The sequence below is a fragment of the Erinaceus europaeus genome, chromosome 8 (genome assembly GCF_950295315.1).
Source record: "Erinaceus europaeus chromosome 8, mEriEur2.1, whole genome shotgun sequence".
NCBI lineage: Eukaryota > Metazoa > Chordata > Mammalia > Eulipotyphla > Erinaceidae > Erinaceus > Erinaceus europaeus.
The window spans coordinates 53,260,508-53,382,403 of record NC_080169.1 but is presented as its reverse complement, the minus strand read 5'-3'; the positions used below and the strand labels follow the sequence as shown (position 1 = coordinate 53,382,403).

The 121,896-nt window shown below is 35.6% G+C and overlaps 1 protein-coding gene across 1 annotated transcript; it reads right to left on the bottom strand.

Annotated features, from left to right (window-relative positions):
- Positions 1–9,324: 9,324 nt before the first annotated feature.
- Positions 9,325–104,770, bottom strand: CALCR (calcitonin receptor). Its single transcript, XM_007522495.3, has 14 exons — positions 104,708–104,770; positions 104,334–104,518; positions 44,336–44,416; positions 39,241–39,397; positions 36,952–37,062; positions 33,135–33,247; positions 31,783–31,874; positions 28,645–28,771; positions 21,263–21,416; positions 16,454–16,514; positions 16,265–16,331; positions 14,499–14,717; positions 12,261–12,302; positions 9,325–10,622 (listed from the first exon to the last, which is right to left on the bottom strand). The coding sequence occupies exons 3-14, from the start codon at positions 44,384–44,386 to the stop codon at positions 10,347–10,349; spliced, it is 1,470 nt and encodes a 489-aa protein (XP_007522557.2). The 5' UTR covers positions 44,387–44,416; positions 104,334–104,518; positions 104,708–104,770; the 3' UTR covers positions 9,325–10,346.
- Between the last annotated feature and the right edge of the window lie 17,126 nt (positions 104,771–121,896).

Sequence of the window (121,896 nt, the reverse complement as noted above, 5' to 3'; positions counted from 1 at the left end):
AAAGAGAAAAGGAAGAGAGGATAGCAAGAATAGACAGTTATGCAAATCTACTATCCAGTGTATATTCTAAGGGTAACAAGAGTGTAAAGGGAACTAGAGCAGAGATACACACATAGAGAGTCCACTCTGGGTCAGATTTCTTCCCCAAAGTAATTCACAAATTCAGAAAGGCAAAGAAGAAAGAAGTGTATGACAAGATTAAAAAAAAAAAAAAGAGAGAGAATGAGAGAGATAAGAGAGAGAAAAGGGAGAAGATAGGAAGAAGAGTTGTAATTAAAGAGCAGTGCGAGGAACTTCCCAAATGTGTATCAGTGAATTAACAAAAAAAAAAAAAAAAAAAAGGAAAAAGGAAAAAAAAAAAAAAAAAAAAAAAAAACCCTGTTTGGTGGTATGGGGTATCCTGCTAGTAGCTGGTCCCAGGCACTGCTTATGGGGGGAGGGGGGGCGGCGGGAAGGATGTATGCTTGAAAATTAAAAGGAAGAAAAAAGAATTTTTTCCCCTACTCTAATTCTTAACCCAAATTAAGTTATAGAAACATCCTTGGTATGACCGTTATGGCCCCTTATTGGATGGCCTGCTAAAGGCAGAAAATCCTATTGTTTACACGAGATGTGTCCGGAGCTCAAAGGATAGCCGCTTCTGCTTCTCCGGGCGCCATTTTCCAGGAGACCCCGCCCTCCAGACTTTTTTAAAGGATTTCTCAAAAATGAAAACTAGCTCCAAGTCCTTTGATCCAATGAGAGCTATACTCAAGAAGTCTTTGGATCCACCCTCAGGGTCGCGGTGGACCCTGGCAACTCCCAAGAGGCAGCCCCCGAGCTAAAGTGCTCTCTCCGGGTCCTCTGCCCGCCGCGCTCTGCAACCGGCGGAGGAGCCGCCTTCCCGGGCGGGCGGAGGACAATGCCCGGTGCACTCGCCTTGCCTGGCGCCGCCTGGGAATTCTGGAGCCCCGCTAGTCTGTGTCACCTTTGCTCTAATTGTTAACCCAAATTAAACTGTAATAACTTCTTTGGTGCCCCCCCCCCTTATTGACTGGCCTGCTAAAGGCAGAAAATCCTACCTTTGCCGACGATGCTATCAGAGCACTCGCTGTTAGCGACTTCTCAGGCCGTCGCCATATTACCTCTCGTCCTTGCACTTCTTATGACCTAGTGCGCCACCACCCAACCTCCTCTTTTTTTTTTTTATTAAGCTATTTTTTATTACCACCAGGGTTATTGCTGGGGCTCAGTGCTGATACTCTGAATCCACCACCTAGGTGGCTATTCCCACCCACCCACTTTTTTTCTATCTATTTGTATTAGGACAGAGAGAAATTGAGAGGAGTGGGAGATAGAGAGGGAGAGAGAATACAGATAGACACCTGCAGACCTGCTTTACTGCTTGTGAAGTGTTCCCTCCCTGGAAGGTAGAGAGTGGGGGTTTGAATCAGGCCCTTGAGCATGGTCATATGTGAGCTTAACCAGGTGTGCCATCACCCAGCCCCCACTGATCCGCATATAGTTGATGGGAAAAATAAACCAGTTACTGAATGATGGAAATATAATTTGAACCAAATTATGTCCAATACTAGATTTTTTTTTTCTTAAACCAATATTCCTCCAAGAAACAGCTTTGGGAGATTCATATACATTTATGTTTGTTGGTGTTATAATTGAAAATTATAATAAATCCCTCAATTTGAGACTAAACCATTCAAGAACAAGATTATAGATGTCCAATATTTCAAGAGGGTACCTTAAAGCAAGATATTAACACACATGGGAGGTTCCCAAGAGTCTTTAAATTAGTTTTCCAACATGTGTTATGAACTCTGAGAAGATAAGAGTTGAAGAAAAGAGATGTTGGGAGAAACGATTTCTTACGAGAGTCATATTAATGACTCACAACTTCTCTCTGGCTCATCAATGTCAGAAGGAAAGAGACTGGCTCATTTCCACCACAAATTCAGGTATATACTAAGAGCACTTATCTCAGGATTATTTTTCCCTTCACTGTGTTTCAATCTTGTATTCAATTTTATGTTTTTTTTTTAAACTTATTGATTTTTTTTCCTCCAGGGTTATCATTGGGGTTCAGTGCCAGCACTATGAATCCACTGCTACGGGAGGCTTTTTTTTCCATTTTGTTGCCCTTGTTGTGGTTATTTTTATTGTTGTTATAGCTGTTGTTGTTGGATAGGACAGAGAGAAATCGAGAAAGGAGGGAAAGACAGAGAGGAGGAGAGAATGATAGACACCTGCAGACCTGCTTCACCACTTGTGAAGTGAACCCCCTGCAAGTGGGGAGCTGGGGACTCGAACCAGGAACCTTAAGCCCGTCCTTGCGCTTTGTGCAATGTGCTCTTAACCCACTGTGCTACTGCCCAGCCCCCTAGTTGTTTGTTTTAATCTGGTGATTTTTAATATTTTAAGGGCTTTTATTTGTAGTCTAAGAGAAAATTAACTAGACTTACTTAATGTCGGACATTAAGCCAGCCCCCCCTGCTCCACTGCTGATACTATAGCCTATTTACATAATTATTGTTTTGCCTGAAAGATTCCCCACCCATTCCTTTGATCTACCTTCTTTCTACTTCGAGACCTGCCCTGCCTGCAGGGTACATTAATCCTGCCAGTTAAAACCCTAGCAACCGTTGCTATTAAAGCTTTCTACCTTCCCACTCTTTCTTTTCTCCACCCCCTTTCCCAGCCATCTCTGTTCCGACTTGCCACTTCCACTTTAACCCTATAAAGCCCTCTTCTGTTCCTGATTTCACTCTCTTTTCTCTCCTGCATCCCGACCTGGAGAATGGCAGGCCTGCAGAGCAGGAGGTGGCCATTTTGGTTTGGCGCCATGTGGCTCAACCCGCTGTGCTCACACCTGACTCTGGAGCATCTGCATGGATAAAGATTTGTATTGCTACTACCATGAGCTTGGCTCCTGGATCATCTCTTTTCTCTCCCGCCTGTGACACTAGTCTGGCAGTGTACTCAGTCACTGATAGAAACATGAATTTCAGCCAACCAGCCAGCCAGTGTGCTGCAGCTTGCACTGAGAGTTTCATGGACATAAAGCTAATTTTTTTTCCTTTTTTTTTTTCTTTGTGCTGTTACTGGAAAAATCACTGCTCTGAACTGACTTTTGAAAGAAAAATATTTAATTATTTTTAATTTATTTTAATGAAATACAGACAGACCAGAACACTACTCAGCTCTGGCTTATTTATGGTAGTGCTGGAGATTAAACCTGGGACCTGTGAGCCTCATGGAAAAAAAGTCTTTTGAGTAACCATTATGCTGACTCCACAGCAACTCCTCCCTGTCCTCTTTTTTATAGATAGAGTGAGAAAGAGGCAAAAAAAAATGTGAGGGCCAGGTGGTGGCACATCTGGTCAGAGCACACATTACTGTGTACAAGGACCCAGGTTCAATCCCCTGGTCCCCATTTTCAGGGGGAAATATTCACAAGTGATAAAGCAGTGCTGCAGGTACCTCTCTGTCTCTCTCCCTTTCTATCAATTTCCTCCTCTCTCAATTTCCAGTAATAAATAAATAAATTAATTAATTAAAAATAAATGTGTGGGAAATCTATACAAATATAAAATATTCTTCCAGTGCAGTGGGGGATGGGCTCAAACCTAGGTCATGCATGACAAAGCAGGCACACCATCCAGATCAACTGTCTTTCCAATCAGCCACCACTTTTATTTGGGGCGGAGAGAGGGTTGCTGGTTTCTTTAGATATTCTTTCTCCATCCTCAGCAGGTCTACTATTGGCTTTTTTTTTTTAAGAGCGCTCATTATATATATATATATATTTCCCCCTCTTTGTTGTCCTTGTTGTTTTCTATTGTTGTAGTTATTATTGTAGTTGATGTCATCATTGTTAGATGGGACAGAGAGAAATGGAGAGAGGAGAAGACAGGGGGGGAGAGAAAGACACCTGCAGACCTGCTTCACCGCCTGTGAAGCGACTCCCCTGCAGGTGGAGAGCTGGGGGCTCGAACCGGGATCCTTATGCCAGTCCTTGCTCTTTGCGTCACATGCGCTTAACCCACTGCACTCCTGCCAACTCCCTACTATTGGCTTTGTAGGTAAATCAGTAATGGTTTTTTACCCACTATTAATATTTTATTCTACTCTTCTTCAATAGTTAAGTTGATACATACATAAAACATAAAATCAAAGTTAATATATGCATATATGTAACATTATATCTGTCTCTACCTGCTTTCTCATCATCTTTAATATAAGTACAACAGTACTTCTCTATTTGTGTTAGGTTTTTTTTTTTTGGTTCTTTTGTTACCGTCACATTTTATATGTTTATATAATTGTTATACTTGTTATAGAAGATGAGAATTTCTGGTTTTCTTCCCAAGAGATTTCCAACTAACCATATTCTAATTTTTAAAAATATTTATTTTCCCTTTTGTTGCCCTTGTTGTTTTATTGTTGTAGTTATTATTGATGTCGTCATTGTTAGATAGGATAGAGAGAAATGGAGAAAGCAGGGGAAGACAGAGAGGGAGAAAGAAAGATAAACACCTGCAGACCTGCTTCCCCACCTGTGAAGCGACGCCCCTTCAGGTGGGGAACTGGGGACTCAAACCAGGATCCTGATGTTGGTCCTTGAGCTTCGCGCCACATGTGCTTAACCCACTGTGCTACTGCCCAACTCCCCATACTCTAATTTTTTGCCAATGGTCCCAGTTTATTTGTCAAGTTGGATTTTGTAGCTTCTACAAATATTGGGCAATGTTTTTTTTATTTACCTCATTTTAAAAAATTTTTAATTTTTTTATTATCTTTATTTATTGGATAGAAACAGCCATAAATCAAGAGGGAAGGGGGAAATAGAGAGGGAGAGAGACAGAGAGACTTCTACAGCCTGCTTCACCACTTGCAAAGCTTTCCCCCTGCAGGTGGAGACTGGGGGGCTCGAACCCAGGTCCTTGTGCATTATAACATGTGTGCTTAACCAGGTGCGCCACCACCCAACCCCCCTATTTACCTCATTTTTAATTCAAGGATTCATTAGTTTTACCAGCAGGCTTTATACCCTAGAAATTCTTCTCAGATTTTTGGATGGATAGGCTGGTCCTCAACAGGATCTCACTGTACTGGTGTAATAAGATTCAAAAAACCAAATTTTATTTTTCACTCAAATTGAACTTTTCTTATTTTGACTTTTTTTCCTTCTGATAAAGCCACTACCTTCATTTGGAAGAAGAGATCAAAACCACCTGTACTTCTATAACCGTTGTAACAAAGAAAAATTTTATGATATTATGTATTCCCAGTGGGATCTGCCTTTAGTGTACTTTAATCTCATTTTAAATGAACTTCAAGAGTGTATTTAATGAGTCTTGGTTTTCTCTCAGAGCTTAGACATATGCTCTAAGAAACAGCTTATTTTCAGGCACATTGTAACTTTACGGCAGAAATCTACTGAAAACTTTTAAAGGAAAAGATAAATAGATAGACAGACAGACAGAAGTTGAGAGGGAAAGGGGAGATACACAGGGAGAAAGGAAGAGAGGCACCTGCAGTACTGGTTCACCACTCATGAAGCTTCCCCCTAAAGGTGGGGACCCACTTGAACACAGGTCCTTGTGTGTGACAATACGTGTGCTCAACCATGTGCATCCACCATTCCCCTTTCCTTTAAATTATTTCAATTCACATACAATGTACAGTAATAGATAGATTGTTTTACTGTTAATTGACTTTTTAAACTAATGTCACTTTCTGGTTACTGCTATTATTACTGACCAAATGCTTCTGTTCCACCTTCGATGATCACACAACTGTGTTTATTTCGTTAGGTTTTGCTGTCTTTCTGATCTATTTTCTTCTTTTCTTTCTTGCCTTCCAATGTACTAGAAGAGGGTTATTTCCCCCCCAACAGGGACACTTGCCTGTTACTCAAAACATATTATTTCTGAGACTTATTTATCTTGTAGTACCGAGGCCTCATTCATGCATGGTTCCATTGTGAACAACAGGCTGACTTTTTTCATTCTTTTAAAAACTATTTTGTTTATTTACTTATTTCAGAGAGTAATTGAGAGGGAAGGAGATATGCTAGTAAAAATTCCTCCTGACTTAGGAATTAGTTTATAATTTCAATGATTATATTCTCTCCTTTGATATTCCATACTATTCAGTAGGCAGATGTTAATTCTATGTACAAAATAGAAAAAATAGTCAGAATTATAGCTCTTCATTTTCATTTGTGTTTTCTTTACCCTTTTTTGCCCACACAAACACTATCCTTTTTAGCTATGTTTCCTGTTTTGTTTTGTTTTTTAATCCCTGCCTCTTAATGCAAGTTCTCTGGATTCAGTAAAGGCAATTTTATATAATTTTAAGCTAGGAGCAGGGAATCTATTTCCTCCTTCTAAATCACAAATGCAATTTTCTTTTTTTTTTTTTTTTTCCTCCAGGGTTATTGCTAGGCTCAGTGCCTGCACCATGAATCCACCACTCCTGGAAGCCATTTTTCCCCCTTTTTGTTGCCCTAGTTGTTGCAGCCTCGTTGCGGTTATTATTGCCATTGTTGACGTTGCTTTGTTGTTGGATAGGACAGAGAGAAATGGAGAGAGGAGGGGAAGACAGAGAGAGAGGGGAGAGAAAGATAGACACCTGCAGACCTGCTTCACCACCCGTGAAGCAATTCCCCTGCAGGTGGGGAGCCGGGGCTCGAACCGGGATCCTTACGCCGGTCCCTGCGCTTTGCGCCATGTGCGCTTAACCCACTGCGCCACCGCCAGACTCCCACAAATGCAATTTTCATGTGAGTTTACATGGTTGCTTTTCTAAATGTGAATTCTAGCATCCTATTTTCATGAATAATTTTATTTTAAATACTGGTGTTAACTTCTATGTTTTCATTGAACAATAATTTAGTCAATGGGAGAACTACTGTTTTAGAAATTCTTTTTTAAAAAAATGAATCCTTCCCTAGGCCTTTATACACAAATATTATTCTGAGACTATTTTAATTTGAGAGGTCTTACCCAACACTAGTGAAGAAGAAGAATCACATTCAAGTGACCTACAGCTTTATGTGTCACTTGGTTTGTCCACTTCAAAGAGATCTGTGGTTCTGATTTTAGGGTAATGGCTTTCTTAATAACTTTGGTTTTTTACCACTGACAAGAAGCAGTCACCACTTGAAATAAATTTTACCATCATTACTACTTAATAAACATTTGTTGTATAGTTGAGTGAAAGGTATATGGAACACTTATTGAATCATGAATATGAGTAAAGGAATGAGTGAGAAGATTTGGAGCACTCTGATGCTAGCATTTCTCTCATTTCTTTGTAACAAACTTTTATTATTATTATTGTTATTGGATAGAGACAGAGAAATTGAGAAGGAAGGGGAGGTAGAGATGGAAAGAAACAGAGAGTTAAGAGAGACAAACAGAAAGGCAAAACAACAACAACAACAAAAGAAATAAAGAGAGAAAGAAAGAAAAAAAAAAGATACAGAGAAACACCTGAAGCCCTGTTTCACTACTCATGAAGCTTTCTCCCTGCAGATGGGGGGCCAAGGGCTTGAACCTGGGTTCTTGTGCACCTCTCATCTCTTTTTTAGATATCTTTCCTTCATTTGGAAGGAATAGACTTTTCTCATGTATACCAGAAGGCCTATTTTAGATTTCTTGTGCTAGGGTTCATATGGTATGATAGGAAATTACTTTTGTTCTTCAATAGTAGTACTATTTGTTTGTATTACACACTGGACTACAAAGGGAAAGATGTAAGACTTTATATATCCTTTCTGAAAAAGCTTACTGGGTCTCATGTGGCCAACAATTTTAGATGTTATTTCATAGTGTGGAGAATCTGCAGATTGCTTTTCCCATTATTAGTCTATCATAATTCCCATTTAATCCTCATTTTTTCCATTTCATGCTTTCCAGATCTGAAAATCTTTCCAACAGTGTCTCTTATGCATTCTAATGATATTTAATTAGTTGACTTTCATTCAGTTTTAGTTGCTCTACTAACCTATATTAAAAGCCAATGAATGTAACAATTTTAATGATTTAATTTGATGTTGGGCAGTCTGGTCCCAGAATGATGTGTGGTCCTAGAATAATGAAAAGTGAGAACAAAAAACTGTCTAAGAATGACCAAAGAATTATTTCTTGTCCTTGATTTCATAGCAAAGTATCAACTTTCCATGTTTTTATTTGTAGACTGACACTTGTGTGCAGTTTTTTGCATTATGAAAGATATGAGAACAATGCCATGGAGCTTATATTCAAATTGAAAACTGAAGATGTTTACAGTGACAAAAATAATAACCTTGATATTTTGCACTTGTTTTTCTAATTCATAGTTTTGGATTTTCTCCCTCCTGTAGACGAAACAAGATGGTATGTTAGCAGTCCATGTGGCTGAAATGAATATGAGACCATGGAATTAGCAGGAGGTAAGATAAATGAATGAAATGACAATCCTTTAGAAATCATTTAGAAAAACATGCAAAATACATCTTTTTGCTTTTAACCCACTCTTTATTAATTTAAACATATACATAGCGTAAGCATTTCACACTATTTTAGTACTATGTGCAATTCTATAATAAGCTGTATTGTTTTATTCAGCCACTACTATGTTAGCATAGTATCTAGTATTATCACATTTTACTAGAGCTGCCCAAATACCCTGTTTCCCATGTTTGTAAACAAAAATAGATACAGCACTACATAACACTGTGATTGGAAAAATACCTTCTTTTCAACACCTCTGTTACATTCAGTAAAAGAGACTCAAACTACTTAAGTATCCAAAATGCATTTTCACTGAAGAAATATAAATTTCTTTAAGTGCATTAACTATGTAACCAGAACATTTTTTTTTTTTGCCTTTCCACAACTAAATTACTTTTGAAAGACTGTGGCATAAGATGGCATAGATGAGACTTGACATTTGGAAGATTTCAGTGTTTCTCCTCATACATCATGCAATTTAAACACTAGTAACTAATTACTGTTGTAAGTTCACCAATGAATTTCAGGTGCCAGTAATGATGCAGTTCTATTCCAGGATTTAAGGAGATTTTATATTGAGAAAGTAGAGAGATACGGGAGTTATCAATAGAGTTTTAGTGAGAAATTCTACTGTTATTTCAAGTGGATTTGTACGTGGTCAAATTTGTAGCAGTTACATTTCCCTCCTCCTGTTCTGCTAATAGCTGCAAACTAGAGGCCAGCTGCAAACTGATCTCTAATTAGCCCTCCTGAATCTTCCTGGAAAAGACAGAGATCTTGTTAAGCTATGAAGCTGGGTGAAAGGCAGTTAATGGACTTCTATGGAGTCTTTTAATTACCAGTCTTAAACAAATTTATCTTTGACTGCTAAATAGCACCCAAGGACAAGAGGTAATCTGCTTTATAAACCTTAAAGTAATTTGTTTTATAAATTCTGGATCTTAGGAAAGTGGAAACTCTCTTTAAAAAGAGCTTTCTCTTCCATCAGGAATTCTATTTTTGGCAGTTTTGTGAAAATTTTAGTGATGGATTTTTTTTGCGACCTCCCAATTTGTACATGTCAACAACCAAAGCACATTCAACACTAAGGCCAGTTCTTTATAGCAGTTAGTTCCTGCAAATGAACAGTATTATCCCAAATCAAGCTGAACACAGGAGCCTGAAAAACCAATTAATAAATTGGCCCATATAATCTTTCAAGCAGACTGTCTTTAAGAAGCACTATATTTTTTCCTGTCAAATGTATTTCTTTTCCCCTGTATACTTAGTCATTCCTATATTAGAAAGATATTTTCTTTTACAGAGGTCATGAAATTCATGGGACTCATATTGTGTGGGTGTAAAATATCTGAATAACATCAGAATTGATTGAAATAAAAAAATTGAAAATCATATGCTTAGCCAAATACAGAAGTATTCTAATTCCAAGTCTAGAGTTAAAAAGAAAAATATTAACACCAATTTTGATTTTTTTTTTCCAAAGGTATAAATGGCTTAACATTAACAAGGAGCACCTTGTATCTGAACTACCTCAATTTAGTTGTGTTTTTCATGGGCACTGTTTACATTACTATGACATCTGCATCTCAGCACTGGATGAAAGGTGAAGTTCACAAGTGTGGCAGTGGGGGAGACTCCATTCCTAGACCGTCTCCCACAGCAATAGTACCAATTATCAATAGTACCAAGTATAACGTTCCTCAGATTCACGATGACAAATTTGCTTAACGATACATTACAAATGTTATGTCCAGTTCCTGGGAGGATGTGAATCACTTTATACACATAGGGCCTGTCTTTTTCCCAGGGAATGAAAGCTTTCTGATCGTGATGCTGTTATCTCCTTCATATTTAAGCAGATGACTCTTGCTCAATGACTTCCAGAGCGATGACCTCAGCGACCTCAACACCATCTGTACCCAGAATGACCAGCTCACTCAGGGGCTCCGGGTGGCAAATGCAAATGGGGAGCTCTCCAGCCTCAATAGCAGCGGCGGCTGCTTCCGCTGCAGCCCGAGCAGCAGCTCGGGCAGCAGCTCGGGAGGCAGCTCTGGCGGCAGTGGGGCTCCCCCAATAGCCCCACTGGATTTTGAGCTGCTCCCACTGGCGCTTCAGGACATCCTGGACCTGGAAGAGAAAACAGTGTATTTTTTCCAAGGTGATTTGGATGCACATTTGGGTCTGAAAATCTGGTCTGAAACAAAGTAATAATCCTAGCTTAGCTTTGAGTGTCAGGACTGAATTTCCCAAGTCTTCAGAAAGTCAGTAGTTTTGAAAACCAGATTTTATTGAATAAAAGAACTTTTCAATGAAAGTGCTTTTCCTTTGCTACTATGGAAATACACTTTTACTGAAAGTTAGAGTATGTAGGGAATGACATAGAAGGATTTCCATAGCAGGAGTGGGGAATCTTTTTTTTTCCCTGCCAAAGGTCATTTAGATAGTTATAAGATCATTTGCAGGTCATACAGAACTATCAGTTTAAAAATTAACACTTAACATTGCTATGAATCATGCTCAGGCTGAATATTCTATGCCCCCTGCCTTATGAATTAGAAGGAAAAACAGAGTGTAGAGTCCTTACAGCCCCAAGAGAGGGAAGAGGAAGAAGAGAGGGAGGGGAAAAGGAGGAGGGGGAGGAGGTGGTGATCAAATGTCCATATAATTCCCCTTTATAATGTGAATAGCTGGGAAAATAGGGGAAGAAAGAAGCAAAGAGTCAAAGAAATACCCTTAATGTAGCAAGCTTTTTTGTTCTGTGATTTTAAGAGCATAGTCCTGAAAATCAATAGCTCTGTAAAAAAAGACCCACATTTAACTCTACATCATTTCCAACATGTTTCTAAATAGCAGGGAGGCAACATACTAAAGACAGATTCACAGTCCTTCACAGTGTGAATAAAGGAACCTGACTTCCAAGGTGCCTTGAGAAAGAGAAAAGGGATTGAAATTGGTTGAAAAGGCTATGAAGTGAAAGAACACTGTAGGGTTTTCAGAAATAAGGGAATCCACAATCAATATCAGTAGAGCAGGGTGTGTGTCTATGTGTGCTTAATACTTGGTGACCAAATGCACTTTCCAAGTGACTCAGTATTTTCCAGAGACTGTTGCAAACCATTAGAAGCTGGTGAGATGGACTCTTCAAAGAGAGATGAATTACAGCAAATAAGTAGCTTTAATTTTCTCACACTCCATTGCTGTGACTGTTGAACTGATTCTTCTGATCACCCTACTTTGAGCTCCCAAATATTTTATCCAGAATGCACAACAATAATAAGAAATATGAAAAGGGGAGAAAAAAACCCCACTGTGTTAATACTATCTCACAGTTTCCGAGCTATTCTTCAGGAAAATTGGACATTTTTATAACTGCAATAATCAGTTTTGAGTTCTTAGTTAAAAATTTGCTGAAATGTTTGGAATAGTCAATGTTCACATAGTTGGAAGAGCCGAGGAAGTCAACTTTCATGATCCTCTCCTGATTTCCCCTATTGTAATCCTGCATACTTCTTTCCTACTTCTAGTCTATTCGTCGATTACCTGATTCATTTCCATATAGGAATCACTGATGGCATATAGGTAATAAAAATTAAAATTCCATTCTTATTGTATTACTAACATATTAGTCCCTCCCCTGACTTCTGCTAAAATGATGTTCAGCCAGGCAAAGCAGCAAAAAACAAACTGTAGATGGGAACACTCTGAAAATCTATAAAGAATTATATTAATGAGGGATGGTATCAAATGAACTAACCGCAAGCTTACCTGATGATTCATGAAGCAGTAAATTGTGGCAACAAAGAATCCCTAGAAAAAGACAGAAAAGTAGAGTGGAAGTTATTTTTGTGTATATTCTGTTGTTTAGTAAGCAATATAAATAGACAACCCAGAGAGGAACATTTACCTTGCAGCTACAAGTCAAGGTTCAATAAAAAAAAATTACTACCACTCATATTCAGTGAATTGCCGTAAGAAAATTCCATTAGATACATTTTTTCATGTAAGAATTCTATTGTTTTTCTAAAAAAATAACTCTAGTGAATCTGGTTAATATATTGGTACTGCTGCATATGCTTATGTTTATAAAGGAATTATAAATATATATATACTAAATTAAGAACTTTAAGAGTTCAATAGAGAAATCTTTTGCAAGCACAAATGTCATAGGATAGCTGTCAGCTTGATCACACACTCATTATGAATTACTTCTATACCTACAGTCAATTTATCTCTCAGGCAAGGACATAGATTATGTAGTCTTGAGGTCTTGATCACTACTCAAAACTTTAACTATCTATATAATATTAAAATAATAGTTCACATTATTAAAGCAATCCATAATCTTTAGTTTTAACTTAATTAATCTTGACCTCATGCAAAGAGATCAGCCTCAGCAATAGAAAGTAAAATTACTTTGAAATTTTTAATTGAAACCACAAGACTCTGGATCAAGAGATGGTAGCAGACTCACCCCTAGTTTAGGACCCTCAGCTTTCCACCTTGGTTTCAAAATATCTGGTACTATGCATTCAGTGGGGCTATGAATCTGGGGCAGAGCTGATAAACCTGAAGTGACCATTTTTCTCCTATGTAGTGATATGGGGCTGCCTGGGACAACCCCCAGCCCTACCCCCACCCCCAAACTGATGCTAATCTCTTCTACTTATGAAACTGCATACAATTCCTTTTAATATCACTGAGTTGTTAAGGCAAATTAGTGGCATCTATCTGCAGATGGGGCAGGAGGCATAAACAGCTCTGAAAATTCACTACATCTTATGAATAACCACTGTTCATGTTTATTATGAAAGAGGGTTTGAAAATTACAGTACTGGTGACCAGGGAGAATACCCCTGGTTGGGATAAGGCCCCTGGATGAAATTGGAAACAAAAGAAAGCGTCTCATAAAAACTTGTTCCCTTCACAGTTTCGGCCAGATCTGTTGAGTTGTTGTCTGTTTTAGATAATGTACTTTAGAGCTAGATCACATTACTTTGCCACTAACCAGAAAATCCTCTCACTACATGATACATACATACATACACACATACATATATATGTATCATATATATATCACATCAAGCACTTAATAAGTGTAAACTCTAATTATCATATTAGACAATGTGAAAAAGTCAACCATACCTATTCTCTGGAGTCTTCTCAACATTGTAGGAATGGCTAACTGATATTCTAAGATCCTGACTTTTCTAACCATGACCAATGGGATGAAAGGTAATAATTTGAAATGGAATTTCAGTTTTAAAGGGATACAGCTTCAGTTTGGTATTGGGGGGTGGGGTGGGGTGGAACTAAGACCCTGCATACCAACAAAAACATTTGCTTCTTTCCCCAGTATTTTCAGGGCATTAGTTGCTGTATTAATAATAATAATACAGGTTTGAAAACTGATTGACATTCACTATGTCAGTCTTTAAAGCTGACCTCAATAAAGCAAAGATAATGTGGAAATCAAAGTGGGGGAGGGGAGAAAGGAGTAGGAGGCTTGCCTTCAGCATTGTGCCATGGGTCAGTTCCTCAACAAATGTCTGTATAAAAATGTGTCCTTTGGGGCCTACTGGTGGCACACCTGGTTAAGTGCACACAGTACAGTGAGCAAGGATCCACGTTCAAGTCTCTAGTCCTCACCTACAGGGGAAAAGCTTCACAAATGTTGAAGCAGGGCTGCAGGTGTCTCTCTGTCTCTTTTCCTCTATCTTTCCCTCCCTTCTCAATTTATCTTTGTCTCTATCCAATAACAATAATAACATGTGTCTTTGTGGTTGATGCTCCCCTCATTTCCTTCCTCAATTTAAAGGGTAAAAGAAAAAAAAAGGGGGACTGGGGGAAGCAAGCAATGTGAAAGAAAAGAAAGGATCCATATCTCCCCATGTTATATGTATTCTAAAAGTTTCTTCTAACCACAGAAGAAGACCAGGAAACTAACTGTTCACCCTGCACCAAGTAGCTAAGTTGGTTGGATAAATACACCATTCACTTCTTTACCTGGAAGTGAATCAGAGTGTGCATCAGGTAGTCATAGACCTTCCCAAGTGTCTTGTCAGAGGGCCTCCAGGGTAAGACAACGAACTGGGCTCCCAGCAGGGGCACCAGAAACAGAGTGGCCCTCACGGCCTTCAGGTACAGGTGCCATTCCTCTTCCTTGTTTTCCTTCATTTTTCTCACAAGCACCCGGACAATGTTCAGCAAAAAGAAGAAGTTGACCTACGAACATATGATGTTATCAGCAAATTATCTAAGTTAGTATCCCTTAGAAACACACCCACTGTCCTCAGTTTTTGTTCATTTAGTATGGGGAACAGATGTCACCTATATGGGAGATGAGAGACTACATGTGAGGTAGTACAATTCACTTGAGACAATGAACATATGTATAATTTTAAAAATTTTCTTTTTTTTTTTTCCTAAATGAGAAAATACTTTTCCTGTACATGTTATTCTTCACCATTGTCAACACTTGACATGGTCATTCTTTTTAATATTTTGGTGATTCACAATTTAATTTAGCCTATGAAGATCATTCTGAAATGAATGTTATTTAAAAAATTTAATTGGTAATTTTTGTGAAAGGATTAGAATGATTTTTTTTCTACCTGGGATAGAAATAAATGTCAATATCCTCAAAACTCAAAAAATGAAAAAATCCCCAAGTATTAGCAAAACTTTTGTGGCGGAATTTCAATGATCAAGACACATGCTTGTGGGTTCTTCTGATGATAGTTGGCTTTCTAATTATATATTACACAACTGTGTCTAATTATGTCCCTCTGAAGAAGGACAGGATCAATTATATTTGCATTGGAAAGATGAGGAAAATTAGAAGACAGCCTAGATGATGACCAAATTTGGTCAGTTACTAATGGATGTCTCTTCATTGTAAGAGTAGAATTTGGTCCGCACTCAGACAACTTTTAGTATTTTTCAGTCTTATTCAGAGAAACTGTCATCGTTAAGTTAAATGGTATACATATTATCTAAATATTGAATTCAGTGGATCTGATGTGGTCAGCATATGCTTAGCCATAGTCATATTTCCCCCCTCCCTGATTTCTTATTGGTCATGTAATTTTTTGTATACACACTTGAGTCTTTGGGTATAGTTTTCTTAAATGTTTCGATGTTTCTGGTTAGAAGACTTGTTAGGAACATATGACAAAGTATGTGAAGTGTCTGAAATCCTCTAATTGCATGTTCAATGCTGAATATTGGGATGGTTTATGTGGCCAAATAAAATAAATGGTAATCTTGTTTTTCAAAGTCCAGGAAAAAGAATACAAGGCCACTTTATAGGCAGCGCCTTTGTATTATTCCTCAGTTCCTTGATATTTACCTCTAAATAGATTTTAATTATAAGATTGTCTAAATGAGCTGTACCTTGCCCAATTAAATGAAATAAAAAACTTTTTTTTTTTAAATTTGAAGATTGGCTGGGGAGCCACCACAGTGGTTATACAAAAGACTACCATGCTTGAGACTCTAAGGTGCCAGGTTCAATCTCCAGCACAACTATAAATCAGGGCTGAGCAGTTCTTTGGTCTTTCTCTCTGTATCTCTCTCTTATTAAAAATAAAATTAATAAAGTAATTACAAGATTTTGAAGACAAATCCAACTGCTTTTACTATCGGTTATAACTATATTTAAATTATTTTGAAGTGAGAAAACATATACTATATGAGTCATCTTCACAGAAATTCACACAAAGAAATAACACTGTAAGTAATGAATAAAAAAAAAAAAAGGTAGTATTCACCGCAAGAGCTGCCATAACAGGTCCATGGATGATGTAAAGCAGATGGGTGTCCACACTCAGCCAGCAGCTGAAGGAAAAGAAAAAAGCGGGGGAGGGTCATATCAATAAAATGGATTTACATTATGTTAACATATTATGTTATAAAGACACTTAAAATATGGCTAACTTAAAAGCTACAATCATACTTACTTGTCATTGAAGTACATCGCCCTACTAATAGCATGGACAGCAGTTGGCAGCAGAGGGAAACCTAAAAACATGAAAAAAAATACAAATCACACCTGCTTTCTTGGTGATAAACTATAACTATAGCTGCATGGGAAGTAGTATTTTAGCTTCAAGAATAGTGGCAAGTTTAATGTGTCTGCCAAGATAGTTTTGCACAAATTATTGCTGGTAAAACTAGGTAAATATGCTCTCATAGCCTCATGTGCTTTCAGAAAATTTGGTTAAGAGCTCCCAGATAATTAAAAGCCTTTCAGAAATTATCCAGTATGGTTGGTGCATTATTACTCTCCCTATGACTATTATATCATTGTTATGTCTATGATGATAATGACGACTACAGAAAGCTTTTCATAGTGGGTGAACTAAACCTTTTATGGAGAGAAGCAACTGGAGACAGCACAATGGAAGCAATAGCCTGATTACTCTGAAAGCTAAGGTGTCCACAATATTTCTTCTCTGGCTTTTTTTTTCTGCATTCACATGACTGCATCTATATTGTTTCATTTTAATAAGAATACTTTAGGGGCATCTAGTACATCTCCTAGCCTCTGTAAGTTCTGACAACAGAGCCTTTATTAGGGAAGCTATATATCTATTCCTCAGACTAAACACAAAATGCTAGTAAAATCCAGCTTTGAATTTATAAACAGAATGATAGAGCATGTCACTGGTAATGCATCCTGTTAAACTACACCTTTTCTTTATTGATAAAAACTTGACATAAATTTTAGGTGTATAACACAGTATCAATATTTATAATATTGTGATTATCTTTACTTCAATAAGTCTAGTTAACATCCACTACTACATATATATATATATGTATATATATACACGAGAACTTTTAAGATTGACTCTCTTTGTAACTTTAAAACAATAAGCAATGTAATGCCATTAACTATAGTCACTATAATACACAGGTTGTATCTTTTAAAACTCAGTTTTCATTAGACTCACAAATTTTGACTTCTGCACATTTTCTTTTAGATGTAGCCCTGTACAATAGAAATTTTTAGTTGAGATATTTATAGAAAGAATTATAATACCATATTATGAGATATACCTTGGAACTTTATTTTCTGTGAATTAAGTACAAAAATATAAATTTTCATCTAAGAAGAACCTTAGCTTCTAAATACACGAAGCATATAATTCAATAAAAATGCAAACTGGATGTTTGACTTGAATGATTTTGAGTGTGCCTCTTTGTGGAGAAACAAATAAGTCTTTTTTATTTTTAAAATATCTTTTTTATTTATTTACTATTGGATAGAGATAGGGAAAGAGACAGAGACAAACCTGAAGCCCTGCTTCAACACTCATGAAACTTCTTCCTGCAGATGGGGGCTAGGAGCTTGAACCTGGGTCCTTGCACACTATAATGTATCTTCTATAATGTATCTTCCTAACCAGGTGCACCACTGCCTGGCCCCACTTAATGATCTTTTATTCACAGCAGTTCTAACATGTTAGTTCCCTATTTAGCTAAGAAACAAGGGTGGTTGGGTGGTGGTGCAACTGGTTGAGTGCACATGTTACAATGCCTAAAGACCTGGGTTCAAGCCCCCGGTCCCCATGTGCAGGGGGAAAGCTTTACGACTGGTGAAGCAGTGCTGCAGGTGTCTGTCTCGCTTTCTCTTTCCTTCTATCTCTCCTTACCTTTTCAGTTTCTGCCTGTTTATATTCAATAAATAAAATATAATAATAATAATAATGAAATTATAAAAAACAAACAATAATTCATTTTTGGATTTATTTTGAAATAAAGACTTTAGAGTCGGAGCTCAAGAGATGTATATGGAAGTATCACTTTCACATCATGATTTTTTAGAATGAAAAATGTGATTCTCAGTACAGAGAGAATTATAGATTCTGTACCTGCTCATTACTAGGTGCTCCACTTTCCTTCAGCCATCTTACCTCTTAATGCAATTTTCTTTTTCTTTTTTCTTTCTTCTTCCTCTTCTCCCTTGCAGGCCTCAAGAACTACAATAATCCTTCCCTCCCATTAATGATAATGAAGGTAAGAACAACCATTTCCCCCTAGATTTTTTTTTAAGAGGGAACTAAATGAATTCCATTTGTCCACAGTAAATGTCCATGGTGTCCATGGTGTGTGTGTACAGGGGTGGGGGTAGGGGACCTAGAAAGAACAAAGAAAGAACTAGCAAGATGATAAATCAACCTGAAGATGACTCAAAATAATCTGTTTTTTCCTGTGAGCTTCAATTTCAGTATTTGAAGTTATGTTATTTTGACTAGTAAATGAAGGGAGTAGCTATGAAAAAAAGCAAGTTTTCAGTTTCTTGAGGAAATGTTATCAACAGACAATTTTCACCCAGAGGGTGATGCTCATATGGTATAATTCATTGAGACCCTTTCCAGATGCTTGAATGAGTAATAATATTCAAAGCAGAAGTGAATTTATGGATAACATATCATATGCAAAGGCCTTAGGGTGGAGTTTTCTTGCACCAAATCTCTGGTGTTCCACTTTTAGATTCTTTTTAAAGTGTAAACTACACATTACTTCTAGATACTATACAATTAAGAACCCACCATATTGTTATGATTTGAAGTTAATTTCAAAAGGTACAAAATGTTATTATTATTATGAATCTTATCTCTGTTCCATTAAATATCTTAACATTTCTGTGAAACCATTTTTCTTAAGAATTATTTTGGCTATATTTTTTTACCAGTTTTCTTTACATCAAAAGATAAAGATTGCCTAAGGTTCTAGTCAAGGGATAGTACTCTAACGTATATAATCACAGCTGTTTATTATATTTTCTCAGAGAGTTTAGAGTTGTTACTGTGAATTTAATTTTTATTTTCTTGTTATTTTCACATTTTCATAGCAATGTGTTTACTAGACTAGCTTACATATAAAATAAAGATTATATAGTCACAGATATTCTTAATACAACTATGGCAATTTGTGTTGCTAATTAGTTTACAATGGCATTGATATGAAGTTTGGTCAAAATTCCTTTGTGCTTCAATATATTTGCATGGAATAAGAAAGTTAGTAAGTGATTTTCATAGGATGGTGGGGAGAAAGAGACATTAAGACCAGAGCACTGCTCAACTCTGACATATGAAGGTGATGGGGATTGAGCCTGGGACTTCTAGATCCTCAGACTTGCAAGTATGCAGTTCTATATCTCTCAGTCAAGACGGAGAATTTTATTCAGCTATGCTTACATTATGTGACAGCATCCACCTCAATGTCCTTGCTATAGTCTATTGAGCCATGACTGGCTCTCTGATTTCAGTTAGGCTAATCAGTTTTTTTTTTTTTCTGTAATAGAGACTAAAGGCACAAAAATAAATGTTTATTTTCTCTGTCTAGAATGGAAAAATGTAAACTTAGGTAACATTAGGGTAGCCTGTAATGACCATTAGATTGGATGATGAGAAACCCTGTGGCCTATGATCTATAGAGATAGAAAGGTTTAAAACAAATGATTGGAGAAAAACAGAGAAGAAAAGACAGAGAATGCTCCTGGTTGTCTGGTTTAAGTGAAGAGTTCTTTTAGTAGCCCATCTGGTTTTTTGATTTTTGACTTCTGTGAAACAACTTAAATTCTGATCATTTATCTTTTTTTTTTTTGTTTATGACATTTTTTTGTTACCTGCAATCAGTCATACACTCATCAGTTCAACTGGTAGACCCAGATTACCTCTCCTGTTGACCTACCACTATCAAATTACCTCACTAGTTATGGGAAATATGTGTATTTACAATCCATATATTCTCATTAGGGAGGGGTGTCATGGGAGAAAATACTGTATGTGGCCAGCTCTCATGTAGATACTTTTGGTGATCATACTTTTATGTGACTTCCCAATACATTCCTTACTGTTCTTAACAATGCCTACTGGGCAGGGGTTTAAATATAATGACTAATACTTTAATAAAATCTTTGGGTTATTATTGTCTTTCTTCATTAAGTCTTTTCTCTTCTTAGCAGTATTTTTAGTTTCTCTCCAAAATACTGCAATAAAGGGGCAGGGTTAATTAAACACAATCCACAGACTTTCAAAAGTCATAATCACCTAGCCAAATGAGTAGTAAGGACAATCCTTGATTTTATATTTAGGAGAAGAAGCCCACAGGTTCTAGGAAGACAGACTTTAGTACCCTAACCCAGTCAATCTGCATAGAAATAGCTCAAATAATTTAGCCATGGGGTTTTCAAAGCCACTGCCAAGTGCTGGGATGTCAGGTAGGCTGTATCTGGGAAGACCACGTATTTATATTTACTGCTCAGCTGTACTTCAGTTCCTGAACTTTCACTGGTAGAATTCGGCTGATGAACCCCCCGCCCCCCCGCCCGGGGGTGTATATCATCTTAAAGAATGGAAGTGATTTTAGGATGGAGGAAGTATGGAATTCAAAAACTGAAATTCTCTATATAAAAGTCATAGATAAAGCCAAAGAAGACCTAACCCCATCCTTCAACTAGAAAGAAGATGGCTAATTGGGTTTGTTTTCTGAAGGTGCTCCCATAATAATATCTCTCCTTATCTTCACTAAGTCTTCTATTTTCACCATTTTTCTATGAGCTTATAAAGAAAGGGTTTCTACCAAGCTCTCTTGGAGAACATACTCCTGTCAACAGCTGTATTCCATTATTCATATGGACATGGGCTCTTTACTGTTCTGTGAGATCAAGATTGGGAACAGGTTTTAAAAATGCAAACAGAAAAAAAAATGCAACCAGAGGTAAACATGGATCAAATCCAAATGGAGATGATACATACCCCAGCCCAGGAGATAATACCAGCCTAGTTGTTGTTTGGCACTAAACACAGTCACCACAAGGAGAGTGTGAAGGTAGATCCCTTCGCAAAGCATCCAGAAATAATTGGAGGACATAAGGTACTGGTGAACAAAGTTCAAAAGCTTGCAGGCCACCTGTTGGCAAGAAATGAAGATAGTGCAAGAAAGACATCAGTAAGAGTCTGTCAGTTAAAGTGAATACATGTGAAAATAATACAAAGTATCTATTTTGAGCTTTAAGGCTGTTTTCCTAAGTACCTAATAACATGTCATCCTCTATATCTACAACTCAAGAATGTTAGTGCATAGATCAGTAGTATTACATGCAAATAACTAGCTAGGGAAATGGGAGACTACTTCCTAAGATCTTTTCCATTTACATTCTGGTGTCTTAAATAAATAGATGGGACAGTATGATTTGTCTGCAACTGGAGAAATTGAAGTTTCTCTTTATGGGTCTGAAATATGCATCTAAACCCCATAATTTTAATAGTGTGCAAAGATTTGTCATATTATCTTATGGTGACTTTTCTATGAACAGTGAGGCAAATAATCCAGAAACTACTGCAGGACTTCAGGTCACTGACCAGTTTGTCATATTTCCTTAGTAATAAAGACAAAAAAAAATCTAAGTGATAAATTTTTCAAATGAGTGATGAGTGAGTTTAGAGCTATGTTGACTACAATTGATGAAAGTAATTTTTACCTGCCATATGGGAGCTTGACTTCAATATCTGATCTGTGTGTTTAGTGTACAGGGACTAGGGTGGCATCCCTGCTTAGTGTTCAGTGCACATTTATCAACCACAGGAGATCTCACTATTTTGTATCCAGAAATAATCATTGTTTAAACTGCATAATGGAATATCTTGTTCTTTATTTTAAAAGATGTTTTCATTTATTCATTTTTAATGACTGAGAAATATATAAAAAGAGATCAGAGCTCTGGTCATCTCTTACGTTGGTCCTGGGGATTGAACTTGGGACTTCAGAGCCTCAGGCATAAAAAGCTTTGCATAACCATTATGCTATCTCCCCAGTCCTCTTTTAAAATTTTTTTTTTTTGTTTAAGTTCACTTATATTATTTCTTAGTTACCTCTAGAGCAGTGCTACTAATCTTAACTCTGGTAACATTATAGATGGGATAACCTTCTTTAGTTGGGACATTCTGGTGCATTGATGAATGCTTAGTTGTGTTTCTGGCCTCTATTCTCTAGATTTCAGTAGCATGTCCCTCCTCCAGTCATGATAATAAAAATTGTCTCTAGATATCACCAAATGTCCTTTGGGAAGCAAAAAGGTTTTAGAGGAGGCTGTAAGTATCCTAGAGTACTTAGCTGAACTTTATTCTGTCTACAAACAACAATAATGTTGACAATAAAAGCAACATTTAGAATTCAAGATCTTGAGTATTAGGAAAGTAGTTACTTGGACTTTTATTTTATCAAGAACTATGACTTATACTATGTTGTAATTTATTGGGTTTTGTTTATGACTTATTATCATACCTTATTTTTATTCTTCTTTTCTAGTAATGCATGGTAGCCAAGAAGTAATTTTCACTAATGTAGCAACATAAATATGACAGTAGTAATTCATTTACTGGGAATTAAATGTGCTAAGTTCTTTTAGAACTCACTGAGAATAAGGTCAGGAACTGACCTTCACTGGAGGAATCCTGTTGCTGGACTGACAGGAAGGAATGCTTCTCAAAATGGTGGTTTCTTAAAATGGTGGCTAAGTTTCAAGTAGAAACTATACTTAATGGTTTTGTGCTTAGTCCTATTGGTATACAGCTATAGTTCAGTGACTGAAGTTAAGAAAGTTACTTTCTGATATGGAGATAAATACAGGAAATAACAATTGCTTTTAGTAGAGATTATTTATATAATTCACTTTAAGACTGTTAAAGATCCCTTTCTCATGTATATAGAACAAAACCCGCTACACATATCAGAGGATGTTAATGAACCAAAATAGATTTCTGCCATAACACTAAAAATCCAGTTTGATTTGTGTAACATTTTTAGAAGGAATAGATTAGTAGATACTGTTAAAGTTAAACAGATTCATGAGCACAGTCAAGCATTTTACTGTTCCTCTAATTTCTGTTGCTGTTGTTTGTTTGCGATATCTAGGAGCTACCACACAGACTGTTTTCTAGCAGAAGATGTGGCTGAATATAAAGTCACATAGGCACTGATGAAGAAAATGAAGAGTGCAGAAAGATTATCACTTCTTTTTAGTTATTTGGGGTTATCATACACATGTCAAGAAACTTATGGTAATAGAAATCCACTCCTCCGCTATACAGATATATCAATAAGTAGCTCAAAAATGTTGAAAATTATTCTGAAATTGCTTAGACAGTATTAGTTCAGTTATTTTCTGTACTAAACTAAACCTGCTAACTTTATTTCTGCCAACTATTGTCTTAAGGCAGAAAGAAACTTTCCTGTAGCTTCAGAGTGATCTCTGGTGATTATACACATTCAATTTATATCACCCTCAAGCTTCTAAATATGCTTTCACATTAGTTATGTCAGCATGGGAGGAAGAATACAGTTACATTTACATGAGCAAGGGAAAAATCAATATCCTAGATATTTTACTTGAAGTTAATGACATTTTAAAAGATGATGAACAATAAAGATTCATGCTCTGTGCTGGTTAAATTTACCACATTAAGCTTTTGTTAAATTTCACTTAATGAGAATTTAGATTATATATTGAAAGAACATGTAATTGCTATAAATACTTATCTATATAATTCATCTTTCTGTCTCTCTTTTTCCCCCTACATTAACCCTGAGAACATAAACCCAATAACATGTCTGCAGGGCTCTGGACAGGGTCTAGAATATTGCTCATTGAAGGTATTTTAAATTCTAACTTGGAAATTATTTCCTCAAATGCAAAAGGAAGAACTTAACCAATATTTGCTCAACAGTTGATAAATAATTTCTTTTTTTTCTGACAATCTAATTATTTTATCAAATTCCTGAAAAAAATTGTATATATCTGAAAGGAGCAGAATACTGACATCAGTATATAATTTATAATAGCTGAACTGGATCCCTTGGGGGCCCTGCTGAGTATCTGTCATATTTTTGTGATTTTTATGCAAGTGTATCATTTTGTATTTTTTAAAAGAATTATCAGGGGCAGGTGGTGATATAATCAGTTGAGTGTCATCATGTGCAAGGACTGGGGTTCAAGCCCCTATGTCCCATCTGCAGAGGGGTAGCTTCACAAGTAGTGAAGCAGAGCTGCAGGTGCCTCTCTTTCTTTCTCCCTCTCTGTTCCCCTTTCTACTCTCAGTCGTCTCTATTCTACCAAATAAAAAAAAAATAATAATAATGGGAGAGAAGAGAGAACAACCAGAGATTACTCTGTTACAGTGCCAGAGATGAAGCCTGAGACATCATGCATGTATGCTCTACCCACTAAATTACCTCACTGGCCTCCATGCAATGTTATCTTAAAAGTAGACTCACGGCACAGTGAGAAAAGTCAGACCTCATGAGAGAGAATTACAGAGCTACTTGTCAAGATGCCAGTGTAGTTGATAATCCATAGGACAAAGAGACTCTTTTCAACTTGAAAAATGTCAGCTTGTATAGTCTTTAAAGTTTGCTGAGTCAAGAAAAATCTTTCAGTTAGAAAGTAAGCATTTAAACAACGCAGTAGGAAAGTACTGTAGTCTTTCTCCAGAGGAACATAAAGATGTTATGTTTTCAATTAAATAGAGCCTGTTGTGCATTTCTAAGGTGATTTCTGATTTAACAAAACCTTATTGAATCAAAGATTGTGCTCAAATAAAGTACTAAGAACAAGCAACCTTTTCTTTTTTTGGGGGGGGGAAAGTAAGTGTATATATTACAATTTACAAACATGAATTAATTTTGATCACTGTAATTGTTTATTTTCATTAATTCACAAGATTAAACTAGCTTACTTACTTATTTGACTGAGTTTTAAGAAGAGTAAACTTAAAACAATATTGAATAAAATACTTATAGAAGATTCAATCAGTTCTAGAGTAAGTACTCAGTTCTCTTTCTTAGTGATTGAAGATGAAGAGCTGCCAATATTTCTTATTGAATTAGCAGTAGGTTTGCTGGGTGTTGCCAATACTCAGAAAGAGTATCCTTTTATTCAGTCCAACCAGTAGTCAATGTGACATGAATTTAGTTTAAATTGACAAATAAAATTTCTGGTTTGAATGTTCAGCAAATACTTTATGATAGAAATTCTACCATTTCAGTGGTTTATACTTTTTCCCTAGAAAGTTTGCTCCTACTATAACATAACTAGTACAGTAGGTTAAAAATATATTGATTGGGAGAACCTGGTGCAAGTCATGACATAAAGATAAGCTTCCTTCCTATTTTTCAAATTCAGGTTACTTTGGGAAAGCTTAATATGTGTGATACAGTCATTCTCACTCCTTTGTACCCAGAAGAAAGCTTCCTATTAATGTCTCTGACTCCCCTATGCTCACAATCCTCCCAGGAAATCAGCTGCACAGACCCTAGACACCTGCTGACAAGCTTTATTAAAGGCTTCTAGGGCAGCAAGGCAGACTCAGACTTGCTGGCAAGGAGAAAGTTTCTGTGTTGTGATTGACAGGGTATGTGAATATGTTCACTCAGTCATAAGGGAAAGCCTTATGACAGTGAAAGCATCCAGTGACAATAAGACTATCAAGAGCGATGAGTAGAGTAACAGACTGGTTGGAAAACTAAATGCAAAGACCCAGGGAATTAACCAGGGTAGGAGTCAGTAGTGACTCTATGAACAGTTACTTGCTATATTATACCCTGAAGAATTTTGAGAAATTTTAAGTTTCTTGGGACTCATTGTAAGTAAGCAGGTAGCTTTGAATTGATAAGCTAAAATAACTTCTATGATCAGTGAAGTGAGAAAAAAATGGTATTAGGAATATTTACAGAACATAACAGGCTTAGAATGATCTCACTCTGAGAGAGAAGTCTCTTTACCCTAGCAGTCCAAGAGTGGGCTGAAGGCATGACATATGAGTGTGAAACCCTTACAAAAGAAGTGAGAAAGTCTATTTAAGAATTCACAACACTTGATAATTTGTGCACTGCTCCCTAGTCAGTGGAATGATTCTTTAGTTAAGTAAGTATCTCTCAGCAGAGAAGACTCAAATTTCTGACTTGTTAATTCTCATTTAGTGTCTCTAGCTTTCACACTTAGTGGGAATTAATGAGTCAGCAATTTGTGTCTTTTCTGTTGAGATGCTTAGTTAATTGCTTATTTTTATCATAAAATGGTGTCTCCCTAATTAAATGTATTAAATGTATATCAGTTAAATCCCTAATTAAATGTATTATGTATATCAAAATATGAATAGTTACTCTTTTGGATTGGATGAACCTATTTCTTTCAGACTGCATCTTCCTAAGAGAACAAATCAAAATAATCAAGAGCACTAAGTGGAAAATATGGGAGAGAATGAACTTGTAGGACAGGGCTGGGTTTGAGTCACTTCTCTAAGCATTTATAGTATGGAGGACCAATATCTTCACCAAGGCTTGGTATATTCAGATAATGATGGGGTGGGGGGGGAGAGAGATGTATTCAAACTGCAAGTTATTAGCACTGTGGATCCATTAGAAGTCAAATTAAGCTGCTTCCCCATGCTATTCCACTGTTATGCAGGATTCATGCTGGGGGCAGATTTTACTCATTTTTATCCTTGGGCTGGCAAATGCCAGTTTTGAAGGGTGAGTCTCTACAGACTCTTGCATAGTATAGTTAAGCAGACTTAGTGGAGGTTGTATTGTTATGTGGAAAACTGGGAAATGTTATGCATGTATAAACTGTTGTATTTACTGTTAACTGTAAAATGTTAATCCTCTAATAAAGAAAAAAATAAATAATAAAATAAATAAAAAACCATTGATGATACATTGGGGTTATAGGGAGCACTGCCTTAGTACATCTAGGAAACTCTATGGTCATAATATGTGTCGGGAAATTGTGAGGATGTGGTAGAGCCTGCCAGGGTTTGACCTGAGGAGTGTGTCTATCCTGTCAGTCTCTCTCTCTACTGAGAGGTTGAGCAAGGAAGGACAGAGTAACCCCAAAGGTTTGTCTCATCTTGTCAGACTCCCTGCCTCACAAAGCACCCCACATTCCTGATACTATGGCCATTAGATAAAAAGAAAGGGGGAGATGTTGGGAAATTGTGAGGAACCTCACAAAGCACCCTGCATTCCTGATACTATGGCCTATCTACATAATCATTGTTTTGCCTAAAAGATCCCCACCCATTCCATTCCTTTGATCTATCTTCTTTTTACCCTCAAGACCCTCCTTGTCTCCAGGGTAGTATTTATTAATCCCACCAGTTAAAACCCTTGCAACAGTTGCTAAGGAAGTTTCTACCTTTCCAGCCTTTCTTCACCCCTTTCCTAGCCATTTCCGTTTCTGACTTGCCACTTCCAGGTCTGTCCTTTTAAAAGCCTTGACTCTTTGATCAATAAAGAGATTGCATTGCGTCAATCCACGTGTTTGGTTCCTGAGTCGTCTCCCTAGTGTCACTGAGTGAGTAGCAGCTCAGGCTGGCTCTGGTCAAGTTCTCTCCAACCCAGAAAGTACGTGCCCGGGAAGAGGCACCCCCATGCTAGCCTGGCAAATATGTACTCTGAGCTATTTGTGGATATTAATAAATTACTGAGTAGTCATACATATTCATGATTGGTCATATGATTCTTTTTTGGTTATTTAGCTATCTTCTCTCCTTTACAATATACATAAGAATTATTTCCAGGGAGTCAGGTGGTAGCGCAGCGGGTTAAGTGCAGGTGGCGCAAAGTGCAAGGACCGACACGAGGATCCTGGTTCGAGCCCCCAGCTCTCCAACTGCAGGGGAGTCGTTTCACAGGCAGTGAAGCAGGTCTTCAGGTGTCTATCTTTCTCTCCCCCTCTCTGTCTTCCTCTCCTCTTTCCATTGCTCTCTGTCCTATCCAACAACGACATCTATAACAACAACAATAACTACAACAATAAAACAACAAGGGCAACAAAAGGGAATAAATATAAAAAAAAAGAATCACTTCCAATAACTACGTAGAAATAGTATTCCTTGATTAAATGCAAAATTTAGTGTTATAAACTTATGTCAAACCATACTGGGCTCACTATGTGAAGATATTATATTCTTAAAATTATAAGCAAGGGCAGCGGGTAGATAGCATAATGGTTATGCAAACAGATTCTCCTGCCTGAGGCTCCAAAGTCCCAGGTTCAATCCCCCACACCACCATAAGTCAGAGCTGAACAGAGCTCTGGTAAAAAAAAAAAATTATAAGCAAGTCACATAGTGCTTACCGGATCCCTTCTTATAAGTTCGCTATTGGGAACAACCTCAACCAGGTGGACAATGATAATTATGGAATTCAGAATGTAAGTTGCAAACATGTTCTTGTGCAGAGTGATCCGCTGGCAGCTAAGGGATCTGGATGAAAAAGAAATAGAAAGATAAAATTATTCTAAAGTGTTGAAATACCTGGAGAAAATATTTTGGTAATATTTATGATATTTGTCCTAGTAATAGGTGAGATGGATTCCATCCTTGAGTGTCATTATTACTTTACTGACTAATTGTAAAAAGCTTTCCAGTCACAGTAGCTCAGTTTTCAGTCCTCTAGGTGACTTGGTATAATAAGGGAAAAAGTGAGTGGTAAAATCACTTTTAATTACAACAAATGCCATGAAATTAATTAAGAGAAGGGCTCTAATAAGAGAAACCATTTGGGCTTGTAGTATGCTTCAGGTGGAAATGCAATTATTCGTTTATTCATGCAGGCAAATTGTGGGACAAGAGCACAAGATAGAAGTATGGCTGCCTATGAAAAAGGCAAACGACTGAATCTGTGTCCTTGACTCACACTGTACGTAGGCTTTAGTAAGTCTCCTGTCGTCCTTTTTGACAACCATTTGTTCAAACATCTCTGTATTTCTCCTTTTTTCACAGAAAACCCCCCAAAACTTATTTCTTTAAATCATTTCTGTGTTCCTTCCCTTCCATGTCTTCCTGATGTTGGTGCTCAGATGCAGGCAAAGAATTTTAAGGAGGTTTAAAATTGGTTTCATTCTGAGCCATACTGTGATTTGGATCTGCCAAGACCTGTCCCCACCTGCAGGAGGACAGTTTCACAAGTGGTGAAGCAGACTTGCAGGAGTCTCCCTGTCTCTTTCCTTCTTTATCTCCCCTCCCTTCTCATTTTTTCTGTCTCTATCCAGTAATAAATAAAAATATATATTTTTAAAAATAAACAATAAATGTCATAAAGTGTACTTAAAACTAAATGATAAATTATGCCAGTCTCAGTCATTCATATCACGCCACTGAAATCTCACACTCTAAATTTACAAAGTATGTTTTGTAGGGTCTGTATAAAGGGAGGGAGTAGCCCTGCAAGTAGATTTAAACCAGCAGATTAAAAAAAAATCTACAAAGGAATTTAAAGCTGCTAAGCATTTGGGAATCTGTGCACCTAACAATACTTTACTAGAGATCTGACATATTACTCTAAGTTCACTAAGACATGCCTCTAATTTTTACTTTATTTTAATCTATATATATTTTTGCATTTGCTATAATGTAGAGGGTAAAAGACAGGGCTGTGTAAGTGTGCAAGAAACTGTGACCTCAATAGTATAAAAAAATGGATATAGAAATATAAAGTATTTGTTATTTTAAAATAACACTGAGCTTCTGTTTATTCTTCAAAAATTAAAAAAATATATATTTCAGTACTTTATTATAGAAAAGGCAGTACTAGAGACATGAACTACATAAAAATGCCAGAGTTAGAGTAGTGTTCAGGTTCATTTACAGTTTTCTGGTTCACATGTTTTTTTGGATAGAATTTGGTTTAGGAACCTTTCAGAAAAATTAATCCAGTAATGAGGCCTTATTGTGAGAAGAATTACAAAAAATTCTTATGACTTTATGAAAAACTGTAGGCCATAAGTTTAACAGTACTAAATCCAATAATTAGAATAAATGATATGGGAAATGATTAAATACAAACAGCAAATTAGTTCAACAAGACTACTAGATGTCTATAGTAATTGTCAGCGGGAACTAAGATGAAGAAACCCCTAGGGGACATTGACTTAAGAAAGTCACATAAGTGAATATTTGTGCTTATTTCTTGACTATTTTAAGTTACTTTGCCACAAATCGAGTTACCCCACCAGTTCTGTTTACAGATGAACATTTTTGCATATCTGTGGAATAATCCTATACACCAAAACATCTCAATTTTTTTTTCTCTCAAGAAGCAATAGTAAAATGTTCATACATTTTTTTTTTTACTGCTTCCTACACATACCTTATCATTGTTAAAGGCTTTAAATACCCGCTTTTTTCCCCCTGGGGAGCAGGGAGTGTCTTCATTGCTATATATTATATACAATATAATACATTGGCCACACTGAGAAAAAGGAAGGGTTTACACTGGGATTGCCTCAGTATTTCCTATTATCCTCTATCATATGTACATAGGAGATGGATAGTTAACCTTTACCACTCTTCTACATTTTTAGACACCATCCTTTTTCTATCAATGTGAACCAATACATATGGCAGCTTGTAGTTACTTTTGCCATATATAATACAATTAAATACATAGATACTGCCTCAAAACAGAAATCCTCATTAGAATTTTATTTCTCAGTGTTTTAGAAGATAATTGTATTTAGCAATGCAAGCTTTATAAGAGCAAAAGAATTGACAATGGACAATAAGCCATCTTTTTTTCAGAGATGCTCTGTCCCTGGTTAAATGAGTCAAAGATGAAAGAGAGAACTACCTTTATTTACTTGTTAAATATTTTCATGGTCTCACCAGAAACACTTCTAGCCACATCCATTTATGATACAGCTTGTGATAAGACTGGGTGTATTTGAAATGCTGTGGTCATAGACTGTAAATTTTATAATAAAGGTAAATAAAGATGTCAATCAATAGTTATGGTAAGTGGAGCATTTGCATGCTAATGCATATTTATGGATTCACAGAACTATTTTTTATTGTGAAGAAGTTACATTGCTGGGTGGTGGCATACCTGGTTGAGCGCATGTGTTACAATGCCCAAGGACCCAGGTTCAAAGTCCCCACTTGCAGGGGAAAAGCTTCACAAGTGGTGAAGCAGTACTGCAGGTGTCTCTCTCTGTCTCTCTACTTTCCCAGCCCCTCAATTTCTGGCTGTCTGTATTCAATAAATAGATAAATAAAGATAATAAAAAAGTAACAATGAAGTTTTAAAAGTCTACTTTGTTTTTTTTAACATCAGGGTTAAATATATATTTGAATTAATTTTATTTTTCTTGCTATTTCATGAGTCCCACTGTAAAATATCTCTTTTATTTGCAGAAAATTCTCCATCCCTTAATTCTTGCAAAATCTAACATTTATGTCAATATCTTGAAGAATGAAATAAAAGCAGATGTACTTACTTAAAAGCCGTGAAAATCACCATAGAAGCCACCAAGGCAGTAAGCGAGAAAGAATGGCCCACAATAGCCAAGTAGTAAAGAGAAAATGCATCCTGGAAGAACAAACCAGTTTAAAAAAAAAATAGGCAAATGATCACAATAGAAGAGGGTGATAATTTCTACTTTATCAATTAAAACATAAACATCAGTATAAATCAACAACTTTATTAAAGCTCTATTAAAATGATAATAAATATCTCACAGAACTCAGTAATACTCAGTTGGATCACAGATTAAAGGCTGTGTGTCCATCATACTAAAATATGCATGAGGTGGTGGAAAAGCACAACAATGGGTTTATCAGAACTAGTCTTTAGTCTGAGTATTATCATTAAATTTTTGTGTAATCCTCATGCCTGTGATGAATTGTCTCAGGTCTGTAAGCTATCTACTCATTCGGCTTTTCTTTACAGGAAGCAAGAGTACTGATGTGTTTTTAATATCTAATTTAATAACTATGTAACACATAGGACTATCTTTGAAGGAAATAATGCATTTTTGTTGTAGCAACCAGGATTGCTCAGAGATTCCTAGTGCTCAGAACTGATTTACTGTTTTATGTAGTTCTGTGGGATGAGATTATAGACTTTGTAACTTATCTCAGATCTCCCATGCCTCTGAATGAGGTAACTATTACCCACCTCACCAGACACACACCCATTTTGACTTAAAAGCTTCTAAGCAGAGATAATACTGAAAACATTTAATCGTCAATAAGACTTAAGTGCCAACAAGTAGGATGAACTTCCACTGAAAATAATCTAACTAACCATACATGTATCAACAGGTTGATGGGAAGTCCTTTTCCAATAATTAAAAAATATATATAGTAATTTAATTGATGAGATTATAAAATAACAGGGGTATAATTACATATAGTTCAAGATCTGATGACTGTAATGGGAATCTTGTGGTAGGCAGAGGGGCAACTATTAGTTGTAGGACAATCTAGTAGTAGTTTGGGACTTCTTCTGGGAGAAGAAAGATAAGTGAGCTTCTGGAAATGATACTTAATATCTGGCTTCATAGGAGAGCCCATCATCTATTTGATAGACACTATTTCCTTGGCTGTAAGTAAGCTGTTGCCACACACTCATAGAATTTCATAAGCACTAGTCACTAAGCAGAAGTAAATCATCATTTTCTCTAATGTCATCACTATGTATAGTCCTAGAACTTAAAAGTGACCATCAGATTTCCTTTTATAAAAGTGGTTGGTTTCTTGGTAGTAGACACTTTTAGAGTTATACATGCTTTTCTGTATTTAATTAAGGACATTTTCATTTATCACTACACTTTGAAATATAACCTACCTTCATTTTTTCTGGAGTGAAAGCATTGCACATACTGTAGTTGGACCAGGATCGATTAGTCTCAGGATGTACGAACCAATGCCCAGTCACATCACAGTATTTTGTAACCCTTTCTGTTAATGAAACATAACAGTTATTGTTAAAATTTCAAAATTCCAAGAAGGGAAAAATGGCAAATGAAAGCTTAAAAGCTTTGTTAATTGCTTTATAGAACTTGAGTGTGAATAAAAATAAGCAGGACTTCCATGAATCATATAGTATTCAAGATATACTGATATTTGTTTCTTTATAACGTGAGCAGAGCTATGTGGGATGGACATTGCTGTTTTAATTTTAAAAACAGAAAGCAATGAGAGAGGTTATGGAGTTTGAAAAGTTACTAAATATTGAGTGAGCTAGGATTTAATCTTAGGTCCCATAACGTTTTGCCTATATTCCACTTTTTAAAAAAGATATTACACTTCTAAGTTTAGGTGGGAAGTATGTGAGAAGTGGAAAACCATACTTTTCTTCATTTATATGCATTATTTATGTATTACGTGGACCTATAAAACAATAGTTTTTGCAAGTCAAATTGTCAAACTTTGTCAAGTCAATAACAAAATCCTAAAGAATCTGTTTGTTCAAAACAGGTATTGAAAGATGTGCTTTTCTTTGGGAGTGGCTTTGTCCAATGACCCCTAGCCCCCACACCCAAATGATTAAAAATCAGCTTGAAAAGAGAACTCCGTACCTGGAAATTCCTGTTTTGCTGATCCAAAAGATCTCTTTTAGCTGACAACTATAGTCACTTTGGCAAGAGATCAATGCGACTCTGAAATTGAACTGTGACCTTAATAGCATAGTAGCTTTTTGTGCCAGTCAAATTATCTCTAATTAAGTTGTCAAATTAAAATGAATGAAATGTCATTTATTGGGGAGAGTCAATAAAGATCTGAAGGTAATCTTTTCCACTCCATTGATGATCCTAGTCTTGTACTCTGCACAGGCATCCCGACCTGATTTCTAACTATATCAGTTTGACTACGCTAAGGACTGAGAGGAAAAAGTCCTTCTTTGAAAATTTTAGAAGTACTTCAATCTGCACAAGCTTGTGTGGAAAATTAGATACATTATTTCTCAAAAGTTTTTCCAAGACAGTCATATTTATTTGTAGAGAGAGGGCCAAATAAGAATTCAAGAGATTTGAGTTCACTTGAGGTTTTGTGTCTGTCTGTTGTGTAAGTACAGATGAGATAACACAAATGAAAATGTTTTGAAGAATGATAATCATTGAAATTACTTCTGTGTTACTTTATAACTAAAGTGAATCTGGTGTCATTTATTGAGCATATTTTAATAACCTATTGGAAGAAAAGATGGTAAATCTGAACTTATCACCTTTGAGTTTGCTTTCCTTTACACATAACAAGTTTATCTATATTTCATGATTATGTAAAATTTCTATTCTGCATACTGAGCCAATTCAACAGATGCAAACTTTAAATTCATGATATCAAGTGTGAGGCAGTTGAAAACTAACAAAATATACATTTAAGTAAAACTGCTCACAGAGTTTTACAAAAATTAATTTTAATTAAAATGTAGAATATTTAAAATACATACAATTAATTTTTACTTAGAACTTATTTGCATTGGTCTTAGCCATTATGCATAATAATTGGTAATGTGATTGAAAAAATAAGAAGAGCTTGCATTATTTGTACAGGTGCCTAATATTTTAGTTAATATAATACTTTAACCTTCTCTTTCTTTCTTTCTCTCTTTCTTTCTTTCTTTTTATTTTGTTTTATTTACTACAGCACTGCTCAGCTCTGGCTTATGGTGGTGTGGTGTGTGTGGGGGAATTGAACTTGGGACTTTGGAGCCTCAGGCATGAGGGTCTCTTTGCATAACCATTATGTTATCTACTCCCCCAAGATAATACTTTAGAATGTGATAAATTATATATAGGTCCTGGAAAAGGATGACAGAGGACCTAGTGAGGGTTGTATTATTATGTGGGAAACTGTGAAATGTTATGCATTTACTGTTGACTGTAAAACATTAATCCCCAATAAAGAAATTAAAAAAAATTTGTATACAGTCTGAGGTGAAGCATGTTGAGATGGCAATCGTTGCTTTGGTTAGGTTGTGATCGGCGGATGCAATATTATTTGGTTTGGATTGGGAGATGCATACGGGAAACTGGGCCCTATCCAAGGGTGCCAGGACTGGGGGGAGTAGGGGCTCTATAGTGAAGATGTGAGGTTCCTGCTGTCTTAGGGTTCAAAAAGACAATCAATAGTTAATATTATCATCACATTATTTGTTAATTGGGTTAACTTTGAAAAGTCCCTTTGTTATGGTTTGCTATACAGTACCCAGTATCTTGTATATAGCTGTGCATTATTATTATTATTATCTAGCTCATTTTTTAATTTCTTTATTGGGGAATTAATGTTTTACATTCAACAGTAAGCACAATAGTTTGTACATGCATAACATTCCCCAGTTTCCCATTTAACAATACAACCCCCACTAGGTCCTCTATCATCCTTCATGAACCTGTATTCTCCCCACCCACCCCAGAGTCTTTTACTTTGGTGCGATGTACTAATTTGTTTGGCTTTCTATGTTAACTCTCTTTTCAGCCACCAGGTTCCAGATGCCAACATGATGCAGACCAGACTTCCCTGGACAGACAACCCCTCCAATGTGTCCTGGAGCATATTGCATCCGCCGATCACAACCTAACCAAAGCAACGATTGCCATCTCAACATGCTTCACCTCAGACTGTATCCAGAGACTTCACGTGTGGAATGACAACCCTTCAGCTTCATTACTCGGGTGAGACCTTTCCTTTAATAGTACACTCTAATTTCATCTCAGGTAGTTCACTTTCTAACAAAGTCCCATAACCTAGATATACACCAGTTTCTGTGAGAGAGAGCTTATGTGCACACGTATCCATAAACTACTGCAAAATATATACCTGAAAGCAGGATTACACTAGAGTTTGCAGTGAGTACCTCCCTAACACTTCCTCTCCACTATTCCAAGCTTGGGATCCATGATTGCTCAACAAATTGTTTGGCTTCATATGTTAACTCTCTTTTCAATCACCAGGTTCCAGATGCCACCAGGATGCTGGCCAGGCTTCCCTGGATTGAAGACCCCACCAATGTGTCCTGGAGCTCAGCTTCCCCAGAGACACACCTTACTAGGGAAAGAGAGAGGCAGACTGGGGGTATGGACCGACCAGTCAACGCCCATGTTCAGCGGGGAAGCAATTACAGAAGCCAGACCTTCTACCTTCTGCAACCCTCAACGACCCTGGGTCCATGCTCCCAGAGGGATAGAGAATGGGAAAGCTACCATGGGAGGGGGTGGGTTATGGGGATTGGGTGGTGGGAATTGTGTGGAGTTGTACCCCTCCTACCTTATGCTTTTGTTCACTAATCCTTTCTTAAATAAAAAATTTAAAAATAAAAAAAAACAAAAAAAACAAAAACAAAAAAAAATTTGTATACAACATGATTAGGTGCGTTTTATCTCTTTTAAAAGTATTATGAGAACTCTAAAAGTACCATATCATAATTTATAATGAAAATAAATATTCTTTTTAATATTTTATTTTTATTTACTTATTGGATACAGGCAGAGAGAAATGACAGAGATAGAGATGGAAAGAGAAAGAGAGACACCTGCAGCATTGCTTCACGGCTTATGAGGTTTTCTCCCAGCAGGTAGGGACCAGGGGTTTGAAACAGGGTCCTTGCCCATGGTATTATGTACATTTAATCACAGCCAAGTCCCCTCAAATAAATATTCTACCTGTTGGATCGAAGTCAGGAAAATAGTCAGGGCAGTTCTGATAGGATATCACTCCAGCTGGTGTGTCATCCCAGCATGACCATCCATCCCAGGTCCGGTTGCAGTATGGACCTGGTAGTTAGAAGGTTATTAATATTGCAATTGGCCAAAACTGCAGAATCCTCAGCCTTATTTACCAGTATATAGACAACCTTTTTGGTACTCACCAACTGGGTATGGAAATACTATAATCAGCAGTATCTGCGGCAACAACAGAATATAGATTGTAACTACCAACTACTAAGGGAATTTGATGTTTTAATAGGTATTTCTACATTTGTTCTTCAAAATACATACACATGGTCTGTATGTAATCTTCTGTTCTCAAGTCTTTCCTTTAAAATGTCTCCAGAAATGCAACAAAAGGACACTTATGAAAGAATATAGGGTATCATCCCTGAAAAAAACAAAATCACATGGCTTTGGAACATGTTTCTTACTAACTTTGGCATTCAAAGGAATTGTTTGGGTGGTTCTACTCTTCATCTAAAGGTGATGCAATTGCTTAAAATTCCTACTGTAGCTGCATCTGTGGCCAGTTAGTGAATTACATATAATAAATTCCCATTACCTTAGGATTGTGCTTTGTTACTGGCTGAAATAATGCTCAATGTGATTGCTTTCTTTGTCCATGTTAGTTCCAGTGTCTTCTTATTGATTAAAAAAAAAACTAAATCTGTTCTAAAAAATGATGATTGACTAGTATAAAGATACTTACAAAATGGATTTCAAGCTTGAAGGCAGTTCTCAAAGCAAAGAAAAGTTTTAAGTACGTAGTACAAGTTTTACATCCCAAGAACACTAAGATTAAAATGAAGGTAATGTCACTTGTTTGGTATTGAAATTATCTGCTTTTGTGTTTCTATTGTCTCATTTGCTTCAAATAAGTGTTTTTGTGGTTTTTTTTTCACCAAAGCATTGCTCAGCTCTGACTTACGGTGTTGCTGGTTACTGAATCTGAGACCTTTAGCACCTCAGGCATGAAAGTCTTTTTGTATAGCCATTATGTTTTTTTTTTTTTAATTTTTAAAATATTTATTCATTCCCTTTTGTTGTCCTTGTTTTCTATTGTTGTTGTAGTTATTATTGTTCTTGTTATTGATGTCGTCATTGTTAGATAGGACAGAAAGAAATGGGAAGAGGAGGGAAAGACAGAGAGGGGGAGAGAAAGATAGACACCTGAAGACCTGCTTCACTGAAGTGACCCCCTGCAGGTGGGGAGCTGGGGGCTCGAAACGGGATTCCTATGCTGTTCCTTGTGTTTTACACCACCTGCCCTTAACCCACTGCACTACCGCCCGACTCCCTGTATAGCCATTATGTTATCTTCCCAACCATCCAATGCCTTTTCAATGTCTTAAAAAAAATGCAAAGCTACTGTATATAGCAAAATTATATACATAATATATATTATAATATATAATATATATTATATTATATTACATTATAATATTATATTATATTATATTATATTATATTATAATACATAATATATAATATATATTATATTATATTACATTATAATATAATATTATATTATATTATAATACATAATATATATTATAATAATATAATATATTTTTTAACTTACTTTTTAAAGAAAGTGCTAAAAATAGAAACTATAAGTTAAAACTTCAACTACTTGAAGGCAAACTATTTGTTGTAATCTATGATATTTAGTAAATTTCACCCTTCTAAGTGGTGTTGTCTTAGAATATATAAGGATATACAAGATTTTGTTGTTTCTTTATTAAGTGTTTTAAGGGACATGGAAGAGAATTCACATGAACGCAGCAATGCTTGGCCATCATATCTTTTTGTTTTCCTCTAGGTTATATACAGAATATGCTTGGCCCTGAGAAAATTTGGATCGTAATAGAGCATTCTAGAGAAGGTAATCAATAAATAATATTTTCAGAAGTGATGTCTTTTTCTATTTCTTCTGGAAATGGTGGGTAGAAAAGAAGGAATAGTAAGAGTTGCCAACCATTTGACAACTAAGGGAAAATACAACCTACTTAAACCAAATTAGACAGGGTTTTGATAGGTTTCAAATCAGGCAAGTTCTCTGGCCAGCATTTTCTAATCCCTTCTCCTTCTTCCTTACTTTTAACCCTGTATGATTCCTGCCTGCCAAGTGTGAATATTGAGCTCTTATAGTAATTTCCAAATAAGAGCAGATGTTAACCAAAAAGCAGTGTGGTGAACATGAACAAAGTGAAGACACTGCACATATACAATTCTTTATACCTTCTCCTTGGTATGGGGGTAACTGACGCATTCGGTTAAAGCAGCTGTACTGTGCATCCATCATCCTCTTCTTGCCAAGCAAGAACAGAAACGGCTCGAGATCATCCAGTGGGTCATAAGTGGTATTTGCATACTGAGGAGAAGTCATGGTATGTTGCTGTATTAAAAAGGAAAATTGGTTATTCATAGAGATTAATTGTTATGTATACATAATTTATTAAACATCATTGCTTACTATAGATTTATAATTATTCTACATTTTATGCATTTACATTTACTCACAACACATAGCTAAATGAGACAAAGAATTAAGGACATTTGTTTTTGCTTCTATAGGAACAATTATCTTGCTCTCCATATAGAATATTTCTATACTGTAAGTTGAGTGTATTTCTATTTCATCTAAAAATTCTATATATTTCATATTTTTATTCATTCTATTCACTATTGAGAATGTATAGTACCCACATACATTCATGGATTTCTTTCTTCTTTTTTTTGGTATCTTTATTTATTGGATATAGACAGCCAGAAACCGAGAGAGAGGGGGGAGATGGAGGTAGATAGAGAGAAAAAGAGAGAGAGAAAGAGACACACCTACAGCACTGCTTCACCACTCGCAAAGCTCTTCCCAACCCCGCAGGTGGGAGGAAGGCTCAAACCCGGGTCGTTGTGCATTGTAAGAGGTGTGCTCAACCAGGTGTGCCACCACCCAGCCCCATTCATGGATTTCTTTACCATATGATTCTTTAAACTTTATTATCACTGTAGAGTTTAGAAACAAACTGTAGAAAAAGAAACAAGCAAAAACCCAATTTCTAAAAAAAAAAATTAAATTAAATTTGTCTTCTATAAAACTCCTAAGAGCCACAAATCACATTATTAAAAAATTGATAATTATATAAGTACAATAATTAGCTGTTTTACTAATTTCTTTCAGTTAATTTTTTGTTGTGCTTAAACTGAGAATACTGACAAAAATTTACCTCATTTACTTAATGGAACAAATGAAATAATGTTCTTCTGAGATATTCTACCTTGAATAATTGTCCATAATTATTTCAAGATGATTTCATTGGCAGATAACTTATACAACATTATTTTTCACTGTTGAAAATCATGTTACTCTTACTGTTTCTTTCAGCACATTTATAATTCTGGTACAGACTAACATTCATTTTGTCAGCGTTAGTTAATTTTCATCACCTTTACAAGCCCTATCTATAAAAGTTGATGTGTTTTTGTACATGTGTGCTTATATCTGAAAATATCACTGTCTGACATATTATTCTAAGTTGTGCTTATGTAGATTTCAATCTTTCATGGTTCATTATGAAGTTTTTAGTGATGCTTGAATCTGCGACTTTTTTACTCTGACATTACATCAGGATCATTTTGCACTGACTTTTTTTTTTCTCCTGAAGTCAGGAATATTCCTTACTCTGTGACACATATTGAAAAACACGTTTATCTATCTTTATCCTAAATTATCCTAAGAATGAAAACCATACACCTGAGAGGATAACAGGCCTATAAAGCAACATTTTCACTTTAAAATATTAGGAAAAAAAAATTCCCAACTGTGTTTATGAAAGTGTTATGTACATTTTTGTGTGTATGTTACCCATAGTCACTAACCAGACTATTCTTATTAAGTTGACCTACATATGTCTGGATATTAATGATGTAGTCTTACAATTTTACAGAGTATGTCATGATACATCCTATGAAACAGTTTATCACTAAATGCTAGACTGCAGTACAGTGTATAGTACAGTTAAAATTCAGAGTAGTAAGTGAATTGAAACAATAATATGGGCCAACTACAACAATAGAGGAGAATATGAATTGGACCTCATGTGTATGTTATGTTTGCATAGGGAGAGAAGTGGAGGAGAGATTTTTGGGAAAGGAATACATAAAGCTCCTGAGATAAGAAATGACATATATAAAATTCTTCTGGAAACCTTTGGCTAGAGGAAGCATTATCTGAAGGTTAGCAGGAAATGAAGCGAGAAAAAAAAAAATCAGACAATACAGTGCTTCAGAGATTCCTGAAATTTCTATATGGAAATAGTATGTACAAGTATACTAAATGGAAATCTTATGGTTGTGTTTTAGAAATGGCATTACTGGGTAAAATTGTAGTTATCACATCAATAGCAGAGAAATGACCATCTAAAAAAGTAGGTGTAATTCATGCAGATGATAGTAGCATCATATTATCATTCTTGCAATATTGAAACAAACTCCAGTGAACTTGGTTTGGAGTCTGGTTCAGCTGAGAATGTTTCAACACTGAAGGAATGAGAAATCAGAATCTTGGTCGTTTGATAAACCATAATAATCTGAATCCACTTATGGTCTGCTTCATGTTTTAACACTGATGATGTAATTTTTCCAGTGGTAGCTGATTGTTTCAATAAATTTCTTCTGACAATAATACATATCAAGACATTCTGTTATATAAATGTATATAACAGGTAAGTAAATGAAGATTTAAGACACACATATGTACATATATATATATATATACACATATGTATTATATATAATTCCAATCATGGAATTACAACTATATAAAAATAAGAAGTATACAAATTTAACAATATTCATTAAGCTTTTTGCTGATGATTTCATGCAAATGAAGGTTGCTAGTGAAGTGTTGTGCTTTTTAGCAATTAACAGGCAAAGTAGAATTTATTGTAATTAGATAAAGCTGCCAAGCTATGTCAAAGATTATTCTGTATAAAGACAGTAAGTACTATGTTGATACTAGATATCTCTTGATGTAAATAAATATATGATTTTGAAATAAGCTATTGGGCAAGGGAGATGGCATAATGGTTATGCAAACAGACTCTCATGCCTGAGAAGTCACCAGTTCAATTCCCCCTCACCACCATAAGTCAGACTAAGCAGTTCTTTGATAAACAAAACAATGTGAAAAGGAAAAAAAGTTTAGAAAGAAAGAAAGAAATAAGATATTAAGAATATATTATGTTTTTGAATAAAAATCAGTGTTTAAAGTTCTGTATACAGGCCACCTCACACAGTATTTAAACACAAAATTAAAAAGAAGATCGCACGTTGTTCCGTGTAGCACATTAGCAGTTGTATATGTGATGTCACTCATAAAAATTCCAGTAAGTGATGCCACACATACAACCACCAAACTGCCACCAGTAATTATAATCCACCATAGAAACACCACTGGATCATTTAGTTAATAAATACTCTGAGTGGCTCTCAAATAAAAGGTACTATGCTAGGTTCTGAACCCTGCCCACAAGGAGCTTACATTCTAGGAAGTTTTATGCATATTAATCATGGAACACAGAGGAAAGAAATATCATTTGAATGGCCATGCACTCAAATAATACCCCTTTTATGTAATGTTAGCGTAGGTAATAGAGTCTGGACAAGAAAGTAGAGGCAGAATCTGAAATGGATGAAGTCATGCTGCTTTGGAATACTGCCTAGAATGGGGGCCTGGTGGTAGTGCACCTGGTGAAGTGCACATAGCACCATGCTCTATGCTTGAGGATCTATGTTTGAGTCCTTGCTCCCCACGTGCAGTGAGGTTGCCTCACAAGTGTTGAAGCAGGTCTGCAGGTGTCCATCTTTCTTTTTATCTCCTCCCCCTTTTGCCCTATCAAATAAAATTTAATGAAATGAAAAAGAAAGAAAGAAAAGAAAAGAAAAGAAAAGAAAAGAAAAGAAAAGAAAAGAAAAAGTGGTCACCAGGAGCAGTGGATTCATAGTTCTGGCACCAAGTGATAACCCTAGAGGAAAAAAAAAAATCCTGCCTAAAGGGACTTGAGATGGTGTAAAGTTGGGTCAGAATGTAAAGTAACTGGAATCACCTCCCCCCTCCCCAATTAAGATGAATGCTTGAAATTGTTTGTGGTAGTGAAATTTTTTATTTTTAGTAGTGAAATTCTGAGGACCAGGACCACCTTTTTGGGTAAAATCTATCTGGACCTCTTGTTATCCACTATGGCCTCATAATGTGGTGAGACAATTCCAAATTCCAAATATTCCCTATAATCACCTGAACAGACAATAACCTGTGGCAGCTGATGGGAAAAGAGAGGGGCTAGGAAAACCCCTAGGAACTTAGAACTAGGAAACGGCACATGTAATTATAAAGCTTCACGAGTGGTGAAACAGGGCTGCAGTTATCTCTCTCCCCCTCTACCTCCTCCTTTCCTCTTGATTTCTGGCTGTCTCTATCCAATAAATAAATACATATAATAAAAATTTTAAAAACTCAGATTTTTCACTCATTTGAGTCATAAATAGAAAAAATAAAAAGAGAGAGAAGGCATGGGACATACACTTAGTGGAGTACTTCTCAGCAATTAAAAAAGACTGTATTTGTCCTTTGGGACAAAATGCATAGCACTGGAGGTGTTTGTGTTTAGTGGATTAAGTATGAAAATGATGAATAACTACTGGATGATTTCATTCAGATGTAGAATGTAAAGAACTGAAACATATGAACTTGAAAATATATATAGTCACCCATATCTAAAACATCGGGAAAACTATGTTTGGGGGTTGGGGGGGGGGAGAGAAAGCACAGAACTTTGTTATGGGAAGTTGTGTAGAACTATACTTCTATCTGTTATCCTGCAAAACACCACTAAATAAATAAATAAATAAAAATTCTTAGATTCTGATATGAAGAGCATTTGAAGTTAATTACTAAACTAGAAGAATTTATCTACTTTAAAAGAGAGCAGAATCAGAAAATGCCATTCAAATCTTCATACCTAACAAAAAAACTTGATCTAAGAACACTAGCTTTCCCCATTAATTTCAAAGATACTTTTTCAGAGAAGTCTCAGAGTATTGTTATTTTTGTATATTTAGCATAAGTCACATATCTGAATAAAGCACACTACTAATTTAGATCAGATCAAAAGGATATTTCACATGTAATATGAAAAATGACAACTTGAACAATCTTAGTTTTGACTTCTGGAAAATAATGTCTACTTTTGCAGATTCCCACTTAATCATACTCAAAACAGTCTTTCTTATTTCAGTATTCCTTATTAACATAGTTTAGGATAATTGCTTTACTTACATTTAGAAAGATGAACAAAGCCAAAAAGCTGCGTATAAATGTGATCTTCATTTTTAGTTTTTGAAGATGACCTTCAAAATTCTAGAAAAATATAAAAGTAACACAATAGTCACTATATTAACATTAATATGAAAAGCAGCAAGTTATTTATGGTACACTAATATTTTGATTAATGTAGTTTTTCTGTAGTAATTCTTTTTCTTTTTCTTTGACTTGGGGAGGACCTAAGACACTCTAAATAAAATACATGTAAGTAAGAACATTTATTATGTAAATGCAGCTGCAGGCTCTCTGTTGTCTTTTCTTTCTGTGTTGTTACCTAAAATCTTCCTGTTAAGAAAAAGACAGTCACACGTTAAAGTGCATGTTGATTATTTTTTATTTTTTTGAATCCTTTGGTCTTGATATATAAAAGTGACTCCTTTCCAGTATGCCCACTCTTCTTCACTATATTGGTATGGTTTTTCATTATTCTCATCAGTACCAATACAAACTTTTTGCTTTAAGTCTTGATTCTTTTAACTCATGTCTCTGTAATTTTTAAGTAAATGCAAAGAATCCTACAGGGTTTTCCTACTTTAAGAAGCGCCAAGATAACCATGGGGAGACATAGGAAGGAGGAAATTAAATTTGTTTTTCAAGTTGCTAGCTTGAGCAAAAACACATAATGAAGGAATTCAGTAAAGGGGAGTAGTTCAAAGAGGAGGAGCTTTAGTTTGTCTTCTTTCTATTTTGGGAATATTACTACCTATGACTTTAGATGATACAGATTTCCTAGTATGAAAGGTAGGATTTTTAATATACATATATGTACACACACACACACACACACACACACACACACACTCACTCACTCACACACACACACACACACACACACACACATATATATATATATATACTCGTAAAATTGATATTTCTTTCCTTAATTCTGTTTGGGGTGGAGGAATAAATCCTGTACAAATAGACATTATATTTCTAAAAATCTGCTGATAACTTAGAAGATTCCTATGATTTAGTCAGACAGAAACAGGATGTGTGGAACATTATACTTGTCAGAATTAAAAGCCTGGTCCTTTTTTGATAGGAAAGAGTTGCTCATTAATTCCAAATGTGAGTGTTAAGCACAGTAAGAAGCCAGTTTCTCTGTGAAGGTAGATATGGGGTTATTAGGCAGTTAATTGGCTTTTTCTATCTGTGTCATATATTTGATGTCATTTCATATTTCATAAAGTATATGTCTCTTAGTTTTGACTCTACAATATCATTAAAATGAGTAACTTGACACCTTTAATGTGAATGTAGCTACACAATCATCTTGCTCTAGGAAAAGGGAGTCCCATAGTTTCAAAACCCCTCACACTACTTTTACAATTGCACCATGAACAACTAAAGTGACTGGAGTGAAAATAGACAAGAGAGTGAATATTTGTAAAATACAGAGGAGTTTAGTCAAGAGACAAGGACTGTTGTTTTTCTCTTATTAATTGAAAACATTTATAATACCAAAGACTACTGAATTATTTCGAATTATAACAAATTTATCATGCACAGATTTATAGTAAACATAAGGTGTACTGAACCTATCTCTAGTAAAAACAAACACCTTCAACTATAATTTTCTAGAGTTAAATAGTAACTTACAGATATGAATATCTTTGAGAAGCATCTTTTGTAGTGATTTTTTTATTTTTTATTATCTTTATTTATTTATTGGCTAGATACAGCCAGAAATTGAGTGGAGGAGGGGATATAGAGAGGGAGAGAGACAGAGAAACTTCTGCAGTCTGCTTCACCACTTGCAAAGCTTTCCCCCTGCAGATGGGGACCATAGGCTCCAACCCAGGTCCTTGTGCACTGTAATATGTGCACTCAACCAGGTGCACCACCACCCGGCCCCTGTGGTGATTTTTGTTGAGAGAATAAATTATTTATGAGTAGAGTTTTGAAGAAAAACGAGGCTTTATAATTTCAGGAAGAAATACTATGCATTGTACAGTAGACTCAGAATGGAGCATGAAATAATTCACATTTTACAAGGTTGACTACAAGAAAGAGAGAAAGAATGAAGAAGCCCCAGGACTTTATAGTAGAATCTGATTTTTTTTTTTTCTTCAGGGTTATTGCTCAGGCTTGGTGCCTGCACTACAAATCCACTGTTCCTGGATGCCCTTTTTCCATTTTGTTGCCTTTGTTGTTGCCCCTGCTTTTGTTATTGTTGCCATTGCTGTTGTTGTTGGATAAGACAGAGAGAAATAGAGAGAGGAGGGGAAGACAGAGAGAGGGAGAGAAATCTATACACCTGCAGACATGCTCCACTGACTGTGAAGTTACCCCCTACCCAACGCAGGTGGGGAGCCAGGAGCTGGAACCGGGATCCTTATGCTGGTCCTTGTGCTTTGCGCCACGTATGTTAAACCCGCTGTAGTACCACCCCACCCCCTAGAACCTGATTTTAATATGCAAATACAATAGTTATGGGAAGTTTTGGTGACTGGGTGGGATATCAGAATCTACACTGATCTGACACTTTAAATGAGTTATCAACACTAAGCTGAAAACTGTATCTCTGTTTTGCAGGGATGAGCTGGATGGACAGTGGGAACCATTTTCCCTGAAAAAAAAAAAAAGAGCTTAAAGTACTAATTTGTACAGCAAACCATAACAAAGGGACTTTTCAAAGTTAACCCAATTAACAAATAATGTGATGATAATATTAACTATCGATTGTCTTTTTGAACCCTAAGACAGCAGGAACCTCACATCTTCACTATAGAGCCCCTACTTCCCCCAGTCCTGGAACCCTTGGATAGGGCCCACTTTCCTGTATGCATCTCCCAATCCAAACCAAATAATATTGCATCCGCCGATCACAACCTAACCAAAGCAACGATTGCCACCTCAACATGCTTCACCTCAGACTGTATCCAGAGACTTCACGTGTGGAATGACAACCCTTCAGCTTCATTACTCGGGTGAGACCTTTCCTTTAATAGTACACTCTAATTTCATCTCAGGTAGTTCACTTTCCAACAAAGTCCCATAACCTAGATATACACCAGTTTCTGTGAGAGAGAGCTTATGTGCACACGTATCCATAAACTACTGCAAAATATATACCTGAAAGCAGAAGTACACTAGAGTTTGCAGTGAGTACCTCCCTAACACTTCCTCTCCACTATTCCAAGCTTGGGATCCATGATTGCTCAACAAATTGTTTGGCTTCATATGTTAACTCTCTTTTCAATCACCAGGTTCCAGATGCCACCAGGATGCTGGCCAGGCTTCCCTGGATTGAGGACCCCACCAATGTGTCCTGGAGCTCAGCTTCCCCAGAGACACACCTTACTAGGGAAAGAGAGAGGCAGACTGGGGGTATGGACCGACCAGTCAATGACCATGTTCAGCGGGGAAGCAATTACAGAAGCTAGACCTTCTACCTTCTGCAACCCTCAACGACCCTGGGTCCATGCTCCCAGAGGGCTAGAGAATGGGAAAGTTACCATGGGAGGGGGTGGGTTATGGGGATTGGGTGGTGGGAATTGTGTGGAGTTGTACCCCTCCTACCTTATGTTTTTGTTCACTAATCCTTTCTTAAATAAAAAATTAAAAGTACTAATTCAGTGTTGATGGTTAGATTAATATTCATTTTTTAAAAAGCAAATTTCCTTGAAAAGTAAGTTAAATTATTTTTATTTACTTTTGTAGCAAAATATGAAATTTTAGTGATCTATTTAAGCCTCCAATAGAAAAATAAATGTATAAAAAGCATTTTCTACATTTTCTACATGTGTCTTCCAAAATGTTCCCATTGTAAACACTCATTTAATGATGAAAAAGAGAAGTTGATTAGAATAAAGTTTCAGAGATGTAGAGTACTGTGCATTTTTTTAAACAGAAATTTGTACTTTTTAGAAAAATTTATCTATTTATTTTTATGAGATAATGAGGGATGGAGAGAACTAGAAAACGGTTCTGGCACATGGAGTGACAGGGGTCAAACTTGGGACCTCGTGCTTGACAATCCCATTTTTTATTCACTGTGTCACTTTCTGGGTTCTTAGACTTTATTAAGGGTAGTGAAGAGTTTGAGTAGTCCCTACAGATAGATCCTTTAAAGAAACTTATTAAAATAATTTCTTTTACTAATCATACTTACCTATAATAATGTGTATTCAATGTGTACTCAAGAATGAAGAAGCAAGCTTGGTTAGAAGTTATCTAATGTTTTAGTTAATCAAAGTTCTACTACTCTGTTAATTAGCAGAAAAAGTTGTAATAAGGAAATGTTACAGACTTATTTGCATTTCTTTATTTTTTGTAATGTACATTGTAAGACTTTGCCACAGCTTGTCTGGATTATTGCAATTCTGGTGAATAGATGATTAACTTAAATATGTTGATGTTTTGTTTTGAAAATTCACTTTCATAGATACTAATGAGTGAAAAAAATTCCTCTCTTACACAGAGTTTGTCAGAGGCACTGTATTGACATAAGTTATAACTCTCAATATTACTATGTAGAATTCAATGTCATGCACACATCAAACTATTCTGTAAACACATTCAGAAAGAGATATAATTGATTTCATTAGGTGGAATGTATCCAAGAGTTCTAATATCCTAATTTTTCACTGTCCATGAGCTAGGGAGAATCTGTTGAAGCAATTTCCCTGAAGTAGGATAGAATTCGTGGAAGAGCTCTAGTTAAACTTTATCATATGCTCCCAATCTAGTGCACATTGTGAATTATGACCCTGTCTCATCTCTAGGTTTTTTCGAAGTTGACTTCTGTTTTATGCCACAGAAGTCTGTATGGCTTGGTCTGCTTAAGATAGAAGTGATACATGACCAAGAAGTAATCCATTAAACCATCTTCTTTGCTCACTATACAGTCACAGCTATATGATAGAACCTATTGAGACCATAACTGTATATGCATTTTATTAAGTCAGTTTTGTTAAATGACGTATCCCTGCAATTTCTTTTAATTATCTTCAGGAATTATATATTGAGGATATTCTAGAGTAGAAATTTTTTTATCTGAATAAAGTGGGTTCATTCTGAACAAAGTGGTGCTAATCGTTGCTACTTAAGCATTCACCAATCAGAGTAATTGTTGACTACCGACCACAAGCACTATTACATGAAGGCCCACTAGCTATGAATGAGCACTGAAGCTCTCTCTTTCTTTCTCTCCCACACACAATGAACAGACATAAATTGTTCATTGTGCCTGAATTTCTGCTTGTATTTCCTGAAAGAAAAGTGGGGTTGAATGAAGCAGTCAGAAAGGCAGAGAGTACTTGTTGTATCTACACATTTGCTCATCACACAGTTAACTGTCAGAGGCATTCCCTGGTCTGAGGTTTTATGCACTATAAAGAAAGCCTGAGTAAAAACTGTCACTATATGTCTCTTTACTTATATATATTTCCCAATACTCTTAACATATCTGGGATTTTATGCAAAGATACTACATCCCTATATTTCTAATTCTAGCAGCATATATTTACGAATAACGAAAAGCACCATCAGATATTATTTAATTATTGCACTGATTTCCTCTTCTTGCTATTAAATTATTTAAGATCCTCTCCCTAAAATTTGAGTGTCTTGGGAATTACCTTTTTTTTTTTTTTTTTTTGCACAGCTGTCTAAGCAGTTTGGTTTCATAAAATTAACTAGATTATCTTGCAAAACAGAGCAATTAGACAGTATTAAAGACATTAGAGATGCACAGCCTAGTGTCAGCCATGATGATTACAAGTATTTGAAGGGACTTCTATTTAAAACAGTGGTTTCAAAGTCAATTTCATTCTGTCAATTTAATATTTCAGGTGAGGTGAAATATACAAAAATATATACAAAAAATCTTGTAGTCTGTTTTTATCAAAGAAAATCCATAATTTACAAATGACTTGTTTTATCATTTTACTTTATAGACTTTATTAAGTCTATAAAGAAACTAACTATAACACATAACATACAATTAAAAACATTAAAGCAACAATTTTAAAGAGCACGGTTTGGTGTGAGGACAATGAAGTTTATTTAATTCAGGGTGTTTGAAGAGATCTAGCTAATCCTAATCCATAGATAATTCCCATTTGGATTTTTCCAACATTAAACAGTTCTGTGTATCTCCCTTGTCTCCCTTTAGTGGTATTCATTTAATGATAGTAGCCTAGAGATAAGGATAACCTAGAGAGGTAAGAGCTAGAATTAATGCAAAGTGAACAAACTAGATTGGAAAAAATCTTTGATCAAGAGCTTCTCCAATATAAATCGGTGGCACACCTAGTTAGTGCACACATCACATGTTGATTTAAATCTTGCTGGGATCTGAACCATCCCTATTGGCAGAGAGATGATAAGTAATAAAACTCCCCCATGACCTCTATTCTCACTTGTTGTAAAGAATATGTAAACCTTTGAACTGTAAACTTTAGGCCCAGGCAAGTTCTCATTTTAGGGGGAGGATATTTGTAGTTAGAATCTAATATTCATTGAGAAAACTGGTATGTTAATCTTAACTGATTAATACATGGAGAATATATATATATATATATATATATATTCAGGAAAATTGGAAAATTCATTAAAATGAACTTTTAAATATTTTTTAGGGAGAGCTGGTATGAAAGAAAGGAAGGAAACCAAAAGGAACTGAGTCTTAAGAATTAGGTAATTCTATACATTTTCTTTTTTCTTTCTTTTTTTTGTGGAGGTGGGGGTAGGGAGAGCTTGTTTTTTAACAGAACTTTTCAGCTTTGGTTTATGGTGGTGTGGGGGTTGCACCTGGGACTTTGGAGCCTCAGGCTCTTTGCATAACCATTATGCTATCTACCCATGCCTACATTTGGTTTTGTTTTGGGGTCAAATGCAAACAAGCATTATCTCTACTTTATATATAAGTAAACAAAAGTCTGCAAAATTTTATATAACTTCAGCTACTTTTCATGGTCAATGAGTCACAAAGACAAAATCTGAAAAGAGATCTTAGTTCAAAATTATGCTCATGCAGAAACATGGAAATATGGAATCAATATCAGAATAAAAAACTGTAGAAGAGAGGTGGGAAAGTTATGTTCATCTCACCTTAATCGCTTGGTCATATTTTCATCCTGTTATAGTTAATGAAAGGCTACTTAAAAGAATGTCTGACTACCAAGTTGCAGATGCTACCATGATGCCAACCTGACTCCTTGGGGCAGATGACCTCACATATATACCCTGGAACCCTATCTCTCAGGAGCCCTGCCCCACTAGGAAAAGATAGAAACAGGCTGGGAGTGTAGAACTATTTGCCAGTGTTCAGCGGAGAAGCAATTACAGAAGCCAGACCTTCCACTCCATATTGATCCTGGGTCCATACTCCCAGAGATAAAGAATAGGAAAGCTTCCAGTGGAGGGGATGGGATATGGAACTTTGGTGGTGGGAAATGTGTGGAACTGTACTCCTTGTATTCTATAGTTTTATTGATATTTTATTTTATAAATAAATTAAATAAAAATATAAAAAAGAAAGAAAGAAAAGAAAAAGGCTAGGGTCGTGGGTCCACTTGTCAACATCCATGTTCAACAGAGAAGCAATTACAGAAGCCAGACCTTCCACCTCTGCACTCCATAAAAAATTTTGGTCCAAGGACCAGGTGGTGGTACACCTGGTTAAGTGCACACATTACAGTTTTCAAGGACCTGTGTTCAAGCCCCTGGTCCCCACCTGCAGGGGGAAAGCTTCTCGAGTTGTGAAGTAGGGCTGCAGGTGTCTCTCAGTTTTCTCTTCCCTTCTCAATTTCTATCTCTAAGTTAAAAAATAATAATAAAAATAAAAAGATTTTGGAGTGCCAAGCATGAAAGTCTTTTATAAAAAAAAATTTTTTTTTGATCCGTACTCCCAGAGGAATAAAGAATAGGGAAGGGAGTCGGATGGTAGCCCAGCGGGTTAAGCACACATGGTGCAAAGTGAAAGGACCCGCAAGGATCCCGGTTTGAGCCCCAGCTCCCCACCTGCAGGGGAGTTGCGGTGAAGCAGGTCTGCAGGTGTCTATCTTTCTCTCCCTCTCTGTCTTCCCCTCCGCTCTCCATTTCTCTCTGTCCTATCTAACAATGACAACAATAACAATAATACAACAACAATGAAAAACAACAAGGACAACAAAAGAGAAAAATAAATAAATAAAATATTAAAGAAAAAAGAATAGGGAAGCTGCCAATGGAGGGGATGGGACATGAAACTCTGATGGTGGGGACTGTATGGAATTGTACCCCTGTTACTTACAATCTTGTTAATCATCATTAAATCATTAATAATTTTTTTAAAAGTCTGACAACAATCCTCATAGAAAGAAAACTCCACAAATTAAATAATACACTTAAAACAATGGGAATACCATTTAAGTGAGGTCCATTCTCTACAGTTAAAGCTTCATTCATGAAACCAATAACATTGCAATAAAAAATGAATACTAAATTAGCAGTACTTTGAAGTCAGGTCGGCTGATATTCTTTCTGATTACATCTCTTAAGAGTATCCTGTGGTGGTGATTAAGTGTTAAAAACATATTTCACAAATGTAATTACAAAACTATAAAAGGAAATGAATAGCAGCAGCCAATAAAGAATAGCCATAATATAGCTATAAAAGCAACTTCCAAGAAAGCACAAAGGCAGAATATGGTCAGCCATATTACAGAAAATTGCCTATGTTTCTATTTTACTTCATATTATTTTTTTGCTTCTTTGGAAATCCCCACTAACAGGAAAAAATATAACAAATTCTTACATTTCATATTAACTTTCTCTACACTATCATTTTAACATGAAATGTTTTTAAAGAATAGTAAAATCTTGTAATATATGTAGTTGAGATAAAAGCAACTCAACTGCAAAATACTAGACCAATTAAAATAAAAACAAAATAATAATAGTAAAAAACTGAGAAAAGCTCTAAATGACTGTTTTCATTCAGAATTCATCATTAATGATTCAGGAAAAGACAAAGTAAAGGGTGAGGTTGGGAACTGGAGCACAATGTAAGTGGGAGTTTGAAGATATGGATTCAAATTCTAGCCCTGCTTTTAGTAAGTGTGGGAATTTGGAAAAGATGAGGACTACAAGTGTGTAAAGTGGGAGGTTGCTCTATGAGTGCTCCAACTTTGAATAACTATAATTCTAAGAAGATGGGACATGCTGAATAGAGAAATGAGTATTATGCAAAGAAATATTCTGTATTCAGAGACAAAAGGAGGCAGAAACAGAAAGGACTTTCTTCTGAGAGAATATTATTGGCAGACTAATCCTTTATTCTGAACAGTAGTCAGAATCTTAGAATCTATAGGCTACATTTTATAGTCTTTTGTCTCCCGATTGAGGTGAGATCACTTCTCTCTTCTGGATGGCCATAAGCCAAACAAGGAACACTCTATTTTAATAGTGCTGCTTAAAGAGGTGCAGATATCCTACACTTCATTAGAGAATTTCTTGGAAAGAATCATGATGGCATCCATCCCCGACAGCTAGAGAATGTGGTTAAGTCATAGAAGACACTGAATCAGCACCATTTGTTATTTTTATAGCTCTTCTCTTTCCCTTGCGGACATTGCACAATTCCTTGTGAAAAAGCAGTAAGAACAGCTGCCTTCATTCCATCAAAAATAGTGTTGTATCATTAAAACACTTCACTATGCTGTTTTGACCAATTAATAAGCATACCAATATTGCATACTGAAAACATCATTCAAAAGCAAAAAAGAGAAAGCATAAAACAAAATTGAATCACCAACTGGGACAAACAGATAGTGATTTCCAAACAGAAATAAACTACTAACAATTATATAGATAAATTGCTTTGTGTGAGTAAAATTATGATGAAAAGTATATCCCTAGGGACAACTATTAAATTTTTTGTCACCAAAAGAGATTTCTCTGCCTAATCTGTCTATGATCTCTTGTGTATAGGGTCGTAGAAACTTCAAAACACTTTCAATCTACTAATTATAGTGATGTGTGTGTATCTGTATCTGAAAGGTTGACAAGGCAGACTATTTTTAGTTCTTGATTTTACTCTGCCTTTTCATTTGTCCGAGATCTCTACAAAGTAAGATGGAAGAGAGAAGAAAAGAGAACTTTTTTTTTAAGGCAGAAAAATTTATAATTTCACATTCTTTGTCATGGAATTAATAACCATGTTTTTTATTGAGGCGAGGTGAATCCTTTTGCTTAATAAAATACAGGTTGAGATCTTACAATATTTAAGATAATTGTATTTTCAGTAGTATGAATTAGTTTGACTTATATAGACCCTCTGAAAAGTCTAAGTCTAATTAAAGAGCAACACTCTTGGCTTTCAAGAGGCTTTTAATATATTCCTTAAGAGGTCCATGCAGTTTGACTGCATTTGCCACTTAAGATACATGCACAAATATCATATAAGTCCATAAAATTATCTGGTTCTAAATGGTACTTAAATAATTTTCTTCTGTATTTGCCAATAATTTATGATAATTATTTTCCAACATATGACTATTGTACTTCAGAAATGGTTTCTAATTATTAAGGCAGTATTGCCAATTTTCTATGTCTTTTAACACGTAGTATTCTTTAGAAAATAGTTAAAAAAATAAAATTACTTATATTTTCCACATGGAATCATGAAATGATCAAGGTAAGTTTGAATTGCTAGTATCATATAAATAAGCTGTGTGAACCTGGGAAAATTAGAAATATTTCTGAGATTCCACTTTCTCATTAAAAAAAATGAGAATCACAATACCTAGTACAGTGCTAATGTCAACTTGAAGGCAGTTGAAGCCATAAAACATTTGACATGTACTAAACATTCAATACACAGATGTATTTTTGTTGCAATATGAGCATGTTCTGTTTTTCTTGGAGAATACATAATTTTGACTTTTAGGAAGCCTGATGTGTCAGGGAGAGGACCTGGATATAGTCATAGAAATAAAAAGTTCTTAGAAAGCAGAATGAATCAAACTTTCCTCTCTGTGGAAAACTTCCTTTCTCCCTTTGAAGATAGCACCAATATGTAGAAACAGTTATGTGTTCAGGATAGAAGGAAAAAGCATTTTACGGAGTGACTTATGTGACAGCATTTATAGCTAAAATTAAATGTAAGCTTAAAAGTATAAACGATTACTGAAATGATAGATATTAACGTTCAAATGATGTAACTGATCATTACTGTTAACAATTTTGCTGCTCACTGTGCTGCATGATCTTAGGCTAATCAATATACTGCTGTAGTTTCCCATTTATAAGATGAAAGAGCATTATTAACTCATGTCAAGGTCCCTGAAACCTGACATTCTCTAGCTTTTATAACAGCTTCTAGATAGCTTCATTCTAATCTTTTATATGATTTTCTAATCTTTAATATATTTTGAATCTAAGGTCCTTATACAATTGTACTTGACCTCTACCCACAAGGTTAGCTTCTTGTCTAAGTCATGTAATAAAAGGAATGAGAGCTTTCATTTGCCTTGGAGACAGGGAAAATGACACTGATATTCTATAGATATGATCTGTACCACTCTGTTTGCTGAGTTATTTATTTCTTGTGTGATAGTGACCTAAAAAAAATTACTAAATTCTAGTTGCTGTCAAGACAATGAGGACATATTTTAGAGTAGTTATCCCTGCTTTAAATTTAAACATAACTGAAAATAAATTGCTGGTTAACTCAGTGTAATGGAAGTGAGGGAAGTCTTTGTTACTATTTGTTATGATGGGGTTTTTATTGTAAAAAATCCAGAAATGTAAATAATTTGTTCGTATCAGTCTCAATCTCTTTATAGATTAAGTATTGCCTGTATCATAGAGATTACAAACTGTATTCATATGAAAATTGGCATCCCTGAGAAAACATTGCTCTGAAATATATCTTTAAATATAGATATATTTTGCCACCAGGGTTGTTGCTAGGCCTCAGTGCTGGCACAAATCTAGTTCTCCTGGCATTCATTTTGTTTTCTCTATCTTACATAGGAAATGAGAGACAGAAAGAGTTAGAGAGGGAGAGACAGCAAGAGAAGGAGAGGTTAAAGTTCCTCTCTGCTATGTTCCCATATGGTTGACAGAGATAGAACTTGGGTCCTTGTACATAGTAGCACATGCAGTCTTACTGGCTGAGCCATCTATTCTGAACCTTTTGCTGTTATACTACACATTTTATAATTGGTTCCTACATATATCTCAGTTGCATATCTAACAATAACCTTTAATAGGAAGAACAAATACAAATGAAATACAAAGAAAATGAAATAGGTATAATTCTTTTATGATTTGCCTTTTATGAAAGGCTAGATATTGGACTAGGAATCTAAGGAATTTGTTATTGTCAAACAATTTCTAAGTGTTAAAAGAGGATTTGAACCCATGTCTTTCTACTTGATGTCTCATTACATTTTTAATCTATTGCATGTATGTGTATACTTGTTTTTCTACTTGAATGATGGATGAGATGTCTCATACTACCTTTTACTTTTTTTCTCTTCTTCCTTCCTTAATTCCTTCCGTCCTTCCTTCTTCCCTCCCTCCCTTTCTTCCTTTCTTTCTTCTTCTTTCTTCCTCTCACCATTGCCAGGATTTTATAGCCCTAGGTTGGCTTTTTCAGATAGATAATAGACAGATATAGTGAGAAGGAGAGATAACACAGCACTGATGTTTCTTCTAATGCAGTGGGCCTGGGCTTGAACACGGGTTGTGTGCATGGCAAAACAGGCATACTATCCAGGTGAGGTATTTTACCAGCCCACTACTTACACCAAACTGCCTCAGGTTTTTCTGAGAATCATGCTGATTTATCAGCAGGAAGGTATGGGACCCACAGGACTTTGAGGGTAGGTGTGGTGAATTCCACATACATATGCATGGATGTGAAAATACAGTTCTAAAATTTTATAATTTTGTTTTGTAAATCATATTAAATCACTAATAAACTTAAAAAATAAGCCAAAATTTTTTATAATTTTGTAAACCACTGTTAAATCACTGCTAATAAAATTATTTACAATTTTATATTACAATATCACATGTTAGAGACATAAGAAAACTGCAAGTATATTTTATTATACTTAGTGATTTTTTGTTCCTTTCCTCCATAGATTTGTGTGCATCTTTAAAATAATTGTTCAAAGATGACATCTCAAGTATAATCCTGTGGGTGAAACAATGTGTATATATTTGTGTATGCATGTTGAGGAATAATCTCTTTTAAAGTAGTGCAAAATTTATCACCCACATCACAAAGAAAGCCCAATCTCTTATCAATTTAAAAATGGTGTATTTAAATCTTTATTCCTACAACTGGACTTGATTTTTCTGACCTATACATATATATCCATATATTTTGTACATGTTTATATATGTTTTAATACTTCTGTTTGTGAAGACATATAAGATTGAGAGGAAGACAGAAAATGAGAGCAATATAGATAGAAAGATAAGAGAGATTATTACCCTTTTCAAGGACAAAATTATGAGTTAAGTGTTAATTTTAAATAAGTGAAATATTACAATTTCCTTCAGACATTTCTATATTAAAACTAAGTAACAAAGTCACAAAGAGTGTGACTAGCTTACACAGGATGATAAACCTAGTTTATGGCAATACTAGGGAAATCTCAATAGTTATTTGTGATCCAACAGAAATTCTAAGAGAAAGAAGACCTCTGTAAACATAAATCTATTCATTTTTTAAAGATTGTTTGGAGACAAAAAATCAATATGTGCTTAGAGAAATAAATAAATACACAACAAGTGTTTCATAAATGTCAAGTATAATTTTCACTACTGAGAAAATCTTGTCATCAAATAGTAAACTCAGTCCCTGAGGCTAAACCTTTGACTAAGTGGAAAAGCTAACCTTTTTTTGAGTAATGCTAGTATTTTAGATATTATTTAAATGTTTCTATCTTTTCTTGTTCTACACATTCTTATCTCCTCCATTTGACAGTGGAAAACAAGACATTTTAGCACTGAATCCCTGCTGTACTTTTTGCCAATTGTTTGAATTTATTACAGAATCTGGATTTAGTATAACAGACACTGCTGAACTGCTGGGAACTTGCAGTCACTCTCAGAAGTTACCTGGCTCAATTTCTCAGAACTATGTACAGGTTAATAGCATGAGATAACTATCCCATTACAACAGAGAGCCTTTTTCGGTTAAGGTTCAGAGTAGAAAAATGATGTGGAGTAGGCCATAGTAGATATGTTGAACAAAGCAAGGAAGCCAGGAGTCAATTTACATCTGCCTTGTTAGAAGGCAATATAGTCTTTCTGGTTAGAAGTATCATGGTGGAGCTCCAGTGGCACAATCGGTTAGGGTGCGGTACTCATACAGAAGTATCATGGTATACTCATTGAGATCAAGGCTGGAGATTTTGTCTTGGGATTTAAGTCAATAAGTTTGTTAATTTGAAAATTTAATAGCCAGTTAGAACTTAGATTGAAGATAATCGGTTTTAATCCTTAAACTGCTACTTTTTTGACCACAGAATATTTCTGTAATAACTTCAGATATCTTCTTTTGAATACCATTCATTGTGTCTTAAAGACTTTATTTAAAGGAGAATGAGTGTTCTTTGGAAACTAAGTGTTAAGTATGGTAGGAAAAATTTGTTTAATTCCAGTGGAAGCTGTGAGAAAATTTCATAAATTTTGATAGTCATTTCTAGACACCTTGTTTTTTATGAAATTATAAAGTACAAAGCAGGAAATAAACAAGGACAGATGCAATGTGATCAGAATCAGTGAGTATTTCTCAAAGTATTATTTTGTCGTACAGTCATTGTAAAGCTTAGGGCCACTGTTCTAAAAGGTTTTGTTGACAGTAAAATAGAAAAAGAGCCATTAGCATTTATTTATTTGAATTATATTAGTTTTCTATTTGTTTTGGTAAGAAAACCTGGTTCCAGAGTGATGAAATGATATCCCCCAAGATGATACTACTAGAAAATTGGCAGAGCATTTTAGAGACATGGCTGTCTTTGGCACTCATTCTTTGCTCTTCCAGATTAATTTTCTTATCATTATTGTCCTTGGAGATAAATGGTCAAAACCCTGTTTATAACATTGAAAAGAAGGGGAATAATGGTAAAGTATTATCAATACTGATTTGGAGATAAGGTAAAAAAATAAATTACAATTTATAATGCACAATTTTTATCATTTATATTTGTATATAGACTAAGTGTAGTTATGAGAATGTTAACAAGATTACTTTTTAAAAAGTTTTTTATTATTTATTTTCCTTTTTGTTGCCCTTGTTAATTTTTAATTGTTGTTGTAGTTATTATTGTTATTGTTGATGTCGTCATTGTTGGATAGGACAGAGAGAAATGGAGAGAGGAGGGGAAGACAGGGATGGGGAGAGAAAGACACCTGCAGACCTGCTTTACCGCCTGTGAAGCGACTCCCCTGCAGGTGGGGAGCCAGGGGCTCCAACCTGGATACTTAGGCCTGTCCTTGTGCTTTGCGCCACCTGCGCTTAACCTGCGGCACTACCGCCAGATTCCCAACAAGATTACTTTTAAGATATCATAGGGAACTGAAATAATACAAAGTGATGATTTATGGAATTTTATTCTACTTGGGTAATTTTATCAATCACGTAAGTAATTTCTGCAAAGGAAAACGGATTCCATGTGTTCATTTAATGGAGAGGTAGTTTAATCCTTTAAGTCTTATGACTACAGGTGGTAAGAGTTTTAGAAGTTTATAGAACAACATGGTTCTACATGAATTCATCAGATTTTTTTCCAGAAGAACCTGTATTTAGACTCACAGAATATCAACAAGTATAATAAAATTCTAGCTTTGGGTCACTCCGTAGCCTTACTGTACTATCTTATGATAGAAGGTACAGTAAATTGTTCCAAAGAATTAAACACTTTGGATTAGAAGGAAGTTGTTCTTTTTTTTTTTTTTTCTTTTTCGTTTGGGCAAAAAAAGTTTGCAAGTATTATCTGCATCTCTAGTACAGACTGTACTAAAAGTCTTCATATAGTTATGAGTTTTAATTCTTTAAATTATAAACACTGCAAACTTATAAAGATACAATTTCAACTTTTAGTTACTTAAATTTATTTTCTTACTTTGCTTGTATTTTTTTGAGTAATACATTTTCTAAAGTTTTTTTGGTTTCGTTCATTAAAAGTGACAAACAACTGAAGTAGTCAGATATTTTCAGAAAATGTTTGGACAGTTCAAGAAAGAAAGCATCTGAAATAGGAGTTGGGCGGTAGCACAGCGGGTTAAGCGTATGTTGTACCAAGTGCAAGGACGGGCATAAGGATCCTGGTTCGAGCCCCCGGCTCCCCACCTGCAGGGAAGTTGCTTCACAGGTGGTGAAGCAGGTCTGCAGGTGTCTCCCCTTCCTCTCTCCATTACTCTCTGTCCTATCTAACAACGACGACATCAATAACAACAATAATAACTACAACAATAAAACTATATATATGAAAGCATCTGAAACAAATTTTATCCATTTTCAAAATATTGTCAAGGGACAGTTCCATGTTAGACTTCTGAGACAAAATGATGGCAAATAGCTATCATAGATGATACATGTAAGCAGACAGTCGGGTGTTGGCACACCAGGTTACACACACATAGTATGAAGTACAAGGATCTGCGTAAGGATAGTATAAGCCCCTGGCTCCCCACCTGCATCACAAGCGGTAAAGCAGGTCTGCAGGTCTCTCTCTCTCTCTCTCTTTCTCTCTCTTTCTCCCTACTCCTACCCCTCTTAATTCCCCTTTGTCCTATCAAAAAACAAAAGAAAGCACACAAACTTCACTAGATAATGACCCACTTGCTGAAGGTAAAATCCTATGTACTTTATCTAGGTTTGCTCTAAGGGGGAAAGAATTGCTATTTTCAGGGATAAGACATTTTTGGAAAACAAAAACAAAACAGGCTCGCTCAATTGTAATTCCAAGGATGAAGTTTTTTTCCCACCTTCCATTCATTGTTCAAAGCATGAAAAGTGAAATTTAGGTGCCAGAGAGAAAGCAGAATGTTAGCACATCAGACTTTCATGCCTGTATCCCACAGGTCCCAAGTTTAATCCCTGGTATAAGCCAAGTTGAGCAGTACTATGGTCTCTCTCTTGATCAAAGTACTTATCTTCTGTTGTAAGATCTATTATATCACTCTAAATTACATAAAGTAGCCATAGGAAATATAGAGCAATAAAGTTAATGCTAAAACGAAATCTTACTGTAGTTAGATTAGCAGTTCAATGCATAAGCCCTGTACAATAGCAAAAAAAAAAAATCATAAAGACTTTCTACATATCTATATAAAATGTTTCTTTTTTTTCACTGTTTTCTATCAATACTGATGTTTAACAGCATAGAACCTGAGGTAAATTGGTTCAACAAACTGAGCAAAGATATACTGATAAGTACTTTCATCATAATTTATATTCTACAAAGAAATAAATTATGAAAAGAGCTCTTCTCCATTAATTGTGTCCTCACATAATTACAGGGCAGGGAAACATAATTGTCCCTATGATGGAACTAAGGCCATGTTTGAGAGGCAGATAGAGTTCACAAATTTAAAATCAAAATATTCTTACTTGCCCGGTATAAACTATAACCAATTCTACTATTTTTATAAGAATATTACATAAATTCTCTGCAGAGACTATTCCCTAATCTTTTCTTGACTCTTAGGTTTATCTGACAACTCAACCAGTAGACCAGTTTTCTCTAAGTTCTATAAACTACATAAAGTATGTACCTGTAGATCCAGACCATTCTAGCCTTTTATGTAACTTTAATACCACATCAGATCAAAGTGCTGGCTCAATTTCATTTGGTTGGATTAATGAGACAGGAGGTCTATAATTTTCTTTACAGAAAAGGCACTTAAGATCAGCCGTAAGTGGTAAATTTTAAAATAAATTGATGATCTTTGTGATGCTCACCTGTTAACAAGGTTCTATACAACACAGATGCCAATTAGTTCAACAGATGTTGGAGGTTAACTTCTTTGATTGAGGAGAGAAGCACCATCCATGAAAAGAACCTGTGTGTCTCTAGAAGCCAACAGTAATATCAGCTGCTACTTAAGCATCTTCTACCAGTGCTCTACCTCCCTTAGATCTTTATATATTAGTTTTGCTCACTAATCAACACACTAAATACTTTAAACTAACATAATGTTTATAAGTTAATTATATCTTAATTAAGCTGAAAAAGATAAATTCTTTACTCATTGTGTAGCTTTCAAAATGACTAATGACACATTCAATTCTAGCATAATAGATGATGTTTTTAATAATTCCATTAATTTATTTATTGAACAGAGATAAAGAGAAATTGAGAAGGAAAGGGGATATAAAGAAGGAGAGATAGAGACACCTGCAGCACTGCCTCACCACTTGTGAAGCTTTTCTCTCCAGCAGTTAGGGACTGGAGCTTGAACCTCAGTTTTTGAACATGGTAATGTGTGTGTTCAACTGTGTGTACCATCGCCTGGCCTCCATCATTAATGATCTTAGGACAATAGTTCTTCATTTGTAGTCTCTGGACAACCTACATTTGTGCCAACTGGAATTGCAACTGCAATTCTTTATGTTATAAAAAATTTTACTTCTTTCCTGACTACTGAAGCATATATGGAGATTGTCTTAAAATTATATATTAGCTACTCACAATAATCAAAATATGGAATAATATGACTTCCCATTGAAAAGTGACCAGATAAAGAATCTGTGATATATATATATGTATCCAATGGAATACTGTATAGCTTATAAAAATATGACACCATGCCTTGGTGACAAAGTGCATGGAACTCTATGTGATTATGCTAGTGAAATAAATCAAGAAGCAAAAGATAATTAGCAATCACAGATGGTTTCTTTAGTAAATGAATGGAATAACTGAGTAATAGAAGAGAAACTGATAATCCACCTTCTGCATCCCACAATGACCTTGGGTCCATACTCCCAGAGTGTTAAAGAATAGGAAAGCTATCAAGGGAGGGGATGGGATATGGAGTTCTGGTGGAGGGAATTGTGTGGAGTTGTACCCCTCTTATCCTCTGGCTTTGTCAGTGTTTTCTTTTTTTTTATATTTATTTTATTTATTTATTCCCTTTTGTTGCCCTTGTTGTTTTATTGTTGCAGTTATTATTGTTGTTGTCGTTGTTGGATAGGACAGAGAGAAATAGAGAGAGGGAGGGGAAGACAGAGAGGGGGAGAGAAAGATAGACACCTGCAGACCTGCTTCACCGCCTGTGAAGCGACTCTCCTGCAGGTGGGGAGCCGGGGTTTGAACTGGGATCCTTATGCTGGTCCTTGTGCTTTGCGCCACCTGTGCTTAGCTCGCTGCACTACAGCCCGACTCCCAGTGTTTTCTTTTTATATAAAAAAAAAAGCAAGAAAAAAAAGAACAACAACAGTTGAAAGCAGGCATATTTACACAAACTGATGTTGATTTTACAGATAGAACTGTCCTATATCCTTTTGTTCATTATTAAATTCTATTTATCCATTTTAAAAAATAACCTAAAATATCACTTCAAAATTTTCCTTCATTTCAATTTTTATAAAGACACTACCTGATGAAATATTTCTAAGGGCAAATGCCAGTTCAATAATAAGTAGTTATTTTCACTAAGTACAAAAAAAAATACATCTGGTGTTGGAAGGGTTGGACTGCAAGAGCTGGATGATAGTGAAGACAGGAAGACAATGTTGTGCTAAGACTACAGTCTCCTCCACTACCCACTGAATACTTATAGATGTTTATAAGTCCTTCTGTTGTATATGTGCTGAATTTCCTCTTGCCTTAGGATATGTACAATAGGTTAGGTGGAAAAAAAAAAACAGACCCCAAGCAGTAGCAGAGAATGTAGTTTATCTACAGAATGGTTTACAGATGGATAATGATAGTAATGAAAAAGCTGCATAATTGTTCAACATGGTGGGCCAAAACCTCAGTCAACGGCTGATACACACATGAAACAGAATTATTAAGGCACTTTATTTCAGAGCTGGAATGATTCCCAAATTAGAACAGACCTGATAACAGTCCATCTGGTTAGGTTTTAGATTGGTGGACAGATTATACCCTATGGGTGTTAATTTTTTAGAATAAAAATGGCAGGGGGACTCTGCCAAAACACCCAAAGGACTTCATAGTAATTTAATACATATCTCCATCAGAGAGCCTTGATTGTTTATGTCTAAAGCAGTAAAGACATGACTACTTAATGTCATTGGTTGAAAGATAATTTCTCATTTTCTGGTCAATGCAGACATGCTTTCCAAACTAGAAGAAAGAATTACCTACTTGGCTGATATCCTTCATAAAAAAAAAAAACCTCAGTGGTCTGCCAAGCTAGTAGGGGGAAAAGTGCTTTGACTTCCTTTCATATAACTAGGTTACGCTGGAACCATAGAGAACCAAGACATTTTTAAGTCATGGTCTAAATAGTAGTTAGCCTTAAGTTTAAGAAGTGTTTATGTATTCCATTTGGTTGATAATCAACTCTGTCGTTAGTTTACTAATTTCAAATGCAGTATTTTCTGCTCAAGAAAGATTGTAGAATAAAAATGTCTAAGAATTCACAGTTCTGCATAAAACAGAGGAACTTTAATTTTTTCCCCCTTTAGTCAAAGGTAATCTAACCTAGGAACATAGCCAGGGCTATCAACCAGCATGGGTTACTAGTTCTGGACTCTTTAAATGATGTATACTGGAAAAGCTATTGCCTTCTTTCCTTTGGTGAACTCATGGTATTTACATAATTAATGACTGTAGGGCTCCCCTACACTGTCATACTAAGGCAAAGCAGAGAGGAAATCTTGCTATAATAAAGAAAAAAGCCCAACAGAGTAGGATGATGGGATGTTTAGTTCACAAATTAGGCTTGCATTGAACTGAGTAGGATAAAGTTAAGTCTTATTTTAGTCCTGTTAATAACTACCTTTTCAATCATAATCAACTTTCCCCCTTGGGTTTTCACATAATAGGGATATAAGTGGTATTTCCTTCACAGGACACTGGGAGAAAAATAAGCTACAAACTCATCTTTTGCAGTCTGAAGGATTAATGGTGACACTTCTCTAAAAAGCAACCCAGAGACTGTCAATTTAGTGAACAAAACTGACGATGGTTTTTCTGCCTTATTCTTGCATTAATAAAAAAATACAGAATCTAAACTGAAGCATGCTCCTTTTTCTATGAAACTCTGTTATGTGGTTTTCATTTTGAATAAGTCAAAAGTATGTAAAGCATTTTAATTTTTCCTATATTAACTAAAATGTGGATAAGACTGTTCAATATCACTTATTTAATATGGCCTTTTTTGGGAAGCAATAGTCTCATTTCACTTATCTGGCAACTTTTTCTAAAAAGTCTAGTTTTTTCTTTTTATTGTGCTTCATGTTTTTAATTGAAACTTTGATCTCCATTAAAATAGGCCAGTGAGATGAGTAAAGCATTAAACTGCTGAGATCAGGGAATTGGCTCAGCAATACATTGTTCTTTGCAGGCAGTAGTAGACTGTTCTATGCTCGGCACCATATAAAAGTAACAAAGATAAAGTCAATGGAACTTCATAGATGGTAGAATGGTGGTTTGGTTTCTCTCTCATTCTCTCATAAATAAATACGAAGAAAGTACTAAGCTGCAAGGTTTTGATGGAAGAGGACATTGAAGAAAATATTCAAAAGATGAGGCATTGTTGAATTCATTGGCACAAAGTGGGAAGTTAAAGGATGTTCATTTTATCATTTTATTCTGGTTTCATTTGATTAAAAGACAGTGGAAGGATAATGCTTTTGTTCAGAAAATTTAGTAGTTAAGTAATAGACCTAAAGCTTTTAAGCTATCAACATTTTAGTCCTTTTTTTTCCCCACTAGGCCTGAATTTACTAATTCAGAGAAGTTTATTTTCTGCTATGATTTCTGCAGATTATATTTCTGCAATAAATGTTAATTCTTTGGGAGACAAATCTAGGCTGGAGCCTGGCCCCCACTTTACTGTGCAGACTGAGATACAGTGTGGAATTTTTTTCCCCCTCCATTGTAATCGTTGGGACTTGGTGCCTGCACTATGAATCCAATGCTCCTGTGGACATTTTTTTCCTGACTTTTTTTTTTTAACTTTTTTTTAGAAATTGAGAGGGGTGGGGAGGGGATGATAGAGATGGAGAAAGATAAGATACCTGCAGACCTGCTTTATCCCCCTTGCAAATGAGGAGCCAGAGGTTCAAACCGGTATCCTTGCATGGGTCCTTGCACTTCCTACTATGTGTGCTTAACCTGGTGCACCACCACCTGGCCCCCCAACGTAGAACTTTTAAAAGTATAAAAACTAGACTGAATTCTTGCAGACCACACTAGGTATTTTATAGTTTTCTGGTTAGAAAGATTTTCAGAAACAGGTATTACCTTTAAAATAGTTATTTGTAGGGGCTGGATGGTGGCGCACCTGGTAGAGCTCATGTGATAGTGCTCAAGGACCCGGTTTCAAGCCCTCGGTCCCCACCTGCCGGGTGAAAGCTTCACAAATGGTGAAGCAGTGCTGCAGGTGTCTCTCTGTCTCTCTCCCCTACCTCTCTCTCCCTTCTCTATTTTGGGCAATCTCTATCCAATAAATAAATAAAGATGACAAAAAATTTAAAAATTAGTTATTTGTATCATCAAAATTTCAGTATTATCCTTTGTTGAATTTAATAATTTTACTATTTATTTAATATCATTTGTTTATATGAATGTTCCAAGTTAAAAACACATTCAGGCTAGTGATTTACTACTCTGTTTGCAAAGAAATAAGTTAACTATTAGAATGCTCAGATTCTTTCCCTTTTGCAGCCATTGATTTTAAGTTGTGAGTTTGTGCAGGAAGTATAAGAGCATTTTAAAAGTGCAAAATAAATCCTGAGAGCTATTTTCTATGCTAAATGCTTTTCATGCCCCCAGATAGGCACATGCTATTTCATAGAGGAGAGTCTCACACTTTGTCACCAGTCTTGGGCATTAATTTTGTTCCTGCTCTACTGATCAGCTTAAAGAGCTCTGTCTTACTGTGCCATGCACTTCTATTTAACAAATGTTAATGTTTCCTGTTAAATGACTTTGGAAAGGAAAATCAGAGACCTTATAGAAAACACTGAACCATCCTGAAGTTATTTTTAAAACATCAGAAAAGTGTAGAGAAGGGTGACGAGCATCATCTTTTATTTTTCCTTTGGAAATATATATGTATTTTTGATATGTTTAGAAAATTCTTTATTTTCTATGTTATTTTTAATGTGAACATACTGGTTGAATTTAACAATGAACTGTGGGCTAAATAATAGTATTATATCATTGTTAAATTTCCTGATTTTGATAGTACAACTGCAGTTGTGTGAGAAGATATGATTATTTTTTTAGAAGTACACAAATGTGTGTTTCAATATAAAGGGATACAATGATTTCAGTTTTCTTTTAAATGATACAAAATAGGGGGCTGGGCTGCAGTGCACCAGGTTAAGCACACCTGGTACAAAGGGCAAGGACTAGTGCAAAGATCCTGGTTTGGGCCTGGCTCCCCACCTGCTGGGGGATGGAATGGGGCACTTTGCAAGCAGTGAAGCAGGTATGAAGGTGTCCAGAAACAATGACAAAACTGCAAAATAATTATAAAAATAATAAAGCAGATATTTTGGTAAATATAGAAAAAATACACACAAAGACACACACACACACACACACACACACACACACACACACACACACACACACACACACACACAGAAACACACACACATTTGAGCTCTAACACCACACAGGAAATACTACCATAGCCACGCCACTCAAGGAAACTTTGGTACTGTCTCTACCTTCCTGTGTATCTCTATAAGTGAAAGTCTCCTCAGAGCAGTGAAATCATACTTGCATATGCCACTAGCCACACTCCCTCAAATTGAAAATGATAATAAAATACTAACTGATCCACTAAATTGTGGCAGTGATCAATTTTGCTACAAGAATGGGTAACTAACAAAAGACAATATAACATGGGATTCATTTAAAATTTAATTTTTAATAAACTCAAACATTAAGAATACTTGAAATATCATAACTTATTTTCCTTTATTAGGACCATTGTGGTGATTGTAATAATAGAAACAACTACGAATGCATAATTCTATTTTCTGCTGAAAAAAGTAGACAGACCTAGATAATCTACTAGTGCTTCTGACTTTCCGCATTGGTGATTATCTAATTTATTCCCACCCTCTGGCATATTTGTAGCATTTTTTTTTTTAGTGTGAAGAAGTGTTTATTTCCTGTTTCAATTTCTTCTGCTACAGTTTTATAACAGTTATTTTTCCACTTTGGATAGAGATGATGAACACTTGGTCAGCATTATCATCTATTTAATTTTACTGTATGCTCAGAGCTGCCCTCAGGTTACACTTTTCATTCTGGACTAGACAATTCTGATCTTTTGACATTGAAAACATTCTGTTTCTCTAGCTTTAAAGTAATTTATTTGTTCCTACTTGTATTCTAGTGATCTTTATTTATTTATTTGGGATTACAGAAGCTTTCTTTTTCCTTCCTTCTTTCTTTCTTTCCTTCCTTCCTTCTTTCCTTTCCTTCCCTTCCTTCCTTCCTTCCTTCCTTCCTTCCTTCCTTCCTTCCTTCCTTCCTTCCTTCCTTCCTTCCTTTTTTGGCCTTATTGTGCCATGCATAGTTTCTGGTAGAAACTATGTAGTCTCCTGGTACACACATTCAAGATTTTGTACATTTCTTCATATGGTCTTTCTCAAATTTTAGTACATGCATTCATCAGGATACTAGCTATAGAAATAAAAATCTTCCTGGGTGTTTTTTTTTCCCAACTAGTCAATTTCTGAGAATAGCTTTAGATATTAACTGAAGCAAATTTAAGACTAATAGAAGAAGGAGCTAGAATTTGCATCATAATAAACTCCAAGTGACATTAATGTATGGAGACTGTACTTTCACACTCTGAAACAGATTCCTGGGGAGTTCAGGAGCCTTTGATGAAGAGTTTCTAGTCTGTTATCTCTCCAGGTCTTGAGTTTCTTAGCTCTTAGTAAATTTTGAATCTTACATTGTTTAGTTAGTATGCAACATGTTACAACATACTGATGTTATAAAAGCTTCCTAGCTTTTTTGTTTGTTTGTTTTTTCTCTATAAAATGTTCATGGAAGCCCTAAGGGGCCAGCTGGTGGCACATTTGGTTTAGTGCACATGTTACAATGCATAAAGACCTGGGATCGAGTCCCCATGCTCTACCTACGGGAGAAAGCTTTCCAAGTAGTGAAGTAGTGCTGCACGTATCTCTCTGTCTCTGTCTCCACTCTGTCTCCCCCTTCCAGCTCAGTTTCTGGCTACTTCTAACCAGTAAGTGAATGAAGGTAATTAAAAAATCATTAAAAAAATATCTGAGAGGACACCAAACACTGGCCTTGGGGTTTTGCTAAAATGTTCAGTGAAGTCCCTAGAGTAGGATTTATGTTATATTAATCACTTAAATTAAAGTTTTATTACATCTCTGAAATGAATTTTAGCTCATAGTGGTCTACATTTACTGACCATGACACTTGTTTAGCAAATGCATCATATATTGTGTGCTCAGATCTTGGTTGCTATAAACTTGAGCTCCCATAGCAGTAGGAGAAAATCAATAATGTATAAAAAGCTTAAGTACACAAAGAGTTCTGCCCCACTAGGGAAAGACAGAAACAAGCTGGGAGTTTGGATCGACCTGCCAACATTCATGTTCAGTGGAGAACCGATCATAGAAGCCAGACCTTCCACCTTCTGCACCCCATAATGATCCTGGGTCCATGATCCCAGAGGGATAAAGAACAGTAAATCTTCCAATGGAGGGGATGGAATCATGAACTCTGATTGTAGGAACTCTGTAGAATTGTACCATCTTATCCTACGGTCTTGTTGATCGTTATTACATCAATAAAAAACAAGTTGGATAAACTACAGATTATGCCTTAGTTTTCAAATCTGAAAATAAAAGGTATGTACAAATAAAAAAGTAAACAGATAAATGAACTACTTTCTAGATTTACATCCTTTAATATTTATATTATGATTCGACATTGAGAGCTGATCTTTCTAATGCCATAATTTGCAGTGCCAGCAGTGCCATAACAAGCACACATGACTCATTAATTACATTTGCAAACATCTCAGTGCATTATTAGGAAATAATTTATGGTTACATATTTTGGTGTCATATAAGCAAAATGTGAAGTAGTTGGTATGGTCATTGTGATTTCATAATTTTCAGAATGGACAGTATTTATGAAAACACTCCTGTAGCAGAATTAGGAAATTTCTTAATTGTTTGTAAGTCTCTGCTTAAAAGTTCCATTCCTTTCCAAATATAATGTGCTCAATAAAATTTTTAAGTATAGCTCATTATGAAAGTTATTAACTGGGATAATACAACTCAGAGTAAATTCTGCCTTTGCTGTTTCAGTGATTTGCATTTGTACATTTAAAGAGGAAAAATGATCAGTCAGCTGGAGATAGCTAGAATCTGTCTTCCAAATTACGAGGAAATAGATTGAATTTGACAAATATTAATTAAACTTCTACCAGTCTTCTGAAGCTTTCAGAAAAGTCACCATCTTTAAGAATGGGCATAAGTAGCGAGGGAATGTTAGAAACTAGAATTTATAGAATTAGAATATAAAACATAGGGTAGACTTTCCAGAATGTCTGATATTTAGTGGAGTACTCTAATTTTTTTTTTTTTGCCTATGTAAGTTAACACATATATCATCCCAAAGCAAAAGCAGTTCCAACTACACTGTTTTGAAAGATAAGAGCGTATAGGTACAATATAGGTGTGGATACATTATTTGGTCACAACTGAATTAAAATTTTTTTTTTTTTGTGCAGCAATTTAATAAAAGGAAACACTGTCTTTGACCTTCCAGAAGTACAACACCAGTTAAACGTGAAGTATCTTGCCAGGGAACCTAATGTACTTAAGTTATAAATTAACTTTGACTCTAGACTCTCATTTCCTTCTGTTTTATGAACATTCACCAGAAACATATAAGAATGTAAACAATGCCAGTACAGAAAGACCACTGAAGCTCTAAACTATTTCACTATATCCTTTAGTTCTTGTTGCAGAAAAAACAATCTCAATAATATTGATAACTATGTAATAGATTTTTTCAGGTTCAAATTATAGTGAAATGTTATCTTTGTAGACACATTTTTAATCTTTGTGTATGTCAATGCATTTATTTGTATTTACTCAGAAAAATAGGAGACAAACTTAGCACCACTACCATAGTAGCAGTAATAATCACTTTATTTTAACTGCCTAGTAAATGTTTTCTTTTTTCTTTTGAATAATTCATGTTGTTTTTTTCTTCCCCAGGTCTCCTATTTTAAATTACTCAAAATATGTGACAATGTTTAGGAAAAACTTATAAATATTCACTATATTTAAGAGGCATAGCAAAGTAGGAATATACAGATGTTAACATTTCTGTATAAATCAACTTAATTTAGAAGTTCTCTTTCTCTGTTTATAGTCAATCAGGAAGGATTCAATAGAAAACAACTCACCCCACACCTATGACATCTAATCTTTGATAAGGGGGCCCAAAGGATTAAATGGAAGAAGGAGGCTCTCTTTAATAAATAGTGCTGGGGAAACTGGGTTGTAACATGCAGAAGAATGAAATTGAACCACTTTATCTCACCAGAAACAAAAATCAACTCCAAATGGATCAAGGACCTGGATGTTAGACCAGAAACTATCAAATACTTAGAGGAAAACATTGGTAAAACAGTTTCCCACCTAAACCTCAAGGACATCTTTGAGGAAATAAACACAACTGCAAGGAAGACTAAAGCAGAAACAAACAAATGGGACTACATAAAATTGAAAAGCTTCTGCACATGCAAAGAAACTATTAAACAAACAGAGACCCCTCACAGAATGGGAGAAGATCTTCACATGCCATGCATCAGACAAGAAACTAATCACCAAAATATATAAAGAGCTCATCAAACTTAGCATTATAAAAGCAAATGACCCCATCCAAAAATGGGCAGAGGATATGAACAAAACATTCACTACAGAGGAGATCCAAAAGGCTAACAAACATATGAAAAACTGCGCTAGGTCACTGATTGTCAGAGAAATGCAAATTAAGACACTAAGATACCACCTCACTCCTGTAAGAATGGCATACATCAAAAAGGACAGCAGCAACAAATGCTGGAGAGGCTGTGGGGACAGAGGAACCCTTTTGCATTACTGGTGGGAATGTAAATTGGTACAGCCTCTGTGGAGAACAGTCTGGAAAACTCTCAGAAGGCTAGACATGGCCCTTCCATATGATCCAGTAATTCCTCTCCTGGGCTTATACCCCAAGGACTCCATAACACCCAACCAAAAAGAGGTGTGTACTCCTATGTTCATAGCAGCACAATTCATAATAGCTAAAACCTGGAAGCAACCCAGGTGCCCAACACCAGATGAGTGGCTGAGAAAGCTGTGGTATATATACACAATGGAATACTATGCAGCTATCAAGAACAATGAACCCACCTTCTCTGACCCATCTTGGACAGAGCTAGAAGGAATTATGCTAACTGAACTAAGTCAGAAAGATAAAGATGAGTATGGGATGATCCCACTCATCAACAGAAGCTGACTAAGAAGATCTGAAAGGGAAACTAAAAGCAGGACCTGACCAAATTGTAAGTAGGGCACCAAAGTAAAAACCTTGTGGTGAGGGGTAGACATGCAGCTTCCTGAGCCAGTGGGGGGTGGGAGTGGGTGGGAGGGATGGGTCACAGTCTTTTGGTGGTGGGAATGGTGTTTATGTACACTCCTAATAAAATGTAGTCATATAAATCACTAGTTAATTAATATGAGAGGGGGAAAATTAATTGTATGTCTTGAAATTTTTAAAACACAGACTGAGTCTTTTTAATATGTAGGCTGTGTATTTGATATGCGGACTCTCTCAAAAGCCTAGACCAAGTAGATCAGAAGCAACCAATGGCACAGCTATATACAAGATACTGGGTACTGTGCAGCAAACCCTAACAAAAGGACTTTTCAAAGTTAGCCCAATTACCAAATAATGTGATGATAACATTAATTATCCATTGTCTTTCTGAACCGTAAGACAGCAGGAACCTCACATCTCCACTATAGAGCCTCTACTTCCCCCAGTCCTGGAACCTTTGGATAGGGCACACTTTCCCGTATACCTCTCCCAATCCATATCAAATAATATTGCATCTGCCGATCGCAACCTAATCAACACAATGATTGTCACCTCAACATGCTTCACCTAGACTGTGTCCAGAGACTTCACGTGTGGAATGACAACCCTTCAGCTTCATTACTCGGGTGAGACCTTTCCTTTCATAGTATTCTCTAATTCCATCCCAGGTGGTTCACTTTCTAACAAAGTCCCAAAACCTAGATATACACCAGTTTCTGTGAGAGAGAGCATAAGTTCACACGTATTCATAAACTACTGCAAAATATATACCTGAAAGCACAAGTACACTAGAGTTTGCAGTGAGTACCCCCCTCACACTTCCTCTCCACTATTCCATCCTTTGGGTCCATGATTGCTCAACAATTTGTTTGGCTTTGTATGTTAACTCTCTGTTCAGTTACCAGGTTCCAGATGCCATCAGGATACCGGCCAGGCTTCCCTGGTCTGAAGACCCCACCAATGTGTCCTGAAGCTCCGCTTCCCCAGAGACCCACCCTACTAGGGAAAGAGAGAGGCAGACTGGGAGTATGGACTGACCAGTCAACGCCCATGTTCAGCGGGGAAGCAATTACAGAAGCCAGACCTTCCACCTTCTGCAACCCTCAATGACCCTGGGTCCGTGCTCCCAGAGGGATAGAGAATGGGAAAGCTATCAGGGGAGGGGGTGGGATATGGAGATTGGGTGGTGGGAATTGTGTGGAGTTGTACCCCTCCTACCCTATGGTTTTGTTAATTTATCCTTTCTTAAATAAAAATAAATAATAAATTAAAAAAAAGAAAAAAGAAAACAACTCAATACTGATAATAAAAACTTAATTTCATTATGAAAAAAATGACAACTAGTTTAGCATTAAATCTTCATCTTCCCTGATAAAGACTGCAAAACTTCAAATATTTTGGGTTTGTTAACTGGCTTTATAAATTTTAAAATTAGTTTTAGGTTTTAAGTTATTTTATTTTACTTTTATTTTAGCCAGAGCATTGTTCAGTTGTTTATGGTGGTTCTGGGTATTGAGCCTAGGGCCTAGGAGTTTAGGCATTCAAGTCTTTATGCTCTCTCCCCAACCCAGTATCCTTTTTTTTTTTTTTTTGGTAGAGTACTGCTAAGCTCTCACTCATGGTGGTGTAGGATACTGAACCTGAGACTTTGGACCTTCAAGCATGACAGTGTCTTTGTATAGCCATTATGCTATCTACCCCTGCCTCCAATATATTTTTTTATAATTGGTAATGAGGTTTTTATTTTTGCAAGATTAAAATGACAATATGACTTCCATTTTCTAAATTTCAGTTGAATTAAAAGTAAACAGGAGGTTGCAAATGAAAAGAAATAGAATGCAGTAAAACCGAAACATTTACAGTAATCATGCCAATTATACAGTCAGTAAAGTTGGACAAAGTCTCCCATTTAAAGGTAGTGACTTTTAATTTGGTTTAAAATTCAACTCTATCCTTTTTATATTAGTAAGATACTAAAAAATGACATAGTAATGAAAAAATAAGTTTTGCTATCAAGTAAAATGACACCACATGGCAAACGTTGACATTAAAATCCGATTGCATGTCATCTCCTTTTCTTCCATCCTAGGATGCAAAAGTAAATAAATATATTTTCCAGTTTTTTAAGTGAAGAGTGTATTTATTACATTATCTTACATATCTCTCATTATTTGTGAATTTGAACATTTTCATATCATGTGGTAATGTTTCCCCTCTGATTTCCCCCCCAATTTTCATGACATATTTTCATATCAATTTAACTCCCTGTAAAGATGTGTGTATACATGTTTTGCTGGGGCCTTGGTTTCACTGTTTCAGGTCATTTTTTTCATCCATCTTATTTCAGCTAAGAGAGGTAAATGAGACAGGGAGAGAAAACACAGCACTGAGTTTACCACAGCACTGAGTTTACCCTGGCATAGGGGACTTCCATATGGTGCTGGTGTTCTAACCTAGACCAGGAGCATGTCAAAGCACATGCTCTTTTAGGTGAATTGTCCTATGGCCCTTTGCTCATTTTTTGAAATGAGTTTGAAACTGGTTATTCGGCTATATAATTATTAGCCTGTCATGTAGATTGCAATTTTGCTTGTGTCTTTGAAAATTTTGTTTGTTGGAGACTTTTAAAAATATCTTATTTATTATTGTAGAGAGAAAGAAATTGAGGAGAGAGAGAGAGAGAGAGAGAGAGAGAGAGAGAGAGAGAGAGAGAGAGAGAACTGCAGCACTGCTTCACTGCATGTGAAACTTCCTCTCACTGCAGGTGCGGACCAGGGGCTTCAACCCAGGTCCTTATGTGTTCTCATATGTGTGCTCTATTAGGTGCTCCACCCAGGCCCTAGTGGAGATTTTTTAGTGGACAGTAAGTTTTAAGTGTTTGTTGTCAAACATGGCAGTTTTGCACTTTATGTTTTTTTTTTTCAAGATTCTTTTCTTTATAGTGACCTGAGACAATCATTCATCTACACCTTTCTCTAATTCATGTTCATGGTTTATTTAATTGAAGGTTAGCATTAGACTCATCAAGATCTCTCATGAGTATGGCCCAAAAGGCTATTTTTTTATAAAGGCAGCACTGGCCAGGATCAGCTTGTGGCAAAACTTCCCACAGCTTTTCTCCAACTGCTAAACAGCAAAGATATTTATGTCACTGCGAATCTCTACACCTGTGGTCAGTGATTTCATGCTGCTCATGGCTCATTTCATGCCGAGCAGCAGGAAAGGCCTCTGTGCTGCTTTCCCAGGCTGAATATGAACTCATCTTTTCAAGAGCTGTCCCACACTTTCTCTGAACTTTCCCAGCAAGGACCGAAAACACATTGAGCATTACTATTGGCTGGGCTTTCTCTTGAGTCTGCTTGGTGTGGAGAGCTGGACCTGCTGCATGTTAAATTAGAAGAACTGAAAGAATAAAATACCAGGGGATCATGTATCTTGGCTGACTTTGTATACTGGGAACCCCAATGCAAATGCTATTGCTGTCATCATTATTATCAGGAATAAAGTACGGCCTTCATTTATGTTGCCGCTTTTCACGCCAAGTAGATTAAAAATCCTCTTGGCATGTATAGGGTATTTGTGAAATTTAAATTTAGAAGGACAAGATGATTTTGATGGTAATTAGTTAAAGAATTTTAACTATGCAATATAAATAAAAATAACTGAATCATGTTTCTTCTGGAAATACAAGCTCACACAGAGCAAATTTTGGTTAGGAAGTTGTCCTTAACAGAAAGTTAATGTGCTATCTGCTCATATTAGATTAAAATTGTATTGAGAAAACAGCTTCAGAAGATTTTTTTCCTGCTGATTTAGAAGGTGTTTTGCCAAAAAAATGATGGAAATCTCGTCTTTGGGGCAGCTGATGTAAGGCTGGCCAGGACCCTGAGAACATGTTTTTAAAGACCCTATGCTGGCAAGAGGTATACAAATAACTTCATGGGATTTCTGAGTCTGGAATTTCTTTGCCTCTAATACCAATTATTTTTGCTGGATGTTTGACATGGTGCTTTAATTTTTTTTTTTTTAAATCTAAACAAAAATAACTGTCAATTTCCTGAAGTTTAACTTTAGTCCTGTAACTACCATGAGACTGACCTCACATTACCCCACTTTCATCATCTGGCTAGGGTGGGGACTGGAATGAAACCAAGGAACCATGCTTGAGTTTCTTTTGCACAAAGTAAGGGTAATGGCCAAATAAGTAAAACAATGGTAAGGATCTCACTGTGCAGATATATTTGAATACACTCCCTCTCCCCTTATTTAAAGCAATAACTACAGTAAATTAACAATATCTGAAAGTACTAATATGTGTGAGAACGGCATAGTCTTAGAATTTTTTTCCATAATCCATCAGGCAATATTAATATCATATTAACAAGACACTGGTAGTTTAACAAGGATCCAGATATCATGCTAAGTGTTTTATTACAAAATAACCTAATATATCCTGGATTCTACAGGTTAATCCTGGCTTATTCCTGTTGTTTCTGATACAATTTATTTCTTGAATTTCTGTTCATTATAGCATGAGTGATCACTTATATGGTCTTACAGGTAACCATGTTCCTTTATAAAAGTTGTGAGATACTCTCAGGCAGAAGTTGAAAAAGAAAACACAAGTGGAACCTGAACTGGAACTGGTGTATTGCACCAAAATAAAAGACTCTGGGGTGGGTGGGTGAGGGGAGAATACAGGTACAAGAAGGATGACAGAGAACCTAAAGGGGGTTGTATTGTTATATGGAAAACTGAGAAATGTTATGCATGTATAAACTACTGTATTTACTGTTGAATGTAAAACATTAATTCCCCAATAAATAAATTTAAAAAAAACATAGTTTTGTGAGGTAGATACCTCTACTTTTCAGGTAAATAGTTAATTTAAAGGAGGTTAAGTAATTTGCTAAAGGAACACAATTTATAAGTAGCAGAGTTCAAAAGTCATACCCAAGTAGCCTGGACTTTGAGTCTGGTACGGTAGATTCCCAAGATTTATCCTGAATCTGGCTCCATGAGTTATGATTTATACAATATTCTTATATTGAAGTAGAAAGTAAATTCAGTCTTGAATTTTCTTCTATAAGCTATTACGTGTGCTTTCATAATAATCTCTCTTCTCTCACAGAGGGTATGCTAATCTCTTAGAGAAAAAGTGCAAAGTGACAATGGCAATGGCATTATTTTCCAGGTGAATCTTATAGTTCTTAGTCATGACACTAAGAAAGGTGGGAAAGAAAAAGATGAAATATAACAGGAAAGAGAGTGAAAGCTTGAGTAGTGAATTTTCCAGTTTTTCTTCTTTAATTCTAGCTTGAAGATCATTGAAATTCTCTATTTAGGAAAACAGTTACTTTGGAGGCTGAAGTTAGAAATGAATTAAGTTATAAATGAATTCTCTTTTCTCTCCCTTTGTAATTCAAAGCACTGCTCAGCTTTGTTGTGATGTGGGGAAGAAAAACCTGGAACTTGGGTGTCTCAGGTGTAAAAGTCTGTTGTGTAAACCACTGTGCTATTTCCCCAACCTAATTAGCTTTCTTAGAAAGCTTACTAAGAAAACCATTTTATGTTTAAGTTTGTGATTAGATAAAAAGATCAAAATAAGATAAATAGGAAGTTGATCTTAGAGTTTACTCAGACCAACTGACTCAACAAACCCTCTGCAGATTGAAGTCTTGGTGAAGATCTTATTAACTAGCTTTAATTGAGAAATGCAAAGCTAATGCAGTTCCACATCTTTGTAACTCTATTGAGATGTAAAGACTGAGCAGTGTTTAAATATTATTATAATAACAAGTATATTTAAGAAGGTCTATCCAGGAACTAATATATCTCAAACTACACATGCTGCTGATTGAGCAGTGCCTTAAATAGGGCTATTGGAATTCAGTTTCAATCACTAAACATTTTATCTTCTGGAGGGATCAGATTTGCAGCATAATTAAATGCAGTGTTTTGCTTCAGAACACAATGATAGTGTTAATACTTTGTTACATGCTAGCTAAATACAACAATATGTCAAAATGTGGGGTGAAATCTTTTTTATTTTTACCAGTATAGGATATGTAGTCACTTTTGTTCTCTAACGGCTTGATTCAAGTGTCTACTGCATAATATAGACAAGGTTTAATTTCATATTTAAAGAAACTGGTCAATTTGATAAAGATTAGCGGATTGAGTATCTTTAGAATTTCTCTTTATTGTAACTAATAATTTCATTTGAGACTATACTCTTTTTTTTTTCCCTCCTTACCTATATAAGAGAGAATGAAATATGGGAACTTAGACCACTGGAAAAGGTAACTATAGTATCTGAATGGATTAAAGATGGGTGATGTGCCTACTTGATATATTGTAACAATAGGGATGCACTGAGAACTTTGAATTTTCTGCATAATTTGTAGATCTGACCTTTCTGTTCTTTGCTTAGATTCTACTAGTTGCAAAGTACACAAACATCCATAAACTAGTGATCTTGGTTCCTCATATTTTCATTTCCAAGAAACTTGATAATAAATATTTACAAGATTGTAAAATCCATTTTAGCATATATTTCTTTCTGTCTATTTCGAAGTGAAAAATAATTAGAAGTGTATAATGAGTATAAAACTAACAACTGTAGAGAATATGCGAACAGTCAAAATTCATGTAATCTCCTAATGCATTCCCCACCAAATAAAATATTTTGTGTAAATGTTTCAACACCTGACATAAAGCAAGCTTTTTACAGAAATGCTTTTTCAACCAAGTTTAAGAAAATTCCTTTAAATAAGAAAAACCATTAACACTGTGTTAACAATCTGCCACCTACTGGACAGCTTGTCAACTCCTAAGTAATGCATTCCAAATTGCATTTCAGCAGTGAGCTTTCTTAGATGCTTTAGTAGGGAAAATGTTCTGGGATGTATGCAGTCAAAGCTTTTCTGACATGCTTGACAACAAGCTATTTCCCCATTTCATACTGAAGTGTTGTTTTTTTTCTAAAATGATTCACACGCTCAGAATCAGTACTTTAATTTTTCAAACAATAACAACTTATTTATTTATTTTCCCTTTTTGTTGCCCTTGTTGTTTTTCATTATTGTTGTAGTGATTATTGTTGTTGTTGTTGGATAGGACAGAGAGAAATGGAGAGAGGAGAGGAAGACAGAGGGGGAGAGAAAGACCCCTACAGATCTGCTTCACTGCCTGTGAAGCGACTCCCCTGCAGGTGGGGAGCCGGGGGCTCGAACCAGGATCCTTAAAGAGGGTTCTTGCACTTTGCACCACCTGCTTAACCCGCTGTGCTATCACCTGACTCCCAATAACAACTTTTTTTTTTTCCCTGCTGGGGCTTGGTGCCTGCCCCATGAATCCGTTGCTCCTGGAGGCCATTTTTTCCCCATTTTTGTTGCCCTTGTTGCTATTGTTACTGTTATTGCTGTTGTTGTTATTGGATAGGACAGACAGCAATCAAGAGAGGAGGTGGAGATAGAGAGGAGGAGAGAATGATATACACCTGCAGGCCTTCTTCACTGCTTGTGAAGCGACCCACCCCTGCAGGTGTGGAGCGGGGGCTAGAACCGGGATTCTTGTGCTGGTCCTTGTATTTCACGCCATATGCGCTTAACCCGCTGCACTACCGCTTGCCCCCCCCCCCCCGCGAATTTTTTAAATAATTTTATTTATTTATTCCCTTTTGTTGCCCTTGTTGTTTTATTATTGTAGTTATTTTTGTTGTTACTGATGTCGTCGCTGTTGGATAGGGCAGAGAGAAATGGAGAGAGGAAGGGAAGACAGAGAGAGGGAGAGAAAGACACCTGCAGACCCGCTTCACTGCTTGTGAAGTGACTCCCCTGAAGGTGGGGATCAGGGGGCTTGAACCGGGATCCTTACACCGGTCCTTTTGCTTTGTGCCACCTGTGCTTAACCCGCTGGGCTACTGCCTGACTCCCCCCAATTTTTTTAAGTTCTGGATATTTTAGAGGTTTTTTCCTACGTATTTAATAACACTTTTAATTTTAAGTGCCAAATATGACAAAAAATTAAAGGGAATTTTGGCAAAAGTTACTGTACCTTTTTTTGATATCAAATATGAAGCCCATGTATGTGGGGCAATACCTCCTGCATGGAGAGATCGGAAGGTCCTAGAATCTCTACTTGTAGTAAAAGGTGCTCATAGCTTCAGATTTCCAGAGTCAAATTATATCATCTTTAGTTTTGTTTTTTAGATATAACATGAGCAACTGAATCATGAAGATGTGGACATAAAGCCAACTCAAGTAAATATTCCGTTCTACTATTAAATATTCAGTATTCACAAAATAACAAAAAGCTGGCTATCAGTTAGTGATAATACTATTGATAGCGATGATGATCAAAGTGGAACAGGGAATTACATTTAAATATAAACACTAAAAATCAATGAATGTCAAAGTGACAACAGATGTAGAAAGCATGTGGATTTCAACTCTGCAAAGAAATAATCCAAAACTTTGTTAAGTCATAGAAACAGTCCAATGCAGAGCAAATATCATGCCAGACTAGTTGGTGCATTGTTAAATGATCTAAGTTTTCATTCAGTTGCCTGTGCAAGGTAAATGTAATATCAAATTTACAAAATGACTATGAAGATTAAACAAGATTACCTAACTCACGCTAACAAGTATTCAGTAATTGTGATTTTGCTGAGAATCACCCAAACTGTCAGCAGAATAGGAACTGCAACACAGGGGTCTTGGCTGTGGATGTGCTGCCCTTTCCAAGGTTGTACTGCTTCACGGCTTACATTTAAGTCATTTGAAAACTTAAATTTAGCTCTACAGTTAGGCATGTGAGTAGACATTTGATTATGATTTCAACTAAACCAAGGTCAAGGGCTAACCTTAGTAAAACAATTTATTGACTATATTTTATTCATCCCTATCCTTAGAAAGTCACTTTCAAGGCCTGGAGTATGAGTGAATCAGGCTTGATATTAAACCTTTATATCAAGCCACATTTCTGTAATTGACTCTATATGACTCTATTTTCATCCTCTTTGGGAGAACTAACTAGATTCATTTCTAAGTTAATCTTGATAATGAACATTATCTTCATACATAAAGTACAACACAATATATTGTTTTGTCAGAGATGTGTAAACATCAAACTAAGAAAAATGCTTGAATTCCTCTTCTATGACACTCATCTCAATAAAAAGTGTGATGTAGTTGATTACATTTGATGGAGTATATCTCAAAACCTTTTGGAAAAAAAAAGTTCTTCATTGTATACAAATGAGATTATGCCTTATCTAAAATGATAACAGAAAATTTCAAAAGCATCTGTCTTTTTAATTACAGGATGGGAGCACAAATGCTAATCTTCTTCTTTTGAAATATATAGCGCTAGTTTAGAAGGATACAATCTGAAAGTGACCTTTTTTTCAATTATAGGTTCAGTTTAAAAACTGCTGCCTTTTTTGCTTAGCTTATCAAATGTTATTCTTCATGAAGGGATTTCACTAACAAGGTGCTGATTGCCATCCTGTGGAAGAGGCTTGCTCCTTAAGGGACATAGTATTATCATAGGTATGCCTCACAAGGAAGTAGATTTTGGTTCAATATATTAATGAGTTTTGAGAGTGGTTCAGCAAGGAAAGGATTCAGAGATACTACGTACTAGGGAGCAGATCCTTTAATAGGTAGAAGTTTGGTCCAGATAACCAGCAAGATCCATCTCACATTAAAATCATTAATACCAGGTTTTTATAAAATTCATGCTGCAGAAAGGCATGGATAAAAATGTGCTACTTACTGTTTTCTGTACCAATACTATGGAGGCAGGTTAACAAAGTGATAAGGACACTAGTGAGAGGAACCATACTATTGGATAGTTTTGTCAATGAACTTTTCTAATTATTCCACCAGCTACAGAGACTTACTGATGTTTTCTGTTGCTCAATCTCCCAACTTGCACAGTAGGGTTAATAACAGTATGTATTTTTATTGGGCTATTTTTTATTTTTAAATTTATTTATTTTCCCTTTTGTTGCCCTTTTTTTGTTGCTGTAGTTATTATTTTTGTTGTTATTGATGTTGTCGTTGTTAGATAGGACAGAGAGAAATGGAGAGAGGAGAGGAAGACAGAGAAGGGGAGAGAAAGATAGACACCTGAAGACCTGGTTCATGGCCTATCAAGTGACTCCCCTGCAGGTGGGGAGTCAGGGGCTGGAACCTGGATGGTTACATCGTTCTTTGTGCTTCACACCACATGCGCTTAACCCACTGTGCTACTGTTTGGTATTGGGTTGTTTTTAATGATTTAGTAAGTAAATATATGTGAAGTGCTTTGAAAAGTGCATGATTTAGAGTAAGCCTTAGTATTCTTTTTCCGTTCTACCAATGCAGACCATCTTTGACTACATAAGGGAATGATGCTATAATGAGCAGATATGGTGATTATATGGTACAAATTTTATCACTTTCTGCTGCTGTAGGGATGATTGTTCTTAAACATTTAGCCCAATAGTGCTACTATGCCAACACATGACCTCAGCATCCTTCCTGACACAGAGCTCTAGATTAAGTATGGGAGAAGAAGCCTATTTATCATTAATACTTTTCTTAATTTAATTAAAAGGTTTAAGGTTTGAGGGTTTTTTTTGTTTTTGCCACAAGTTATATACCTTTATAAAATTAATAACAAAATTTTGTGTTTAATAAGTGTCTTGTGCTTTGTGAAAGATTTCATATCTATTGGAAATCATCTGTTTAATCTGTTTAACTGTATTTTTCTTCTCATGATATTCTGGAATTTTTTCCCCTTTTTAAAAAATCTATTTATTGGGGGATTAATGGTTTATAGTAAACAGTAAAATACAATAGTTTGTACATGCATAACATTTCTCTGGGCTTTTTAAAAAATAAATTATTTCAATGCTTACAAGAAGACATATGGTCTTATTCCTTATAGATAAAGAATAATCTTATAATGCAAACTGTTTTCACAGAGAAGAAGTCTACATAGAAAAAAGTTAAAGGTGATAGAGGATAGATAGTATATCCTGAACTATTTATTACAAGTGGTTGTCATACTCTGTTCCCCAAAAAGGCACTGATATTTATCATTAGTCTTTTCTATGAACAAGGTAGTTAGACTTAGTAGAACAAGTGGTATAAGAGAACTACAAGGAGACTGAGTAGAGCAGGAAGTTTAAAACCAAGTGGCAGCAGGTTATTTCTAGTATCTTTTAAGCAATGTGTTCTAAGTGAGAATTAATTTGCAGCTGCAGGAATGGGATAAATAGAGATTTCTAAAATGTACAGGTATTATTCCAGGCCTTATATATTACAAGTAAATGCCATTTGATAAAGTTAATAATATCACCCACACTTAAACATTTATTTGGCATCAGCTAATGAGTCTTTACTGACATAATAACTTAGAAGTTGGAACCAATATTCCTATTAAATCTATGAGAGACTGAGGCATAAGGAGGTTAAATTGCCCACTTCTGGCTGTGTTACCAATAATTGAAAAGGCCAAAAGTTAATCTTAGAACCTGTGACTCCAAAATCTCTTCATAATGACGCTGATGGTCCTTAACTTATGAGAAAGCTGCCAGGTAACATCTTTCTAGGGCTCAAGGGTTGGTGGCAACTTCTATGCAGGCAGGTCCCAACCAGATGAACAAGAGTGTCAACAGAACTGATGAGGTGTCTATATTCTATATAAGATTGGCAAGCCCACAAAGAAACAGAAAATTAGGGGCTTGACAGAGGGAGTTTGATCTGATCAGACTTTACCAGTGTCCTGTTACCTTCATGCTCCTTAACAACGCAGACATAGTTAACTATGGATCCTTAGGGACTGTGGTGAACTTGAGAAAGACTGAATCAGTTATATGGAAGAAACAACAGTCAGTATAATTCTGTGACCACTTAGAGTAGCTGGGATGGTGGCTACAAGTGAATTTGGTGGTGGTTTTAACAGCAAAATAACAAATTATGGACTAGATTAAGTACAAGCACTTAGAATAATGTCTCCCTTCAAGCTGTTTTGAAGGAATATTTATCAAAGGGGAGACATTGAATTTCATGCTTGTTAATAGCTTATTGACAGAAGTTAATGGGTATGTCAAAGTGACACACATTACACACTGCACTGAGTTTATCAAAGTTTTATAAAAAAGATAGAAATATAAAGCTAACAGTTCTTCTGAAATACTGTCTCTAAATGTAGGTCTTCATAATTTGACAGTAAGTTAATAAGACTAGTGAGTGATAAGAATTGTGACTGGTGGGAAAGGAGTGGGTTATTTACATTATGAGTACATTTTATTGATCAGTTTTTAATCTGATTTGAGCATTCCATGTTCACTGAGGTCATTTTAAACATATGTAAAAATAATACAATCAATTTGTTATAGAGAGAGAACTTAGGTAGCCAAATATATGAAACAGATATTTGACACTGCATGGCTTACTTTAACCAAATACTTAGTCCTGCAAACAGTTCAAAAGTGAATATAGGTATAGAATCTTTCTGAATTCAAAAAGGTCACTGTTAAATGATAAAGACACATGGGGGATACTTGCATTCTTTTATAAGAGGTGAGCATGTACTTGAAAAGAACAGAGTGGGGATAGAGAATGAAAATGGAAATTGAATTTGCATGTTTTTTAAAAATTTATTATTAGTGGTCTAGAAAACTATGAAAGCAAAGCCTGTCACTCAAAAACACTTAGATCCCTGAGTCAGAAACATATCAGAAGTATTTTCTTTGTATTTAGAGTCCCAGTTCAGGAAAATCTGCTCTATGCTTTTTGATTTGGAATGCCTCTAGTAGACTCTTCATTTTTTAATTAAAATTTATTTTTTAGAATACTGTCCAAACAGTTTTTTAATTGCCTTTAGAAAACATGTGATTTTAATTGCAAAATCTAAACTGGAGAGAAAATTTATACTTTATACTATGTAATTAAAATTTCCTTTCATGGGGCCAGGTGGTGGTGTGCCTGGTTGAGTGCATGCATTACAATGTGCAAGGACCCGGGTTCAAGCCCCCAGTCCCCACCTGCAGGGGAAAGCTTTGAGAGTGGTGAGGCAGTGCTGCAGGTGTCTCTCTGCCTCTCTTCCTCTCTATCACCCCCTTCCCTCTTGATTTCTGGCTGTCTCTATTCAATAAATAAAGATTAAGAAAATTTCCTTTCATAACTCTCCCATTTTTCTGACATAACCCTCAGAAATATAGACAGTTAACAATTTGAAGCTTATTGTTATAGATATTTTTGAACACATAAGCTATGCATAGAATGTGTGGATTTGTAAATAGGACCTGTTTAATCTTCTGTTAATGTTATCCACAAACTTTGTTTTTCTTAGTAAAGATTTTTTTTTCTTTTACCAGAGCAGTGCTTAGCTCTGGTTTACAGTGGTATCAAGGATTGAATTTAGCATTTTGGTGACTCTAGTATGAAAGTCTTTTGTATAACTACTATGCTATCTCCCCTGATCCAGTACATATAGGTGGGATTCATCTTTTTAATAGCTATATTATATATTCCACTGTGGGGTGTACTACAATACATTAGCAATTCCCATATTGTTTGGTGTTTAGGGAGTGCCCATCTCTGAAGTATTACACATATTACTAGAAGGAAGGTTTTAGGGGCACCATGGGATATTTACAGAAAAAAACCCTGTAAGTAGAAATGTCGGGCTAAAACACATGAATACTTGTAATTTGACAAGTAATATGAAAAAGCCTGCTTTTCTATAAGCATTATAAGACTTTTTATACTTTTATAAAGCCTGCTCATTTGGTTCATACTCCACAAATTTATAAACTTTTCATATTCTAAAAAAAAAAGTTGATTCTTTTTCCTTGGTCTTCTGAATTTACAGAAATGTTTCTAATTTGTATTTAAAATTTAATCTCTGGATTCAGGGATATCTAAACTTAAATGCTAGTTTTGCTCCTTTCTTATTAGATGACTCATACTTTACAAGCCTCTGACCCTCAGACCTTTGTATTTAAATGAGGATATTAAGAGGCTTATCTTGAGTCTTAGAGACCATACAGTGTTTATAATTTTTTAGGGCAGTGTATGCATAGAATATGTGCCCAGTACTTACTGTGAAGGGAACTGAGAAATAATGGAAAGAAAGCAAGTAGTGGAAGAAAAGAAAATCTTAGATATGTAGACAGTGACTGAAATGTGCACTTGAAACTTGCTGAAAAAGAGAATATTAAGCAAGCTGGCCTCAAAAAAAAAAGATGTTTTATAAAAGGAGGAAAGTGTTGAGAATAGAAGCAACACAAAGTCTCACACTTTGCTTTTATGTATCATGTAGCAAAGTCTTTGCCTTTTTATAGGTAATAAAGAAGATTTATTTATAAGTCAGTTTTTTTATTCAACATTTCCATTACATGAAATAAACCTGTAATGCTGAATGTTTTGACTCTCTTCCCATGTTACTATAAGGAGTCTTGACGAATTATTGACAAAATGCTTGGGTACTTGAAATTATAAATTATTTTTAATGAACAAGAGCTAATATTTGAAGAAATATTCTGGGATTTGGATATCTTTAAAACATCATATGCCAATATAGTAAATGAAGTGCTCAAATATTATCTCCTGCTCACATTCTCACTGACACCCCTGTTTCTTGTGTAACTTTTACTTCCCTTTGGACAACCAGTCTTGTTATCTTTCCTGTCTAGTAGCTGACACATCACATAACAAACCTCTTTGCTAGACATTCACATCTTAAATCACAGGAAGATAGGATAATTTATAACTATTATATTCTTTAAACTCAAGACATTCATTTTTCACATTAGAGTGTACATTAAATATACACCTGTTTCTGAATATTTTAGAAACAAGTGTTTAAGGTTCAAAGATACACTGAACTTAAAGCGAGGGATAGAACTTAAAATCAGAGTATGCTATATTTAAGAGAATACCCCTCTGAAAGAAAAGAAAAAGAATTGACTTTTCCTTCCTCATTTGTTTCCTCTGAGAACCGAAACATCTAAGACTTCTCCTTTCTTTTTAAACAGACAGGAACTTTTTACTTTTAAGATTATAATGCAAACAAAGCTTTTGCCTCAATAATCAGTAAGGTACCCACTTTTTCTAATCTCCCACTGACAATTAAAACCACGTTCTTTCCTAGAGAGATGAAGATAGTCCAGATGTTTTAAATAAAAAACAAACAAACACAACATGGACTCTCAGTGTCTGTAATTTAGGGAAATATATTTGTTGGTATGCCTAGTCACAAAACGGGGTCTCTTTTATAGATAAAAAATTATGTGTCCACTTTCAAATGTTATCTTCCCATTAGAATGACAACCTCCAGTGACTGACTCCTTTATGCACTTCAGGGTCTTAATTTTTATATCATTTGGTGATTTTTTTTTAACAATTTCTACACCTACTTGCATTTTATTGTTATTTTTATTGGATGGATGTGAGCAATAAATCATTTTATATTTCATCTGATTTTGCTACAGATAATTTTCTTCTGTGTCCATATAGGCAGTATCATTTAAAACAAAAATCTACAGAATAATGGAGACACATTTAAATTAAAAGGATTTCTTATGCTCTTACTATTGCTAGAGTTGAAATGCAGGACAGTAAGATGGGGGGTAGAGATTTACATAGAATTGTGGGTAAAGGGTACCCAAAAGAAGTTTTGGGATATAGATAGGACTGAGTCTATGCCTCAACTCCACCACTTAAATAGGTGAACTAGTTAATCTGAAGTTTATTCACTATTAAAACAAAGAGCATATTAATTATAACAGCAGTTATTGACTACTGTAATCCTTGCACCACACTCAGCATTTTATTACTTTATTTTTTAATTTGAGAATTTTTCTTTTAATATAGAAGCTATAACTTAATGGAAACTAAACCTGAGAGAAGCCAAACAATATAAATAGGTAGTTTATCCTGTTGTACTCTAAAGACAGCAGCCTTCCTGTTACAGTAGCATTTGTGCAGCAAGTGCTGGGTACAGATCAGACAGAACACTGATTGTGAAACACTTTCTAGATGGTGGGGACACAACTCAATTAAAGCAAAGGTACTTTACAGAATGTGCTAGTGTATTAATGTATATGTACACACTGGCACAGTTTCTTTTCAGTTAACCTACTTACATGAACATTCTTCAAAAGCTATGAAGTATTTGCTAGCACATGGGCAAATTGTTAAGTTTGCTTTGTGTAAACTTTTGTTCGTTTTATCAGCTTTCATCCTCCAACGGCATTCTTTTCCTTTGTCAGAAGAGCACAAATTTTAAATGTTTTTAATAAATGTAACTTCTTTGCCATTATCCCTAATAGAGGGAATAGGGTTGGCAAATTTGTAATTTTAAATAAATAATATTTTAAACCATTATTATCATTATCTTTATATGAGGAAAAATGTATATTTTTTCTCCTGAAAGGAAAAATATAATCTCTGAGAAAAGTTCAGTTTTAAATTGAATAAATAAGGTGGTAGGAGAAACCCTAAAAATCATCTTTAATCTTTTTTTTTTTTTTAATTTTATTGCCAGACAGTGAAATTCCATCATAGATCAGCATGGTCATCAGATCACATTTGAGAACCACTATTTTGGACTAAGGTCCACGTGGGGCCCTAAAAAAAGACCCACAAACTGAACAGCAGCCATGAGTAAGAATGCAAACACTGCATTTAATGGTATAGGATAGCAAGTCAAACCAAAGACTTTGTTATTAGGTTGTGTGATAATTAAGTCTTATTTTTGATTTTAGTTATATCTTATTTCTTTAAGTTTCTAGCCCTTTTATTTGCTGGAAGCAAAGTAGGTATAACAATAACCCTAATGATTAATAAATGAATTGAAAATCAATATGGTAGATCTTTAACAAAGTTAGTTTATAGATGGAGTCATCAAAATTTGTAATCATTTTATCCCTTTATTTTTTATTTAATTTCTTTGTGTTTAAGTTTCCCCATCTGTGAAATGAACATAAAAACATTCAGTTTACAGGATTATGGAATGTAAATAAAATAATGTTTGTGCATAAATTGTTATATCTCAGTAAGCAGTTATTATTGTTCCCTGTTATCTACCCTCTCTACTTACCAATACATTCACAGTTATCAGACTGTCCTTTGCTATTCTAAGCCTCTCTTGGGTGCCCCACTTCACACTATATCAAGTTCCAGCCAACTCCTTTATTATATATATATACCTAAAAATGTACGTGTTCCATTAATTTATCACTTAAAATTCTGGATGTAGTTGAAAGCAGTTTCATCAACAAATTACCATGGATAAGTTTTCACTGATATTAAACAAGTATACTGAGAACTCTTAAGAGCAAAATACAAATATAGCTATCATTTAACATCTCAATAATATCTATTTTGGAGCTTTGCTTCAAGCAGTTGTGAATATGAATGAAAAAAGAGATGATTTTATAACAAAAATACTCCAGTTTAGAAACAGAGAATTATGTTAAGATCAACTAACCTTGATTCTTCACCTGTTTATATATCTATTTATCTACTATCTATCTGTTATCTATCCATCATGTCTAGCAATATGGATAGTTCAGGGTATCACATAAAATGTTATTGTCCCATAAATAATAGCCACTAGTCACTATAGTGGTTATAAATAAGTCTTGAACCTTTCTTATAATTAGTGTGAGGTGAACACTGCTCAGCTGGAGGAGCCTAGGCAGTAGGGAAGTTCAAAAGAGCAATAAACTTAGTCTTGCTGTAGTCTTTACCCCTCAACATAAAATATCTTATTTTCCTTCTCATACAGAATTTTAATAATCCAAATTGAAAGTTTCCATATGCATCTAAGTATGGTTCTGGATTAACCATTTCCCGCAAAACATGTGATTAGAGCTGTTTTATCAATATAAAACTTACACGAGCAAGAATAAGGGAACATGAGAAGGAGAAATTCTACTATTTTGAAAGTTCTTCAAGTATCCAAATAGATTATAGACTAACATAAATAAGCATGATCAAGACATGAGAATCTGATGAAGACTGGGATGGAAACATGAAAGTAAAATTAATGACAAGAGACAGTTTTTATTGCCAAAATTTGGCATATTAACACTAATGGCTTTATGTGAAATCATTCAGGTGGAAATCTGTAATAAGTATAAGAACTGAACTCAAATATATTTTCTCTCTATGCTAAGAAGTGGTACATACTGGAAATATCAAACAACTAAGTACACCTTAAATGCCTCTTGAATCAGTAGAGATGGGTAAAAGGAAATGGGATATGTCAGCTTTTCAGGTTCAGTATGCTATCCTCAGAGATATACTACTATGTATTATAACTGTCCAAAATTTGTAAGCTGTACTAGTCTTTGACTTTATGGTTTGGAAAAATTTAGGGAGTATTTCAATAAATTTTATAATACAATTTTATGAAAATGTTGGCTTTTACTAAATTGATTTGACTCCTTTATCTGTCTGAGGGCATCAGGTATGTTGATAATCTTCAAAAGTTTTAAAGGTTAAGCATCTGTATTAAAGATAAATTGCTTTCTTTTCTCCTAAGAGGATATTTTGCACTACTGAGAGTAATATAAACAGCATTCTTTACTATTTGTAGGTAAACAAAGACAAACAGTCTTGAGTCTTTGGCGTCTTTAGTAGATAATTTCCTGTCAATTAATGATTAGATTTTCTCTTCCAACTAAATCGAAATAAAGCAAAACAAAATTTCCCTGTGCTATACATACATTTTCTTTTCTATTTCCCTCCATGAATTTTATTACACTTTCATATAACTTTGGAGGGTAAAATTTTTCTTTTTTTTGTCAGTGTATTCATTCTCTTGCCTCTAAAATGATAATCTACAGAAGGGAAAATGACTTGACTCACAGGGCAATTGGATAATCTAATATAAAGCAGTTAGGTTCTAGAACAGTATCCTATGAAATATCCCTAGGACATGTTTTCCATTTTTTAATTTTACTATTTTTAAAATGGGTGTTAACAGTGAAAGGGGAGAAAAGTCTAGATTGAACTAGAGGATGAAATATAAACAAAACAGTAAATGATGAGAAAAATGATTGCACACATGGTAAATAAATTAAAAAGGTGACAGAGATGGTAAATAAAATATCAATTGCGAAAGACTGAGCAGGCTGAACATGGAAGTACACATAGATTTTCCTTTGGGTATCTGAACAGATTTCTCCTGTTGCACAAGTACATAGAGTGCCAGTGTAGGCACTGTATAGGGAAATGAGACCACTTAGAACACGTGGAAAAGAGTTGCCATGCTCCAAAATAGATCTTGGGAAGTTTATCATTTCCAAGTGAGTAAATAGGAAACTTGACCATTTTTAGACTAATTAAACTACAACATATTTTTACTTGCCATTTTTAGATCACTTTTTTTTCCCTCCACATCATTAAAACCACATGTATCACAGGTTTCTGACTAATTTTCATGTAAGTGATCAAAATTCAGTTTTGAATCACTTATTTTAAAACTATATTTTACTAGAAGTTGTATTTTGCATTTTATAAGTAGAAATTGCACCTTTTTAAATAATAAAAGTATATTAAATTTTTGAATTTGACTTTTTTATTTGTTGGTTTGTCTTTAAATGAACGAGGAGTTAGCTTGATAAAGCACAATTTCTCTTTCTTGTGAACCACAAGGCACAGTGGAATACTATTAGTATGAGTATATCCCATGACAATGAAAACCACCATTTAATTCCTTTACTTTTCTCAGAATAGGAGAGAAATTCATTGATCTACTATTGAGAGATATGCAAAAAATGCAAAACTGGAAGATATTTTACATTGTGTTAACACAATTTTGGCTGTTAAACTTTTAACATAAATTTTTAATAAGCACATTTTCTTTTTTTTTTTTTTAAGGTTGGTTTTCTTTTCAAGTTTTATTTATTTATTCATGAGAAATGACAGGAGAGAGAGAGAGAAAGAACCAGACATCATTCTGGTACATGTGCTGCCGGGGATTGAACTTGGGACCTCATGCTTGAGAGACCAAAGCCTTATCCACTGCGCCACCTCCCAGACCACAATAAGCACATTTTCTGTTTAGGATTTACTTACTTGCTGGAATCAGGTCTCCTTCTTTAGGTTACTTACCTCTCTGTGCTTGTGTTTCAAGAGTATAAAAAGGTTAGTAATTAGAACCTACCTTAAAGAGTCACTGTGAAAGTGAAATACATTAATATCTATAAAAGGTTTAGAGCATTACTAGCTTAGAGTAAGTGCTATTATGTAAGTGTTGGCTACTATTATCATCAACAGTGAAATATTTTAATCAGCCTTTTAGGTCTAATCATTTAGATTTAATCATTTATTTTTAATCAGTACAGTCAGTGTCCCCGAAAGTCTTTAAAATATACATTTCTTTAAAAAGTTGTTGTTTTGTTTTGTTTAGTAGCCAGATACTAATCAAATTTCAGATTTAGTTTAGTTACAGTTACATTGGGTTGGGTCAGCCCTGACACTATCACTTAATTTTTGAGAATGTGCATAATACAAAGAAATTATAATGACATGACATACTTCTTTCAGCTAGTTTGTATATTAGTACTTGAAAAATTTATTTAAAATTCTCATTTAGCAAATAATTTATTCAAAATCTGTTACCACTTTACTAATACTTATAAGTGTCCTGTCTTTATATATAGGCAATTGGTAGCTAGGGAACAACTGTGACTGCGAAAAAGTTTCAGATTCAACAGAGGTCATGAGCAATAAACACAGTTATACTAATTTATAAAAGTGATTTGATTACCAACAGCATCAAAAACCCCTTTATCCTCAAAGATTTAGACAGAATAAACAGATATAAAAATTAAGTTTTAGGGGTTTACAGGTGATATGCTTTAGTTAGCATTCAACTCATCTCCACTCAGGGACAAGACATCAGACTGTCAATCCCATTGTGAAAAGTCTAAGGGAGGATCTGAAAATAATCAGAAGAGACCATCTCTCCAATTTCACTTGTATCACTCCTTAAAATTTGTTGTCAATAACTTTCAGAAATTTTCCTCTATGAGCAGAGGACAGACCTCACCTGATTTACATTTTAGGAGCTCACTCTGTGTGCTGAGCAGAGAATATCTAGGGAAGGGGTGGAAGGACTAGTGAGCCAGCCAGCTAGGAAGCTAATTGCATGGTGCTAGAGAGAAATGGCAGTGGCTGCTGGTAGGCAAACAACAAAGCAGACTTTTCACAGATCTTAGTACGCTTAGTTGTAATTTAAGGCTTCACATTTTGAAATAAAGATCCAAGTTGATTTGACCAAAGAGATATCAGGAAGAGCTACATCCAGGAATCACCTCATAAATGTATGATAATATCTTTTTTCCCCCTGAAGGGGACATGGGCTTATTTCACTACTACATTGTCCATAAAGGCAGGGCATATAAAAATATGATAGAAGAAAAGTAATTGGGTGGGGGAAAAGCAGTGGATGGGGAGATGGTGGGAAATCTCCAAATAACAGGATTTTCCCTTAGCAAAAGAGGCTCTAGACTTAAGTGGGAACACAGAAGATAGGCACTGAGACCTAACAAAAGAGGGGCCATCAGAGGTAGACTCTGCTTTTGATGCAATATAGTTTAGGGACATTGTTATTTATATGTTTAACTCTTCCAGTTGTAATTTGTAAATATATCTATGCAAATATTTTCTGTCAATAATCATGTATGACTGATACCCAAACCCTAAATATTTATAATCCATCCATGTGATGTCTACTTAATAAAACAGATTTGGGCCAGACATGAAATACTAAAACCTTAGAAAATCTATATGACAATACACATTTCCATTGCTGTGCAAAAGTTTCAGTTTTTGTACAGAGCTAACAATAATGTTCCTTTGACATATAATATGTGCCTGCATGTTTCCTGCAACTCTGTAGCTGTGGTGGTTGTGAGAGCACTGTATTTGGAGTTAAAAGGCTGCAGTTCTATGGCAGCATTGCCACTTATTAGTGGCAAGATACATTATCTTTATCTCATTCACTTTAATAACACACAGAGTGTCTGTTTAATAATGAGGGTAAAACATTAGTTACCAAGAAAATATATAGCATCACTTTATATACAAGAAATACCCCTTTCACAAATTAAAATGCTGCTCAAAGTGACTTTCAGTTTTTATATTTGCCGATTTCAAGTTACTATTCTTCAAATATTAATATTTGAGTAGCTAAGAAGAAATATATGCTTTCTTCATGGGATGCAATGCAATTATTTTCATTTTGAATGGGAAAAAAACAGTAAATTCTTTTTTTTTTCTTGAATTGGCCCTCAAGCAACAACAACTGTACACTACTTTGCTAGGATTTTTGTCTTAATGCCATCTTTGCAGTCTATATGATGTTAGGAATGAAAAAGTGCTCTAATATTGTCCTGACCTTTTAACCCTGTTGTAGGCTCAGGGAATGAGGTGCTAAAGCAATTTGCATTATTGTGTTCTCTGTGTCATGAACTTGTTTGAATTTTGTGTGCAAGAGACCCCCATTTCAATGTCCATAAACACCCACACTTTTTTTTTGTAGTTATTATTGTTGTTGTTATTTATGTCATTGGATAGGACAGAGAGAAATGGAGAGAGGAGGGGAAGACAGAGAGGGGGAGAGAAAGATAAACACCTGCAGACCTGCTTCGCTGCCTGTGAAGCGACTCCCCTGCAGGTGGGGAGCAGGTGGCTCGAACTGGGATCCCTATGCCGGTCCTTGCACTTTTTGCCACGTTTGCTTAACCCGCTGCGCTACCGCCCAGCTCCCATGCCCACACTTTTTACAACAACCCCATGTTTGTAAGACTTCTGTCCATCATATCTAAGGTTAGAAAAGCAAATAATTATGCTGAAAAGTGGGTTAATTAATATTTGAGACAGCATACTTTAAATTTGGCAACTGTTCCGTTTTCCTTCCTTTTTCCCCTTGCTGCCTGAATTGATTTTACAAATAACCCCAGTTGAAAAGAAATTTCCTCAAACAGCAGAAATTTTCTTTAAAAATTACCGAAAAGGTATTTATTGTCCTTTTATAGACCTGTGATAAGTGCTGTTACTGTGGGATTCTAAGAAAGAGTAAAACATAGGTGTCCCATTTGGTTGACATCTAATTTGTATACATTTACAATAAATTCATGCGATGTCTACTAATAGAAATAGACTTGGGTCATACATATAAAACTAAAACCCGAAGGAATTATATTTTACATGTTCATTGATGTAAAAAAGTTTCAGCTTCTGTGTATCACTACTCGTAATGCTCATTTTTACATACAGTATATATATATATATATATATATATATATATATATATATATATATATGTTATTCTAGACAATTTCAAACAGTTGGGCTATGATTATACTTGTAGCCCCAGATTCTGCAGCCTCTCAGGGTTGGGGAGTCTCTATAATGAGTGACTTTGGAGATGGGTTCCTGATTCCATCTGTTCCTTAATAACACTAGTCATTTAAGACAGTTAATAATCATATACACATATAGGTATCTATGCATGTATATGCTCATTATAATAAAAGACCTCTAAGTAATCATGAAAATGTCATTTGTCTGAAGTGATAGAATGAGCCCAGTCTTTCAACATATGGCAAATTTAGATAAGAGGTCTAGCTTTAGAACTTCACAGATGTGAATTTTGGAAGGTCAAGTAATCCTTCTGAAACTTTGTCTTCTCACCTATGAAATGGGTTTGATAACACTCCATGAGATTATAATGAGAAATAACAAAGCACTGCTATATCCAGATCACAGTTTGCTCAAAGGATTATAGCATGTTATAAATTTACTTATATCCTTAAAATATAGGAGGTATAAAATCACTGAAGACTAATTATTCAAACAATTAATAGAATTAATAAACTCCAGGATTCCTATTAATACTGGGATGACAAAGAAAGTTTCACCCTCCCTTCATCCTCAGCTACAGAGGTATAAAATGTCACTTAAATCAGCTTCAGAAATGAGAGAAGTAGGAATTGTGACCTAAACATTGTAAAGGGGCCAGAGGAAGACAGTTATGTATGCAGTAACTGAATGCCAGTTCTGAATATTAAGTTATTTTAAATGCTCACTAAAGAAAACAGAGTAGGCTTAGCAAAGCCAACACCAGTTAAAGTTAGAATTAAGAATGTGGGTTTAAGAAGGTCAAAATGTGAATGGATTATTGATTTGCAGGAAGTACCAGAAAGGAGGGGCTGAAATCTCTGGAACAAGAGCTAGTTAATACCTTAAAGGAGGTAAAATACTAAATCTCAATGTGGCGAATATCATTTCTGGAGTATAAAGCACCATATTTCTGGCTACACTTAGGTAAGTTTTATTTCATCTCATTAAGAGTAAAGAGAAGGACTGCTGTGCAGGATAAACAATGACTATGTCCTTTTCAAAAAATGTATTAATTATTTAATTTATCATTTAATAATGATTAATAAGATTGTAAGATAACAGGGGCAAAACTGAAGGAAACTAAGAAAAAAAATAAGGTATAAATAACCATAAAAGGAACATAAAGTCTTATAATACAAGTTTAAAATGGAGCAATTTGTGATTCCAGACTGGCATATTTCAGCAAAAAATTTACCCATGAAAATTTTGAGTGTACAGTTTGAGAAACATTTGAATTCTGAAATATTGAACGTTTTAGAGTGTAATCTCACACATTATAAATTTCTTGATTTATAAATTTCATTTATTTGAAATAAATGAATTATAAATTTCATGATTTCCCCCAATGTACTTTTATCATAAAGACATTAAAATAATATTTGTTTATTCATTTCTTTATTTTTTACTAGAGCACTGCTCAGCTCTGGCATATAGTGGTGTGGGAGGATTGAACCTGAGACCTTGGAGACTCAGGCATGAAACTCTCTTTGCATAACTATTATTCTCTATACCCCCACCCTTGAAATAATTTGTTTCAATGAATTAATGATAAGAGGGAAGGTTATATACATACAAAAAAGCACACACATAATTAAGTGTGCACAATATCTCTGGAAATTATAAGGAAACAGTTATCAGATGTGATATTTTGTATTGGTTGCAGGTGTGAAGGGGAGAGATCACAGTTTATCCAGGTAAGTGTAACGGAAGGAACCAACATTTAAATTAAAACTTAGAGAATCCTAAGATTACAAAAAGGAAAGTTAAAGTAAGGAGTACAGGTCAAACTGACTGCAATTATAGCATACAGTCAGTGTCTCTATTTCCTTACTTCCTATGTATTCCTTATACATAAACCACTACTGAAACAGCTCTCATTTAAATCTACTATTTTATTTCCCCATTTCTATCCCTTTTGATTTGCTGGTAACATCTTCCTTAGGGGAAAACGTTCTTCTCCAGTTTTCTATGAAAATACTTTCTCTTGTTTCTTGTGTGTGTGTGTGTGTCAGGGGGTGTCAACAGGTATGCTTTTCCACTTGGACCTTTAAACAAACTGTATTGTGTTAGGTTTCGTCTTATTATTTTTCTTCCTTTTTTCTTTTCTTTTTAAAAATTTTCTGCTCCCCCCTTTTCTTTTATTTCTAAATTCTTTATAGGTGAAACTTACCATTATAATACCACTAGCTGAAATAGGCGCACTTTGTCTACCCAATCTATATCTCTAATACAGAATTCTCTCTTGAGGCATACATTCCTTTACTTTTATTCCTTTTCTTTTCCTTTTCTCTTTTTTTTCCTTTTTGTTCCCCCCCCCCTTTTTTTCCTTCCAGAACATTGCTCAGCTCTGGTTTATGGCAATGCTGAATATTGAACATAGGACCTGAGAGCCTCAGCATGAAATTATGTTACGTAACTGCTGGTGCTCTTTCCTTGGTGAACCATTCATCTCTATATTTACTGGACATTACCAAATAGATAAATAAAATGTATCATATTCTCAATATTTTTCCATCTTTCCCCATATAAATACATTGTCCAGGTTATGTGAATAACATCAAATTTCTTTCATCATCTGTGAAAGAAACATGGCATTGATCATTTAGCATATCTTTTTCCTAATTCATCTAACCTCAAATTTCTATCATTCACTATATCTAATAGAGGTTTTACTTATTATAATCTCCTGATTTATTTCTTTCATCCTCAGTCTCTAATGAGGTGGATTGAATTGTTCTTCCCCTCTGTTACTACAGTAAAACTCCAGGTTTTTTTTGTTGTTGTTGCTAATAATATCTATTCTCTTTTCAACTTAATATTCTTCCTATGCACTGAAGCGATCTGCCAGAATGGCAGAATTCAGTCCCCAATTAAAGTATAACCCTCTGTCTTTATGATAAAAATGCAAACCCTTTAGTACTGTAGGCACGAAGCTATATTTTCCCTGTGGATTTGACTAAGGAAAACCAAAATATCTGTGATTTCCCTAAATCATTATGTTGCCACAAGCGCCCAGCATTTTGGGATTGACCTTTAAGGTCAACTCCCTGAACCATCTCTGATATCCAGCTATGGTGCTGTTCCTCCAGGCTTCCAGGTCTCTTGTACCATTTTTCCTCTACCAAGAGTACTTACCATGTAGGTTTGTAATTGTCTCTTGGTTTGTCTGTTTCTTGCAGTTCCTGTGAAGCCAGAAACTGCAAATTATCATAGTATCTTCCAGCTAGGACACAATAGGTATTTAGTATAAATTCACTGCATTTTTAAAAATAAGCAAAAATGTAAGAATGGAAATTTGTTGGATGTGTTACAGAGAATGATAAATAAATCTTGAAAGGAAGAGTAAAGTACAAATTGAAATGTTGAATTTTCAGCTATCAGAAAAATAAAAGGCAAGGGCTAATACTGGTGTTGCATGGAAGCAATCAGTTAAAATAGCTTCCACAATTGAGCTATTGATACAGAGGTATCCCACCACCACCACTACACTACCAAATTTAAGGAAATAGATATATTCTGTTTTTGAAACTGAAAGCAAGGGCATAGATCAAAAGTGAAGGATATACTCTAAATCTGGAGTCAATTTTTGTGGCATCACTATGGCTTCAAAATTGGAATAAGGGAGCCGTTGTAGTTTTCTTTCTTTTTTTAATTAGTGATTTAGTAATAAGATTTTCTACCTGACTTGGAGAGACAAAATGGGTTTGTATCAGGAATCGTCTTATGTGTTGGGCTGAAGAGACACTTATTCAGACAATCACTGAATAATTATGGCAATAAGGTGACAAAATGGGTTTTAGGAAATAAATCTGGTTATATTATACAATATTAAATTTAGCACAGAGGGACTGAATGTGACTAAGGAATATGACTAAGGAATGTGACTAAGGAATATTTAAGTTAAGAAAAACAAATATTGAGAGCAAGAAAAATGCAATGTCAATGGGGAAATTGAGAGTAACCTTGACACTTGAAAAGAGAGAAGAAAAGAAATAGAAATAGAACTTTTAATGAAATTAATGGCTAAATATTGATTACAAACCAGGAAACATTTTCCCAAGCCTGAAAAACTAGCTCGGGCAATTTAGAATATCTGTTATTATTTTGTAAAGAGTGCCATATATGTGTACATATATTTTCTTTTAGTTAAAAAAAAAGACTTTTATTTGAATAATGACAAAATTTCAGACATTAAGTTCTCATCAGTACCATGGAGGTACCATACTATCATGGCCAGTGTCAAGGAGTTGCAGGTACCGTGAAAAAACACAGTAGGCTAAAGTAAGATATAGTTTTGCCAAGCCAACCCTGTATCACAGACATTTAACTGCACTTTTTGATCCAGTCTTCCTTCCCTGAAACTATTTTTCTATAAAAAACAAAAACCAAAAAACCCTAGATACATTCCAATCAGACAACACACTTTAGAAAACCAATTCAAGAAAATTGTGCTTAAGACATATTGAGGAATAGATTCTGATTAGATTTCTAATCATTCTTCCTTTATAAAATAAAATCTTGAAGACTTAAAACATTCCCAAATTACCAGGTTGCTAAACTCATAAAGTGAAGCCTATAATATGTTATTATTATCTTCAGTGTTTTGATGTTAGCATTGAAAACAAGACCATTGTGACAATGCAAAAATAATACCACAAGGTTTTTTAATGCTCATATGGATCTCTGAAACATCTTGTTATCATTGACATGTTGTCAAAAATGTCATTAATTATAATTAAAATGGAAGAAAATATTGTACTTTAGTGAAGTATTTATGTGTGGTCATTCTCTACTAGACAAAATTCTTGCGGACAGTGACTTGTTTTGTTTATGAAACAGCAGACTTAATGCAATATTTGCCACATAATGACTAATCAAAATAATTCTGAATAAATGAAAATTTAAAAATAACACTTATATAGGACCTACTATGTACCAGGAAGCTTACCAAAGTGCTTTAGAAAGATTAATAAATTAATTCTCATTAGAAAGACTTTATTAAAGGCACAGAGAGGTTAGATTTCTTGTCCAAATACTATGGCATCTTAGAAAGCATACTAGGCCGAAAACCTGAACAAAATCATGTTAGAAGTTTTGCTATTAATCAAACTCTTTTTTTTAAATGATGTATTTAAATAACACACACAGAGTCATATATAGAAGAATTTATTTTATTACAGCATATGAATTGTAGAAATTGGAAAAAGAACTGGTTTCAAATACATATTAGTTTCCTTGGCTTGTGACTTTGAGCAAATTTATTAACATATGGGGTCCTTAATTTTCTCATTTGTATAATGTGACTAATATATTATTACCTCACAAGGTAACTGCAAGCTTTAACTAATTAACTTATGTGAAGATACTAGAACATAGTCGGCATCTATGTTAGTTGGTGTTCCAGATAGAATGGTGCTATTTTCTTCTTCCTTCTGTTTCAAAAAATTTAGCAAAAAATGAGATAAAATTCTGATTTATAATGCATTATTTTCCAAAATCTCTTGAAACTACATTTACTGAAGCATTTTCTACATGGTTATGTAAGTCAAATGCAACTTGTTTTCTGGAGAAAAAAAATATTTTTCCCAGATGCTGTTATGCTGTAGACATTTACACCCAGGAAATAATAATCTTTCTTCTAATTGGGATAGCAAGTTATATATATATATTTTTTTCTAAATAAACAAAAGATTAGACTAACAATAGAACATATGATATTTATTTCACCAAGATCTCCGGTTTTAAGAGTCTTTAACAAATTCAATTGGAACCATCTTTGTCAGTGGTTCCCAATCATGGATGCACATTACAATTATGAAAAAAGAAAAAAGTCAGTTTCAGACCCCTTACTCAGATAGTTTAATTTAATTGACCTAAGGGTCTGAGTATCCATTTATTTTTGAAATTTCTCCCGTTGATTCCAATTCTACCTGAGTTGAGAATACTGGTTTGGCCTCTCATTGGAAAATATCACCAGTATCTTATTTCCATTTCATTTTTACCCTAATAAATAGCAATATATAATATTTTTATTCATGCCAACACTGAGAGAATCTAAGAAGTTCCTCAAGAACAGAATTGCTGTACCATTGTGATGACAAGATTTAGCTCCAGTTCTCTAACTGGGTGAAGCAAATTCTATCTTAGTTATTGATCACCACTCATTATTTGGAATCTCTCAAATGCAAGAAAATGGAAAATAGAAACTGTATGTATATCAGTTAATTTTCTTAAACTCCAACTATCATACAACAATACAACTCTAAGATCATCTATGGCTTTTTGTAAAAAGGTTATACCAAAAATTTCATGTTTACTGCACTTGATATGTTGATGTGGTCAATAAGAAAATCTTACAGCATTTTACAATGTGTTTGAATTTTATTCTCGTGGCTATAGTTCTTAAAATTAACTGTAGATTAGAAGCACTGAACCAAAACAAATCCGGGCTGAAGGATGCTTTGAGTTATGTTAAAATATTGAGTAGAAATACATGCCCACTGAGAATACTGTCTTAAACTGTCAAATATTTTGCAAATCTAATCACCTTAGATATTCTCATAATATCTAGTAGTCAAAAACCAGCAACTGTGGCTTTTTAATGCTGGATATTTTACTTGAACACATAGTAGGCTAGCAACATGCTATCACAAATTCCATATTATAAGCCCTAAAACCATTGAAATATCACTACCTTTTTTTTTATGGAAGACAAAATGATTTTAATCTATAATATATTTGCTTTTTTCTTATAATTTAAGCCTCACTCCAATGTGGACACGGCTGTTGAAAGAATAGTTTCCGGAAGTACATGGTCACAGCTCAGTTTATTCTTTGGAACATTTTACTTTCAATCACACAATAATTCCAACAAATAGCTTTAAATAAATACATGAGTTGATTGGGGTTAACTACAGCCATCATCATGAGAGACTCCCAATATTGGCTTATGGAACTTTGCCTTTGGTCTTGCATATACCATATACTACTAGACTACAGATTTCAGATATAACTTTGGCATCACTGCAAAATAAATTCTGAAAGTTAAGTATCTAGTCAGATTGCTGATTTTTGATTGCTTAAGTTTCCTTGGGTCTCAAAGAAAATGAAGGTCCGGGAAGAATTAATTTGTTCGAACCCTTTTTGAAGTCTTTCAACCAGACTTGGAAATAGCATCATGAAAAAAGGGACACTTTTGGAAACTATGCACACAACATATTTTTCCTAATAGGTGTGAAGAATGGCTGCTATGCATAAATGATTGTTGGAAAATAATTCTCTGTAAAACATGACTTAACAAGCAGCCCATTCACCACCCTCCTCATTTCCAATAATCAGAACAACCATGACACATCACATAGATGCCGATATGTTTGTTAGTAAATAAACACCTTTAGGGGATTAAAAAAAAAAAAACTCACAACTTTCAGCCCCTTGATTTTTATACCCGGCAAGCTGGAAAATCAAACTTTGGAGAGAATATCTTTGTGAACAGCATAGTATAAAAGTCACAAGAAATCAGAGGACTCTTCAATATGAATCTGCAAGTTATAAGACTTCTCACAGAACAACTATCTTTTCTTTAATCAAAGGTAAAGTGGGAGCAGCTGAGATTAAGCTGACCCTACATCAGAAGTCAAACATCACAATCCAACAGCAGTTTTGCAACTAAAAAAAAAAAAAAGGTATCTGACACAGTCCCACTGTTAACCATCTCTGAGAACACCCCAACCCCAAATCTTAAAATTCCCGTTATCCCCAGAGCTTTCTTACCTGAAATATGATCACTGGGCAGCTAGGCACATCCGCAGGTGGTGGCTCCAGGGACTCAGGAACTCAGACTCCAGCGCTCATCTCCCGGACAGGAGATGTCAGCGGGAGGGTGAGGCGCGGTTTCTGCGCACCTCTCCGAGCCAGGAAGGTCCGCGAGCCACCCAGAGAGTGGGGGGCCGGCTTTCCTAGTTAGAGGCGAGAGTACACTGCATTAGTCCGGAGCCCACCCTCTCCAGTCCCACTCCCGATTTCCTGACACTTTAGGTTTGCCTTCCGAGAGTTTCAAGCTAGCCCCAGCTTGCGCTATAGGCTAAGAGGCCAGCGTTCTTTCCGGATGCTCAGTTTTCTATCTCCCCAAAGTCCCGGAGGCTCACCTTCCCAGCGTCTCGCCTCGCTCAGCTGTGAGCTGCGCGCAAACTTCTGACTTAAGAGTCCTCCCCAGCGCTCCCGCCCCACCCCTGCGCGCCTCCCCCAAGCAGAACAGGAGGTGTCATCGGAATTGATGAGCTTCAGCCCCCCCCCCCGCCCCCGCCCCCGCACCCTTCCGCCCGAATCGGCCCCCTCAGGTCCCGGAAGGGAGGGGGTGGGGGGGAGAAGCGCTCGGGGATATCTGAGCCCCTTTCCTTAAGCCGCTCTCCCCCCGGCCCGTGAGTAGGGGGCTGCAGCCGCGGTTACTGCCTTGGTCTACTACCTGCTCGCCCAAGTCTCAAGTCCCGGAGACTAAAAGGCAGCAGCGTAAACACTGCAAACCGGAGACCCCCAGTTACATCTTGGAGTAGGGGGCGCAGGAGGGAGGGGCGACAGAGCGGACTAGGCGAGATTCTTAACTCGTCCTTGGAGACAGCTTGCAGAGAGCCCTGTCCCCTCCCTGGAGGATGCAAATTCTGGAGGGAGGGGAGTTTTCAAAGGAGCCCACCTTTAAAGACCACTGACTCCTTTACCCACCACTTGGGGGACAGCATCACCTGAACCAGTCTTGTGGAGAGCAGGGTCTGTAGTGGGAGAGGAAAGAAAAGTGAATTAGGAGCTAGAGAGAGTAGGGAAGAAGAGGGACAGTGAGGGTCTGGCTGGCTTCGGAGTTGGGCAGCTTTTTGGGAACTGGGCACGCTGATTGGAATTGGGGGGGGCTGGGGTCAAAGGTCTTGTTAGGGGGTAGCTAGTGGGCAGTTTAGCCCCCTGTGAGGGTCCACAGAGTGGACGAAGTGTGAAGACTGAGGTCTGGAGTGCCAAACTTTGTGTCAAGAACTGCAATTTTTCTTTCTTCCCTTCTAAAACCTTCGATACCCAGAGGAGCCCAGGACAATCTGATTCCAGGCGGGGCTCAACCTAGAGTGTGGCGGGAGCGCTCTGAGAGGCGGACAAGTTGGTTCCAAGGACGCGCAACCCTCATCCTTTAAGTTCACCTTTGGGTAGAGTAAAGCAGCAGCGGACACTTTTTTTCCCCTCCCCTTAACTCTGCTTAAGGGGCTTTGGGCTAAGAAAGCAGCATCCCTCGCCCCGGGACTGCAAGGTGTTAATTCACTGTACAGGTTACCAGCGCTTTGTGTTCGGCAAAAGAACTAATGAAAACAACATAATAGAACGGGAAGAAAGCCAGACTGCAACACAGCACACTTTCCCGGACAGTTGGAGTTTCTCCTAACACTCAGGCAACTGAGGCACTCTGTGAATTGGGCTGCAGCTTGAACCCTTCTGATTTTGGATCCCTTCCCTGGAGAGATTAGTTGCTATAGGCAAAAGGTGCGTGTGTCTATGTTTTTATTTTGAACCCCTTGCAGGGGTGGGGGCTGCAAGAATTCTTAATTGGTGTCATTTGGGGATTTTAGGGAATCCAGGAGAAGACAGAGTTTAGGGACAATTCTTCCACTAGATCTGGGGGGCAGGGGTTGTGTTTCAAACTCTCCCCTTCATAGCTACCTCCCTGCCTTCTCTGCCACCTCTAATGTGGTGACCTAGCTGGGTGTGACTCACCATGTATTCAAGCCCTTACTGCATTGCTCTATTGCAGGGAAATATTTTACAAAATCTTTATTCCAGGTATTTAAGTGGGAATGATGTTAGCAATGGAAAAAAAAAAAAGACTGGGAAAGGAAGCTGGAAATTGGGAGAGAAATCTTGCAAGGATACACACGCACACACACACACACACACACACACACACACACACACACACACACACACACACCTCACACTCACACTGTACACCTGGTAACACAAAAACAAAACCTGTATCAGAAAAACTTCTCAATTCAGGATTTAGATATAAATAAAAATATAAGTATGCATACACCTTTCTTTGATGTTTATCTATTAAAAGTTTAATAGTTCCTTGCATTTCAGCTGCCTGTTGCTGCTAATATGTGACACTGTCATCTTTCAGTGCTTTTTTTTTCATAACTACCCTCTTCTAACGTAAATCATCAGAGAATTATCAGAGTTGTTAGAGTCACTCCTATGGTCAACTGCTGGAGTCAAATATACATATTTGACCCAAATTATAGAAACAACATTGAATCAGAGATGTTATGCCAAGTGGAGAGTGCTTTTTTCCCATTGTCCTCTGTATTGTGTACTAGGACAAATAGGGATTTTTTTTTTTTTTCTGGAGGCTAACCCTAGGTCATTCCTATATTACTGATTGTAAAAACCAAGATTTCTGTGGGTAGGGTGGGTTTGGTTTCAAACTATTACTGAAGATATGTGGAACATAATCTTTAACTGTGGTTTAGACAAAACAGAAGTCTAAAATATAGTGAGTGAAAAGGCATGGATGTGTTACAAAGATATAACCTATGTGGAATAAGCATAAAGGATTCAGGCTGATGAAAGTACTAACTGTTTTAGAGATGACATTGTAGAGGGAAAGGAATGCCGAAAATTTCAGGAAAGGTGTCATAATAGAAGTAGCACCAAGAATTAGACTCTCTAGTCTCTCAAGAGGATAAAATGGACTTCTAAAGAAATCTTTTATTGAACAACAAAGGAGTTTGCACCTGTTGCAAGCACTTGGATTTTATGGAAATTTAACTTGATTGCTCTCTTAATATTATAATTATATATTGTGTTTATACAGTGTTGTAGACCCTTGGAGGGTGGCTATTAACTTGGGAATGGTCTAGTTAGAAATGTTAGCAATATTTTTAGAAAATGCAATGATAAAGCAATTTAATAGGCACTAGCTTTATTTTTAAAACTTCATCTTCTGTGACAAATGTAAATGTGTTTTCTTGAAAATTATATGTCTTATATATGCATATAGATGTACTGACATTAAAATTAAAGTATATTTTATTATGTGACAATTGATGGTAGCTGTAGATACTTGGTTATAGAATCACCTTGCACTTGCAAATAGTCCTTAAAGTGAAGTTAATGCATTAAAGAGGCATTTGGAAAATAAGTATTTGAAAATACGGTGGTCATATATTTCTGTAAATTTCACTTTTTATCATCTGTTTTTATGTGACTTGTCCTTTCTTTTGCCAATCTTCATAAAAAAACCTCCCCTCTTAATAAGCTGATTTTTATTTAGGGAACATATTTCTACTGTCTTTTTTTTTCTTTTTCTTTTTGGTATTTGGATACTAAACAACATCTTTTCAATGTAAACTTCAATTCAGTTTTCAAAGCCTCCATTTTCATTGCTGAGGAAGTGATATCCTATCACTAACTATAGGAAGGTGTGTAATGTCTCAATTTTGTCTCTTCAGAGCAAAATTTACTCATTTTGCCAAACCCGGGTTTGGACTATATCACATTAATGCCACTGATGATTGTAGAACCCAGTGACTTTTTATAAGATCATGAAATTTTGAATTGCATGAATTCATGGGGGAAGATTGTCATTTATTAAAACTTGACGCTATCACAACTTGTTCTTTTTAAATATGATGGTGCAGGAAGGTTATGTTTTGTAGGGACTAAGAAAAGTCATACACACAGGAATACTGAGAAAAATCATACACACCAGCACACTGAGAGAAGTAATGCATACACATTTTGTTAAGCTGAAAGATAACTATTTCTTGGAATAAAAGATTAGTTCTTTCTTTTGAAAAGGGAGAAATTCCTTTCTTTAAGGAACCCAAATTATTATATTGAAAAACAGTTCAATAGCTCATTCCTATGCAATGGCAACTTAATACAAATTTTGTATCACCTTATATCACAACACACTGAGTTATAGCCATCTATGGGGGAACCCCAAAATTAAAATTAAAATATGCAGCCCCTACCCCAAGGAGCCCACAATCTGTTTGAGGACTTTTTTTTTTCCTCTTGTAGCCTCCTTCCAAATAGACACCAGCTGGTGATTATCCTTTACATAATTATCCTTAACATATTTACATACTTCACCATGGCAGAGAGAATAATAATTCACCTTAGTGAAAAATATTTTCCTGTTAAATCAATTTAAACTTTTCTCTGATCAAACTCTCTTGAGGACAATCTCCTGTTTTTTTTTTTTTCTCCCAGAAATAGAAGCAGATGAACTTGTCTCTCTCCCTTTTTCAAATAATATAATACAGTTGTGTCCCTTTACAGTATGTGTATCCTGGCAAGAAAAAGATTCCATTTAAACTAGCAGTGTCTTTCCGGACTGTATTTACATAAGCTACACTTAGGTTAACTGCTAACTTTATGACCAAATGACTCAGACTAGAAGGAGATGATGGGACATATACCATTAAGTAGCTTTAGAAACTAATTAGTCTATTTCTGATAAAGCCGGGGAATATCTAGACACTAACCTAGTTGTAGAGTGAATTATAGAGGGGAATACAGGAGCCAGGAGAAAATCTGTAGAAGCAAATTGATTGTATGCATACACTCATTCATTAGTTCATATAATAAATAGTGATTGATTTAGTTAAAATTTTTTATTCTAGTGGGAGGATGGAAATAATTTATAATATGAGAGGTTATTAATTTCTGATGACAATGTTCTGAAGCTCACATGTAGAAGACTGTGTGGCAGGCAAGAGGTGGTGATGCTTGAGGATGCTCAAAGCAGACCATTTTTTTGAGCTGATATGTGACTGGGGAAGAGCCAATCCATCTGAGCTACCTAGTAAAATTCTCATATAGTGCCACTTTTCAGCCTCATTGAATGAAAGTAAAAATCACTTGAGTTTAGAATCTCGTGTGTGTGTGTGTGTGTGTGTGTGTGTGTGTGTGTATGTGCGTGCGCGTGTGTGTGTGTGTCTGTCTGTGTGAAGGGCTCTTTGTTAAGTGATCACATTTATTTATTTATTTCATGGCTGGCAATAACGGAAATGGAATTTGGTATGCTAAGAGGTGTAGACAGTGGTTTTAGGCTTGTCTATATAAAGTAGAAGAGGATTTTCACACTGGTTCACCTGCTTTTTGGACTGGAATTTTCTTCAGATATGCTGTCAGAGTGCTGAATGAAAGATTCAAAATCTTCCTGAAAACTAAAGGAAAAGGTGACTTCTCTATTATCCAAAAGTTTTAATTTTTCATGAAAAATAATAGCTCTATTGATATTGCTTTATTAAATATGTAATGTGTACTAAATATTGGATTAAGTGCTCTAAGATTATCTGACTTTTAACTCTGTAAGATAGCTGTGATTGGTATGTTCATTGTACATATACAGAGACTGATGCTTGATGGGTTAAATGATTTGAAAAATAATTTCAGGTTCGAACAAGGCACTATAATAACTGATGGGACTTAACTCAGTAATTGTTCAGCACAGATGTATGTCCGTGTATAGAGGAAATAATAGTGAGTCAAAAAGCAAGATTATTTTAATAGACAATACTATACATCTTCAAATAAAATATTTCAAAAATAATCTATTTCTCATCCACTGTACACCTAGCCATCTGTATTACAGTGGATCTTTGCCTTCCAGGCACAATGTAGTCTAATGGAGAAGTCAAACCATTTAAACAATTAATAATAATTCAAAGATCTGCAGCTCAAGTATGTTCCAGTGCCCTGGGAGATCAGAAGAGAGGAGATTAATTCTGCCTGGGAAGAGAATTTTTTTCTTTACTAGTTATACTCTCTCTCTGAAATCTAATACTCTGGTACTAACAGACTTTGTTGTATGTGTGAGAGTGCTAGAAATATAGAATTTTCATTCGCTGGTGTAAAATAAGGGATAATATTTTAAATACCATGGGAAGTTTACATGAATGAAATTACATAATCCTAGAATGTATAATTCACTTAAGTTTTCTTTGGGTAGTAAATTTACAATTTTATACTAAATCTTTTCAGTTTACTGTTTAAGTAAAAAAAGTGTTAGTTTGATGATAATTTGCATCACCCAGGGAACTAAAGAAGGGAGATTAAAAAGTATGAAACATGGAGATATATATTTTAAGACAAGATAAAAACAGGAAGAGAAACAATTGATTTGAGTTCTAAAAAGGAAATCTTCAATGTATGAAAATCTTTCTACAGAATTTGGATTCTGCTGTTCCACTGGCATCAATTCTGACTGACAAGAAGACACGGAAGAGGATAGAGACACTCTTCTATAAGGAACTCAGAATGGCCACTTCTCCCCAGGTAAGTCCCTTTAATTTCCTAAAATTTGATGATTTTAAAAGATGGAATAGGTCCATGGAAGGCATCTATAAATGCTTCAGGAAATGATTTTAATTGCTTGTACTACTACTCAGAGAGGAAGATGAGAACAAGGATGCATGAATGTTTCAGGGGTAGAAATTGAAAAGAGAAAGGAATTTTTTGCAGAATGAGAAAGAAGATGTTGATGGGCAAGAATTAAAAGGGAAGAAGAAACAGGAGAGACAGGTGTCTTGTCCTGGGGTGATAGTTAAACTACTGTAGTCACTGAGATTATCATTCTTAAAGATGGACTGCGAAGTACTAAGTTGATTACTGACTATATATATATATGTATTATAGACTATGCATATATTTGTACATGTGTATGTATTAGAGACTACATATACGGGGAGAATGAAAAGCAGATCTTTGGAACCTTATCAATAGACTCTGCCACTTTAGCATCGGCTTTTTACCAGCGTTCCCTTCTCTACTTCAAAGGGGGGCAGCATTTTGCCATGTCCTCTTCATTTCTGTTCTATTTGTAGAGTGTTTTTCTCACTGTTATTGTTTCCTTCAAATATCTGTTCATATTTTACTTTGACTTTTAACCCTTTCTCTGATATCCTGTCTGAATACTCGATTTTTCTTTCTTTTTTCTGCCCGATTTTTTATTTCTAAGGTTGCACACCTGTTTTCATTTTCATCAGTGATTATCCAGCTGGATGTCCACTCTTTTAAAAATAGTTACATGTTAAAATATCATTTCATGAAAGAAAGAAAAATAAATAAAAAATAAAATATCATTTCAAATGAAACGTTTTCATGTCTCTTAAAGGTTTAAGTGGAGTTCTTCGGCAATAATGGCCAAAGAAAATTCACCTATAGCTATATGCAGAATGATAGATTTGATTAAGGAGCTTAGGGTAGTATTTCCCAAATTTTAAATTGCAGCCTTTCATTTGGGGATTTTCTTAAAAATGTAGATTCTGATTTATCAGAGCAGTCTTGGATCAGAAACTCTTGTTTCCTAACATGTTCCCACGTATTGACAATGGCTTATGTATGGATCATTCTTTGAGTAACGGAACTATAGAATCAAAGATGCAATCACCTTAATAAATTTTCCTCCATTTAAATTTTAGAAATATTAGTTTAATGTGCATTAGTGCATGATCATGGAAAGAAGGATTAATTTCGTGTTTCTTGATTTAAAAAATATCCTAGCAGCTTTCTGTAGTAGAAACATTGATAGTGGCTGTCTTGGGAGGGGTGCTGACTAGGACATTTACTTCATATAGGAAAAAATTCAAAAGGAATTTGTTGGGATATTCTATGGGCATTAATTATTTCACCATCTAGAAGTATATTTAGTTTTAAAGGGTGAATTTCTTTTATAGGCAGAAGCACATGTTAGTGGTAAAGATGCTTTATGTCAGTGTCGGGTGGTAGTGCACTCAGTTGAGTGCTCATATTACCCGGTCCAAGTCTGGGTCCTACCTACAGGGGAGAAGCTTCACAAGCAGTGAAGTAGTTGTACTAGAGGTCTTTTTCTCTCTCTCTGTCTCTGTCTCTGTCTGTCTCTCTCTCTCTCTCCATCTCTCTCTCTCTCTCTCTCTCTCTCTCTCTCTCTCTATATATATATATATATATCACCCTCTTCCATTTCAGCTTCTGTTTCTATCTAATAAATGAATAAATAAAAAATATTAAAAAATTCAAAATTATATAGCTTCTTTTAAAAAAAGGATCCTAGGGGTCCAGACAATGGTGTGCCTGGTGAAGCACATACATTATAGTGTACCAGGACTCAGGTTCATTCCCCTGGTCCCCATCTGCAGGGCGAAGGCTCTGCAAGTGGTAAAACAGGACTGCAGGTGTCTCTATTTCTCTTTTCCTCTATATCTGCCCCTCTTCTCTAAATTTTTCTCTGTCTCTATTCAATAGTAAATAAATAATAATAAAAACCTAAAAAATAAAAGGATCCTTGATGTCAGTGGTGGTATTAATAGTGATAGTAGTAGTGGTAGTGGCTATAGGAATAGGGGTGGTGGTGGTAGAGATAACTATGGTGGTGGTAAAGTGATGATTTGATGATAATAATTGTCTAGTATGATGGTGATTATCATGGTAATGATGTTATTGTTATGTTAATTCTATTTTCAGCAGTAGTAATGGTAGAAGTGATGTCTGTAGGCTTAGTGGTAGTGTTGATTTTTGTGGTGATAGTTGTAATAGTGGTAGTAGTGTAGGTGGAGGTGTTTGTGGTAACCATAGTGGTAATGGTGGAAATGGTGATCAAAGCTTGTGTAAAGGTTGTGTGAGTATAATATTAGCAAGTTGCACTTTATAGTAGAGCTGCAATGGCTGATTTTCAAATCTGATTCAAGTCATTTAACATCTCTGTGCATTTTGACAATTTATTTAAAATCTCTCTAAACCTCAGTTTTCACATTTGGAAGATGGAGAAAATAAAGTGCTTACTTGTGAGTATGCTATAATGATTTATTGAAATAACACTTGTGAGAGTCTGGAAGTTAGCTTATCTAGTAGAATATGTACCTTAGACAGGGATGATATCATAATGGTTATGCAAAGTGACTCCATCATGCCTGAGGCTCCAAAGTCTGAGGTTCAATCCCCTGCACCACCATAAACTGATCAATCTATTTTAGGTATGTTGCAAGGGGCACATGACTTTAGTAATTTTTTGCCTGAGTTTAATAACATGCAGATGGATTAAAAAATATTATCTGGGAAGATGGTGTCAGAGTTGTGAATAGGGTAAAAATTTGGATTAGGGCAGAGAGTAGCTCCTAAGCTTGATGAGTAAAGTATATAAATAAAATCAACTGTTTACCTCATCAGTCTGACCTAGAGCCCATATATATTCATATTTAGCACAGGAGCCTATCTGACATCTGAGTCCTTGTCAGTCTGAGCTTGCAGCCCATGGTAAAAGCTGGCAGTATTCTAGACTGCACTCATTTTAGGACCAGTCTTCCCTGAGTGGCAGAGTAGGATGACCTAGCCTCCTCTTGTGGAGTGGGGGCAGTCTCTACCATTGCTACGTTATAGTGAGGACTAGGTCCTGGGGAGGCCCACAAGAGGTCTTATGATAACGTTTCTGATGGAAGTGACCAATGATGATGGAGAGAGGGATCTATTAGGGGTCTCAGCCCCTATTGTCCTAGGATTACCTGACTAGGGTCCCAGTACATCTTCTTTCTTAACTTATATGTGTCCAACTAGATTGAATTCAGAATATTTTATTTTTATGTGGTTTATACATTATCTATCTCTGTCGTTTCCCCCTGGACATATTCTCATTTTCTGAGAATAAGGAGCCAAAATTTTGATATTAACTTTTGGGTAATGAATGAATAAAAGTAGTTAAATCATTTCTTACTTAAAAATTTCTTTCTATAATTTCAGTTGTTTAGAAATTGACACTTCTTTTTTAGACTTTTTATTTATTGATTGATTGAATAGAGACAGAGACAGAAATCAGGAGGGTGGGGAAGACAGTGAGGAAGAGAGACACCTGCAGAACCACTTCACCACTCATGAAACTTTCCTCCTGCAGGTCAGGTCTGGGGGCTTGAACCTGGCTCCTTGTTCATGGTAACAGGTGCACTCAGCCAGGTGCTCCACTGCCTAGCCCCTAGAAATTGACACTTCTAAAATGTGAAAATGTATCCTTTTATTGAGAAACTTGACAATTCTATAAATTGGAGGTCAGAGCCACTGCTCTTATAAATGGATGTGGATTGTTTTCCATACATATTTATATTTAGTCCAAAATCTTCCCTCAGTACCATATTCCTCTTTACCACTAGTGACAGCCCAGGAAACTAAAAAAAAATTAATTTTGTCTATAGAAGTATACATTTCTTGTGTAGAAAACTTTAAAAGATTCCAAACTTCCTACCTCATTTTTAGATATTCCTGAGTTGTATCCTAATTGCCTTTGTAGCCAATTAGTTTTAACTTTCATCTTGCCCTGACATGTTTTGGCTCAGCGAAGTTATTGTAATGATAGCTTTGATTTATTCCATACCATTCATTGTATTTGAAATTTTACATATAATTATTTCATTTGAATTTCATATTATAACCTGTTCCTTATTTGTTTATATTTATTTATTTTTGACTCTAGGGTTATCTCTGGGGCTGGGTGTTGGTACTAAAAATCCACTACTTCTGGTAGAAACATTTTCTTTTTATTTATTTATTTGTTTATTTATTTATTTTATTTAAGAAAGGAGACATTAAGAAAACCATAGAATAAGAGGGGTACAGTTCCACACAATTCCCATAACCCAATCTCCATATCCCATCCCCTCCCCTGATAGCTTTCCCATTCTCTATCTCTCTGGGAGTATGGATCCAGGGTCGTTGTGGGTTGCAGAGGGTGGAAGGTCTGGCTTCTGTAATTGCTTCCCCGCTGAACATGGGCATTGACTGGTTGATCCATACTCCCAGTCTGCCTCTCTCTTTCCCTAGTAGGATGGGTCTCTGGGGAAGCTGAGCTCCAGTACACATTGATGGGGTCGTCTGTCCAGGGAAGTCTGGTCAGCATCTTGCTGGCATCTGGAACCTGGTGGCTGAAAAGAGAGTTAACATACAAAGCCAAACAAATTGTTGAACAATCATGGACCTAAAGACTGGAATACTGCAGATGAGCTGTTGGGGGGGGGGGTATTCCCTGCATGCTCTTGTATACTTTTGCTTTCAGGTATATATTTTCCCCCTAGTTTATGGGCATGTGTGAACCAATGCTCTATCTCAGGGGACCTGGACTATATCTAGGTTTGGGGACTTTATTGGGGAGTAGACCACCTGGAATGGAATTAGAGAATACTATGAAAGGAAAGGTCTCACCCGAGTGATGAAGCTGAAGGGTTGTCATTCCACACCTGAAGTCTCTGGTCACAGTCTGAAGTGAAGCATGTTGGGGTGGCACTTGTTGCATTGATTAGGTTGCGATCCGCGGATGCAATATTATTTGATTTGAATTGAGAGCAGCATGCAGGAAAGTGGGCTCCACCCTAAGGTTCCAGGACTGGGGGAACTATAGGCTCTATAGTGGAAATGTGAGGTTCCTGTTGTCTTAGGGTTCAAGAAGACAATGGATGGTTATTGTTATTATCACATTATTTGGTAATTGGGTTAACTTTGGAAAATCCCTTGTTAGGGTTTGGGGTATAATACCCAGCATCTTGTATATAGCTGTGCTACCGGTTGTTGGTAGAAACATTTTCTTATTGGACAGGACAGAGAGAATTTGAGAAAGGAGTGGGAAATAAAGAGGAAGAGACCTGCTTAGCTGCATATGAAGCATCCCCTTTGCAGGTGGGGTGTGGTGGTAGAACCTGGGTCCTTGCATGGCTTCTTGAACTTAGTACTATGTATGTTTAGCAGGGTGCACCACCATCTGGTCCCGTACTATGTTCTTTGTAGGTCAGCATCTCAGAACTCTCAAAAAAATCTTTTCATATAAATTAAATGAAAATATGCCCCCAAATAACCTGAAAAATTGTATCAAGTAACATTCTACTTTTGGATAGTTGGGAAAGTCTACACTTCTTTTTATTTTTTTTCTCACTGTTTCTTATTAAAAAAATCCCATTTTTTTTCCAAGAATTCACTTAGTTGCTACTGAAATGATGAGTACCTGGATTTGAGCTCTAGTTGTGTGACTTCAGAAAATTTGTTTACTCTTTCTGAGTTTCAGTTCCTCAGCTGAAAAATGAGCATGGTAATAATTGTATTTTTACTCTAAAATCTTTTTAAGGATTAAATATTTGCATGCCATTATACTATGTAACTCACATAAATGTTTCTTCTCATCTCCTCCTCCTTCTTCTCCTCCTTCTCCTTCTATTTCTTTTTCTTCCTCTTCTTCATATTATTATTGTTGCCACCAGGATTATTTCTGGGTCTCAGTGCCCTGGATCCTGAGGCCATTATTTCCATTTTTTTCTTCCTATTTTATTTTTATTTGACAGGTCGGAGAAAAATTGAGAGGCTAGGGGAGGTAGGGATAGAGAAAGATAGACACTTGCAGACCTTCTTCGCTGCTCCTGCAGCATCCTTCCTGCATGTGAGGAGTGGGAGCTTGAACTCAGATCCTTGCACATGGTGATATGTGCAGCTAACCAAGTGTGCCATACCCAGCTCCTGACACACCATATAGCTATGAAGAAGTTAGATCAGTCCTTGAAAAAAAATACTACGTTAGCATTTGTTAAAAAAAAAAAAAAAGCAGAAGTTATCTTAGAAATCATTTGGGAAAATCCTCCAAATTGGAAAAATGATGAATCTGAGATTCAGAGGATTATAACTCCGTCCTGGGTCACTAAATTATTATGACAATCAACCGTAGAACTCGGAATTTTCATTGCCTTTACCAGAAGTACACTGATGCCTTCAGAATGAAATATTCTGCCCAAAAAAACTTTCTTACTGTGCCACTAACTTCACTGTATGTTCTACACTTATGAATAGCATTGCATTTTCAACAGTTTAGGTATGCAGTTTATCCTTCCAATCCAATTGTGACTTCCTCTGTGAAAGAAGGTTCTCCCATTCATCTTTGTTTTTCCTAAAACACTGATGCTCACAATGTGCACTCATGTAGCTTTGGCGTATTGTGTGAATTGATTGAACATCTGCTAGTGTAATCATAGGAATTGATTGTTCATCTGCCAGAAATTGAAATCCAGATGATTTTATATCATTTTTCTGTCCGTGCAGTACCTCTAAGTGATGGGTACAATTTTACAAAGGAAGAAATCGAGGTTCACAGGCACAGAAAAGAATAAACTAGAAGGCCGATTTTGCAGGTTCTCCAAACCAACCAAAGTGTAGTTTTACATTAGATCATTTGTTCATTGGAATAGCAATATCTTTGTTGTAGTCCTTTCATGGAGATAAATGAGAAATGTGGGTCTATTTTTGCTCTTAATTTCTATGCCATGTTGATTTTCCTTATATTTTTTTATTTTCATAGGTAATTTCAAGTTTTCAGAGACTTGAGTTACACATTTTTTCCCACTTGTCAAAAGTAACAAATATGTGTTAAGATATTTAGAAAATAAAAATAAAGTAATAAATCACCTATAACTTCAGTTCGCTACTCAGAGATAAGCAACACTAGCATTCTGTTTTTTTTCTTTTTTCTTTCTTCTCGATAGTTTTTTCCATGCTAGAGATATTAATTGTATATGCTTATATTTTTCTTATTTTAAATTGAATTGAAATTGAAATTGTAATTCTTTTGGAAACCTACCTCCTCCAGTCATCACCTAGGATATGACAAGTAAAAATGCTTTACATAAAAACATGTGAAATGAATTACTGTAAATGCAGGCTGCTAAATTTATGGGGTCATAGTATAAGAGGCTCAAAGTATAGATTACATGATTTTCATTCATTAGGGAAACTCCTTTCAGGTTTTTATTAATCTGTATCTATTTTCTTCCATCCACATCTATGGCAACACAAATAACCACATGTTAACACCGTTATTGTGGTGTCTGTGAGAGACAGCACCAGGTAACTGAAAAGAGTTTGTTATTCAGGACAATAGGAATAAGCATTTAGAATAAAATGTATTGAATCTTTTAGCATTTGTATTAATCTAATATAGGTATTAGTATTAACCAGAATTAGGGACATATAAAGGGTAAAGTCTCTGTAGAGCAGGTTAGGCCTATATTTTAAACAGTGTAGAAAGTAGATTGATACTTCTTTGCATTTCACACAACTCCCTTATGTAAATAAATATGGTTAATCCCCTAGCATGTTCAATAATGAAAGGAGGTAAGCAGTGTGGAATCTGAATAAGTCAAGAGAAGATTCTGTTAGAGGGGAATATTGCTGTTAGATGTACCTAAGGGTATTGTTCATTATCTGCAGAATGAAGTCAGGAAGTCATAGCAATAGGAATTTGGGGCTGTAAGAACCTCGAATAACCCTGAATTGGTAATGTTCAAGTTTGTTCCTCTTATCAGAAAGAAAATTGAGATGGACATTTGAGGAATAATATGGCTAATCGCTTTTTTTTTTTTTTAAATCCCACATCAAATTCTCAATGACTTGTCTGGGTATTCTCCCACTTTAGTGTTCTTCTAGAGTGAGGCTTACTTCTTTAACTGCAACTTTACTTCAAGCAGCAGATTCAAGGAAGCAAAGAAAATGCACTTAAGGTTGTGTGCCAGCTTGTTTCAAGGGAAGCGTAAGAGACTGCCTTGTAATTCTTGAACTTGTAGCTCATTGGGTAGAGCTTAGTCTTATGGCCACAACTACAAAAGACTGTGAGAAAATCATATAGCAAAATCCGTTTTTATTTCAGACCATCACAGACTGACGGAAAGCAAGTCCATTATAAAATAAGAGAATTGGCATCTGAACATTTTTTACCTTTTTCTAGGAAGTTAATATAAGAAAAATAGTGAATATAATTTATAACATCTTTCAATGTATAATTATATTTCCAGCAACTGTTTAATACATTTGAATAGTTCAGTATATACTGGTTAGTGAAGGGGACAACAAACAACAGCCTGCAGGCCAAATCTGGTCTGCCATCTGTTTTTGTAAATAAAGTTATATGGGAACACGGCCATGTTCATTTGTTTGTGTGCTGTCTGTGACTGTTTTTGCGCTGTGAAAGCAGAGTTGAATAGTCACACATAACAGATACCTGAAGTCTTTCCAATCTTTTTTTTTACTAAAGTTTTTTCTACTTCTGCTCAAGCCTGCAGAGTATGCTTTCAGAAAATTTGATCAAATCCATTCTTTCTGTAACTGTCAAGTCCCTAGAATGAAAAACCTCTTATGTGTATTTTTGACATTTAGGTGTATCCATGAATAAAGTTTACTAGATTTATGTATTTATAGTACACTAGTGTACTATATTTTGTGTTACCTCTTAGATGAGAGTGTGCAGAAAGAATGAGGAGTGACTTAGGATACAGAGATATAATTTTACTTGTGAAAATAAACTGTGTTAAAATATTAATACCTCTAAAACACAGCCGATGGGTATTTAGACAGCTAAGTTTTTAAAATATCTATAAAATGTTTTATATAGTTAAATAATAAACAGTCTTTAAAAATTAATTTAAAAAGGAACTTGTAATTCTTAAACGGAACTTGTGCTCAAATTTCAATGCCATTTCAATTTGTATGTCCCAAGGAGGCCCATTATAATGTGGTGCCTTGAGCAGATTGACTCCTATTGGAGTGTGATATTTTTGTGATTAAGCTCCAGAATTATATCAGCAGTTCCAGAGACTGTGCACATCTGTAAAATGTGTCTCTCTCTGCTTGTATACTCCAAAAATAGCACCTGCATCTAGAAACAGAGAGATGGCAAATGTCTCTTAGAAAGGAACATACTGTGTTGAAATTGGTGCATTTATGAGATGAAAATGTTTGAAGTAATAAAGACTGCATTTCTTTGTTGGCATATAATCCAGATAATTTACTCATAGTAGGATAAATTATTTAGAAAGACCAAAAAACCATGCTACAGAATCTTTTAATATTTATGTTTATGGCTTTTGAAAAAGAGTACATTTAATCTACAAATATGTGCAAATATTACAGAAAAATCTTTTAAGTTATTTACGATTTACTAGCCTTTAACACACATACATAGGGAAAAAAAAAGCTGCTTATCTTTTAACATTGAACAGCTTTACCAAATGCAAGTTTAATTAACTGGAAAAGTGAGTTAAATTTTAATAAACAATTAGGGTGATTATTAAGCACATAAAATGTGCTGTGTAAATGAAATGGTAGTGTAAGTATCTTCCAGATTTGATTCCTTGATAATTTCAAGTCATTATCTTTTGAAAATAAAGCCCAAGTAATAAATAAGATTTGCAGTAGAAAATCTAAATGTTGAAAACAAAAACAATATTTACATGGATAATATGACTAAACACTTTCTGTCAATTTAGAAAACTCAGGTACCTGCTATGCACAAGGTAGAGTGTTTTATGTTAAGGGTATTAAAATGTATAAAATATTGTCTCTATTCTCAAAGAATTCACAGCCTGGTGGGAGAAAGGAAGTAACAAATTAAGAACTAGACAGAAGATAAGTTTTTAATAGGAATGTGCACACAATGCTACAGTAACACAAAGCAGAAGAGAGAATAATTCATTCTGACAGGGAAGGATAAAGAACGTACTACAGATGTGCGGGGACACACACACACACACACACACACACACACACACACACGTAATATGAACAAGCAGAGAACGGAGGTAAAGGGGGCATCTCCTGCCGAGGAAAGGCCACTAAGCAAGTGACAAAGGCTCTAAGTGCATATCTTGTTTGAAGAAATGTGAATTGTTTCATATAGCTGGAGTACAAGGTCAGGGAAAATAAATGACGGGGTGAAAACACAAAGGTGGTTAGGGACAGAGTGTTAATGACGACTTTTAAAAAGAGACTAAGTCTGGTTAGATCTAGGATTTAGAAAATAAACTGAATTCTCTATCTCTTGTTAATAAACAAGTAAATCTTATTGAAAAAGAAAAAAGAAATTGCCTTCAACTGAAGGGGATAGGGAAAGAAAAGATTGAGACCAGCTATAAGGATGCTCAATAGTCTGAATGAGGGGAGGGGTGGTAGTGCCTAATTTAGATTATTAGTAGATAACTGAATGGAAGCATAAATAAAAGGAACCTTGCACAAATAAATTCTTAAAAGAATTAGAGAGAGAATATTAGCTATAGACGAGTAATCAAAGGAATTACATTAACCAAGGTGGAGAACATGTGAGTTAAAAGCTGAGTAAAGGGAAATGTTTTTCACTTTTTTTTTTTAAACAGTCATAGTTGTGCTTTACTCCATGCTTGTTCTGCTGTTTATGTGTTATAAATACTTAAAAAGAAAGAAAACACTTATCAGTGTCTTATTATGTACCACACATCTGTTGTTTTAGTTTGTTTTTCACCTGCAGCACTGCTTCACCACTTACAAAGCTTTCCCC

Excerpts from the sequence above, each read along its gene's own strand:
- CALCR (XM_007522495.3), bottom strand. The coding sequence starts at position 44,386 with ATGAAGATCACATTTATACGCAGCTTTTTGGCTTTGTTCATCTTTCTA. Across the intron at positions 16,332-16,453 it reads GCGATGTACTTCAATGACAA|CTGCTGGCTGAGTGTGGACA; the intron begins GTAAGTATGATT and ends CTTTTCCTTCAG. Across the intron at positions 10,623-12,260 it reads ACTGCTTCATGAATCATCAG|GTCCAGGATGTCCTGAAGCG; the intron begins GTAAGCTTGCGG and ends TTTCTCTTCCAG.